Consider the following 142,945-nt stretch of genomic DNA (forward strand, 5'->3'; position numbering starts at 1 on the left):
AATACAATTTGTTTAATTGCAGATTGTGCAATTTAAATTTTAACAATGGCTGTGCTAGACAGCTGCTTGCAAAACGTCTGGCAATTTAACAGTTGGTTTGGAGCCATCTCCATGTCAGGCTGAAGACAGTCACCGTCAGTGACTTCCCTCTGTCTTCTTCATCAGTCTGACAGCTAACGTGCTGGTTTTCCTCTCTAGAGTGTCTGGAGTCAGTCCTTCCCTGCTTCTCTCTAGAATTAAAACTTGAATTTGTGAGGAGTGACTGAGGTGGCCCCAGACCTTACTTTTACTACGTGTTCAGCGCCTGAGGCTCTGAAGTATCCAGAACTGTCTGGGAGAAATACCTGCGGGCATGACTGTGAGGGGATTTCTATACTGGACTCCTTGAGTTGGGAGGGTCCAGCACAAGCGTGAGAGATACCGTCCCACAGGCTGCGGTCCAGGGACCGAACGGAAAGGACAAAGCAAGCTGAGCACCATCCATTTCTCTCTGCTTCCTGCCCAGGGGCACGACGTAACTAACCAGCAGCCTCACGCTCCTGTTGTTGTGACTAACCCACCACGACGGACTATAGCCTAAAACTGTGAGCAAAATAAACCCCATGCCTCCTTACGTTCACCTTTATCAGGTGTGTTTTTCTTTTCTTTTTTTTGTCACACAAAAGAGAGAAACAGCTAAGGCAAATATTCCGTTTCTATGCAATGAGCCAGCAAATTCAGGAGCGGGTGTTTGTCTGTAGCAGGGGTAAAGTCAGGTCCGTCAGCGCAGGGCTCAACTGGCCACGAGCCAGGCCTGGGGTAGAAGAAAATGGAGGTTGGGCCCAGTGGTTGGGGCACTGTGGGACTGACCCAATGTTGGGCGTGGCAGTGAAATGACGGAGAACCCTGGGGCCTGGGGCTTCTGTGGAGGAGACCCTGTCTGGGGACTGACAGCTGGGCCCACCCCAACCACTGCACGGCTCAGTTCTTGACTGAAGGACAAGAAGGAAACCCGTGCTCTACCAAAGCATCAGCCCGGACAAAAGCTTGTATTTGGCTTGTCTTAAAGGCATGACTCGTGTGCCCAGGACATAGAGCATGGCCACGGGGCAACATCCACATCTCCCTATGTTGGGTAGTTACCGGCTCAGGAAGACGAGTCCGTAGAGGAAGGAGGGAGGCATTCTAAGAAGGGACCGTTGTGAACTCGGGAGGGAGGGCCGCAGAAGAAAGATGGCTGCTTATGTCTGAGCACAGGTGGGCATGGTATCATCTTTCGAGAGAAGAAGGGCAGAACGTTAGGATTTAAAACTGGGGCCAGGTTATCCCGAAGTGACTGAAGCACAAAAACCTTAAGATCAAAAGGATTAAAAGTACTAACACTTAAGGGAAGGCCCTGACACCTCCAGAATAGATAGATGACCCTCCAGTGGTTTCACGGTGTGTGTGTGTGGGGGGGTGGGTGGGTAGGCGAGTGGAGAGAGTAATTTGGCAGAAAGGGGAAAAGTTAACTTGAAAGAGGAAATTTGAGGTTAGAAAAACATGAAGGCGAATCACTCGTGAGAGTGCAGAGAAAAAGAGTGAGATTCAATAAGGAACCAGAGAGACAGAGACCAGGGCCAGAGGGTGACCAGGGAGGTCACAGGAGCCATGGTTCCACACCTTCTGCATGTCCATCCCCCCCCCCCCAGCATAGTCCATGCAGCAAGCGAGTCTGGACTTGCTGGTGGTGGCATCTGGGAGGGAGAGTCTGAGGTTTGGCCCCAGGCTCTCTGAGATAGAGCGTCTACGCTAATTCTTTCAGCTGAGGGCATTAAAGAGGGGGCGATGGTGCTGGCTAGATGTTTTTCCCCGTCGTGGTGGGCATCACCCCCTGGTCAGGGGTTCCAGAACTGCCTAGAACAGGAGAAAGCTACAGGAAGCCACGAGCCGCCAGGCAGCGTGGGTGCCTTTCTCTGCCCTTGACTGGATGTGGTGTGACTAGCTGCTTGAGTTCCTGCCTCGACTTCCCTGGATGATGGGCTGTAGTCTGGACATGGAAGCCAAGTAAACCCTGTACCCAGTTGCTCTTTTGGTCAGGGTATTTTATAGCAGCAACAGAAATGAAGCTAGGGAAACGAAGAAGGCAGAGAAGGGACAGACAGGACAAGGAACGTGGTATACAGAGAGCGGAGCGCGTGTAACTGGTGACTTAGTGGGGAATAAAGAGGAGGCTGCTTCAAAAGAAGGGGGGCAATGGGTGTGTGTTCGTCGCCGCGCAGGACTCAGATGCAGGCCTCCCCTCTAGTCACAGGAAACCCGGAGGGAGGCGTAGATGCTAGCTCCGTATGAGGAACTGTGAGTTCAGAGAAGTCACCGTTAACCACACAGCTGGTAAATACCCGAGCCGGGATTAGAACCGACGCCTGCAGCCTTAGAAAGCCCACATCATTTCCATTCGCAGAACAGCTGCCGTGGGGAGGGGAAGCGCTCAGCCTGGGTGTGAGGGAATATAAATGGCATCTCCCTCGAATGGTGGGGCAGGCATGCAAATGAGCCATGACTAGAAAGATGAAAAAAGAGAAACGAGAAAGCGAGGAGGGTCCTTGGGTCACACCACCTGTTTTTCCTCGGGACCAAGAGCTGGCTCTCGAGAGAGTCTGAGAGGGGGAAAGCACGTGGGTGGCTCAGCCAGGCTCACGGGGACTCTCTTCCGTGAGTACCGGGAACACGCGGTGCACAAGGCTGGCTGGAGAGCCCCTGGCCTGTCACAAGAGGGTCCAGGTAGTTGATGGCCGTTGGCTGGCTGCAGCGGACACAGCAGACACATGGGAAGCTGTGCAGGGAGCTAAGGGTGTGTTCTGCAGAGACGCACGCCTGGCAGGAAGTATGGTGGCTGTGCAGGGAGCCCAGAGACGTGGAGGGTACGGAAAACAACCATGCACAGCTGGGAGGGAGAACTTGTTATCTCTAGTTTGCATAGGAGGGAACTGTGGCTCGCAGACTTGAAGGACTCACCTGTGGTCGGCCCAGGCAGCCAGGTTTCAGAACCGCAGCGTACCGTTCTGTTTTTCATCTTACCGCTTTCCCCACTCCTCTGCCCTCTCCTCCTCCCCTCCCCTCTCCCTCCTCCCCTCCCCTCTCCCTCCTCCCCTCCCCTCTCCCTCCTCCCCTCCCCTCCCCTCTCCCTCCTCCCCTCTCCCTCCTCCCGTCTCCCTCTTCCCCTCTCCTCCTTCCTTTCCTTCTCCCTACCACCTCTGTCGCCCTTCCTTTCCTGAATTTCCCTCTCTTTTCTAGCCCACTCTCCCTTTCCTCCTTCGCCCTCCTTTCTCTTTCTCTGGCTAAACTGGAGCTCAGTATATAGCACAGGCTAGCCTCCTCATTGAGTCAATCCTTCTGCCTCGGACACTTGAGTGTATACCTCCACATCCTGCTTTATTTTTTATTTTAAACAAAATGCACATCTGGTGGTAAACCTTGGTATCAGAAAATGGGAAATATTTTTTGAGTGAGGCGTTTTCATCCTATCTGAGTGGGGGTATTTTTGTTTGCTTGTTTGTTTGTTTGCTTTTGCATTTTGTTTGCTGACTTGTTTCTAATGGAAGCAGCTGTGCTTTGCAGGCGACAATGGCGTTCGGCTCCAGTTTGTGTCTTGGGTCGTGGCATTGTGTTCAGGCACAGGCTCACATAGACCCTCAGCTGTCGTGGGTCAGCCGACTCTGGCGCTGCTCCTCTGTTTGTCCCTCCCCCTTTTCCTTCCTAGCATGAATCTTTTGATTGGCAGCTTTCCAGGGTGCAACAGTTAGTGGGAAACGCTAAGGTCTGGCTGTGAAGCTTCCCTGAGGTTTGTATGTCGGACGGACGGACAGAACATCAAGTCTTCTCCAGCCAGTGGTGCTGTTTGGGGGAGGTGGCGGGACCTTCAGGAAGTGGGTCACTGGGGGGAAACCCTTGAAGTCTACAGCCCATTCTACTTCCTGCCCGTCCTGGCTTCCTGACCCACCTGGATGTGAGCTGGATCTGACCACCACGCTGTCCTCACCGTGATACGCTGTATCCCTGTAACCACAGCCCGCCTCTCCTTCCTGAAGTCGGTAGCCAGGCCTTTTTTACCAAAGAGAAAAGAGCTGACACAGACGGCAACTCTTCAATGACTGACTTAGTTTCATTCATAAAGTCGACGGGCTGCTGGGGAGTGTCTCCCTGCTGACTCCGGAGTCTGGGTCCCCTGCTGCAGCACTTGTGGGTAACGGAGTGGAGTGGATTAAGTTTGGACCACCCAGCATCATCTCTGAGCCCACAAAAATTCACACGGGATATGCTTACTGCTACCAGCGCCATGGTGATACCCCCCAAGCTGCTCAGATTACTAATTTAGATTCTTTGAACGCTGTCTGGGAGAATGCCCACACATCCAGATTTCTGTTTTAGAATGACTGCCAGATACTAGAAATCACAGTCAAGATGACTTGACACCCATACTGAATGTCTCTACACAGTCTGTGGCTGTGTTTTATACCTCTGCTTCGTTCCATAGGGCTAAAGCAAGTATTTCTCAGTCATTGGTAAGGTTTCAGTTGCTCGGAGACTGGACAATGACCCAGTCAACACAGTGCTTGCTGTGTGTGTGTGTGTGTGTGTGTGTGTGTGTGTGTGTGACTGAGTTCAGCTCTCCAGCACTTGCATAAAAGCCCAGATGCAGCAATGGTGGGCGCCTGGGCATGTGGAGGCAGGGGGATCCCTGGGGCTTGATGGCTGGCCTGGACAGTGTGCATGCTGGACGCTCAGTGAGAAAACCTGTTTTTAAAAGTGAGGTGGGGAGTGCTAGCGGCAGACATTCAGCATTGACCTCTGGCCTCTAATTGGGAATGCCTCCCAGGCACATATACTGGGGTGCTCTATGGACACCACACACACACACACACACACACACACACACACACACACACACACACACACACACACACACATGCACGCACGCCGCACGGGCACACACACAGCAGGAGGTGTATTAAACGATTAAGTCACTCAGTTACAATATGGCCACGTGAATACACAGAACAAAAATTAATGCCTGGGGTCCCTGGTGGTACAAATTTGCAGTTCCTGCTATGTGGGATGCTAAGGCAGGAAAATCAAATGTTCAAGCCCTGTCAGAGCTACAGAAGGAATTCAAGACCAGCATTAACACCTTAATGAGACCCTAGCTCAAGAAAATATTCAGATTTCTTCCTTAGCGTACTAGAAGTGCTAAGTCCAATTGTGTGTGTGTGTGTGTGTGTGTGTGTGTGTGTTCAGTGTCTTAACCACTGCCCAGGCTCTTCCTGAAGTCATTGTCTGTCTCCCAAGCTGATGGGCAATGTGTTCATTTCTCTTTGGACATAGTCTATCAGGATTTAAATGAAGCTTTCCATGTGGAAGGAAACCCTGCTATGCTCGTTATCCACTCCATGAATTGTGGTGAAGACCTCCTAAAACAGCACCCACACTCTGGGTGCGATCACTGACACCACCAGGAACTTTTCTTAATGAATAAGCTTAACAGAGGAGGTATAGACAAAAACTTACACTTCAAGACTGGAGTCTGAATCAGAAGACATTGTTCAGAACCCTGAAGACGAGCAAATGGACAATTAAAAACATGAGAGAGGAAACAGAAAGCAGGAAGAGGGTCTTAGAGGACGCGTTGGCCAAGTCTCATATGAAGGGTCAGAGTCAATGTTTTTTGACCACTAAGCCCATACTGTCTCTATTGTAACAACTCAAGTCTTCTGCGGTCACGAAAGAAAGAAAGAAAGAAAGAAAGAAAGAAAGAAAGAAAGAAAGAAAGAAAGAAAGAAGGAAAGAAGGAAAGAAGGAAAGAAAGAAAGACAGCAAAGGGAGAGACCTTGTCTTTCTTTTCCTGCTTACCATCTCAAATCCAAATCAATGAACCGACAAATAGCAAATCTCAGCTCCAAGGCAGCAAGTGAAGGTGGATAGAGTCTGGGTTAGGCAGAGCACGTGTCCACCCTAACACAGCGACAGGAAACGCATGCAGAGTGTGGACCGGCAGAGACTGGAGCCCTGGCTCCTCCAACCCTGGCCATGCTTGGTGAGGAGGGAGGGAGACGTGCTGGGTAGAGAGCAGAGCCAGGCCACGGCGGTGGCAGACACCCCTTGGTGGTGGGCTGAGCCCTGGGTTTGGGGGGAGAGCAGAAGGGCTTTTGACAGTAGCAAGGGCTCCCCAAGCCCGGCTCTGCCTCATGCACTCCGTCACTCAGGCAGGAGGCTTCCTAGACCTAGACACAATGGCTGTAAAATTGGCAAACTGGACTAAATAGGGCAGAGTCACCCAGCAACCAGGCGGGAAGCAGGGCCAGGGAGGGCGCTTTGGTGTTCTGGGCTCTGGAGAGAGGGGTGTGAAGTCCCCGTCAGCATCCCTTTGAGCCGGTATTGCAGAGCAGGGGTAGTGCTAGCCAGGTTTCCCACGGTTCTGTCCTCCTGGACTGTTCTAGAAGTGGTTCATAGATGGCTTGTTTCAAGATGAAGGTCTCTTTCTGAGCCCACTCAGAAGGCAAAGGGTGACATTGAATATAGAGGTAGACATTGCCCATGAGGATTTCTTCTTAGGGGACACAGCCCCCCAAATGGAGCCAGAATGTCAGAGGCAGCCACTGGCTGAACGTAAAACAAATACACGACCAGACGCAATGGTGCACTCCCATCATCCTAGCCAGGAGTACTATTATTATGCGTCTGAGGTCAGGTTATGGTGATGTCAAGGCCGGACAGGGCTACATAGTGAGAGACCCCCAGAAAGGAAAGGAAAAGAGAGAGAAAGCCACCGCTGCCTCTGAAAGGGTCTGGGAGATGACAGTCAGACTGGGTAAGCGAGTGGTGACATCTGTCCCTAAGCACAGGAGTAGTTCTCTCCTGGAGTCCCCAGAGGACACAGCAACTGGAAGCCAAAGCCAGGAGGGCATGGGCATTGCAGGGAGTGACCCAGGATGCAGAGGATGGAGAGGGGAACAGTTCTTTTGAAAGAAAAAAAGTCCCACCCTGGACAGTCCGTGATATTCAATAGTAGATCAAACAAACGAACAAAAACAGTAAGAGGCTGAAGAGATTGTCTCGGTGAGGTTGAGAGCCCTGGATGCTTTTGCAGAGGACAGGGGTTCGGATCTCAGCACCCATGGAGCAACACACAACCCCAGGTGGCTCCAGATCCAGGGAATTTGATGCCCTCTTTTGGCCTCCTCAGGCACCTACATACATGTCTGTTTGTCGGTCTGTCCATCCGTCCGTCCGTCCCCCCCTCTCTCTCTCTCACACACACACACACACACACACACACACACACACACACACGTGAAATATAAAGCCAATCTTTTTTTTTCAAGACAGGGTTTCCCTGTGTGGCTTTGGAGGCTGTCCTGGAACTCACTCTGTAGACCAGGCTGGCCTCGAACTCACAGAGATCCATCTGCCTCTGCCTCCTGAGTGCTGGGATTAAAGGCGTGCACCACCACTGCCCGGCCCAGATATTTTTTTTTTTGAAAAAGAGAAAAGCTGGAAAAATGGCATCTTTTGGTTTTTTTAACATAAAGGTGAGCCCTTACTTTATATTCCTCATTTGCCCTTGTCCCCACCCACGATGGCCTTCAACCTTCAAATAAGCTTCCGTTTGTAAAGCCAACCTCCATCTCTCCACCTCTCACAGGCTGAGGGGTAACTACAGTAAACACACAGGTAACACCCTCGGTTTAGGTTGCAGAAGAGACTCCACTGTCGTCCTAGAGGAACTGTCAGAGCAAACCCGCCCCTCACTCACGCTGTCATTCGTTCTGAAAAATCGTGCAAGCAGCAGCATTCCACGTCTGCAACGCACGCGCATTGGCGCTTGGTTCCCTTTATCAGGAGAGCTTGTCTGGTCGCTATGGAATCACTTTTGTCCACCTCCACTGTCCCCACCTGTGGGGAGTCACGTCCACCTAGCAGCAGCGCTGTGACAGGAACCTCACAGAGATCCTTGCTGTCCTCAGCAGCTTGGGTGGGAAGTTTGAACTCAAGTTAGATTCTATCTCCGTCTTGTTCAACAGCCCCTGATGATTAACAGGAAAAACTCAGTGTGGGAGAGATCTGCACGGGCCTTCTGGGACTTTCTACCACGGTGACCTCCTGCCTCATCTGCTTCCCCTCGCCGCTGCCTCCCAGACACATGAGTCACCCCCTGCTATTCCTGAGTGTGTCTGTGCATCTGTCCCGCATCTGTCCCATCCCTGCTGGCCTTAGCTCCTCTACCTGGAAGCTGTCCCCGGAGGTAACGGCCTCTGGGTGCACTTCATAGCGTCTTGGAATCTATGCCCGAGTCTTTGCCCTCTGAGTGGCCTGCCCTGGCCATTCTGAGCCCCTTGCTTGCCCATTATCTGCTTCGTGTCTTCCTTCCTTTCTCGATTCTTATCCTCCCTCGACATAATTCATAATTAGCTTATTATATTTACTACTTACTGTTAAGCCTAAACCCTCTAACCCTAAACCCCCAAGGGCAATGGTTTGATTCAAGTTCTTAGACCAGTGTCTATGCAACGTGTCTCGGGCCTCTGGTCCATACTCTGTGATGAATGGGGGAACATGTAAACGTTTTCAGTGTCCATTCCCTCATCGAGACGTTTACTGTGGATCTGAGCATCGCATAGGCAGCTGGTCCTCTTGGTCACCCCTTCAGTTGTCCTTCTGGACCCTGCGACCATCTCATACGGTCATGTTGTTTGCAAATAATATCAGTCATTACCATGTTAGCCCATGGAACCACACTGTGATTTTTTACAGTCCACTCTTCTCTGTGTGGCCTTGTGAAAAACTTCCCAGACAAGTGTTGCTTCCTGTAGTGGCACCTTGCCTTGCCAGTGCAATTTGTAGTAGTGACCACACCCTTTGGGCGTGGCTTCAGGTGTGGACATGACCCCTTTAAAAGAGAGGAGCTGCGGCCTGTGCTCTCTTGGGTCGTGGAGAGCATCGGAAGGGCAGAGGTCTTCTGGAGCAGAAAGACCGCGGTGGTTATTTACTCTTGTCTGTGTGAGTCCTCCCCTATTTATCATTTATCTTGGGTCTGGTGAACTTATTTAAACCCCACCTTCAGCCTCCATGTCAGCCAAGTCCCAAACTCTTGAGTGACTGCTCATTTACCTTCAGTGGACTCCAATTTCAGGTTTGTCTTCTGTTAAACCCAGTACCTTTATAATAATGTAGGCACAGAGCACCTCATTTGTTTTCTCTGGATGCACAGCCGTGTCTCTCTCCTCTCAAAGCTCTTCACACGGTGGAAGGTTATGACGACAGCCTGTACAGTCTAGTCTGCGCACACAACACTTCAGTGTTAGGAGCTTTTCCCCCATCTGAAGTCCTCTTCTGGAATTCCAGGGACCTGCATTCATATGCATATGCCTACACACACACACACACACACACACACACACACACACACACACACACACACAAAGCTATCTGGATGTGGTGGTGTGCACCTTTAATCCCAGCATCTGAGAATGCATCTTTTCAAGTTCGAGGCCAGCCTGGTCTACATGCTGAGTTTCAGGATAGCCAGGGCTACAGAGAGAGACCAAGAAAAGCTATTTTTAAAGTTTACTTGTTTCCTTTGTGGTAGCATCCCCATTTGACAAAAGTCAGCCACACGTTACTAAGCCCAAACAGCAGAGGCTGACAAGCATCCATTTGTGTGACCATGACAGCCCAGAGGCAGGACACCTGGAACTCGGAGGCAGTATTCCTGCCCTGAGCCACCCTCCAATCAGAAGAAAGGTGTTCCCCCCACCCCATGCAGTTTCACAATCCACAAAAGGAAATTGCTCTGCCTTACTACCAACCTGGGTTGTAGACTTCATAATTTGCCTTTGTGTTTCAAGGTGGCAGCCAGCCAGGTGTCGTTGGGCACAATGAAGAGGACGATGAAACGTGTTTGCCAGAGGAATATTCAGGATCTGTGGAGACATCCTGGAGAGCTCCTATGGATGCTGGTCCAACTTCAGGTAAACAGACGACCTCTCCTCCAGGGTTTTAAGAATATCGTACAGAGCTGGGAAGATAGCATGATGATGATAAAGTTCTTGTCCAGCAGGCAGAGGGTTCTGAGTTGGATTCCCAGAACCCGTATTTAAAAGGTGGATGTGGCAATGAGTATCTGTCTCCTCTGTGACGATGAGAGGGGAAGCTGGGACAGGAGGCTCCTGGCCAATGAGAGACACATCTCATGGGAAAGGTGAAGAAATCTCAGGAGCACACCTGAGGTTGTCCTCAATTTCCGCATGTGCACGCACAGGCATAGGCACATGCATGTAGCGAGCACATGTGCACAGGCACACACACACAGACACAGAGACACACACACAGACACACACACACACTCACAGGCACATATAGGCACACACAGGCACACACAGGCACATACACAGGCACACACATGTACACACAGGCACACACACAGGCACACACACAGGCACACAAGGCACACACACAGGCACACATAGGCACACACAGGCACACACACAGGCACACACAGGCACACACAGGCACACAAGGCACACACACAGGCACACATAGGCACACACAGGCACACACACAGGCACACACAGGCACACACACAGCACACACACACAGGCACACACACATACAGGCACACACACACACAGACTGGTTATTGGCCAACTATGATGATAATCAAGGGTGATTCCTTTGCATATAGTCCCTTAAAAATCAAGAGGTTTCGTTATCAAAGCTGTCTACCTGCTCCCCACAAGTGTCCAAACCCAGAAAAGAAGCGACGAGGAAGCCTGGCTGGATGTGATCATCGGTACCACCAGCAAAAGGACTGACTGTGACATACCAAGACCCTCAGCCTCTGATTCTAGTACCCGGTACTCCGGAGCAGGGGCCTGCAAGCTTCCAGCCCTGGGACTGCTGCCTACTTTGGAAAGTCTTGTGTGTGAGCTAAGAGAGATTCTTACAGTTTTAGGAGCTAACATTTCATGCCGCACCAGAAAAGAAATTCAAATTTCATTACGTGTGAAGTTTCATTTTTAACGTCCAATGCCATTTGCTGACAAACTGCTAAGAGCGCCTCTGTGTGGAGACCATGGAGCCAGAGCCAGCCATGTGTCCTGCCTGGCCTTCTCCTGGGAGCTTTGCAGCTGATTATCTGTCTAAAAACACCAGCCCTGGAGGGAACTTATAACACGGGGTCATCTGGAACTCAACCAGTGCATCAGAGGGACCGCTCCCCAGGCATCCAGGAAAACCTGGCAGGTCAAGGCCTTGGCTATCTACCAGTGTTGAGAAGTAAGATGGTTATTGTAAACTATCGCAGCTCTGAGCGGGAAAGGGATCCCGGGAACCGGAAGCCAAGGAATGCCACGAAGTCACACCACACAGCACACCTCGCCTGAGGGGCTTACTGGGAGAGACACAGGAAGGTGGCTGCCTCTGCTCAGGGGAGAAGCTCGAGGGAACTGAGTGGGAGGCAGGGGAGGCGGGCTTTATATAGGGCTTCTTGGTGGTGGTGGTGGTGGTGGTGGTGGGGTTTTCCAGGGTGGGGATTGGTGGAATCTCTGTGCTTGAGGCAAGCCCAGGGATAGGTGGGATTTTGAGCTCGGGGAACTGGTGGGTTTTCGAAACCTGGAAGAGAGTTTAGACTTTGTAGCCCTGGAGTGGTTATGTTTGCTAAAAGGGAAGAAAGCGAAACAAGCCTGTGTAGGTTTGTGACTGTAGCTCTATTAGTCTGTCCATTGAGGTACCCAGCAAACACACATCAGGGGCTAGAGAATGATTGAGGCACGGACTGAGTACAGGACAAGGCACAGCTCAGCTCAGGGTTTGCTGCGATCGGGGCAAAGGCGGCAGTGCTGCTGGCGTTTTCCCACTCGTCTTTGGTTTCATCCCTTTTCCCGCTTGCTTGTGGGACTCACAGGTTCAAAGCCGGGCTCTGAAAAGCTGAGTGATCATCAGGTGTCTAGAAAAAAAAAAAAAAAAAGGAAGCCAAGAGTCCCTGATGAAGGCCGTCCTTATCCTGCCCTCTACCACATGTGTCTGAAAGGAGGGAAAGAGCAGACGTCTCACAGCTTTCCCCTCTAACCCAGGGGACCCACGGGCATGGAGGATATGAAAGATCACCTCTTCATTCAGCAAATACAAACAATCTCACCTACCAGGACTTACACATCCAAGCAATAACAGAGCATGTGCTCTCTCTGTCTCTGTCTCTGTCTCTGTCTCTGTCTCTGTCTCTGTCTCTGTCTCTGTCTCTGTCTCTCTCTCCCTCCGTTCCTCCCTCCCCACCATCCTCCCCCCCATCTCTCCATTCTCTCCTTTTCCCTTCTAGCTCTGCGTTATCCGCCCTTTGTGGTGTTGAGCAAGGCTGAGGTGGCCTCTTTTCTGAAGCAGAATTGGTCTCAGAACTTAGCTGTAGCCCTGCCCCCTTGCCCCTCCCCATCCCATCCCCAGAGCCAGGAAAATGCTACTGTGTCAGCTGGAATCCTTAAAAAGTACCCCCACTTATTACCACTGCTGTTTGGATGTTTTAAGATATGTAAGGCTAGCTGGCACCTGAGCCTTGGGGAGACCGAACCATGGGGATGACCATGATTTTGAGGATGGTTTGAGCTACATAGTGAGTACCAGGTCTGCCAGAGCTAAGTGGCACCGTGTCTCAAAACCAAAAAGCCAAGAGAGACAAGTAAGGATGGAGTTAATCAAAGGCGATGTGTGAACAAGTGTCTGCTCACTGCAGATGCAGCACCCGTGACAGACCAAGGAACTGAATCCACCCCAGTCGAGCCTGGTGAACCAGTGAGTTTACTGGGCTTACTTTCAGGAATGTGGTTGAGAGGCTACTTATCAGGGTCACAAGGGATTCCAGGACCCAGCTCTAACACAAAGGCCACCCTAGCATGGGTGAAGATGTGTGGGAGGTGAGGATGTGTGGGAATCCCTGATGCTTCCTACACAGCCCTCAGGAGCTCCCCCTTGGCTCCCACACAGCCCCCAGGAGCTCCCTTTGGCTCCCACACAGCCCCCAGGAGCCCCCCCTTGGCTCCCACACAGCCTGCAGGAGCTCCCTCTTGCCTCCCATTTCCAGCCTTGGGGAGGCACCTTGTAACTTTTGTAAAGGAGCCCTGTAAGTTTCAGGGACTTCCTGAGGCCTTGTAAGGTTCCCTTAGTCTTAGGAGCTGCCCTCCAGCAGGGGGTAGAAGGAAGGAGCAGCAAAACAAGGCTATTATGTTTGCAAGGTAAACAGTGGGTTGGCACAGAAAGTGAATCGGACGACAGTAACAAGTTATTATGAGACACCCATGGAGATGGGAGGAGAGGACTTCAGCAATTTCAGAATGGAGCAGTGGATGCCCCCCCCTCAGTGTTCTCAGCCTGTCTGCTGATGGCCCAGCGGGACTTACACACTCGGCTCCCCACATGAAGGAAATAGCATTGCGGTGCAGAGGGCCCTCCAGCTTTCCTCCTGGATGTTGTGCTCAGGCAGGTTCGTGGCCCCTGAGAGGGCGCTGGAGAACTTAACTAAATCCAATTTGTATTTATTGAGCGCCAACAATATCAGGAGCAAGGCATGACTAAGTTCTGGGTTGCAGAAGAGGGAACACAGAGGGTATGGGGGTCCCACTGCACTGACTGTGATTCAGAGAGAAGAGCAAGAGGAAGCGTGTGTTTCACAGAGACTCCCATGACTCATTAAATTAAGGACATTGTGTAAAACTCTCTCTGGGAAGAGCGTGAACCCTAAACATGGGATGATGGCTAACACAGGGCCTATCGTGTGTGTGTGTGTGTGTGTGTGTGTCAAATATGGTTTTGAATAAGATTGATAGTTGTCAACTGTAGAGAAATACAGTATCACTAAAAAGATTAAAAGGCAAGGAGATTGTGTGTGTGTATCTATATGATGTATATATGTGCATGTGTGTAAATGTATATATGTACATGATGCATATGTGTATTTATGTGTATGATGTGTGTGTGCGAGCACATGTGTGTATGCATGCATGACATATGTGTGTATGTATATGTACGTATACAATGCTTATGTATATGGGCCTGTATGATGTATGTGTGTATATATGATATATATGTGTACATATGTGTGTATGTATATGATACATATGTATGCATGTGTGTATGATGTGTATGTATACATGGTGACATATTGTTTATGATTAATTAAAGCCACTGGAGATCAAAATAGCAAAGAAGCCATGCTCGTTAGCTATAGAAGTCAGGCGGTGGTGGCGCACACCTTCAATCCCACCACTTGGGATGTAGAGGCAGATGGATCTCTGTGAGTTCAAGGCCACACTGAACTACACAAAATCTATGCAGTCCTAAAGAGAAGCAGCTCACACAAAGATGATCTCAGCACTCGGGATCACACACCTTTAGCCTCAGCAGTAGGGAGGTATAAAAAGCAAAGGGTCTCGTGTGGAGATGAGTTTCCAGCCACACTGAGGAGAGGCAGCAGGCAGAGGCTTGGTGGGAGCTCGTGGAGACAGGATCACCCCTTTCAGCCTGAGGCAGAGTAGTGGCCGGCTGCTCTGCTTCTCTGATCTTCAGCTTGAAGCTTGAGTCCCAGTACTAGTTTCTGGGTCTTTTAAGTTTCGTATATAGGTGTATATGTGCATATAAATAAATGATATATGTGTCTATAGATGTCTATGTGTATGTGTATATATATACATATATATATTCCGTTTACTAATCACTATACAAAAAATCTTGTCATTCATTTGAAGAGAAAATTTACTTTGATAACAGGGCTTTTGAAAAATGGGGAAAAAAAGGAAAACCTTTCAGAAGAAAATTATGGTTTATTGGCGTCCTGGATCCCAAACATGTTTTTAGAAAAATGTAACACATCTAAATACCAGTGTGCACAGGGGACAGTCACCTCACGGGGAAGTGACCCCTTTATGAAGAGGCATGCTTACAAACATTTAAATCTGTGTATAGTCAGGCTCCTGCAGGGAGTCATCACTCTTGACCCTTGGGTTACTCCGAGAGGGAAGGAACTGGTGGCCTGGTGGGTTTGAGCAGGCTGGGAGCTGTCAATCACTCCTGTGGGTATTCATCCCTTCACGAGAGAGCAGAGCCTCTGTGTTTCCTGCAGGTGGGCGCTGTGAGCGCTCACACTTGGAACACAAGTTCACTCTTTGCATTTGATCGACAAGAAAGACACTGCACAACAATGGGTTAGGCTACAAGACCCACTGGCCTTCCATCGCCTAGGAACTAACTTCTTAAGCGGCCTTGGGTGGTCTCAGCGGATCTGTGTCCTGGGTTTGCTCTTTGAACCAAGGTTTTCCTGTGTACTGCATGCTAGCCTTGAACATCCTATAGTAGTTTTATTGTTTGATGTTTAAAGAAAGAAGTTTTTTTAAAAAAGAAATACCCATGGTATTGAGGCACTGTCAAAATAGCTCAGTCATGGACTCAGCTTAGGTGTTTGTAAGCAGATGAATTGGGAGAAAGAAAATAATGCTAGATATACACAGTGACATATTATTTAGATATGGAGAGGAATGAAAATATGCATTTGGGGAAAATTGTTGGGATTGGAGTCTACCATTCTAAGTAAATCAAGTCAGACTCAGAAACATAAATATCACACTTTTTTATCATGTGTCAGTTCTAGACTTTCTCCCTGTGTGTGTACGTGTGTGTGTGTGTGTGTGTGTGTGTGTGTGTGTGTGTGTGTGTGACAAGAAAGGAGAAATGAGATTTTTCTGGGAAAGGGACTGGAGGAGGGACATGGTGAGGCAGGGGAGGACGAGGACAGGGAATGTGGTCCAAGGACCCCGTGTAATCATGTGAAAGCATCTTTGCTGAGCTCATCACCAAGGACAGCGAGTGTAAGCTGATAAAAAGATTGTGGGCTTTTTACAGATATTTAGGGTAAAGCTGGTCATCCAGGAGCAAATATCTACCAAGCATCCCTCTGGAATCCAGAGGAAGTGTCTGAGATGCCTGAAAAGCATTCCAGTATGCAGCAGGCATTCCTCCAGCTTTGCGGCTCTCAAAGGATCAATTCTTTCTAGTAAGTTTTCACCTCTGTCTTTTATCTAACCAACTTCCACAGACAGAAGTCTCTCAGGTGATACGTGAATTCTTGTTGGCCGTTGAAATCGCCTGAATTTTAGACTAATGGCAGCCAGCCATCATGGGGAGTTTGACACAAATACTTAACATTTTCCTGACTTTACCGTTTTGCCTGAGGAGGATTGTGGAATGTTGCAGAAGGAATGCAGAGGGCTAAGAAATCTTAGTGCTTAGCCTCTAAGTTCAATATGGGGTTTCTGAAGACCTTAAACACATGACTCAATTTTGCCCAGTAGGAAAGAATTTCCTAAATATTTTCACCATGAACCTGTCAAGGACTAAGTTGGAGAATTCATAGAGTTCTTATTTATTTTCCTTCATTCACAGTAAAGAGAGGGCAAGCCATCATCCTTAAGGGCAGCTGAGCTGTGAGGGTGACTCCTGAGAGGGAAGGCTGAAGACTTGTACGTGAGGTGCGGGCGCTCAGTAAGGAAGGTTTGAGATGGTGCTGTACGTCCTTGCTGCTGCAGTCTGCTGAGGCTGGCCCTGGACTGTCTGCACTAGCGAAAGCTCCATGCATATCCAAGATGGCGGGGTAGGGTGGCGTGGTGCATGGCCGCCAGCTGAGAAGAGAGAGGACATTTGTTTGTGTGTTAATCTCACCAGTTAAGGATAATCTCACCCACGACCACAATTTAAAGCCAAATTTGAAGCAAGCTCTAATTAAACAGTGGCCAGGTGGTTGGGCTCTGGCCCGGTCCATTTCTGGGTCTCCAGAAAATGGCGCTGAATCAAGTTTTGCAGTGGCTTAGGTATTTCTCATCAGGTCCAATCAGGGGCGAGCATGCATCCTACCTCCAGCCTACATCCAATCAGAGGCGAACACACATCCTGATTTATTTCCTGCCTGTGAACGTCCCGCCCACATGTGATCAAGCACATCCAGTGCAGACTGGTCAAACAAACTTGTTTAGGGTAGAGGAAACACGTGGCTTGCCACCTCTATGAACAATGGCCTCCAGCATTCCAGTAGCTATTTTTCCTTGACCAAGGGGCTTGTAGGTCAGAGGCATTTTTGTCTCATGGATTCCTTAGGCATAGTAATTAAAACTTAAAATGTAGCTTTGGCTCTCACACACTGGACTAGAAGTCCTCAGATACCCTTTGGAGGGGCTCCAGGGATAAAGGGATGGGGGTCTATGTAGAGAAACAACTTTTGAATGCCTCAGCATTTGGGCAAAAGCTGAGACCTCTAAGAAGAAATGGGAATGAGGGGCAAGATGAACTTCTGTAGATGCAATAGGACCTACAGTGCTTGCCCCAGTGTGTGTGTGTGTGTGTGTGTGTGTGTGTGTGTGTGTTGGGTATGAGCACGTGTGAACATGTGTGGAGGTCAGAGGTCAATGTTCAACGTTGGGGTCCTCCTCTATCGTTCTCCACTTTATGTTTTGAAACAGGAGAGGATGAACTAGGGTAGGCTATTCTCACTTTCTCAGTGCCAGTCTAGTATAAAGCTGATCTAAGAAACGCATCTTCAAATGCATGCATTAATTCCAATTGCCCTAATTAGGAACTGTCCTGAGCCATTAATGAGCCTGCTTCCTTCCCTGACTTCAAAGCAGGAACTTTGGAACATGGTGCTATTCCGAGTCTCCTTGTATTTACTGAGATGGAAACAAGTGGGTTGATTAGCAGATTGAATTGCTTTCAGAGCAGCGAGGCACCATGAAACATCTACAGAGGCATCTCAGGCACCGGCTTTACCTCTCGTTCCTTAATTAGACCCCATCATTACTCTAATTTTCCCCTGTGGCTTATGATTTGCTGACTCCAAATAATCTGGAGGAAATCTGCTTCGATGCAGGACCCAATCGGTTCACTGAATACGCACTTATTGAGAAAATTCCTCTTTCCACGTGGGAGTCCTTGTTCCAGCCGTAATCTTAACTGCAAGCCAAACAGGGAGAGTCGGGGAGCAACGTCTCTGCCCTTTCAGTAACAGAAGCAATAAGGAGAGGAGGTGTGAGTCATCTGTTAAACATGGTGTACAGCCCAGCTGGTAACGCCAAGCATGGAGTGTCACCAAACATGGGAACCCCACGGGCAGGAGTTGTCAATCCCTACTTTACAGATGCAGACACTAAGATGTGGGGTAAGTTACTTGGGCAGAAGCCACGTTAAGCGATGGAGAAACGGTGGGTTAGCTCTCTAGGCCCTCTCAACGGCAGTGCAGTTAAAAACAGCCAACCCTTCTGCGTTTCGTTCTGTTTTCTGAGACAGGATTCTCTGTGTACCCTTGGCTGTTCTGGGACTCTCTCTGTAGATCAGACTGGCCTGGAATGCGCAGAGATCTGCCTTGTTGTGGAGTGTTATTTTAACTGGGCAAAGATGTGCTACGTTTGTTTGTGCTGCAGAATACTATATAAAGATGTGTTACATTTGTTTATGCTGTATTTGTTGATGTAAGGACGAGGAGTGTTTAATTGTGTAACAATGTGTTGCATTTGTTTCATCATGCCTGCCTAAAGCACCTGATGGGTCTAATAAAGAGTTGAACGGTCAATAGCTGGGCAGAGAAAGGGTAGCCAGGGCTGGTAGACAGAGAGAATAAACAGGGGGAGAAATTTAGGCTCGGGAGAGGAAAGAGAGAAGAGGGAGGAGAGGGACACACTTGGGGCCAGAAGGCAGGCAGCCAGACAGCCAGACACTAGAAGCAGTCAAAGTGAGACAAACGTAAGGAAAGAAAAGCCCCGGGGCAAAAGGTAGATGAAGAGAGCAGGTTAGTTTAAGTTAAAGAGCTAGAAATGAGCCTAAGTGAGGTCTAGCATTCATAATAAGAGGTCTCCGTGTCACGATTTGGGAGCTGGCTGGTGGCCCAAAAGAAAGCCTGCTACTCTGCCTGACTTTGCCTCCCAAGTGCTGGGAGGTGTGCACCATCACCACCACCGCCTCCCCTCCCCCACTGCCTGCCTCAGTTGGCCCTCCTCTATCCAATGAACCACGCTGATGTCGTCCCTGTCGCCTCTCTCTGGGTACCATTCGTGTTCCGGTTCTACGCGAGTTTTAGCTGGCTCCCTTTGGCAGCCGCTGTTGTGACCCCTGGGGTTTGTGCCATGGGATATGCGATATCTAGGCGCTTGCTCACACTTTGGGAGAGCAAGAAGGTGGGTGAGCAACGAGGTGGGGTGACCTCCAGCTTCCCGGGGGGAAGCTTCACCTTGGGACATGAAGTGTCAGCTTCTTTATTTTTGATGGTTTTTAGAGTTAGAAGCAGAACATCAGGTTCCATTATGACAATGTTCACGCTGCAACTCACGGCGTTTTTCACGATATGAACCCGGACGCCCTGCTTGCTCTTCAAGTACTTGCAAAGTTTTTAATCACCTTAAGAGTAAAGTTCAAGTTTCTTGCTGTGAACTTTCATGGTCCTTGTTGGACTCTACCCTAAGGTAATACCAGTATAGGAAGAGAGGGGCAGGGACCGGGGTTTGCAGAAAAAAATATGTACATATGTATATATATATGTGTGTGTATGTTTGTAGTGTATGTGTGCATACACACACACACACATCTTTGTGGTTTGTTCTTATTCATCCCCCTGTGGTGATATTTTGTTTATGATCTAACAAATACAGCTCGCCTGAAGATCAGGGTAGAGCTAGCCACATTAGTTAGCCACAGAGTGTCACGTCTGCTGCGAGGCCTGTGTCCGAGAGTGTGTGGAGGGGATTGACAACACAGAGACTCGTTCAACGATATAAAGAAAACTTTAAACAGGCTCCAAAAAGGTTCAAGAAAACCTCCTAAGAAAAGCTCCTACCAGAGAAGCTTCTGCTCTCTCCTCTCCCCTGGCTGGTTCTGCTCTGACACCAGAGGTGGATGTGTGTGGGTTTTGAAGGTGTGGTTAGTCTTTGGACAAGGTCGAGGTCAGGGCGGTTTCCGTGGGAAGGCCTTTTCCAGGAACTTATTGTATCGTTTTTAGTAAACATGTTTTTACTAAACATTGTCTTACAGCTGCCTACTCCCAGGCAGAAGGGGAAGTGGGTCTCTGCTCAAGGTCTGGTATTCCCACAATTCACCCCTTTTTATTTTCAAATGAGGCACTCCTGGCTTAGGTCAAGTAGGGTCACCCTCCCTTTCCCGTCTTTGGGGGACCTTGAACCCCTGTCTTAGGTGGGAGGGGTCTTCCCCACAGGTTGCCCATTGTCGGAGACACCCCAACCTTAAATCATCTGTAACCAATCTTCATGGCTATCGGGATTGCCATGGGCTAAGCTAAACAATACTTGGTTACGGATCTCTTGCCTCTGGAACAAGGCACGTTTGAGCTCGGCATAAAGCCAGAATGCCTACTGCCACTGCCACCATTTCCAGGACCCCCATTGACATAGCGCCTCTCCATCACCGTACCCATCACCAGATCTGGGCCATAACATTCTACCAGCCTTCGTCTGTTACAAGGGTAACCCGCATGTGATTTACATTTACAACTTGATAAAGTTTACAATCGTTCCAAGATCTGCTCAGGAAAGCATTTAGAAAGTGCACTTGCACAGATACATTAGGTACAATCATTGATGTTACACATGTAGCATTACGAAAAATATAAACAATAGTTGTCGCATTAGGACAAGTTGCATTTCTCCAGAAAAATACACTGGCCTAGGTGCGATTCCAGAAACAGGAACCGCCAAGTCTGATATTTCAAGTGACCATGTCCTGTTCAAATACTGAAAAGAGGCTTTTGCCACTCAATCACAGTCATACCAATGTCCAAATGCTTTAAATGGGTCCTTTTTTCTCTGTTGGCTTTATGATGAAAACTCATGGGTCCGGAAGGTTGATGCAGCAGGTCTGTTGAGAAACTGGAAATCTCGAACCGACTGTTTTCTTTCTTTCTTGGGCTCTAGATTCGATGACATCAAGGGTCAAGAACACTGATTTAGGAGATCTCACTCAAACTGGCTTAGGTAGGCTTCCATGGTCTCAGGTCCAGTTTTTCTCTGCTCCATGCATCTCACTAAATGGTCTGACAGTTGCCGAAGCTTTATTCTTTTCCTGCAAGAAAACACAAACATGCCCTCGACCCCAAATTAGGGTCTTCTCCACTGTCTAGTGCATGGATGTCTCCATTTGACCTGAGCAATGGTTGCTCAAGTTCCATCATGCCAGAATCTGTCTGAAGCTCACTGGCATTCACATTATAAAATTTTTAAATGAGGAGTGTATTATTTGATGAGTCATGTAGGGACTGGGGGCATTATTTCCCCTTTTTTATTTTCTAAAAAAATTTTTTTGAACTGTTGAAGCTGGACCATAACAGTAGAAGGATTTGTCTACCCTCCTTGGTTAACTATCTAGGTAAATTGGGATTATTACTTAGATTATTTGTAGATGCCCATTAAAAAGGACATATCCATTAAATATTTCCCAAAAACTTCTGAAAATCACTCAAAGATTGTAAACTATACTGTGTCCAAATAACTTTTGAAAATTATTTGAAATCTGTGAGCAGTCTTTCCCAATCTAACCTGTAGAGCTCTCACTAGCATCTTAAATTTTTCTGTTAAAACATTAACAGACTGGCTGGATGTTCCTTTTGGCTATATATAAAGCAATCTAGGTAGCTTCTTAACTATTTTTGAAGGGATTTAAGTATCCTTTTAATCATATAAGCAGTTCACACTCACGCATTCACAATCACATTTCATACATACCGGTGTGGCCACACCATACATTCAGAACATACATGCATCTTTTAGTCATCCTTTTTCCCTAGGTCATGATTAGTCTGTTGCAATGAAGCTCCCTTAATTGAAATCTATGTAAAAGAACAACTCCAGCCAATCCTTGAACTAAAAGGGTTAAAAGTCCTGTATGTTCTTTATCATTCCTCCATTTGAGCTATAGTCATGGGGTACAGCCGTACCTACTCCTTGTAACTCTGTAGATGCAAGGTGGGGAGGCCAGGCTTTTGGCAAAAGTTTTTAGAGATGACTCACAAAATAAAACTTAAATGTAAACAAAAATTTCCATTCCATATACCTTTGTCTTTTTCTTTTTCTTTTACTTAATACTAGTACCTCCTTTATTAACCGTTACCAATTTTCAATTCACCCACTTTTAATCCATCCTCCAACTGAGGGTGATCTCTCAGGTTCCCCTTTCTTTCCTGACCTTGGTGTCAGGCGAAGGCCTGGAGATTTAATCCAATCCACCCCCTCAACTGAGGGCGATCTCTCAGGGTCCCCTTACTTTCCTGACCTTTGTCAGGCAAAGGCCTGGAGATTTAATCCGGAATCCGGTACCCCTAGCTTGGTACCCCTTTTTAACACATCCGCATAGCCTTACTGGCCAGCCTTTTAGATCTCTCAGTTCCCCTTTACTTTCCTGACCTCAGTGGATCAGGCGAAAGACTGGAGATTTTTTAATTTTATTTCTTATTTTACCCTTTTTTTTCATTTCTTTTTTTTTCTTTTTCTTTTTTTGTTTTTCTTTTCTTTTTTTTTTTTGAGACTGGGTTTCTCTCTATCCTTTTAGAGGCTGTCCTGGAACTTGCTCTATAGACCAGGATGGCCTCATTCCTTCCTATCTCTGCCTCCCGAGTGTTGGGATTAAAGGCGTATGCCACCAACACCCGGCTCTCTGAATATCATAGCAAACATCCTCCCAATCTGGGACATTTAAGCCTTCCCCAGTAATGAACCATGGGCTCCCTCGTTCAATCCATTTTAAAAAGCCTGCCATGGTTGTAGTCCCCTGTTCTTCAAGCAACTTTTTTACGTGATACTGTAATTTAAACTTCCAGGGACTATTTCCCATTGTTTCTTTTCCTATTTTCCTCCATCTGTCCCTGGCTGGCAAAAGGGGTGACCCCGCCCACTTACCTCGCTTTCACGATCTCGGTAGGACCTCCAATTGTCACGTCTGCTGCGCGGCCTGTGTCCGAGAGTGTGCGGAGGGTGTCGGGGATTGACAACACAGAGACTCGTTCAACGATATAAAGAAAACTTTAAACAGGCTCCAAAAAGGTTCAAGAAAACCTCCTAAGAAAAGCTCCCACCAGAGAAGCTTCTGCTCTCTCCTCTCCCCTGGCTGGTTCTGCTCTGACACCAGAGGTGGATGTGTGTGGGTTTTGAAGGTTAGTCTTTGGACAAGGTTGAGGTCAGGGCGGTATCCGTGGGAAGGCCTTTTCCAGGAACTTATTGTATCGTGTTTAGTAAACATGTTTTTACTAAACATTGTCTTACAGCTGCCTACTCCCAGGCAGAAGGGGAAGTGGGTCTCTGCTCAAGGTCTGGTGTTCCCACAACAGAGGCTAGGCAGTGGTGGCCAATACCTTTAATTCCAGCACTTGGGAGACAGGAGGCAGATGGATCTCTGTTAGTTCAAGGCTACCCTGGGCTACACAAAATTGATCCAGTCTAAGAGAGAAACAGAGTCAGACAGTTGATGGCTCACACCTTTAATCCCAGCACTTGGGATCACAGGCCTTTAGTTCCAGCTCTAAGGGGGTGGAGACAGGAAGGCATAGGGCTCATGGAGAGAGGAATGTAAGGCAGGCAGTCAGTCTGAGCATACAGTCTGAGGACAGGATTGTCCCTTTGGTCTGAGCATTGGTAGAGGTAAGAACTCTCTCTAGTGGCTGGCGGCTCTGCTTCTCTGATCCTTCAGTTTTCACCCCGATAGCTCCAAGTTTTTATTATTAATACCAAAGAGAATTTGTGTTATCCCCCCATTCTCCCACTCTTTAACGATGCCACAGTTTGCAGAATCATTTCCGAACTTTCCTCTCAAAACTGCAGATGCAAGAGCCAGGTGTCTCCCTAGTCCTCCCCTTAGAGTCCTGGCTCTGACCTCAGCGGCAGCCCTTCTCTTTGGGGCTCTCCAGAGCTCCCTTCCCTGCCAGGATGCTCTTGTCCTGATAGTCCCCATAGTACACTAGTGCCTTATTATTTCCCCTAAGTTTGTGCCAAGTTTTTCTCTCTTTAAGGCCATTTCTATAGGGCCTCGGGAGGTGTACACAAACATATACTTGCTGTACTGGAAGCCCGTGTCCTCCTCTTGGGAAGTTACTTCCAACATCGATGGATAAGGTACTCTGTCTTAGAATCCTATATTCCAGTGACTTTGGAAATGAAATCCCAGGGCTTTTATTTCTTCTGTTACAATGCTGACTGTGGCTCCTGTCTGCGGACGATTAGTCTAAATGATGTCCTCCAGGATGGATGAAAAAAATGATGACTTGTATAAATAATCCCATAGAGCAGGTAGACACGGGACATCTCAGACACAGAAGCGACATTAGCTGAGCTCTTGGCGTTTGTGGGTTAAGCTTACAGGTTTCTATTGGAGCATCCTGTCCTGAAGAGACGGGGAGCCTGTGGCTGAAAGTGTTGTGGGGGGAAATGGTCCCCACGAAAATAAATATGTCTTGGTTATAACCTAGCAAACACGAAATAAAAATAGACCAGCAAGACTCGTTGTGGTAGCTGTGGAAAATGCCAGGCATTGGCTGAGGCTGAATGCGGCACCATTGCTACCTTATTGCACACACAGTGATCGCTAAATGCCAGCTTCGTTACATATGGATTGTTTTTCCAGCTCTACCTAAGCTGCAAATACTGATCACATTTTCCTGTGATTTTTTTTTCATGGATGGCTTTATTTATTTATTTACAGTAAATGACATATATAGAAAGGGTGCCATTTGACCAGAGGTGTGTGTGTATGTGTGTGTGTGTACACGCCTGCATATGCGTACTTGAGTGTAGGACCAAAGGCCAACCTTAGATGTCTGTCCTTAGGTTCCTTGGATGGATGGCCTCAGGGATCCCGTCTCTGCCACCCAAATGCTGAATTGCAAGCTCCCACCGCCATGCCTGGCTTTTCGCATGGGTCTTTGTCCCTGCAGTTTGTTAAGTTTTGATATGTACACCCTTCAGGCTAGTAACGCCTCCTTCCCTTCCCATCCTGTCCTTGCAACTCCCTCTCTGCCCCTCTGTACTTCGAAGTTTCTAGAATCCCGTTCTGCGTCCTCTCTCAGCGGCCTGACTGACAGTTCTTTTACGGCTTAAGGCTGCGCATGCTCCCACCGTGGCTCCGGCGTGGCCTGGCGCCCCTGTGGATGCTCAGTGTCCATCTCTCTCCATGCTGCGCCAGCTTCCGCTACTCCCGAATGGCTTCCTATGGCGAGGGTGCGTTCATTTTTTTTAGAAACCGCCACTCCTTTCCCAAGTGGTTTTTATCATCTTCCGTGTAGTGCCCAACAGTCTACGTCTCCTTTTTTTCTCTATTTTTTTTTCTGGGGGTGGGGTGGGGCTGGGCAGTGGTGGCACACACCTTTAATCCCAGCACTCAGAAGGCAGAGGCGGGCAGATCTCTGACTTTGAGGCCAGCCTGATCTATAGTAGGAGTTCCAGGACAGAGAAACCCTGTCTCGAAAAACCAACAAACCAACCAACAAACAAGTAATCTGTGTGTGTGTGTGTGTGTGTGTGTGTGTGTGTGTACCATGTGTGTGCATGTGCTTGTTTATCGAGTGTGCGTGTCTGAGTGTGTATGTTCGAGTGTGCATGTTCTGTCACTGTCCCCTGTACTGCCTTTCGGCAGGTCATCTCCCTTGAGTTTGTAGGTGCAGTTAGTCACTCCCGGTCTTTTATGTGGGTGCTGGGGATTTGAACTCAGGCCTCCATGCTTGTGCAGCAGTTTGCTCTGACCACTAAGCCTTCTCTCCCTCCAGTCCCCGCCCTGCCTCTGTGGAGTTAGCTGCTCTGACGCACAGAGCGGCTTCCCACTGTGGTTTCAATTGACGCTTCTGTACAACGGGACAGGAAGCATTCTCCAGCTCTCGGACGGCCATCTGTTTTCTTTCACAAAGGTTCTGTCCAAACCATTTGCTTATTTTCATTGGATCATTTTTTTCCTAAATTGCTGAATTTGAGAATTCTTTGTATATTTTTGGTCTAGGTCCTTTATCATTTTAGGATTTTTTTTTACAAGTTCCCCCCAGTCTGTGAGAGCTCATTTCATTCTCGCTATCCAGTTGGTCCTTACACATTTATGTGCATGGTTCATGGAAATTTTCATTTTATTTTTTCATTTGCTTAAAAAGTTCTTTATGTTTTGAAAAGATTTTTTTTTAAATTTGGGGAGCTGGAGTGCACCATGTGACCCTGGATGGCCTGGAACTCACTCTGTAAACCAGACTGGCTTCAAATTCACAGAGATCTGCCCACCTCTGCCTCCTGAGCTCTGGGAGGAAAGGCCTGTGCTGCAACACCACCATTGCCACATTTACAAATAGTATATCTACACTCTCAGAGATAGAAAAGCTGAGCTGGTGCCAAAATAATAGCTCAATAAGTACATTTTAAAGAGGCAGTTTGCTCGAATTGCTAGTCCATAATGGGAATTTGGGGGTATGCATAATGCACAGGGATTATTTTTGAAATTAAAGATTGCAAAATAAAACTAATAATTTTAGTAAGTGCATGATGTTGTAATTGTAAAGCTTATTTTTTTTAATTTCTCGGATGAAACCAGTTCAGATCTGGAAGTCCTTTGAGCATTCTCTCTCTCTCTCTCTGTCTCTCTCTGTCTCTCTCTGTCTCTCTCTGTCTCTCTCTCTCTCTCTCTCTCTCTGTCTCTCTCCCTCTCTGTCTCTCTCCCTCTCTCTCTCTCTCTCTCTGTCTCTCTCTGTCTCTCTCTCTCTGTCTCTCTCTCTCTCTCTCCTTCCCTCCCTCCCTCCCCTCTCTTCACTTAAAAAAAATCCTTTTTGTTTTGTGGCCTCTCACTCTAGCTGAGAGCCTCCACACATACAGCTCCACTTAGCCGTCTCAATGTGAATTGTTGTTATGTAAGTCTGTGGTTTTGTCATAGGATAGATGAGCCACAGTCACTAGGGGTTTCCTGGGACATCTGATTTTTGCAACTCAAAAATGCATGGGGAGGAGATGAACGTGACAGTCTTAAACTTTTTATAAGATGGCTTCTTAGAGTGACACCACAGTCAGAGAATCAAGACAAACGAAGTAAGACCAGCCGGCTGCCCGTGTCTGAGCTGGAGCTGAGACCTGTTTGTCTGCTTGTGGCTCCTTCTGAGCTCCTGATGCCATGTGGTCAGCACGAAGTCTATGTTCCCAGGGTTGGGGAGCCAGCTCAGTGAGTACAGTGCCTGAAAGCATGAAGGATCCGAGTTGGGATCCCAGCACCCACACGTGTGAAGGGTGACTATGGCTGACGGAACTCTGGCAACACATGGCATTCCACCTGTAAGCCCAGCTCAGGGGGGCACCCAGAGCACTCGACTGTCTGGACTAGCAGAATTGGAGAGCTGTGCTTCGAGCGAGAGACTGCCTCAGCACGGAAAGTGACAGAGGAAGGCACGTGACACAGCCTCTGCCCCCACACATCATGAGTGAACGCACACGCACACGCACGCACGCTCGCATGCACACACGCATGCATGCACGCTCGCACTCCCATGCATGTGCATAAAGCAGCGCACATGAGCATGCATATACACAAGCATGCACACCACGTATGCATACAAAACAGGCAATAACAAAACTCTTCAGCTTCTGCTGCTGGCATCCTAATTGCTTGTCCAGATTAACTGCAGCCATTCTTCCATAAACAGTTGGGTTTCGTGGTTTAGATTTTTCCAAAGTCACTACTTAAGGACCTTGTCCTGTGTAGTGGAGACAGCACCTGGGAATTGTTAAGTACTCAAGAGTGGCTTTCCCTTCTCTTGTTCCCGGTTCTCCTGCCCTGTTCACCCCTCCACTTCACTGCTGGGTCATCATGGTGGCCTCCTAGTGGGCGTGGCTGCCTCCCCTACCCCCAGGACCACTGTTGGTGCTGCAACTCTGGGCGTTTTCACGATATGAACCCAGACACCCCGTTTGCTTTTCAAGTACTTGCATAGTTTTTAATCACCTTAAGAGTGAAGTCCAGGTTTCTCACTGTGAACTTTCAAGGCCCTCGTTGGACTCTATCCTAAGGTAATAGGAAGAGAGGCTGGTAGAGAAGTTCTAATTGAGGAAGGAGGAGCAGGGAAGGGGCATTTGCAGAAAGTACATTATATATTTGTATGCGATTTGCTTTATGAAATGCAGTGCCATGTATGGCAAATATGAAGTAATTTTTTTTTGGTTTTTACGAGACAGGGTTTCTCTGTATAGTTTTGGAGGCTGTCGGTCCAGCCCAGCCTCGAACTCACAGAGATCCACCTGCCTCTGCCTCCCGAGTGCTGGGATTAAAGGTGTGTGCCACCACCGCCCGGCGAGAGATACTCTCTTAGCCTAGACACACTGGGGAGGGCCTAGACCCTGCTCCAAATGGTGTGACAGACTTTGAAGATCCCCCATGGAAGGCCTCACCCTCCCTTGGGAGCAGAAAGGGGGATGGAATAGGGGGTTGGTGGGGGGCAGGGGAGGAGGGGAGGGAGAGGGAACTGGGATTGGCATATAAAAAAAGCTTGTTTCTAATTTAAGTAAAAAAAGGGGAGCAGAAAGTGAATCAGAAAAGTGTCACATTGCTTTAATGAAACATCTTACTGTTGGTGTTCACTTTAGCCTTTAATGAACCCCCTGGAATTACTAGATGTCAGAAATTCCATTTTTAGTGGCTTGTTACTCATCAAGCCCTGATGTCTGATTGGTTGTTGTGTGGTTCCAAACACTCAGAATCTTGCTGGGCCACTGGGGATTAATTTTGTCTTCATCTACAACCACCAAAGAGGCTCAGCTTTGAATAGTCATGATACCCCATGACCACAGTCAAGGTCACCCTGGGAGAGGGACTGGAAAGCTGAGAGAAGCCCCCAGATACCCCATCTGGTTTATACTCACTAAGAGTCCAAGAAATCCCTGAAAGTGCAGGTCAGAGAACCTAGACCCTGGAGCTAGGTCCCCAGATTGTAAGGACTGTAAGTACCTTGGACTCTTCATGTATCAGCTAGAAGTCAGAGAGTAGAGAATGGGGGTTCTGGAAGCCTGTAGCTACGTCACCCACGTCCAGCGGTGTCCTCCCTGTTCACTTAATCTTCTCTGAAACGTCCTCATGGACACACCCAGAGGTGTGTCTCCTGGGTAGATTCCCAAATACGGTCAAGTTGACAGTGTCGTTGAACCATCGGGGCTTTCTCTATCTATATATTATGTATATGAGATGTATGCCCTCACTAAGAGTGAGAGAAGGCACTTGTATGCTAGCAAAGAGTAAGAGCCCTAGCTACAGAGTGAGGCGAGTTAAGGACTGTGGATCATTGGTTACATCGTAATCATGAGGATATAGGGTGACATTCAGCTTGAGTGGGGGAGGCGTGAGGATGGAGGGGAAATCAGAGAAAAAGAAACATTGAGAACAGATTCCGAACTCCTTGGTTAAAATTTGGGGGATGTCCTTCAGTGGTTAAAACCACTATTAAGTAGTCTGTGTTCCATTAAGCAACCTCCCACCCATGTTGAAGCAAGCAACCCTAATTAAACTTGGGGTTAATGAAAGCAACAACACAAACAAAAGTGCCAGACAGAGGAGGAGGAATGGGGGGGGGAGGGTCCAATGGGAGTTCGATGAGAGAGAGAGTCACAGGGAATGAAAATGAGCAGACCGCTGAAACACACCCGGCATTGTCAATAATACAAGGATAGGGTCAGCAATGCAGGGCGGGTCAGGTACAGGGGACGGCAAAATGGAAGTGAGTCGATCTCTGGTGCAGCTGGACCCAGGAGATACCCCCCACCTTACCCCCGGGGTGGCTGGCGCGTGGCACTCAGGTCTCTAGTGAGCCTGGCCCCTGCTGTGTCCTCCGTGAGTGTGGTGTGGGATGAAAACCTGAATGTCTTCTGAGGAGCTTGAAGACACGAAGGAACTGTAAAATTCTGAGAGTGGCTGGGGCGCCCACACCACAAGCATGTCCAAGGTGTCAGGAAAAGAAAGACAAGACCAGACGTCCAGCTGTTTGTACTAAGAGAATGCATGTGCTGCCTTTATTGCCAGGAATGTGTGTGTGTGTGTGTGTGTGTGTTTATTGCAAGTGCGGCTAAGAGGTCACCCTCTTGTAGGGAGGGAGCAGCCTTATATACAGGTTTACAGCACAGTGGAAAAACCCAGGTGGAAGAGAGTGTGTTTTCCTCCTGCTAGATGTTGATATCAGAGGGTCAAGGCCAGGGCAGTAAGCTAGGACTAGAAAACAGGAAGCACTTGGACTGGAAAACAGGTTGCACTTGTAGGCTGACCAGCAACTCACAGAGACCCCGGGGGGCTGGAGCCCAACATCTCCCCCCTTCTTTATATATAAATTAGCACCTATCTCAGGTGACTAGGACATTAATGCCAACCTTACCCGTCAATGGAGAAGTCACCCAGACTGCATGACCCTCCTGTCTTAGGTTGGCCGGCAGCCCCTTAGTCTCGCCTGTCACTGGCTGCCTAATATTTCTGTAGGCTCAACCGTAGTCGAGTGAGGGATTCTCTGTGGTCCTCGAGTGAGAACTTGAGCCTGGGCTGGTCTAGCGCCAAGGCATCTTAACCAAATGAAACATATGATAATAAGTCCTATGGCTGCGAGGCCCAGAGATGGGGACCTGGCCCAAATGGCCTGCCATCTGGGATTCCCTAAGGACGATCTCTCCAGAGGATGGAGGAGCCAGGGTCTCATTCATCCTAATAATTTGATTGGCCAATTGATGAGTATAAACTTTGGTAGTGGTAACACAAATGTGCGCCAGGGTAGGCAAACAGGTTTAAGGATGTAAAATTCCTACCTGGACTAAGTTATTTAAGGAGCCCTGAGTGCTGAGAGCCTCTGTTACTTCCCCTGTAAGTCCACCCACTGTGCTGGCTGAAGTTACAGCCTGTGAAATGGCAGTCCCAGATACAATGGCTGCTGTAGCAGCAACAGCAATAGCTACGATCACCCCAGCAGTGATGCCAAAGTCTCCTTTTTGCTGCATTAGGGCAAGTTGCATCTCTCTAGAAAAATACACTGGCACAGGCGTGATTCCAGGAACAGGAACCATCAAGGCTGATATTTCAAGTGGCCATGTCCTGTTCAAATACTGAAAAGGGGCTTTTGCCACTCATCACAGTCCATGCCAGTGTTCAGTTGTTTTAAATGGGTCCTTTTTCCCCCAAAGGGAAAAACTGGCAAAATGAATTCTGTGTTTCAAAGTGTATCAAGGGCAAACTGCTAATCTTCCAGTTCTTTGTTGGCTCCGGGATGAAAACTCACAGGTTCAGGAGGTTGATTCAGCAGGCCTGTTGAGAAACTGAAAATCTCGAACCGACTGTTTCCTTTCTTTCTTGGGCTGTAGATTCGATGACATCAAGGGTAAGGAACATTGCTCAGGGGATCTCACTCGAACTGGCTTGGGCAGGCTCCCACAGTCTCAGGTCCGGTTTTTCTCTGTTCCATGCATCTCACCAAATGTTCTGGAAGCTACTGAGCTTTATTCTTTTCCTATAAGAAAACACAAAGACACCCTCGACCCCAAATTAGGGAAGAATCGGGTCTTCTCCACTGTCTAGTGCATGGATGTCTCCATTTGAATGGAGCAAAAGTCGCTCAAGTTCCATCATGCCAGAATCTGTCTGCAGGAGATTGCTCACTGGCATCCACATTTTAAAAATTTTAAAATGAGGAGTGCATGATTTAATGAATAATGTGGGGACTAGGGACATTACTCCTCATTTTTTTATTTTTTGAAATTTTGTTTGAACTGTTTGCTAACATCTGTTGATGCTGGACTATACTCTAACAGTAGAAGGATTTGTCTACCCTCCTTAGTTAACTATCTAGGTGAACTGGGATCACTATCTAAATTACTAGTATATGCCCTTTATTTTTATTTATTTTTATTTTTTATTTTTTGGTTTTTCGAGACAGGGTTTCTCTGTGGCTTTGGAGGCTGTCCTGGAACTCACTTTGTAGACCAGGCTGGCCTCGAACTCACAGAGATCCGCCTGCCTCTGCCTCCCGAGTGCTGGGATTAAAGGCGTGCGCCACCAACGCCTGGCTAGTATATGCCCTTTAAAAGGGACATAACCACTGAATATTTCCCAACAACTTCTGAAAATCACTCAAAGATTGTAAACTCTACTATGTCCCAAATAACTTTTGAAAATTATTTGAAGTTTGTGAGTACTGTTTCTAATCCAATCTGTAATCTATTTTGTAAAGCTCTCACTAGCTGACATGGCCTAATTTGTATCTACACTGACTCCTTTGTAGGTGGGGTCTAACAGGGCAGCAGTTTTTCCTCAGGCTTCTTCTCAAAAAACTTTTCTTTCTCTTTATTTCTTTTTCCAACCATAAAAATTTAGGAGACTTTCTTTCTGTATCCTCTCCTCTGCTAAACTCTAGAGTCTTCCATACAGATTTCTTTGGCTCTCAGGCCATGTTGTAGGCTTAGGTTATTTTTCCACTGACTGGCTCTGAGGACTCAAATCGTCACCCTTTCCTGTTAAGACACTGACTGGCTGGATGTTCCTTTTGGCTATATCCAAAGAAATTTAGGTAGTTTTTTTAACTATCTCTAAAGCAACTTTAGTATCCTTTTAATCATATCCTGGGCAATTCAAGTAGTCCACATTCATGCATTCCCAATCACATTTCATACATATTGGTGTGGCCACACCGTACACACAGAACATGCATACATCTTTTAGTCACCCTTTCTCCCTAGGTCATGATTAGTTTGCTGAAATGAAATTTTCTTACTTGAAATCTCTTGTGACAGAACAGCTCCAGCCAATCTTTGAATTAAAACAAAAGGTTGAAAAAGGCCCTCATGCCCTTCACCATTTTTCCATTTCCAATTGCCAATATTCTGTTGTAGCTAGGCAATTTGAGAGAAGTTGCAAGGTAACAGTAATATCAGGTCCTTTGCTAAAGATTTGCAAACTCACCTTATATGCCCCAATAGTAAGCTCTAAGATGCAATCTATCTAAGGCTTGCTGTATCATGTTTTCAAGGCGATTTCTGCCTTCTTTAATAAGGGTGCAGGAAAAGGCAGGATCAGGAACCCCTTGCAGGATATCCGTTCAAGGATTTTAATTTGTCTAGCCTTAAAGTAATTTTTGAGGCCTTAAAACTAATGGAGGGCACACTAGAGGCAAGTCGTACAATCATTAGGTTATAAACCAAGAACCAATAAAAACCAGTCTTTCAGAATCCCTACCAGAGTGAGCAAACCCGGATGTGTGGCACCTATGATGACCACAGTTTTACTGACCTCTCTCTGATCCTGAAACTGGTGCCATTTTCCTAAATTTTTCTAGCCGCATCTCTGTCCACTCCTGTGTGGTGATCTGTAGGGCCTGTAAGTCTTCTCTTTATCCACTTGGACATAATCTACCTTCTCATCCAGTGTGGCAGATGATGAGGATGGCTTGCGGTGAGGGCTCGGGGAGCCCAGCTGGGGGTCTAGGGCTAAGTAATCCACATTGCCATTACTCTTCTTTGGAGCTGGGGCGTTGGTGCCCCTGGGGACAGGGGATGCAGACACTGGGTTTTGCATAGGGACATAGTTCTCCTCGCTGTCTCCTGAGTCTGTGCTGGTGATGTTTTGTGTGGAGATGGGACGGCAGTACTGGGAGGGCCTGGAGTTAAAGGCGTGGTTGACCTTGGACCACCATGGTGACAGGTAACTTGAAAGGGAGCTCGTCGATGACAGCGTTGTTTCTCAGGTCAAAGGGTGTGGGCTCTGATTTCCGGTCAGGCTTGAGGTTGCGATTGACTGGGGGTGGCTGGATCTCACTTCCTGGGTTGGGGCCTCCATGAGTAAGAAGGGCTCTGGATGGGTAACCTAGTGGGTCAAAGTGATGGGGCCCTGGGCTAATGGGCACATAGTTGTCACCAGAGCTGGCACTGTCTGATCGGCCTCTGATAGCTTTTTCTGGAGATTCAGCAGACCAGCTGTCACTCTTTCTGCCTCGTGTTGGGTACTTGTAAGTCTCACAGGAAGAGGCTCGGTGGAGTCGCATGCTGTCCATTGCAGGGAGGGTTTTGTGCCTGGGGATAGAAGCAGCTACAGATCTGTTATTTTCGCTGACTGGGGGTCTTTTCTGGGGGTTGCTCCACCGAGGTGTTTTTGTCTGACTTGCCGGACTTGGCTTGGGGTTTCGGGGTTGGGGAGCTATGTCTGAGTCTCCAGGAGTGGCCATTGTGTCCAGTGTGAATGTTCTAGGGAACTGGTAGGCTGAGAGCAGGGTGGTTGGAACCTCCATATTGTCCACTAGGAGATTTCCAAACTCCTGACACAGGGTGTTGCTGGGTGTCTTGAAGGTGTACCCATCCTCATTGTCTGTCTCAGACCCTGTGAGGCTGCCCTTGGTGTGGCTATGTGAAGCCAGGCTACGGGGGAGGTCATAAGTACTGTCCTTGAATTTTGTATTGTGTTGGCTTGGCTTGGGAAGGCTATAGAAGCCATAGACTTGTCTGCTGATTCCGTTGATACAGTGTCCACTGCCCTGGGCAGGTTTTTGAATGGCCATATTACTCTTTTGTTGAGTGCCCTGAGAGAAGCTGACAGTCCTTGTGTTTTTTTGTCTTTTGGCTTGTGCACTGGTGTAAGTAGAGATACTCCTGAGGTGCGCTGGTGGACAAGGCAGGCTGGATGTGGCTTGACACAGGGGGCTCAAAAGTGGGCTGGCCAGGATGTGAAGGGGCTGAGGACTTCCTTTTGAAGACGCAGGTCTGACAGATGCTCTGGGACCCACTTATTCATGACAGCCTCTGTCTCAGCCACCAGGTAAAAGGTGCGCTCACTGGTCTTCATCAAAACTATCTTGAAGCTCTTTCTCATTGAAGGTCAGGCCTGTATCCACCTGCTCACAGAGGTTCAGGTTGATGATCCCCAGGGGTTTCTTGTCCTGTTTATTCTTGTAGTATTCTAGAACAGCTGGGTCGCCATCCATCTGGCCCCTCCACAGGATAAACCAGCGTTTCTTCCAGGAATAGCACCTCAGCTTCTTCTCGGGAGGCGATTTCTTCAGCCAGCAGCAGTACACCACGTCGCTGCTCATTTCGCCGGCTGACTGGAGCCCACCGTGGGCTGCCAGTGTGCAGCTCGAGGGAGAGGGGTCGGTAGACAGGGGGTCATCATCCGATGGCCAGCAGAGGCGAGGGAACGATAAAGCTGTTTTTTGCTCAATGCTGGTACCTTGTCTCTTTAACAATTCTGTTAACTGTTCCTTAACAATACAGCCTTAGAAACTGCATTTTTACACCTTCACAAATCTTACTTGCTGGTCAGCCTTCGAGGGTGATGTCTCAGTTCCCCTTTCTTTCCCGACCTCAGTGGATTGGGCAAAAGGCTGGAGATTTAACCTGGTACCCCTAACTTGGTACCCCTCTCCAATACACCCTCATAGCCTTACTTGCTGGTCAGCCTTTGAGGGCGATCTCTCAGTTCCCCTTTACTTTCCTGACCTCAGTGGATCAGGAGAAAGGCTGGAGATTAATTCAATACACCTCCTTAGAAGGTGATCGCTCAAGCAAAAGTCTGGAGATTTGACCATTCGATTTTACTGTTAGAAGTTGAGGTACCTGTTTTCAAATCTTTTCTTTCTCGAGTCTCTCCTCTCCCGAGTCTTCTTTCTGACCGATCTTTCCCAGTCTTTCCAAGACTCTCTGGATCTTGGTGGGACCTCCAGTTGTGACACCCGTGCCACAAGCAAGTCCAAGGTATCAGGAAAAGAAAAACAAGGCGTCCAGCTGTTTGTGCTAAGAGAATGCATGTGCTGCCTTTATTGCCAGAGAGAGAGAGAGAGAGAGAGAGAGAGAGAGAGAGAGAGAGAGAGAGAGAGAGAGAGAGAGAGTCTTTATTGCAAGTGCTAAGAGGTCTCCATCTTGTAGGAGGGAGCAGTCTTATATACAGGCTTACAGCACAGTGGAAAAACCCCAGGTTGAAGAGAGGTGTTTTCCTCCTGCTAGATGTTGATGTCAGAGGGTTAAGGCCCGGGCAGTAAGCCAGGACTAGAAAACAGGATACACTTGGACTGGAAAACAGGTTGCACTTGTAGGGGGCCCAACAAGTGGCGTAGCTTTCTGGGCCAGTTTAATTCATCTGCCATCAGAGAAGCTCTTCTGGGTGAGAGGTACAGCAGTAAATTTGTCAGTCACAAGAGCTCAGGGAGAGAGCCAGATCATAGGTGCCACCAATGTCCAGACAGTGGAGATGGGGTGAAAGGGATTTGGTTTCTCCCTATGGATGGATCTCCTTCACAGTGATCAGTTGGCTCTTTCTGAATATGGAGTAGGGACCCACAGCACGTGGTGCGACGGCCGTCTGGAGGAGGAGGATTCCAGAGCAGGTGGGTCGTTTCCCCAAAGGCCTGCCGTTTTCCACATGTGCTTAGGGGACCTTATTCCCTAACACATCGGTCAACAAAAGTCCTGCCAGTATCTATACAGTGGGTTTCCGGTAGCTATACAGATCCAGGGCCAGAAACTTTGATGTCATTGTGCAGCCTAGAGTGTGTTAGTGCCATGGTCAGCGGTCATTAAAGGCAGTTGTAAAGAGTCATGCTTGGTGAAGGAGGCGTCTGAGCCAGTTCAGGCGTCCAGCTGTGCCCTACCGCGCTCACACAGACACGTGCAATGTTGTGTGTTTCCCTGATAATGCTCACCGCTTAGGCACTGGAACCCCTGAATACCAGGTTGTGTTAGCAGGCATGTGTGCATGTGCAACTTTAGTAACATACCCACGTCTGCTGCTGTCTTTTAGAGAGAAGGCTTCTGTGGGTCCCACCTAGAGGCTGTGTGCTCTGTAGTTCTCTGGTGTCCCCCAAGACCACCTGACTCCCCTACAGCCTGGTTCGGAACGAGAGAACGGGGAGATTAAACGGTGGAGCTGGGGGAAGTTGATGAACCTGTGTTTCTTTTCTTTCTGCAGTTTCTTCCTCGGAGCTGTGAACAAATCATGAAACCTTTGCTAAAGAGCAAGGCGGGCGTGAAGGAGGTATGGCCACACACCGAACAGGTCCTGGGAGACTCAGAATCTAGACCATCCGCCGTGAATCGGAGCAGGAGGTGCTGAACATTCTTTCACACAGTCGGGCGCATTACAGCGTGATTCCTATTCTTGAAACCATGAGCGGAGTGTCCCGACACCTCTAGACATTAGGGTGCTCACAGAGCCTCGTCAGGAGAGACAACTAGGAATGGGACTTTCATGTCACATCCTACGCTACTCCCAGAAGTTCCGTCCTACAAAGTGACACACAGAGCTCGTGCTCCAAGGTGTGAACTCAAGAAGGTAAGTAGGAGGCGCATCTCCTCTCCTCTCTGTGTGAAAGTAGATGCAACTGACAATTTATACTTAAATGGTTACACTCGGATACAATTCCTGGGATACTGGCAGTGTTGATGAAAGTATATGCAACTGACAATTTAAACTCAAGTAGTTACATCCATATACAATTCCTGGGATACTGGCAATGTTATTTTAGGATGTGCAGAAACTTGAAAGGTTTGTGAGGCCTTTTGGGAAGAAAGAGGGGGAAACTAGACATTTACACTTTAGCTGACTCCCCCAGAATCTCCCACATGGGTAGGGACTCAACAGTCACTGAAGAACCCAAGCACCGCTTTATGTGCAAGCTTCCAGTAGGTGTTTGCATGGACACATCAGCCGAAGACAAATGAAAACCAAAAAACCAGCGAGCTGCTTAAGTGTGTGCTACTCAGGAAAAGAAAATAGTAACATTCCCAAGAGAGCCCACTGACTCATGCCTGTGTGAAATCTCCCACTTTAGAGGTTGAACCAGGAAGGTTTCTGCCAGTTCCAGCTCAGCCTATGCTACATAAGTGAGTTCTAAGCTAGCCTGGGCTATAGGGTGAGAACCTGCCTCAGGTGGAAAAAAAATCTGGTAAGTGAACTGGTATAGTGACAGACACCTGTAACCCAGCATCTCAGAGGTGAAGGCAGGGTGATCATGAGTGGAGGCCGGTTTGGTCTACATAGTGAGCTCCTGTCTCAAAAAAACAAAGCAAAACAAGCTCATCTGCTGCCTGCCAGTTTCCACAGCACGATGCTCTCAACTGGACCCTCCCTCCGGAACAGTCCACAGCCAGTGTTGGGGGGGTTAAATGAGTCAGACACAGCGCAGAATCTTTGGTAGGGTTCACACTTGAGCTGAGTATGGTGAAGAAACCGTGGTCTGGAGGGTTAGCTCCCTTTAATGTCTGCTTGCCTTTGATTTTCCTTGTCTAAGAAGCTGCTCTGAGTGGCATCTCTCCCACCACGGAGGGAGCCTTGTCTGATTCATCCTTTGTCTGTCAGAACTCTGTGTTGTCGTCTACTGAGAAGTGATAATAGCAATCACCTGTGGAAGATCATTACTGAGGGCCAGGGTTGAGGACTTTCTCACTGCTGGGGGTGGGGGCGGGGCTGGCTGACAACTGTGGTCCTTTCGCTCAGTCTTGTTTTGGAGACCAAGTAATACTATAGTTGTGTATTCTCGATGATGGTTGAAAATAGGGAGTGCCGTGAGAAGACGCTGGAAAAACGCAGTTTCTTTCTTTTAGAAATGCAAGCCAGTTTACACACGGCACTGAGATGGATGGTGTTATCTCAAAGCCTTTGGCTGTGAGGGTGACGGTCCCCACTAAAGAGCACGGTGGAGTTGCTTCTGTACTTTGCCGGGCACTTGAGCCCAACTTGTCCAGTGGGGGCAATCGCCTTTGCCCAGACAATTGATCACCTGACTAACTCCAGAGCGCCAGTGTCTGCCATTGGGACGGTTAGGAGAAGGTCACGCAGGGTGGATTTTGTGGAAACGGACTCAGAGGCTGACCCCCTGGGATGCAGAATGTAGTTGTACCAGGCTGCTGTCCCTTCAAGGCAGCTGCTTGGAGAGACATGTCCCCGCACAGGGTGGCTGTTGCTCAGGAATTTTTTAAATTATGTTTTAAGAATTGTGTTTAAATGCTAATGGTCCCGCCATTCATTTTTTCTTTCTCTATTCTTAAAATAGATTTGTACTAATTTTTAAAACTTTAATGTAGATGAGTGTTTGTCTGCATGTCTGTCTGTGTACCGTGCACATGCCTGGGTGCCTGTAGAGGCCTGAAGACTGTGTAAGATCCCCTGGACAGTTGTGAACTACCATCTGATTGCTAGAAACCAAACTCTGGTTTTCTGCAAGAGCAGCAAGTGCTCTTATAAGCACCGAGCTATCTCTCCAGCCCCCGTTATATTCCTAATATTTTCAAAGGACAGATTTAACAGGAGAGACGACTGACAGCTGCCTAGCAGTAAGCAGGAGAGGCCTTGAGTACCGGGTATAGACTGAGTTGATTTTCCGTCAGCACTGACATTTGCCAGTAGTGTGATCATGGGAAACTGGTGACCTGAAGCACTGGGTCATTCATTTGTTCATTCATTCATTCATTCATTCATTCATTCATTCCAACAGCCAGTCATTGATCAGTCACAGTAGAAAGGTCAAAGCTTTTAGGCATGGGGGATGAAGTCAGGGTCCCCACTTTAAGTCTCTGCTCTAGGTTAATGATCACCATAAAAAAAAGTCACATTGGTAATTATCAACGTTCCTCAAGAGAAATTCTGAAGGTTTTTGAATATCTGTAATCTTAGCAAGTGAATATTTGACTTAAACATGGGCAGAGACTAAAAGTCATCCATTTTAGAGGCCCTGTTTGGTACATGGCTTGGCTAACTCCCTTCCTTTCCTTCCCTCCCTCCCTCCCTCCCTCCCTCCCTCCCTCCCTCCCTCCCTCCCTCCCTTCCTCCTTTCCTCCTTCCCTCCCTCCCTCCCTTCCTTCTTCTTTCCTCTCCTGTGACTGAGGGTGATCTGCAGGACTAACCACGTATCAGGGTCATCAGGGAGTTCTTTGGGAAGTACAGACTTTCCAGTTCCCTTCCTGAATCAGGATCACCAGGGAAGGAGCCCAACCCAGACACAGGCACTAAAGAGCCTGGTGCCCTGAAGCGGAAGAAGCAGAAGTCAGAGTCTGAGCTCATTGCCCTCGCCCTCTCTGTACCTGCAGAGAAGTCTCCCTCTTCTCATGATGCTTCCTCATGAAAAGGACAGCTTAGCAGCTAGCTCTGTGTGTCTTCCTCGTGCCCTCGCCCTGCTACAGTCGAAAGGGAACCTTAAGGGTGTGAGGACTTCAGGGAAAGAGGCCGGCAAGCTAGCTGACAGAGAAGGACCAGTGAACAGGAAGCAGGGCTTAGAAAGGGGCGTGGCCCCTTGCTTTTGTGGAGTCCAGACTGGACTGTGCTTAGTAGGCCTTGGTCACCAAGCTATGTCCCCAGCACAGCTAAGTGAGATCCGGCCATACTGCTATGGTGCTCCCAGACTAGATTCAGAATGACCTAGGAGACCACCGAGGTACATCCGTAGGCTTGCCTGTGGGGCTTTCCCAGAGATGATTAACTGACCAAGAGAGACCTGTTCTGAACACGGTTTGACATGAACCCATGACTCGGGGGTCCTGGAAACCGGGAAAGGAGAGAGGGGCTGGAGATGGCGTTCCTGGGGACCGCCTCCACCACACTCCCACCGCCAGTCTGCGCTCCTTCACGCGTGACTTCTCGCCCTCGAGGAGAGAACCCGCTAAGGCCATGAGCCAAAATGAGCCTTTCGTTCCTTGCGTTGTTTCTGTATTTGATTTTTTGTTTGCTAGGTTTTTTTTTTGGTTTGTTTTGCTTTGTCTTGCTTTGTTCTTGTAACTGCTGTTTGAGAGACACATAAGTGAGTGCGTCCACACAACACTCCTCTGATTTGGGGAGACGTTCCAGTGTAGCAAGCCAGCCAAGGCTGCTTTGTAGACACAAATACACCCCAGACATCAGTGTGGCGATTGTGAAATAGGACCTGAAATCCCAAATTGCAAACGCTGTGTGGGGAGGGCACCGTACAAGAGGGTCTCCCAAGGGGTGCTGCAGAGCGCGCTGGCTCCAGGGTTAGTTTTTGATGCTTAAATACCGTCACCAGCCTCCTCCCACAACATCTCCCCCTCCGTTAGCCTGTCTCTTATTTCCCGTGGACCTTGCTCTCACCTGCCACGTCGACGGGCGTTAAGTTGTAGGAGAGAACGCTGGTCATGGGCGGCTGGCTTCCAAGAGGAGAGGACGCCCCTCATTGTAGCATCCATTCCCATCTAAAGAGGGCGTTCTTATACCGCCTGCGCCAGCATGGTCCTTCATACACCCGCCCCTTGACCCCGGGGTAGTGGGCAGGGTACCCTGATTTTGTGGTTTGTCAAGCCGAGGCCCCGGTTCTTAGGCCACAAGATGATGCCAAAATGGGGTGGATTGTTTTCTTGACGTAGACAGAGAGCTAGGCAAGATCTTGGATCACGAAACCGTGACGTCTCTAACACACCGTGGACCATGCTCTAGGGGGGTGAAACATTTGAGAAGTTAAGAATCCCCCCCCCCGTCGAATCGGGCAGTGTCTGACTAACGTCCCCATGTTAGTTCCTCTCCAATGTTGTGACACGGTACCTGACAAAAGCAGCGTCAGGGAAAGAGAGTTCCGTTTGCCTTGTTTGGGGGTGTAGCCCGTCATGGTGGGAGGCAGGAGTGTGGGGCAGCTGGTCACACAGTGCTCAGCGCCCCCCATTTCTTCTTTCTATTCCATCTGAAGCCCCAGTCCACGGAATCCAGGAATCCACGTCCAGAGTGGAGTCTTCCTGCTCAGTTAAAGCCCTCACAACCGTACCTGGAGCTATGTGAACCGGGGGATTCTAAATGTAGTCAGGTCGACAATGAAGACTAACTGTCGAAGTCAGGTTATCAAAGCATCTCTTTTGTTATTTGTTTGCTTCTGACGTGGGGTTTCATATAGCCCAGACTGGCCAGGAACTTGCTGTGTAGCTGGGGCTGGCCTTGAACTCCTTATTCTCCTGCCTCCATCTTTCAGGTTCTAGAGTTATAGGAAAATGCCACTGTGACAAAACAAACAAAAAATGTTTTTGAAGTGCTAGAAATCAATAACTTCCACAGAATAACTTGAAATAAACTATGCAAATCGTAATATGGGGAACGCCTTCTGTTTTGATGTACACTTCACAAAGCACACTGGAGAACATTATAAATAAAAAAGCAGAGGGTTGGGGGAGACAGCATCGAGATGGCAGTTAGTAATTACCGATCACTTACAGTTGATCAGTTATCGATGCCGGGATGTGTCAGCATTTACACCTCGAGCCAAGCTCCTGAGGCAGGTGTCGTCACGCCACACGTCTCTCGGCGAGGGAAGCAAACTGAGGTTCAGGGAGATGCTCCACTCACAGGCATGGATGGTGGGGCCCGCAGTGGAGGTTGGCCGGTCACGGAACTGGGGGAGAGGAAGAGCCAGCCCTACCACGGTTAGTTGCAGATCCAAAGTTAGAATTAAGTGCAGGGCCTTGGGTCGATGGAACCTGTTAAGGATGACCGCAGATGCCAGTCTGGCTTAAAGGCAGACAGTGACCTGACTGTTCAGCTGGGGAGGAGGATTAGTTGTCAGAATGAGAGTCTGATAGTTTGCATACAGCACGCAGAATGTTCTGCAGTGATTCTTAAGGCCTTCTTATGTTACTGCTTGGAAAACCTGATTATCATTCGTCCAAAATGTGTTGGTCGAATGGTTCCTAAAGACAACAACAGACAAGTAAGACAGGCAGCTCAAAGATTTCCAAGAAATGTTTATATTAGAAGTACTAGAATCCAGATTGCTACTTAGGATTTATGAATGTATTTTGAGAGGCTGGGGAGACGGCTCAGTTGGTAAAGCGCTTGCCACGCAAGCGTGGGGACCTGAGTTCAGTCCCAAGCATCTACATTTAAACACGGGAAACAACTTGGTGTGCCTGTAATCCTAACCCTAGGGAGGCAGAGACAAGAGGATCTATCAGCCAGCCTGGCTGAGCCTGGGAGCTCCAGGGTCAGTGAGAGACCCTGTCTTGAAAAACAAAGATAGTGACTGAGGTGGATACCCAGTGTTGAAGTCTGGCCTCCACACGCATGTGCATCTACTAATGTAATTGCACTTGCCCGTGTACCTGTACACACATGAACACGTACACATGCAAAAAATGTAAAAAGGATGTACAGTTTCTCTCACACTGGGGTGGGTGATAAGGAACCAAGTATCACTAAGCATGGGGCTCATGGCTGACCCCCTGCATCACAGCTCATCTCCCCGTTCTGATACAATGGGGAAGTCTACACACAGAGAAACAGCCCCTTAGCACGGACAATTGCCCTGGCACATATAAATACAGTCTGTGCAGCCAAAGTCCCTAAGTCTTTCAGCTTGAATGTAAGTGGGAATAAAGAGAAATTTAGATTTAAAGTTGCAGGTTTTAGGCTAGGTTAAAAAGAAAAAAAAAAAGGATTAGAGCAAAACACTTACCCCATCTTGGGAAATTCCTACCTAAATAGATACTATGTAAGTAAGATGGTTTCTAGTTTCAGCTAGCATATGTACCACCCAGGTGTTATTGCTGCTGTGAATACTAGTAGAGTTTTTTGTTTGTTTGTGTTTTTGAAACAGGGTTACTCTGTGTTGCCCTGGCTGTCCTGGAACTAGCTCTTGTAGATCAGGCTGGCTTCAAACTCAGAGATCCACCTGTCTCTGCCTCCTAAGTGCTGGGATTAAAGGTGTGTGCCACCACTGCCTAGTTATTAGTGGAGTTTTATTCCAGAGAAATTTTTGATAAAATGATGTATTATAATACGTTAGAACTTACATGGTTACAAGATAGATGATAAAATGTATTGTAGGCTGGAACATGGAGGTGTAGTCACTCTGTATCTAAAGTCTGTATCATTTAAAGGGAGATACTGATGCTGCGTCCATTGTGTACATATTCTAGAAGAGCCCCAAAGACAAGAGCTTTCTCACCAAGCCCTCTGGCAACCCCTCCAGGCTTAGCTGCCCTCTGCCCTAGGGGCTTCCTCCTGCCTCAGTCAGACCTTTGCCCTGTAGAGATTCCCCTACTTCAGACAACTTGCCTGATAATTAACCACCCACTGTGCTCGCACCAGGTGACATCTTTATCAGCTTCCTCCTCATATAAGTGACTTCTCCCTAATAAGATATCATATGGCATCCCTATCCTGTCTAGGTTAATCGTCCTCAATAGGGGTGGGAGGAAAGAGAACCAACTTAAAAACAGTGTAGGCAGGCGTAGTTTTGCTCATGGTGACAGAGGTGTGGGTCTTTGTGTCAGGTCCCTCGACCCTGTTGCTTTGGGTCTGTGTCTCTGTGGTGATGCTGTCTATTATCCTAAGAACTTGTGGCGTGGCGGCGGGAACAGTTTCCCTCAAGACAGGAAGAGCGGGAGGGTCAGGGTCCCAGTATCTACTCCAAGGGCATGCCCTGGGGACACGCCTCCCTCCCACTATGCCCCACTCCCAAAAGTCTTCACCATCCCCCCCCCCCGAAAGTGGCCGAGGTAAGTGACAGCGTCGTTGACACATAGACTTTTGAGGGATGTGTAGATTCAAGCCATGACAGGAGAGGAGTTTTACTGCAGCTTTATAGTATAGAACTATTGCTTATTTTCTTTTCTGCCCCTGTCTTTTCCAAGAGAGGTGGCTCCACAAACTTATTTACTTTCACGAGCATGAGTGTTTTGCCTGCATGTATGAATGGGTACCGTGTGTGTGGTGCCCACGGATGCCAGAAAAGGGCACCCAGTTAACCTGGAGTTAAAAATGGGTGTGAGATGCCCAATACGGGCGCTGGGATTGAACCCAGGTTCTCTGCAAGACCAGCCAGTGCTTTTAACTTCCCAGCCATTTCTTTAGCCCTAGGGATACGTTGTTTAATTTTTTTGTCAAGTTGACACAAGCTAGGGTCATCTGCAAAGAGAACCTCAATTGAGAAATTGCCTCTGTAGATTAGCCTGTGGGGACATTTCTTGATTAATGATTGATGTTGGTGGGGTAGCTCGTGGGGGGTGGTCTCTTCTCTGGGCAGGTGGTCCTGAGTTGTCAAAAAAAAAATCAAGCCTAGCAAGCCAAGAGGAGAACCAGACGTCCTTTCATGGCCTCTGCTACAAAGCCTGCCCTGATTGCCCTAGTGAGAGACCGTGACCTGAAATCTGTAAGATGAAATAAACTCTTTCCTCCTCAAATTGCGTTTGGCCATGGTGTCTTGTCACAGCAATAGAAACGCTAACCAAGACTGTTATAACCACAGTGCCAGTGACAAACGTGCTAGATTTTTCTCTGTAGAGTTCTCCTTAAATCCCAGCCTTGAACTTACCACCTGCCTGCTCCTGTCCTTGCAGACTCCAGGAATACCGGTCTGTGCCACCAGACCCAGCAAGGAGCTACGCTACACAGATGAATAACTAGTTACAGATAGTATGCTGCCTCGCTGTGATTTTTTATTAGATTAATACAGAAAAACCAAGTGTTTTTTTTTTGTTCCCTTGCTGGGCTGTCCTTGTCAGTGGGAGAATCATATTCTATTTTAGTACCAGCTTTTGTCTGTTCCTTCTGGAAACCTCATGGTTCTGTGACTGCCCCAACCGTGATGGTCCCCTTCCTGTGCTGCTCTGTGTCCCTGGTGAGTGTGGCAGTGGTCGGGCCATCCTGAGTGGGAACTTAACGAGTGTGCTGAGTCCCATTGGCTGAGTACCTCTGCACGTTCTCCACAGACCGTAGTTAGTCTGGAAATCTGAGGGGGTAGCAGGAAGTTTAGACTTGGCAGTGTCAATCAACCTAGGAATAGGCATCATTTATTCTTTAACATCTTGGAGACATAATCTCCTTTTGAATAAAGCTTCGGGATGTTAAAGTGACCACTCGAAAGGGAGCCTAAACTCCCACTCCCATAATGGGACTGTTTCTTAGTGGCTTCACACTAGTTTGTCCCAAATGCCGCCGCCTCATGACGGTATGGAAGAAAACGGGAATATCCGGGATTACCCATCTATCGGTTCTGTGCCTTCTGGTGGGAACCAGATCTGTAGCTACCTGTCCTAGCACATTGCAGGTGCTAAAAGTAGCTCTTAAGTGTTGCCTGGGTGCAACTGTGCATCTCTGCCAAGAGTCATCGGCACCTTCAGACACTGAGCCACAAGGTGAGGACCTCCTGGGGACCTCATAGACACTGTTATAGTAGCTTTTAAATTCAGGGACTGGGTGTGGTGACGCGCACCTGTGATCCCAGCACTTGGGAAGCAGAGGGAGGAGGATTAAGAATTCAAGGTCATCTGTGAATAAACTGCGAGTTTGACCCAGCCTGGGCTGCAAGAGGCTGTCTGAAGATACAAATGAGGACAAAGAGCTTTTAAAAAACTAGCACGTGTGAGAGGTGTCACCATTAGCCCAGCCTCTCTGCCAACAGTTATTCCACTGTTAATTATTATTTATTATTATTATTATTATTATTATTATTATTGTGTGTGTGCATGTGTATGACGTGTGAGTCTCGTGTGTACAAGACCAGGGATTCAATATCTCAGAGTCAGTTTTCTCTTTCTACCGTGAACTCGGATCACCTCACCCACCAGGAACAAAAGGTGCCTCAGTGAGAAAAAAAAAGTTTTATTATTTTTCTTTCCTGTTTTCTTCTCTTCTTTTTTTCTTTATTTTTTCCCTCTGATCCTTCCTTCCTGCCTTCCTCCTTCCCTCCCTCCTTTGTTAGTTGGATCACATATTTAGAAAAAAGGATAACTTTTGGCAATGACTTCACAGCTTTAGTGCAGCCGAGCCCGTTTCCCTGTTCAACGATCTATTAATTAATTAAAACGCAAGCGGTTCCAGCATTCAACACGGCATCTTGCACGTCCTGGGAACCAAAATGCACAGCAGGCAGGCATTCCCATCACACAGGCCCTGGGCACCAGGTCCCCACGCGTTGGCAGTTGGCGACCCCCCTCGGGTCCCCCTAGGCCGCGCCTGGCCCGCCTGGCCCGAGAGTGCTTTCCATGTTTGCTCACCCAGGCTGCAGACCAAGCAGGCCCAGCCTCGGCCCAGGCTCAGCCACCACCATCGGGAACATGGGGCGCAAACCGGGCCCTGGGGCGCAGGAGCGCCTGGACGAGGAGGCTCGGACCTGCTGTGGCTGCCGCTTCCCGCTGCTGCTGGCACTGCTGCAGCTGGCGCTGGGCATCGCCGTGACCGTGCTGGGCTTCCTCATGGCGAGCATCAGCCCCTCCCTGCTAGTCAGAGACACTCCGTTCTGGGCTGGCATCATTGTAAGCATCCAGTCTGTTCCGCCTGAGCGCCCGGCGGGAGGGCATGCCAAGCCGCATGGTGGAGTGGAGACTAACCCAGCTGCATGCGCCCCCCCAACCCCACCCCAGCTGCACCCCTAACTGCTTGGAGATTGACTGTGGGCACACTTGGGCTCCCCCTTACCCCAGCGAGGCTGGGTGTAGGATTCTACCTTTCTCCTGCCTGAGGCTTTTCCCTCCTCCCAGGGCCCTCGCTCGCAGTCTGGTGGAGCTGGAGAGGCCCTGTGGTCACCCTGCACAGCCCCAAAGACAGCTACAGACCCACCTGCTGCTCGGGTCCGGTCCTCGTCCGTTCCCCAGGCCTGTCTAAGTAGCACAAAGGGAAGCTCATCATGGAAAAGGCAGGGCTGGAAAACCTGAGCTTGGAGTAGAGACACTCTGGTTTTGTTAAACTACAGTGCCTCGGAGGCCTCCAGAAACGGGCGGGCGCTCTCAGACAGGGCCAGAGAATACAAGCACAGCCTCAGTCCGCACGGTGTAGGGCGGTTGAAGCTTATTTCTGGCTGTCACAGTGTGTTTGGGGCTGTGCTTTATGTTCAGGCCTTTGAGCTGGTGTGTGAATTCTTTAAGGTAAACTAGATGCATCTTGCTGAATCACCTACTGTGTGCCTGCCCTGCCGGGGATCTTCAGCCTTCAAGTTAGAGAAGCCAGGCTGGACCCACCCAAGGTCATGAGCTCAGACAGCATTCAGACAGCCAGGCCAGGCCGGCATCCCTGTAGTTAGATTCAGGCTTGCTATTTTAATACCATGCTATCTAAAGCCAGTGCTAAACTCTCAGAAAGGCTTTTCAGTTGATCCATGAAAGAGTGAGGATCCTTACCCCTCTTTGGACACGAGGATGCCCACCAAGATAAGGTAAATGACACCCTCAAGCCCAGAAGGTAAAAATGGCCCAATCAGGGAGATGGTGTCACTACTATTGCTGACCACACAAGGAAACCTCCAACATAATTTTGTATGGTACAGAACTTAAAGACACCTGATGCATATGCATGGGTGCAGATATTTTTAATTCAAGATCATTCGAACTCACAAGTCTTTAAAGAGTAATTTAAAAACATTTAATTTGTGTCCCAAGAATTCCCTTGAAATTATCATGATTGGAGTTTTCTCAGCCAAATGATTTTAAAAATAACTTCTCACTTAGACATACTGGATATTTTAGTCACCTCGATGGCTGTCAACATACTCTGGGGGGGGAAATATCTGTCCTTGAAGGTTAGGCAAAAGGAAGAGTAAGGGATGAAACTGGTTTTGAGAACTAGCTTTTGTATCAACTTCAAGAAGACCCGTTCCAAATTAATGAGTTAGATGGGGGGGAGGGCAAAACCATGTTTTAATGTTGAAGGCATGACGCAGAAAATCCTGACACTTAGAGAACCAAAAGCTGCGGGGAGGTTTGCTGTTCCTAACTGCTTCCTAGGGCTGGCGTGGCGAGTCTTACACACAGCAAGGGACTCCCTTTTTCTCTTGTTTCTTCTCTACAACCGGGATGCATTTGACACTCACCCATAGCACGAGGCCCTGCTTGAGTTTCTCTCTGAACAGAGAATCTGGGTAGAGTAGAGCAACCAGCACAGATGATCCCAGCCTACTGAGGGAGCCTCTAGGATGCCCGTGGGGGAGGGGAGCATGTGTCATCTCAGCAGGATGAGGGCTGTGGGTAGTGGGTCACTGTCTCTCAGACACAGGGGCCCTGTGCTTGCCTGACCACACTGTCTGGCTGGTCTGAGGGCTTTCTTCCAGGCTGTCGGGAAGGGAGGCAGGAGGCAGACGGTGAAGGGCAGGTGTGTAAACACCTGGTGTTGAGTCCCGGCTCGAAACTCGTTATTTGCTGAATAACTGTGGGCAGGTTAGTAAATGTCTCTAGGTTTCATATTTGGGGTTTTGGGATGGCACGCACGCGTGCGCGCGTGTGCGTGTGTGTGTGTGTGTGTGTGTGTGTGTGTGTGTGTGTTCCTATGTGCATACGTGTGTGTCAGGGAGGGCACGCGCATATACCCGTGGAGGTCAGAGGGCAACACTGTGGTACCTTCCTCAGTCACTCACCAACCGTTTTTGAGACAGTGTCTCGCGCTGACCCCTCAAAATCACCAACTGGGCTAGACCAAGGAGCCCCCGGGTTCTCCCCATCTCTGCTCCTGCTGTGCTGAGGTCACAGACACTGGTAGCCACACCGGTCTTTTTGCCTGGGCTCTGAACTCAGGTCCACATTTGAGCATCCGGCACTTTACCCTGAGCCCGCTCCTAGCCCTGGATCCCATTTCTTTATTGACACTATACTCAGTCCACCCCTTAGGGCCACCTTGAGGAACCAACACGTCGTCAATACCCGTGAAGTCCTGGCACAGTGCCGGCCCATAGCTGACAGTCACTGATGGTGGCCCTCTTCAAGGTTTGTCTCCAGGGTGGCAGAAAAGTCCTGACTCACTGTGTTTCACAGATGAGTTTGCGCCCCGAAGGAAGTATCAGCTTGGCCTTCTCACCTTTCCCGGCCAAGTCACCATTTAGCGATCTCAGCAGTCGATATGACGTTAGCCCTGGACGGTCTGAAAAATCTCTGCAGATTGATAAAAGTGAACGTGGAAGGGGCATCTCCCAGGGGTCACTTTCCGTCGAGCATGCGGAGTGACTCTAGTCTGGTGTATTCCAGGGGATCCTGAGACATTGCCCTGTGCAGAAGGTTCAGTGCCAAACCCAAGGCTGAGCAGCGCCACACCCACTTCCGGAATGCAGGCTGAGGAGCGGCTGTGCATGCTTCTTTCTCTCATTTACTCAGGCTGCCTCTTGGCGTAAGGACCAGCTTCGGTCATCAGACCCTGCTGTCCTGTTAACTTGAGGTTTAGGTGTCAGCATTTCTTCAGTACAGCTCGGATGTCTGGGTGAGCCCACACAGGTGGCTTCTCCTTGACCAGAGCCTTGAGTGACTTGCTCGGTGACCTTGCATGTAGAGACCAAAGAGACCCTGGGTGATTTATGCACAGAGATTTCAACCCAGTGGGATGGCGGGGGACCAATGAGGTGATTGTCTCTTTCTCTCCTTCCACTGTGGCTGGCCATATCTGTGACTCCACGGTGCACTTCAGTTACCTACGACTTCTGTGTAGGGAAGGGAGACGGTGAATGGAGCTGCAGGGGAGTCGTGACTCTGGCTCAGCGTCCTTTGGAGATGGCAGAGGTTGTAAAATCACCAATGGTGACAAGAGAGGCAATGTCTCTGAGGACAAACAGGGCAGCCAGCAGAGCACTGTGGAGAGAGGCGTTCGTCCTCAGCACCCTCTTTTCCTGTTTGTTTTGAACTAGATTGCCAGTCTAGATTTTAATTTCATGTTCGGTTTTCAAGACAGGGTCTAATGTAGGAACTTGACGTAGAACTCTACGTAGCTGGCCTTGAACTCCCCCATCTTCCTGCCTTCACGCCTCACGTGCTCAAGTCATTCCATTTCTTCTTAGACCCGTGAAGAAGCCGGGACTTCGGGAATTCAGTGAGTGCTGTTCTAATTGAGACGTCTCGTATGTTATTTTTCTCTGTTTGGTAACATCGGTTAGGGGTGTCTGCATGAGTCTAAAATGGCGTTCCCGCAGCTGAGGGACATCTCCGACGGCTGATGGACTGGCCCCTAGCACACCTGAGAGTAATGAATAGCGCCCATTAGAAAAGTAATGACAGCCGTGTTTCCGAAGCCCATTTGCCTCTCAGAGTCTCCAGCCGTGATTCATTTCCTTTGGCATCCCTACACTGACGTCGATTTCAGCGCCCGCTCTTGATTCTCACCTCCCCTGAGGACGTCGTGATGGTCTTGTATCTCAGACCCAGCTGGCCTGTATTCGCCAAGCAGGCCAGGCTGATGAGCACTTACTCCCATCTCCCTGCTCTGCCTCCCGAGTGCTGGGATCGCAGGTGGCTGCAGCCCCGCCCCGCCTCCTGCAGCATCCTTTAGCTTCTCTGCTTATCTCTCCCTCCATCGTCCCCACTCTGAGATTTGTGTCATACTAACCCTGTCAGAGTTTAAGGCAAGGGCTTAAGAGAAAGGGAACTGTGTTTCCTAATTCAGCATCAGTCATGAGACCCGTCGTATGAAGGTGTAATGATTAAAAGTCCTGTCAGGTGTTAACAATGCCGGCACGGCAGTAACAATAACTGCATGGCAGTAATCCCAACACTGACTGAGTCAGGAGGATTGCAAGCTCCAGGCCAATCTAGATAACACTCTGACACCCTGCCTCAACACACACACACACACACACACACACACACACACACACACACACACACACGAAGAATTTCAGTATTTCTTACTGATTTTCGCTATCTCAATTTCAAATTTCCCTGAGGGATTAGAAATGCAGATGCTTTTGGATGTTCCAGATCTGGTTAAGACTTGACATAACGGAAGGGAAAGATGCCTGGATGACTGGTTGTTTAAAGAGAGAACTCACTGTGAAATTTGCAGGTAGATCTGGAATGCGCAGCAAGTCAGGCTGAGGTGTAGTTATCACTAAGATTCACAGCTACATGAAGCTGGATGCGTGATGTAGCTAAGGAACTCCGCCATCGTCGTGAAGGCTGGAAGGGCACAAGGTTTAGCACTGGTTTTCATAACCCTTCCTTCAAGTCGGGAAGCTAAGGGTACTGCCAGTTTCCGCATAGGAATTTTGAAATTTGAAAAATCTGGAAGAACGTTTTTAGAAACACACCGTGTAATAATTTATTATTTTTCACATTGGGGCTTTAATGTGTGTTTCCAAACCCAGTACGGCACCTCAGGTACCACTGGGTGATAGTTTTTATTATGTGACTTGTCACAGGGTTGTTAGAACGAAGGAATAATAAGTACCGGGCTGATTCCAACCCTGTGGAGCATATACAGCAGATACGTTGTAAGAAAATAACTTGATAGCTGTGTGAAATTCTCACACCGAACATAAAAAATTTTAATGAGTATATGAAAATCACGTGGAATACTTGAGAATTTCATGAGACAAGAGGAAGGTTGGGATGGAACAAAAATCATAGGATGCCCAGAATGGTGTGGGGAAAGTTGTCCCTCTGCATCTGTCTTCACGCTAGCCCAGAGTTCGGGGCTAAGCCATTTCTGTTAAGACTGCTGCCTAATTGGCCCTGCTCATTGGTGCTATGCCCCGAGATAGCACATCAGCAGTAAAGGGAGCCATGCAGGCCATGCCAAAGATGCCAGCCTGCAGACCTGGATGCAGTGTGAGGACAAGAATGGGAATTAGCCACTACGCTTGAACTAGGGACCATTTCATTGAAAAAAAATGCAGTTCTTTCTGGGAGCCTAGAACGCGTCAGTCTGAAATGCTAATAGTAGAAACAGTAGGAATGTGAAGCCCAATAGCGAGCATCTCCGGATGTCATGGGGCTTTTTATTTTGCTGTATTGCCCTAGTTTTCATGGTGTGTGTGTGTGTGTATGTGTGTGTGAGAGAGGGGGGGCGAGGAGGGGGAGAGGGAGAGGGAGGGAGAGGGAGAGGGAGAGGCAGGGAGAGAGAGAGGGAGAGGGAGGTCATGCCGTGCATGGGCCTGGAGGTCAGAGGACATCTTGTTGGGAGAGTTGGTTCTTTCCTCCCACCACGGGGATCCCAGGAATCAAACTCAGGGTTGGCTGTAGCAAGTGCATTTTACCTTTTGAACCTTCTTGCTGGCCACGCTTTTTTGTTTGTGAGACAAGGTTTCATACGTCCCAGGTTGGTCTTGAACTTCTGATCTTCCTCCTTCCTGCTTCTACCTTCCCAATTCCAGAATTACGAGCCTGTGCCACTAGACCCTGTGAGAGTGAGAGTGACACTGTTGTTCAGTGACTCATAAGCACGTTTCTTGTCTAATTGCAGAAGGCCTCAGAGTTTCCTAGGACAGCCAGTAAAAATTCTTAGTGGGTGAAAGCAAGTACACTGTGTGTGTGTGTGTGTGTGTGTGTGTGTGTGTGTGTGTGTGTGTGTGTGTGAGATACACACTCATGTCTTAGGGAACCATTTGGAAGAAGTTGCTTTTTTTAAAATCTGATTACATCATTTACCTTAATACCTTTCCTTCTTCTAATTCCTTCCATGACCTCCCTCAAATTCTTGGCCTCTTTTCCTTTAATTCTCTCTCCTCTCTCTCTCTCTCTCTCTCTCTCTCTCTCTCTCTCTCTCTCTCTCTCTCTCTCTCTCTCTCTCACACACACACACACACGTATGTATTACATATATGTGCATTTTAGTTTGGTTTTTATTGCTGTGAGGAGACACCATGACCACACCAACTCTTATAGAGGAAACATTTAATTGGGGTGGCTCACTTACAATTTCAGAGGTTCAGTCCATTACCGTCATGACAGCAATGCAGGCAGACACAGGCTGGAGCGTCACTCTGTAGACCAGGCTGGCCTCACATTCAGAGATCCGCCATCCTCTGCTTTCTCAGTGTTGGGATTAAAGTCGTGCACCACCATGCATGTCTCTAAGCTTTTCTTAAGTTCCTTTTCATTATAAATCTTCACTAGAGTCACCACCCAAACAAACCACCACATGTTTTGAGATCTCTTCTGCCATTGGAATTAATCCCCATATTCTTCACTTTAGTCTCAGGCAGACTCTTCAGACAAGGCCAAAAGGTAGCTACTTTCTTCACCAAAATACCTCAAGAATGATCTCTAGGTAGTTCTTCTTCTCTGAAACTTCTCGAGGTAGTCCTCCCCCGCCCACCCCACACAGTTCATCAAATCACACTCAGCACCACTGTCTTCCATGCTCGTACCAGGATGGCCCGTTAAGCAGCACTTAATGCTTTCAAATGCTTCTCCAATACACCATCCCTATGTCCATAATACTCCAAACGGAAGCCTGGTCTGGCCTGTGTCAGCAATACCGCAATCCCTGGTACCAGCTTCTTGTTTAGTCTGGGTTTTTGTTGTTGCGAAGAGACACCATGACCACGGAAACTCTTATAAATCAGAGCATCTAACTGAAGGGGCTGGCTTACAGTTTCAGAGGTTCAGTCCATTATCGTCATGGCGGGGAGCATGGCAGCAATGCAGGCAGACACCGTGCTGGAGCTCAGAGTTCTGTGTCTTCAGGTAACAGGAAGTCGACTGACTGTCACACTGAGAGAAGCTTGAGAAAAGAGGCTTGAAAGTCCGCCCCCACTGTGACACACTTCCTCCAACAAGGCCACACCTCCTAATGCTGCCATTGCCTTTGGGGAGCATTTTCTTTGAAACCACCACAGTGTGCATAAATACGTAAATTCAGTGTGTCTATCGGTGTTGTCCTTGTTCAAGTCTTGTTTAGGAAGCGGTGTTGTCGGAGTGTCATGGGAGATGATTCCTTGCCACTTCTAGGAGATGCTAAACATCTCAGCAGATTTCCTGGTCCTCTGCCTCTTAGAGTTCTTCCACAATGTCCCCTGGGCCTTGGGTGCAGGGGTTGTGTTGTAGATGTACCCGGTGGGTCTGAGCACCCCAGGATCAGTTGTTCCCTGCATTGTGATGAGTTGTGACTGTCTGCAGTGGTCTGTGTATGTTGCGCAGGGGAGCTTTGGTAGGAGATAGTATATGCACTCAGAATGACTAAGTTTGCGTTTATGCTGGTCTAGGTTTTGGGGTGGGTTGCTTTCACTGTGGTTGCTGATTGCTTCTTTTGCCAAGTTCCTATTAAATTAAAAGTCAAGCATATCCAGTTAGTGAAAGTGTTTGTAAGAGTAATGAGGAATTCCACCGGCTGCGTTGGCTCTTACGAGCACATGGGAGGGGTTGGGGGGGGCCCTTCGGTCAATTCCTGCCTCCCTTCGCCCGCTCAAGGGAGTACCTTGAAGTTCAAATGTCACTAGCTGACATCTTGGCTTCCGAGGCCAGCACGCTCGGGAAGGTGCTCACAGTGTGAGGAAATCCCGCGAGGGAGGTTGGTTCATGTGTGTTGTAGTGGATGGTGTTAACTGTCACCTTGACGGGGATCTGGGGTCACCCGGGAGATGGGCCTCTATGTGTGCCCGAGTGGGGGGATTGTCTTGCTTGCCTTGATTGAGTGAAAGAGTGGCCCACTGTGGTAGACTCCATTCCCCAGGCAGGGATCCCGAGCTGTGTGACGTGGAAAAAGCTACCTGAGCCCATACTGGTGTTCGTCTCTCTCTCTCTCTCTCTCTCTGCTTCTTGGCCACAGATGCCATTTGCCAGCCCCCTCAAGCTCCTGTCGCTGTGACCTCTCAACTGTAGACCACAATAAACCCTCTCTCTTAGGTTCCTGTGTTTGGGGTTTTATCACAGCAAAGGAAAATAAACTAAGATCCTTGGTGTTCTAGAACTCAAGAGAAGCCAGCCCTCAGTCTAGTCTCTATCCTTTGCAGCCACTGTTTGTAGTTGTGGGTGCTAGTAGTTCAAGCTCCACTACTGTTTTGGTCTATGGAATTTAATCACAAAAGCTCCAAGTGTGTCTCCATCCTGGATCTCCTCATATCACAGCCTCTCCATCCAGCTGTACCTCCTGGGTAGTGGCCCACTTAGACATGGGTTCAAGGACGCCTTGCAGGGTTCCGTTTGTCAGTCATGAGTATCTCTACCAGGCTTTGCTTTTCCTTTGCCAAGGCCTGCACACATCTGAGCCATCCCAAGAGAAAGCCGGGGAGGCAGCTTGCGGATGCCAAACACAAAGCCACCCAGGGCAGTCAGCCTTAGCTTTGTTCCAAAACCAGTTGCCGACAGGAGCACAAACCACCGTTGAAGTTTAAGAGACTTCCTATGCCTCCCCTGAGATGTGAGTGTGTGTGTGTGTGTGTGTGTGTGTGTGTGTGTGTGTACACTTGTGTACTGCCAGAGGTTGACAGAGTATCTTATGCAATCCTTCTCCTTATTTTGGGAGACAGGGTCTCTCACTGAATCTGGAGCTCACCAAACAGGCTAGACTGGCTGGCCAGAGAGCTTCAGGGACCAGTCTTTCCCAGCTTCCCGGGTCTGGGATGAAGGGCACTGGTCTTGCTGGGCTTTGTTGTGAACGGGGAATGGCTGATGTGCTCCGTGTCGCCCTGATAGCTGCGGAGAACGTCGCCCTGGCTTTTCTACAGCGTCAGAAGGGGGGCCCTGATCGACGACCCTAGGCCCAGACTGTGCCTTATCTGCGTCTTAGCTGTGTAGTGACAGCTGAGGCTGGGACCACAGCAGAATCTGGAGAGAGAGAGGCAAAGGTGGGGCCTCCCTACTCTTGGGGGAAGAAAGAGAATGACGGTGTCTGGTGAAGGGCGCCCAGGGCCATGAGAACGGCAAGCAGAGGTGTCACGACAAACGGAAAGACAACTGTACTCTGCACGGAAGGCTGAGCTGCTGCGACTTATCCTGGGGATCCCCCTTCTCGGGAGAACCGCGTCTGTTCTCCTCCAGCCTGACTCTGAAAGAGAGGGTCCAAACACTCCTGAAAAGGCCGTTTTATCCGGTGTTTATTGAAGGCTTTTGATGTCTGTTCAGGGTTCTGAGACCAACTACGGTTTTGAAAACGAACATGGGGTGACCAAAGCGATTGTGTCCTGGAACCCTCAATAAATAGTTCTCCCTCAGCCACCAAATCCAGTGCGTCAAGGATTTTTCCATGTGGAGACCTCCCTGGAGCCGCACTCCCCTTCTCCCTCACAAAAAGCCCTGTGTCTGGCTAGCCAGGTTGTGGAGAGGCACACAGGACAGGCTGCGGTCTGCTCGGGGACACTGACCTCCTCATGGTGAGAGGGACAGAAAGATTCTCAAACATAAGGTTATACCAGCATTAATTGCTTAATGTTCCCTACGGTCAGCTTATATTTTTCAAAGACGTATTTGGTTCGAGTAGGCACTTTGTAATGTTTTTAAGGATCAATCGAGATGGTTCATAGTGCTTTGCTCTGCTTGTCGTATGCTGTATGGCTGAGTAATTTTCTGTCAAACGTGCCATTCTCATGTGTGAGCCTAGGGATGTCAGACCTTGTCTGTAGTCATTTCATTCTTTCATTCTTTCCCCCTCCTTTTATCCTTCCCCATCCCCCTCTCTCCTCCTTCTCCTTCCCCTCTTCCCCTCCTCCCCTTCCCTCCCTCCCTCCCTCCCTCCTTCTCTCCCTCCCTCCTTCCTTCCATCCTTCCTTCCTATTCCTCCTCCTCCTCCTCCTCTTCCATAGACTCTCATTGGCCTGGTGCTCACCAAATTCTAGGTTGACCTACCAACCAGCCCCAGGGACCCACCCATCTCTACACCCACTTGCTGAGATCGCAAGCGCGTGCCATCACATCTGACTCTTTTTTTGTGGGTCTGGGGGGACTTGAACTCAGGACCTCATGCGTACAGGTTAGACATTTTCCTGACTGTCCAGCCTTATTGTTGGGAGTTGTTACGGCTTTGGCTTTCATGTTTAGAGTGTGCACACGTGTACATGAGCACAGGTACTGGCCTTTGTTGATAAACGAGTTCTTTATGTATTCTGGTTTGCCTTTCAGAAAGCGTTGCATAATAAACTCAGAGTGGCCTATTTGAGTGCATCTTCCAGGTTGGTTTTACCCAGCATGCCAATGGTCTCATAAGCTTATATAACCATTTCTCTTAGCTCACTTGATATGAAGATTCAGGCAGACTCAGAACAGATAAAACTTCATAATGAGCTTCTGTGTTCCCATCACCCACCTTTGGGAATTGTCAACTTACAGTTTCTCTCGTTTGTTGCGTATAGTCTCACAATTCACTATATACCCACTTACAGTTATTTTTAAGTAAACCCCAGCCTCGATGTCATTTTATCCACAAATATTTTGCAATTTAAGCCAAATGGTAAAATACATAACATGATCAAACTCCATTATCACACATATATTCATTTCTTACTAGGAAAAAAATCAGTGTGCGAACATCCATAATTAATTTGTGAATATTTCTTCAGTTTGTTAAAAATCAAGATCTAGTCATGATTAGCTAATATGATTTTCCCCCTTACTAAAAGATTTGCCATTTATTTCCCATGCCCCCATTATTTATTGAAATAACCAAGTGTTAACCAAGGTCATTTTCATGTCCATCTCAACAGGTTCCAGAATCATCCAGGTAGTTTAAAAGACCCATGCCATGCTGGCCAAGACAGTTCTGGAAACATCCAGGCCTGGTGGTTGACAATTTTCCAGACTTCTCAGGGTGTAGCCGTGCTAATGGCGCAGACTTGGTTCCATCTTGATGCCTACGGAGACGTTCAGACCTGTCACAGGCCTATGTAACTATTAAAACCAGTTTCTTCTCACTCGGAAACGGTCATGTCCCCCTGCATCCTGCACGGCCTCTCTTAAGGACCTTTGTCCTTGTCAACTCCTTTTCTTTTCTTGCTACTTAATACAAAGAATATTTGCTACCTTTAACCCAGTCTTTGAAAGTGTTTCACGAGGAGTTTTCATGTCACTTAGTCCCTTGTATGAAATAAAACTTCTTGATGCTTTTAAAATATTTTTTGTTTTGGATCAACTCACAATTTTCTTAACTTCCCAGATCAACTCACAATTTTCTTAACTTCCCAGAGTCACAATTTTCTATAAAGGAGTATAATACTTTTTCTTTTTGCTTACTACATTTATGTAAGTAAATGAGCTAATACATACAATGTCAGTTGGCCTTTTTTTTTCTTTTTTGAGAAGGGGGACGTACTTGGGCATAGCTTAAAGAACAAATGAGTATGGCTGAGTTTTAGACAGAGGAGTGGTGTTGGGTACCCCAGGCAGATCAGGAACAAAAAGGACGTTTTCAGCCCGAGGTCCGGTTTCCATCCTGTTGGTATTTATCCCAGTGTTCATCCCTCACTGACTTAGCTGCTTCGAGATTCCGTTGCCTGTGTTGGTTCAGGCTTTTGAGGATGTGATCGTGAAATTTCTCAGCAGCTCCTATAAAGTATGAGCCTTCATCCAGATGCACAGATCTGTGTCATGGTGTGGAAAGACAGCATAAGGAATACCCTGGGGGAGATGTGGGTCCCCTAGAGTTGCAGCAATGCCCAGTCCGTAACCCATAAGTGGTTTTCAAATCAGCTTTTGAGCGTCCACATTGGGGCTCCCGAGTGCCGACATGCTGCCCCTGCATCATCCTGGCTTTGCAGCAGAGATCTTGCTTTGGGAGAAGAATCAAGGAAAATGCGCAGTAGCCATAGGGTTTTAGGGAACTCATGCTCTCCCGACCCAGCCACTGTTGGCTCATTCATTCCGTCCTTGTCAGTCCTGTGGGAATCCCTGTCAGGGTCCTCACGGTGCTGTGTTCTGGGAAGCAGGGCAGTGACCTGGGGAGTTCCATCTTCCTTCCCACCGTGTGCTTGTGTAACAGATCCAGCTAAACACAGCAGTGCACATTCCAAAGCCTCGTTGGTGGGAAATACTAAAGAAAAGACGGTTGTGCTATTGGAAGTGGCAAATCGTGATGGAGCCCAGACAGAAGGTGTTGAACAGGGACATCGCTGGTTTGGAAAGTTCTCCTGAGGCCCTGAACTCATCCCTCCAGTCAGAGCTTTGCTTACAGCCGAGCAAGCGGCTCTCCTTTTGTCCATCAGGGCCATGAGCAATGATTGCCTTTAGAATCACTGGGGTAATAAAAAAAATCTCAGAAGTTTTGTTTTCACAATTTATCTTGTAGGAAGATGTATATAACACATCTACGGGCCAGACTAGGTTGGCTTCTCTATTTTAAGGTAATTGCCTTATTATTAATGTTGGTTTGATTTCCGTGTCTTTACACACTTACGTATGAAAAGCGAACACAGCTATTGTAATTCGGAAAGGTGTTTGCCACAGACAAACTTTCCGGACAAAAGGACAAGGACTAAGAAGAAAATGGGAGTCAAAGGGTTGGATGGGTGACACCCACCATAGGCGAGCCTTTTCTCTCTAAACCCCAAGAGGGCTCGCTTTATGCAACAGAGTTACTTACCGTTTACACTTCTTTCTGACAGAGAAAGTTTGTGCTATATCTCTAATATTTACTTCTTCTAAAAGTAAGACAGTACCTGGGTGTGGTGGCACCTACCTGCAATCCCTGCACTTGGGAGGCAGAGGCAGGAGGGTCAGGAGTTCGAGGCCAGCCTGTGTTTCATGAAACCTTGTCGTCTTTACAAACTAAATATTAAAGATTTCCCCCCACCCCCAACATCCCTGGAAGATGTAGAAATGCAAAACCTTGGCTACAGGCCAAAACTCAGACCGTGTCTTCATGGGTAGCAAAGAGATTCCTCTGCTAGACCTTTCTGTTGGCAGTTTCTGCTCCAGTGAAAAAATTAAAATCTGAGGAGTGGAGTGGGTGACAAGGCACTGACCACCCTCCTGTCACGTCACAGGTACCTGAGATGCCCCTTGGCAGCAGTTCCTGGGTGTATGATTCATTGACTGCGTAGCTTCGTGTAGAAAAGAAGCCAGTATTCTAGTCTGATTTATGAAACAGGTTTTCTGTTTGTTTGTTTTGTTTTTAAGATTATAATTAAAGCCCCAAATTTGATGCCTACCCCTGGTGCTCCCCGTCTCTTCCTGTTTGGTTCAACTCCGACTCCTCAGCCTGGTTTTCAGTCTCTGTCCCCTGTCACTTCTGGCTTCTGCTAATGTCTTGTGTACTAAGTTAGGCTGGAACTATTGTGTTTTGTTTTGTTTAAATAATACTGATTTTGGATCTGTCATGGCCAGAAACTATTCTTTCATTCAACATTTTTTTTCATCATTTATAAATGCTCGCCTCTGTAAAATTATCCTAGGGTAGGGTGGTCACAGAGAGGGGCATCTCCTAGGCGTTTGGTAATAAACTGGCCTACAGCAGAAATGGAACGAAGCATAAAAAGAAGTTTTCTGTCACCCAGGTATTTGCTCACTGTTCATGCCAGCATTACCAGAGTGCGGCCTGCCAAGTGGCCCTTGCCGGAGTAGGCCAGGCCACCACATGAATGGATTCATTTTCCACTCGATGGTGTTTATCAGCTGCCTTGCGTGCGCTGGGTGTTACACTAAGCCGTCTCTATATGCCTTCCCGTTAACTCCTTCGGCAGTGTGGGAAGAAGACAACTCTTAGGTCCTAGACAATGCTGCAACTACCAGATCCAGGCTAAGTTTCCATCTTAAGCCTCGCGGCCCATCTTAGTATGACACCCACCGTGAACCGTTGCATTTCCTTTTCAGTTCCTCGGTCCATGCCTGTCACATATGCAGCTGTGAGGTCTTGGGCAGTGTGCAGCGGGTCTGTGTTGATGAAGAAAGGGAACCAGCAAGACTCACATAAGAAGCAACTGCTAAATCACTGGTGTGTGCGTGTGCACACGTGTGTATGCACACATGCTCTCCAGTGTGCGTGTGCAAACTTTCACGTTGGAATTGTTGAGAATTTCCAATTCTTGTTTCTCAGGCAAAACTATTACTAAAGAATGTAGTACCGTTTTTGTGACACTTTGTCCTGCTAGGGAAGAACGCTGAGGTGCTGACTGTAGCTCCCAGCCACCACTGCGTTACAGCCCCTTATTTGTGTTGAAGGACACCTGTCTACCCATGGCCACCTAGGCAGGGACTTGGGTCTTAACTCCTCACTGCGGGGGTCTGCAAAGCCTCCATGAGTCTGTGGTTCATGGTAGGAGCAGAATGAACATTTGCTAAGAGAACAGATGAGATTACCTCTAAGATATGACAGGGCTTCATTTACATATATTATTCATTTTCAGCTCTGATTTCAGAGTAAGTTACTGGCAAAGATTGCGCTCATGTGACATGGAAAATAAAATGATACCTGCTGCTGTTCCAGGCATATTACTTAGAAGTCTTTGAAACGATTTATGAATTAGTCAGTATTACTCTCTCCACTGGGTACTAGATAAGCGAGCCTCCCCGGCTGAGTCGAACCCTCCAGCACTTCACCCATGGCTCAGCCAATCGGGAGGAGCAGGACCTGGCAGGCTCCTCCGATCTCTGCCACTTGCTGCCAGGATTGCTCCAGGGAGACACTGTGCCCTAAAGTGTCGAGGAGACAGGCAATGTGCTCTGACAAGTACGCTGTTAACTCTGTGACGTTGGTCATCAAGCCTTTCTCAATGAGCTTTCCATTCCTTGTCTATAAAAACAGGGACTTCCTGGGACACTTGTGAACGTGAAATAGAAGCCAGGTGTGGTACACATTTGTGCAGCCACCACCCAGGAAGTAGAGTCAGGAGGGCCAGGAGTTCAAGCTGCAGAGTGTGTACAGCACACGTAACCAACAGTCTCAGTTGTGAGGTTGGCTAAGCCGATGGAACACTTAACAGACTTCAGACTTGATCTCTGGCAGCCACAGTAACTATGGCATTAGTAATCACGAGCTCATGATATATCAGCAAGCAATGGTGTCCTCTGGCTGTGTGGGTGGATTCTCCCGTCTGATTTCTTTACATTTCTCTTAGTCATCAGACTAACTATTACAGCAAAGCACTATGGCTGCTTTGTGCAGATGGCAGAACAGAGAATCCGTTAAAGCCAGGCATGGTGGTGCATGCCTGCAACCCCAGTACTCAGGAGGTAGAGTTCAGGGCTAGCCCCAGCTACAGTGACTTCCAAGTAGAGTTCAAGGCTAGCCCCAGCATCAGTGACCTCCAAGCCAGCCTGGATTTCATGAGATTCTGTCTCAGGTGGGGGTCAGAGAGAGAAAGACTTAGGTCTAAGATACTTGACAAGGAAAGAAATGGAATTAAAATTCAAGCTCTAAAACCCACATTTCCTCACCATGCAGCTCTAATAACATGTGAAGTTTCATACTTGATTTTCAACTGAACCAAGCAATTAGTTTTCAGTTGTTTAAGGAACAGTGACTTAGTGTTTTGTGTTTTTGACTGCTTTTTTGTGTGTGTGTGTGTGTGTGTGTGTGTGTGTGTGTGTGTGTGTGTAATCCGATTGGGAAGGACACATTTCCATGTCTTATTATTTTGCTTTTTGCCTAAATCTGTAATGAAAAGTGGTAACATGATAAAACATGGAGGGTGTTTTTCACAATTCCATTGTTCTTAAATTCTATTTGATTAGCCCCAAAAGTTTTGTCTTCAGCAAATAGTGCATAGCAAATGGAGAGAGATAGCTCTTTCAACAGCCGTGAACTTATGCAGTAGATAAAGACGCTGGTCATAGTTGGAAGGGAGCATGGTGTTGGCTGCTTACATCACAAGGAAACGTGAGTCATCCCTCTGTTCCGTGTTTCCTTGTTGTATGCACTGCCTACCTGTTTCTTGCCCATTTGGCAGATATGCAGGCTAGCAAATCAACTGTGTATAGAGCTCACATTCAAGTAATTCTATTTTATTTTCTAATGGTGTTGGCACACTAGAGTATTGATGCTGAGAACATTATTGTGGTACATCATTTTAGTGTTGTAATATGTGGTTAATCTGATGCCGTGCTTCGATATGTATATCATGATATATTCTCCATAGACAGACAGGTAGACAGACAGACAGACAGACAGATAGAACCTGCTGTCTCAAGCGTCTGATGGGTCCTTAGAATATGTCTCTCATAGGTAAAGGTGGACTAGAGTGTGTACTGGGGTTTCTCCTCGTCTCTCTCTCCTGTGTCCCCTCTGAACTGAGTCTCTGTGCATGTTTCAGGGACTCTAAGCAGTTAGTAAAGCTTAAGTTTCCAAACTTAGGATAAACCAGCCTTGCCGGGTGAGCAGGGCTGAAGATGCGGTGGGCGTGCGGGAGGGGAGGCCGGGTGAGCAGGGGTGAAGATGTGGTGGGCGTGTGGGAGGGAAGTCTGGCCATCTTGCTCAGCATCCTCACTTCGGCACTTTGAAGTCTGTGGTGGCCGAATTTCCTCCATGGGAATGACTGAATGTGGCGGACAACTCCGAGACATTGCCGAATGTTTACTGTCACACCCCTGAAGAGGTGGTCCAGTTTCGGGAAAGGTCATTTTGCTTCGGTTTGCTGTGGGTAACACCCACCCAGTGTTTAAGGAGCAATGAAGACGGAGGGGTCTTGTCCCCAATTTTAAGAATTCTTACCTCATGAAACACTAGCTTGTCCCATGGCACCAACACTTTTATTGCGTATACATTATGAATATTAAAAATCCATCTTGCGATGTTCGTACACCTAACCTTTTACATTTTGAAGTCTCAGAGGAGTAGGGGAAGAAATACATGTAGAGGGGTCTGCTGTGGTGGAATATCACTTTATGTAAAGACGCGTTACATTTGTTTAACGTTGCGTTTGTTTAATGATGTAAAAGATGTGTGGCTTTGCCTGCCTAAAATACTCGATTGGTCGGCTAAGAAGCTAAATGGCCAATCGCTTGGCAGAGGAGGGATAGGCAGGGCTGGCAGGCAGAGAGAATAAGTAGGAGGAGAAACCTAGGCGGCAGGGGTGGGGGGAAGGGACAAAGGAGAAAAAGAGGGAGATGCCAGGGGCCAGAGGGACAGACAGACAGACAGACAGGCACAGAAAAGGACACACAGAATGAAAGAAAGGTAAAATGTCCCGAGGCAAAATGTAGATGAAGAGAAACAGGTTAGTTTAAGGTATAAGAGTTATCAGGGCAAGCATAAGATGAGGCCGAGCACTCGTAACTACTAAGTCTCCGTGTCATAATTTGGGGGCTGGTGGCCCAAGAAAGGCTGCTACCTTCTACACAGGCGGAACATGGTGTATGGTGCCATTGGTAATACACACTGTTTTCACTGCTCATAAGAAGTCTACGTAGAGCCCTGCCATCCACACAGGTGTTCAGGGGAATGTGTTCACACCTAGACCTGCGTTTCCCGGGGTGTGGCCCCAGGACCTCCAGCAGCCGTATTGGAATTTGTTAGGGATGCAGATCCCGGGCCTCAACCCTAGACCTGTCCTGTCGAATTCGAATTTGTGAGGATGGGGTGGACGGGGCTCTTCGGGTGATTCTGAGCCAGGCTTCTTGGCCTTGTCCAATGAGGAAGAAGCAATGAGAACAGAATTTTTAAAAAAGTCCCTCAGTCACGCTTACATATATCCCCTGCGGTCCTGAAATCTTGATCCAATAAGCAACCTCTAATAGCTCTTTTGTTGTTTCTTACTGTTTATTTTCCTGGCACGTTATGTGTTAAGAACTCTCTTGAGTAAGACAACACCACACCAAGACTACAGTACATTTGCCGTTTGTTGAAAATGACTCCAAAGAGTGTACCTTAACTTACACAATGTAGGTGCTGTCTATAGAGACTCCCTTCAGAAAAAATCCAGTGAGGTGCAGTTACTCTGCTTCCGTGAGTGGTCCGTAGACTCAGAGCCCGTGGGAAGAGTCTGGGTTAGCATTGTTGCAATATTTATCGAATGAAAGCACTTTGCATCCAATGCTTACAGAAACAGAGTCACGTTCATGTTTACACGTGATCAGCGGGGCAGGGAAGGGAAGAGAAATCATGAAAGTGACTTGGCAGGAGAAGTTTGTATCCCCCAGGAGCCCTGTCTAGCAACTCTGTCAGCAATGCTGAAGGAGGAGAACAAATAGATTGAAGGTGGTGAGGGTATCATGAAGCCGGAGTACAAATGCCCACGGGGGAGGTAAATGGCGGTAACCCTCGTTTTTGCAGCATGTTCTGTGTGGTACCTTCTTGCCGGGGCAAAGTGAAAAAACAGCGTATACATGCATCATCTTCCTGCCTCGTCTCTGCTTCCCACCCCTCGTTACTTAATGGATGCCTCCGCCGTCCATTAGGCCAAATAAGCGAAGCCACTGTGTGGCAAGACCTGGGACCCCTCTGCCTGGAAACAGACTCGACATTCAGAGAACATTCCAGCCCTGCTCAGCTCTCCAGCTCACAAGAGGCGGACTTTCCCCTGTGCAGACAAAACTCTCTTTCTGCAGATTGTAGGAGTTAGAAGCAAAGAGCTTGCAGAAACTTACGTCTAAAAATAGGTTAAAGTAGTTTTTGTCCTTTGTGCCTTTCCATTCAAAAGAATACTTTAAGCTTTTCTTATCAATACAGTTATCCACCTGGGGTGGACTGGCCTCCCCGAGCCTTCAGCGCCCCTGGGCCTGTTGCTTCAGAGTCCAGTGAGGAACTTCTTAAAAGCCCCACACAAATGTCCACTTCACGTTCGTGGGCCTCTCCTCGCCGTATGAAACGAGAACCCTGGCCCAGATCCCAGGGGACCCTGCATTAGTATGCCCTCGCCTTCCCTGACTGGAAACCAGAACACCCTGTCTTCTGGGCATGTCCACATCCTGCTGTCTCAGGAAGTAGGCCCTTCAGTCTGGCATGAGAACTCTAGCTTCATCCCTATGGGCACAAAGCCCTCAGCTTGACGTACTCAATAAATATGTTTTTCTCTGGGACATCCTTACACCCACTACCAATAAAAAGAAAGCAAGCCATTGCTGGTCCGTGGGAAGCTGTGGGTGAGAAGACTCCACCTTCAGCTTACGCAGGCTAACTTGCTGACATAGGCTGAGCTAGCTCAAACCCCATAACAGCATGGCCCAGCGTACCAAGGCGGAGGTGCTTCCTGTCCAAAGTGGGTAACTTGGGCATTTTTTCCATTTTTCACAAGACTCTCTGGGTGGGCCAGTATTTCCTGTCGTTTTAACTGCTTCACGTAGGCACACGACAAACACACGCGCTCATCCGTCTCCCTCCCTCTCGGGAGCTTGCCAAGCCCCCACCATGTCCCTTACACCTCCTGTGCATGCCTGTAGCTTACACGCTGTTCACGCCTCCATCGTATCGCAGCTTCCTGGGCTGGTCTCCGAGGTGGACTGCGGGTTTTTGTCCTCTCTCAGTTCTCAGAGTCAGGACAGGGCAGACCGTGTGAGCCTCGAAGGCTGGTATAGATGGACAAGGAGTGCGCTGGTGAAAGTGGCTGGGCATTTGCTGCGCAGTGTCTCGCTGGAGGCCAGGCCTCGTGAAGGTGACGCAAGAAACTTATGCTGGCTGCTAACCAAAGGGGGCTTTTTGTTGTGGAGAGACTGTGGTTGTCTTTAAGATGCTGGCCAGTCAGTCGGTCTTGGTCACTAGAAGGTTTGTGCCTTATAACAAGGAGGAGGGAGGGCCTGGCAATTGCGGTGTCAGCTCAGCGGCCTCTAGGGACCTGAAACAAAATTATGTGGGAGAAATCTTGACCCTGCTGTCAGGAAGAGAAAACCAGGGGCGTGTTTTGGGATGTGACAGGGGGCGAGTGTAGAGCACCCCGTCTGGTTTGCTGCTGATGAAAACCAAACCAAAACCAAGGTCTCTGGCCCTTTTCTCTGGCCCTGCAGATCCTGTGTGAGGATGGGTAGTGAACCCCCACAGCCGCGGCAAACTTGTGCCCCACCGGGACGTTTGAATGCACTTCAGAGACATAAAAATAGACGCGGGGATTGTTGGAAGGGGAAAGGGAACCCTTGGAATGGAAGGGGGCAGCGAGGGTGGTGGATGGATGCGATTAAGACATACTATGCGTATGTCATGATGATGTCTGTTGCTCGCTATTAACACACGCCGATGAAACGGTTTTTAAAAGTGCTTTCAGGAAGGGCCTGCTCGGTGACTTAGATGCCTGAGCTGCACAGCCTTTGTCTCCCCGCCCGCCCCGCTCCGCCCAGCACCTGCCCGTCCTGTGCTGCAGAACCGCCCATGAGGCTTGCTTTGTTTTCCATCCCCATCTCTCCAGACCAGTGTGCCCACGATTCCAGTGACATGCCTCTTAGAAACGTCACCTGGATCTTAACAGTGGTCCTCCTGCTCCAGCCTCCAGGGCGCTGGGGTGACAGGCATGGAGCCACCACACACAGCTCCCTAATGACTGATCTGGTTCAGATTGGTGCAATAGCATCTCAGGATCCTTACCATGTCACCAAACATCTCTTCCTACTTTCCTGAAGTGCCTCTGAAGCCGTGTCACTCGCCTGCTGGAGAGCCAAGCCCCCCTCCTCCTCATCACCCCCATTCTGTGTGGCCACCCTGCCTTTTCCAAACTTCAGTTCTGCCCTGGGTTTTGCCTGCTCTGCCTTGGCCCCCTTGCTGGGCCCCTGAGTCTGCTTTCAGCCAGGCTGCCTGCTGGGTGCCCCAGGCCTGCAGGGTGGTCCCCTGGCTTCCCCTGGCTTCCCCTCCGGCTCCCCAGCACCCACTTTGTAGGGTTCTGTGATGATCACAAGAAGAAAGACAGAAAGCCCTCAGATGAGCTCCAGAGTGCTGCTAGTGACTGTCAGTATTATAAGGCCTTTCAAGCCCACATTTTTAAGCAAAACCTTCTCTATTTCCGTTTTAGATTTAGTTTCCTTAACCTTTTATAATTATCTGAATGGCATGTAGCAGAAAATATCCTGCCTTAGCGTAGTATTTGAGTTTATTTTGGACTCTACTGGACATCACTAATCAAACACATTAAATTTCATTTGTCACTGTATATGCTCTGAACTATTTTCTATAGTGCCTGGAGCACAGGGGGAACTTAGTAAGTACCAGCTAAATTGAGATAATGCCTTCGCTATCTTCAAACCATGTCCCACTGGGCCGGATGGATAGCTCCATGGTTGGAAGCGCAGGATGATTACGTAGAGGACCTACCAGTTCGTGGCACCCAGGTCGGATGGCCAGCTCCAAGGGATCTGACGCCCTCTTCTGGCCCCTGAGGACACTGCATTCTAGTGCATATACCCACACATGGGCACACAGACATGCTCACTGACAAATAGTAAAAGCACATCTCTAAAATTGTGTTTCCTGAGCAGAGGAAAACCTGTAACACATAAATAGGATGCACTGAAGAGCTTGGCCATACGGGTGATTCCGGGGAAGGGCAGGGGGTGGGGGTGGCTCACTGTTGCCGGGGTCCTGACGTGCATGCTGCAGTAATGCTCTTCCCGCTGTGTTTCCTGCGGCAGGTCTGCGTGGTGGCCTACCTTGGACTGTTCATGCTCTGCGTCTCCTACCAGGTTGACGAGAGGACGTGTGTCCAGTTTTCTATGAAGGTAAGCTGTTTGTCTGTTTTCAGGATCATTACATAGGAACAAATGTGAGCACAAGGAAAAATGCCTTCCAAGGGCTACACGTCTGAGGGTCTAGAAACTTCCCTTTCAGGTAGTCCAAAGTGTTTTAGGAGGATATCGGTCCAGACACAGCGGTAATGCTAGTGCTTTTAATTAATTTCCACAGGTTAGGTTGTTCCCAGAGCACAAGAAGCTAGACTTTTAATGTCCCCCAAAGGAGTATTGAACGGCCACCAGTTGGAGGAAAACACTTGGCCAAGGAAAGGTGTCTCTCTGAGTGCCCACTTCCCTGTCTTGTGATCACTTGGCGTATTTCAACAATAAAGCAGTCTGGGTGTATTTCCCCTTGTAGGCGGGAGCACCGAGACAGAAAGGGAACATTGGTGAATCCAGTGGGCCCTGCCAGCAGTCCCCGGGAAATGGCTAGGCTGTGCATGGCTCGGCAGTTGAATGTCTCTCTTTACCGCGAACTTCTGTCTGTTGTGGACGGTGCGTTTGGCGGCAGCCCGTTTAAGTGCACAGTGCCTCCCTGCACAAATATAGTCTCCAGATTAGACTTGACACTTAAAGAGATGTAAAGACTTCCCTCAGAGGCGAGGAGCATAAAGCAAAGTGAGCAGTCTGGCTGGTGGCTTTCCCTCAGTGCCACAGCCAATGATGGAGAATATTCCCTGTGTTTCTCTCGTCCATCTGGTAGTCGACCTTTCTTCCAGGCATGTTCTTTGCTACAATCAGGAAATATGAAGCCCGAGAGTAAGTCAACAACATCGTTTAAAAACCACAATGATAAAAAAAATCATAGGATGTGTTTATAATGCGGAGCGGTAGCTCGGTGGGTGCAGTGCTTGCCTAGTGTGGACCAAGCTGTAGATTTGACAACCAGTCCCAAGTAAGCGGAGCACAATGTCACCTGACTCCCCTCTCATCAAGTAGAAACAGGGATCAGAAGTTCAAAAGTTCAAGGCCAGCCTCTGCCTTATACTGAGTTGGAGACCAGCTAAGCTACTTAGAATCCTGTCTCAAGAATGGGGAAGAGGAGGAGGAGGAGGAGGAGGAGGAGGAGGGAGGGGGAGGGGGAAATGCCATGCTGAAAATGGCAGTAATAAAACAATGTGCATACAATTTGAAGGACAGTTGGGAGCCACCCTGTGGGTGCTGGGAACCAAACCTGGGTCCTCGATAAGAATATCAAGTGTTCTTCGCCACCTCTCCAGTCCTGAAATTGACTTGTTTTGATACGATGGGTTTTTTGGGGGGGTTGATTGTTTTTTAGAAGAAGGCTAGAGACAGGAGACACAGTTCAGGCTCTTTTTTGGTTGTTGTTGTTGTTTTCTTCAGTTGAGGTTGACCAAATAACAAGGCATGGTGATGAGAAGAGGGAAGGAAAAAGAAACCCAAAAACCTAGGAAGAAATAGCCTGCTCAGTCTCAGGAGATTCATCCAGCAGGCAGAAGCATTCTGACGTGGATTTTATCCAGTCGAGGAAGCACCGACTTCCTCTCTCCCTTCTGGATCCCCCCCCACACACACCAGGCATCTGTACCTCAAGAGAAGGGAGGGGTGGGGGAAGAGAAGAAAGAATAACAGTGGCTGCCAGCATCAGGTAGACTGCAGACCCCCACTGGGAAGACCTCATTAGCTCTGTCCTTCCCTCAGCATGACAGACACAAGGACAGGAGGTCCTTCCTCCTCCCCTGAAGCGACCTTCAGCCAGGCTGCTGCCAGCAGCCTGATGTAGATGGAGGCGTCCTGCCTGGTCCCACAGCCGTTTTGCTCCAAAAACCATACAAAGACTTATATTAATTTATATACTGTTTGGCCAATGGCTTAGGCTTCTTACTGACTACTTCTCTCTTAATTATTGACCCATAGCTATTAATCTATGTATTTGCACGTGGTCTTGGCTTACTGGAGATTGCCTGGACCTGTCACTCCTTTGGCGGCTACATGGCATGTCTCTTTGCGGCCTCTCTGCCTCTCTCCCCAGAATTCTCCTCGTCTCCTAGCCCCGCCTACCTTCCTTTCTCTACTGGCCAATCAGTGTTTTATTCATCAACCAATAAGAGAAACATATTTACAGAAGGATGTCCCCCATCAGTCTAAGATGCTCTCTGTGTCATCTTCAGTCCCAAACAGCCCCATCCAGGCCCAACAGGGCACAGCTGGCGTCCCCGTGCTTCCCAAGGCCTCTTGGGGACATGAACTGCACCTTCAGGAGGGATTTCTCACTGCACCTTAGCCCTCAAGCCCTGGACAGAGCTTTTTGGTTTATTTTCTCTCATTGGGCACCTAGAAAGACAGGCCAGGCCAGGCCACCATGCTGTGGCAATGGAGTCTTCTTGTACAAACACACACTCACCCATATACACATCCACGCACACACACAAACTCACACACACAAACGTACACATTCATACACATCTGTACACACAAACATATACTCTTACACACTCATACACACAAATACACACACTCACACTAACACACAAGCACACCACACCCACACAAAACACACTCCAACACACACACACTCTCTCCTCCCTCCCTCTCTCTCCTTCCCTCCCTCTCTCCCTCCCTCCCCCTCCCTCCCTCCCTCTCTCTCCTTCCCTCTCTCTCCTTCTCTTCCCCTCCTCCCCTCCCTTTATCTCTTAGACCTGGAGGCCACCACACTTCCCTGCTTTTCCCCGGGACCCCTCTCTCTGGGTCTGGCAGGTCAACTGAGTGTGGACCCTGCATCCCTTCCTCTGGGCGCCCCCTTTTCTCAGTGCTCCCCTGCATTTGCTGAGCTCCTGAGGGTCCTGCGCCTACAGACAGCTGACTGGCGGTTCCTTGGGCTGCTGGGTGGCAGACACTGCCCCAGCAGTGGAGAAGCCTTCCCGTTCTGGCCAGGGGGAGATCATTAAATCTAAACAGACCCCTAGTCCTCCCAGAGCCTCCAACTGGGAAAGCCTGGGCAGGCTCCAATTACAGCAGGGCAGGAGCAAGCCTGGGATTACATAAGCACAGAGCTGGCCTCCAGGGATGTGCTGCAGGGACACCCACACAGGCGGCTGTCACATCCCAAGGTCACTCCACACACACAGACACACACACACACACACACACACACACACACACACACACACACCTGCCTCCATTGATCGTTTCTTCCAGCCAAGTGGACAAAACGAGGTGCCTGACTTTAAACTGTGGTTTTCAACGCAGGAGCCTGTAGAAAGGAAGTGCACTGCAGATGTCACCAGCAGGCATGAGTGTCTGTGACCTAAGAGACAAGAATCTTTCCTGACTCTGATGTGTGCCCAATGTCACTTTGCTAAGGGACGTGGCTTCTCGTCCCCTGTCCTTGAGCTGCTGGATCCTGTATATTTAAGAAGTTAGATTACAATTAAGCAACCTGTGTGTTTGTGTCTGTGTTTACACCCTTCTACCAGCCAAGTCTGTGTTGTTCCTCCCACGCGACAGAAAACAGATAATAGAGCTGGTCCTGGGAGAGTCCTGGAAATGACAGCGTCCTTCTCTGCTGCTTTAACTCCAGGGCCCTGCCGTGATGTTGGCTCTTGATCCTTGTAGTGATGATATGAACTGCGGTTAGACATATCATTCCAAATGTGCAGGTGAAGTGATACCAGTCAACAGGTCCAACAGATGAGCCCCCAGGTAGCATTCGGGAGTGAAGCATTAATTAGGTGGCCTGGCCTGCTGGCTCATGTCCTTTGCTGTTGCGTCCATGTTAAACTGTCTTTGGCAAATAAATATTTGTGCTAAAATGTAACCTTTAAAGTTTTTTTAAAAAATATATTTTATTTATTTCTTTTTCTCTCTGTGTGTGCTATGATGTGTGGGGATTTGTGCTATGGTGTGTGTGTATGGTGTGTGTGTGGGGTGGGTGTGTGCTATGGTGTATGTGCTGTGTGTGTGGTGTGTGTGTGTTCTGTGTTTGTGTGTGTGTATGGTGTGTGTGTTGTGTGTGTGTGGCGTGTGGTGTGTGTTGTGTGTGTGTTGTGTGGCATGTGTGTGTTGTGTGTGTGTTGTGTATGTGTGTGTGTGTTGTGTGTGTGTGTGTGTGTGTGTGTTGTGTTGTGTGGTATGTGTGTGTTGTGTGTGTTGTGTGTTGTGTGTGTGTTGTGTGTGTTGTGTGTGTGTGTGTGTGTGTGTGTGTGTGTGTGTGTGTGTTGTGTGTTGTGTGTGTGGTGTGTGTGTTGTGTGTGGTGTGTGTGTTGTGTGTGTTGTGTGTGTGTGGTGTGTGTGTTGTGTGTTGTGTGTTGTGTGTGTTGTGTGTATAGTGTGTGGTGTGTGTTGTGTGTGTTGTGTGTATAGTGTGTGTTGTGTGGTGTGTGTTGTGTGTGTGGTGTGTGTGGTGTGTATGTAGTGTGTGTGTGTGTGTTGTGTGTGTGTTGTGTGTGTGTTGTGTGTGTGTGTGTGTGTGTGTGTGTGTGTGTGTGTGTGTGTGTGTGTGTGTGTGTGTGTGTGTGTGTTGTGTGGTGTGTGTGGTGTGTGTATAGTGTGTGTTGTGTGTTGTGTGTGTGTGGTGTGTATGTAGTGTGTGTGTGTGTGTTGTGTGTGTGTGTGTGTGTGTGTGTGTGTGTGTGTGTGTGTGGTGTAGGGCAGGGCGCATCTTGCAGGACGTTGGCTCTCTCCTCCCACCATGTGGGTTCAGGGATTGAACTCAGGTCGTCAGACTTGCTGGCAAGGGCTTTGACCCACTAAGCCATCTCTCTAGTCCTGTTTTCTTTCCTTCTTTTTTTAATAGACAAACTTCTTATTGTCAACAAACGGGCTTTCCCATAGTGTCGCAAATAGCTAACGTTTAAGGACACATGTGTGCATCTGGGAGCCGTTGTGAATGTGTGCGCCCAGCGGGGTGTGTGGTATAAATTCAATCTGGGGATGTTCTACTAAGCGGATGGCCACCCAGAGGGAAGTGACCACTTTAACTCGGGTCCCTCCTGCTAGGTGTCACACGTGGCCAACATAAAACCGGTTCTCACGCCAGGAATTTAGATTCAATCACCAAGTCCAAAGATTTCAGAATAATCCACAATATTTTCAATATTCTATGCCATTAGCCACACACAATAAATCCATATTTTAAAGCCTAAGCACTCCAAGTCTGCATAAGATATTGCCACGGAATGTTCTGGGGACGGGACCAAAGCACTTCTTTTAATGTCACAGATTAAACAAATCCTTTCTAAATTTTATAATGATGCCACTTTGCATTTACCTGATTCTTTCCCTCCAAGGAACAGTAAACATGCCAAATACAAATTATTTCTGTTATGCTTCTAAGACACAAGATGCTTCAGCCAGGCACGGTGGTACCTGCCTCAGATCCCAGCACTTGAGGGAAGGAGGCAGGAGCATCAGGAGTTCAAGGCTGGCCTTGGTCACACACCAGAACTGCTCCCAGTAAGGGGTGGCTTTTGTCTGTGTGGCAGCATAAATCCCGCCCTACAAACTGTAGACGCCAGTCCCAAAGTCTGGTCTTTATCTGGGTCCCACACAGGTGGACCACTAAGAGAGTTGGGTCTGGTGTGTGAAACCAGTCCCAAGAGCGTCCTTTGTGCTGTGCAGTGATTTTTACTGCGGCCGTGGCAGTGAGAACCCATGATCTTTTCTTTTTGGATACAGTGTTCCAGATGTAAGGAAGCTAAACCAGAGACCCTTTGGAGAGTCCGAGATTGCTTCCCAGCAGAGTCAGAACTTAACCAGCGCTCCCAATCCCAGAACTAACAACGTAGGCCGCCGAGTCACCTGCCTTCCGTAGCCACCATGCCCTTTTCCACCCAGAGGCCTCCCTCTTGCGTAGGGGTCTTGACCATCATGGCCGTAGCGCCATATAGCTGCTGCATCAAATTCGTTCTGTTTTCCAGTAACTTTTACCGATAGTTAATCAATTTGTAACAGTTTTGACCAACGCGGTGTTCGTGTTTATAGAAACCTGTCCTTTCCTTTTCAAATCTCATTTCTATCCGCGGACCGGCATTTCTCCGTTTAAACAGCAGATGCCAAAGTACGTCATCTGGGAGAGAGGGCTTGTTTGGGATTCGTTCACATCACCTGCTAAATCTAGACATAAACACTCCAGTCAGGTTAACGGGTCATCGCAGGCCATTGCCCGGAAAGGCCAGCGGCTGCGCAGCAAATGGCGTAAGGGTGGTTTCCCAGTAACTGACTCCAACGCTGGCATGGCGGCACTTGAGGCAGGAGGATTGGGAAAGCAAGGCCATCTTCGGCGGCTGTTGGGCGTGCTCGGGGTCAGCCTGGAGGACGTGAGACCCTGTTGCAAAAATCAAAGTCGGTCATCTAACTAATAAGGATGCAGTATGTACCATGCCTTGGCATTATGTTTTGTGAGAAGAGAGTGGCCCTTGCCTCAGGGAACCCAGTAAAGCAGTGTTGGCGAGTCTGCGTTGCCGTTCTCTGTGACAGGAAGCTTGTCTTCTCTCTTCCAGGTACTCTACTTCCTCCTGAGCGCCCTGGGCCTGGCGGTCTGCATGCTGGCCGTGGCGTTTGCCGCCCACCACTACGCCCTGCTCACACGGTTTACCTGTGAGGCCTCCCTGGATGCCTGCCTGTGCAAACTGCCCTCCTCAGAGCCCCTCAGCAGGACCTTTGTCTACAGGGATGTGGCCGACTGTGCCAGCGTCACCGGCACTTTCAAGTTGTTCCTCATCATCCAGATGGCTCTGAACCCCGTCTGTGGCCTTGTGTGCTTGCTGGCTTGCTTTGTGATGTGGAAGCACAGGTACCAGGTCTTTTATGTGGGTGTTGGGCTGCGTTCCCTGATGGCTTCCGATGCCCAACAACAAAAGGCCTAACAGCTTGGCTCGGGGGTAGAGAGAGAGGCAGAAGCAGAACCCCAAGGAGCCAAGGTGGAAACCACAGGCTTTTTTTAAAGGCAAGCTTTTGACAACAAATGCTTATTCATTCTCTAAGCGAATATTTTTAGATTTTTTTCAGAAAACAAAAGAACTTTTTTTTTTTGGATCTCTATTGTACATTAAAAAAAGGATTCTTGTGGGGACGGGGGTTGAGGGACGGCACACAAGCCCTCTTGCAGAGGACCCGAGTTCAAGGTATTTCAGAACCCAAGTTGGGTGGACCACAGCTACCTGTATTTCCAGTCCCAGGGGGCATTGGGTGCCCCACACATACACGCAATGTACATAATTTTTTAAAAGAGCTTTTTAAAATGAGAAACAGGATTCACATTGATTTGACGAACACTGAGAGGAAAAGAATGATGAACAAGGAACGGAAGGCTTCAATCTGCTGCCCCAAGCTGTTGCTTCCTACCAACACTCTTTTGCCCATGACTCACACAACCTCCTTTCCTGCCGGCCCAGTGTGATGGCGTGAACTGGCTCCTAAGGCTGCTTCCTAAGCTCTAGACCCTTCTAGCTCCTTCTGCCACCTCTCCTTACCAAAGAAGGGTAGAGGTCTGGGGGAGAGATGAATCTCTGTACTGAATGCTTTTATTTTTCACAGTCGAGATGTCTCTAAGGAACGGGATAGCTTTTTTTTTAAAGCCTGGTAGAACAGGAAGGCTTAGTAATTATGAACACCCGGGCTGGGGCGCAGCCTCCTGGCTCCCTTAACCCCGCTCCATGAGTGGGCTGCAGCCTGCCTCCGTGATTGTCCACTTACATAATTGTAAGGTGGCGCCGTTGCATTCTTAGTGATGTAGAAAGTTTAAAAACAATTACCTTATGCCTCTAGTCTACCATCTAAAACAAATCATTAAGACTAATTTCCAGCTAATTGTTCATTATAAGTACGCTCAGAAGTCTGTTTAATGAGCTCTGGCTGTACTTAGGCATCGCTGTTGGTGTTAAGAAAAATTATAGCCATGAGGGAAGACGTCTGAAGATCCCCTTTCCCGGAAACCAGCCACTGCAGAAAAGAACTTGTAGAACACCAACCAATACTCAGGTTTAAAACTCTCCTGGAGAAGAAAACCAAGAGCATTTGTCATAAGAAACACTTGAACTATTAGCACAGTAGTGTGACATGTTCAAAATTGTCTTCCTTGACAACCAAGAACCTTTGATGGTGATTGGGTACCACTGGTGAGTCCTGTCACGAACTTGGACTTTCTATAAATCCTGTTAATGATGACTTTTACAGTTGACCTAGAGACAAATGTCCCAATGCCATTATTTGGGCCACATGTCTACCGTTAGAGGGCTGATTTAGTTTCATTACCAGTTTAGACTTAAGACAGGTACTTTGTTAGGATGGCCTCTGCTGTGTTACTGTTTTATTACCGAACTCAGAAGAGCATCTGGGCATCGAGGAAGGCGCTCACCTGGGAAATCCACACCGTGTAAACACCACCACGAATGTCTCTCTTAATCTGTGTTTTTAAAAGCAGAAGTTCCAGGTTACGGTTCAGCTAAGTTTGCTCTCCACCTCGCCTGTCCAGATACTTTCCTGGTCACAACATTTGCCTTAAGGGGACACGTAATCTCTTTTGCCTTTGAGAGTAGGTGGAGAATTCCATGACGGTGACAATGGAGTCAGTTCTGTGTGACACACACATCCCAATGGCAGGAATGTGTTAGGCTTAGCTACCTGGGAGACTGCCCCTGTAGTTTCCTCCAGGTAAAACTCCTTATGTTCTGACTTTAAGTCTGCCTTTCTTGCCTGCTAGCTCAGGTCAGCAAGGCTCCTTGGAGAGAATAGTGGGTAAAATTCCACCACAGGTCTAATCCTTAACTTTGCGTGAGCACAACACTAGGCTGCCGGATACTGGCCTGAAAAACCTTCCGTACTTGTTAACAATAACCAACTCTAGGCTGGCAACATAGCTCAGTTAGCCAAGTTAGTCCCAGTAAGAACTTAATTCTTAGACACCAGAAAAAAAAAAGACATAACCCTGGCACCGAGGAGGCAGAAGCAGGCAGGTCCCTGGGACTCCTGGACCAGACAGCTTTAATTTAATGATCAAATTATGTGTCCCCGGTAGGAGAGTTTGTCTCAGGAAACAGAAACAGAAAGTAAACCACAGTGGGCAGCTGACCTCTGACCTCCACACACACAATTGCACCTGCACACATGTGAAGAATAAGCAGATTCGCGTGGACTTGTGATGGCTTTCTGTAGAAGTAGTAAAATGATTGGGAATCCGGGCTGTCACGGGATGTCATGGGATGTCCTTTCAAAGCGAGGTTGTTTTCATGTCAGCTGCTGTGCATCGGGTACCCTCAGACAGAGGCACACAGAACACCTTCACAACCTTGACCAGCAAAGTCAACAGGTTTTTTTAATCCCTCCCTTTTTAATGAGAAAATTAACGTCCCTACACAATTAGGTTGCTCTATGCTTTACAAAAGACTCATGGAGCATTTTAAAGGGTAGGATAATTTTAGCCTGCGGGTTTCTTGTTTTCTAACACAATCAAGAGTGGGCACGGTTTAAGCTTATAAAAATTTGCCTGCATAGAATGGGGATTTTTATATGATCAGATTCTTCTTAACTCCTCCAAAGAGGTGGGTGAGGGGAAGGTTGTAAGTGCATAGAAGGAGCAAAACCAAATGTAAGGATCCCTTTGCTAAAGCTCTCTGTATAGTGGGGTGTGTGTGTGTAAGAATGGTGCTGCATGAATAACGAACGGCTTTGGGTTGGATCTGAAGTATTTTGACATTGTGTTTTGCAAATATTGAAGCTGCAGAAAGGCAACAGAGGCTTCTCACTTAGCAAAAACGTCACACTTCAGATCTGTCGAGGAGCCAGGATGGTGACTGTGCCTTCCAAACCCTAAAACAGCAAGGTTCGCACAGCTCCCCTCCCCAAAGCCTGCTTCAGGAGAATTAAACGAATCGAGATTTTGCAAAGACCGAGACACGGCCAGGACTTGGCAGTAGTTGGAATAGGAATACGACGTCCCGAACGTACAGACTGTAACCGAGCCCACTCAACGGGTCTGCGCCTTCATGTGACCATCATCTGTGGTTCCCAAAGCGCCATCCAAATTGGTGTAGGCAGCACCTTGGAGCCGTGCCTAAACCATAGCTACTCCCAAGCCCTGGAAACTGTAGTCAAGCAGCAGGCCTCATGTGTCTCCTTCCTTGGATTGAGGGCTTAGATGTTCCCTTCTGAGTGCCTTCCAGCGTGTTCCCACAGTGAAATTCCATTCTGTGTATGTTTTCTCTCCATGTCCGACATGATCTCCCGATTCTCTATGTGCGGTATGTGATACATTTATGAGATTGTAGAAGAGACTGGATAAGAGCTGTCTGGGGGAGATCAGTGGAGCAGTCACTGAGCGAGCATCAGAAATGAGCGTGAAAGCTGCCTGTCCTTTACAAACATGAACTGTGTCCTGGTCCCCGGCGACTGCCTCTGAAATCGCGATGTGTGGTGGGTCACATTTGTATAAATATACCACTGGATTTTTACTCCAGTTTAAAAACCCACAGTGTGCTTTAGCAGTGCAGCGTAAGTTCTAGCTGTCTGATGGCCAAATCCTTAGTGGTGAAGCCACTGAAATGAGCTCGCACATTTTAATTCCTCATCTGAAGCGGGCACTGTCCCTTTCAGAGCTGTGGGTCTGTGTCTTGGTGCTGCCGTTTCCTTTCCTGGCCTCGAACCAAAAGATGAAGTGTTTCTGTACATTTGAGGTGGTTGTTTTTAAGGGGGGGGGGGTTCGTGTGTTTCCTTTATTAATAAACTTTGCATAATCTTCAAAGGCATGGTGTTGAGTTATGTTTTCAAGTGACTATATGGTACGTGAGAACTGGGACATGTGAAATTGCTGGGGTTCGTGTTTGCTACGTGTGAACTGGGACACGTGAAATTGCTGGGGTTCGTGTTTGCTACGGAAACCTGGTTAGAGATTGCAGAGCATTGTGTTAAGTGAAGTGAGCCAGGCTCAGAAAGACTGCCTGTTTGTTCATGTGTGTGGAGACTGGAGCGTGTGTGTGTGTGTGTGTGTGTGTGTGTGTGTGTGTATGTGTGTGTGTGAGAGAGCGCCCCCCTGTCTCATTAAACTTCAAAGGGGACCATAATGGAGGAAGAAGAGGTCCTAATGATGTGGGGGGGGAGGGAGGGTAATGGAATGCAGTGACTTGAAAGGGAAGAGAGGATCTGGGGGAAGGAAAGAGGACCAGGGCAAGGAGGGCGGGGGACAAGGGAGTGACAGTGGTGGCATTGGTATGAATAAGAACAAAATGTGTATTTTTTTAAAGGTTGTAATGAAACATTACTTTCTTGCTAACTTTAAAAAACATAATTTAGAAAATAATTAAAAGAATAATAAGAAAACAACCCTGTGTTGAGAATGGACAAGAACCAGCTTGACAGTGATGCCGGTTTAGTCCTAGGCAATCTGCAGCTTACACTTTGCATTAGGGTAAAGGTCAAGGTTGTAATTGGTCCCCATGTAGAGTACAGGCTGGAGGGACTCTTTCCAGAGGTGCCCGGGATGCATTCCTAATGTCTGTCAATCAATGTCAAATGAAGCTGACTGGGCCTAAAAGCAGGGAACTCACTCCTCACGCTCCACAGTTATAAATATGTACCCATATGGTGGCCTTCTCCACTCAGATCTGCATCGAGGACCTCCTCTTACCGACTCTGAGGCAGACATCGTACTGTGGCCACCATACTGTGAGCGTGGTCTCTTTCTGTTTACTTTAGGGAGCTTCTGCCATGCAAAGAGCAAGAGGTCAGTACCTAGGCATCCCCTGAGCTGCACTTCCCTCCTCAGCGTCAAGTTCCCAGGGTCAGAAGTCTGACCGCCGCTTACTGCTGCGACATTGGACAAGCTGTTTGGTTTTAGGTTCTGCATAGTAAATTACAGAAAAATGAGCCGCCTCACAGCCTCATGGGGGAAGTGAAATAAAACAGCGCTTGCCCAAGAAACTTCAGAACATGCTTTCTCCCCTCGAGGCCGGTTGGCATAGTCTATGACACTTTTCGTGGGCACAGGCCTGTTCCCACCTCTACCTATAGGAGTAAATTGGATGTAAGCTAGTCATTGTGAAATATAGGACATGTATTACCGTGCATTTTTAAAAATTCAAAGTGTAAGCGAAATCCGAACTGTTCTGAGACAGCAGTACACTCATTCCGTCTTTGCAGCAAATATTTATACACGTGTAGTGGTCCCAAGAAGCCCAGGAACTTAAAGGCAGTTGTTTCTGTTGGGGCGGGGCATTAGAAGAATTCTTAGCCCAAGGGACTGTGACACACAATCACATTACGGTTGGGGAAAGCAGAGGTTTCCATGGGCACTCCAAATGCAAAGACTATGGGGACCCCAAGTTTTGGTGGGACCACGCTCTGTGACTGCGGCCCGAGAGCAGGCCTGGTGCCTCATCTGTGCCATGCCGGCTGGTCCTGAGTACCCATGCAGGAGACTGAAGAGTTAAGTGGTGAGAGACCCTGTGTAGTCCTGGACCTGGGAACACGGAACTGCTGCTCTCCAGGTGAGACGTTTCATTTAATCTGTTGAACTTCCTGCCAGGCCTTTGTGTCGTCTCTGCCGGATCATGTGTGATCATGTGTGGTCATGTGTGATCATGTGTGGTTACGTGTGATCATGTGTGGTTCCAGACGAGGGCTGACTCAAGGACTGAGCACTGTGACCAGAGATGACTGTGATCTTGTGAGATCCAGCAAGGTGTTCCCTCCATCTTCCTATACTTGTGGCCCAGGCTGGCCCTGAAATTAGTGAGGCGGGTGGGGTGAACGGCCAAACTGATTGGAAAGTGTGTGACCGAGTTATTTTAGGTTCTTCCATTTAGGGCAGAGTCACCAAAGGGGCCACGTCTCCTCAGGCAGCTTCCCCTCAGGTAGCTTTCATCTTTCAGTAACGTTTGGTTTCGACTGTAGCAAAATGACATAAAGATGTTAAGTGTTTCTCTAAGTGGAGGGGGCTTCCTTCGTTTTAACACAGGGACACTTAGGGTTTCAGACACCAAGTTTGGCCAGAGAGGGTAGAGAGGGACACTGAGCATATTTGGATGAGGAAACCACAGAGAAACCTGGGCTCTGTCTGGCCTGGCTTGGTCTAGAGCAGGAGCAATGGCCCGGAACAAACCTCCCACCTACAGTGCAGTCTCAGAGTTGGTCCGGACAACTCTGGGGAACGTGGCCAAGGTGGTTATCTACGCTCGTGCACTTTCTCTGTGGACTTTTGTCTTCTGAGGATCCCACGAACAGTACACAGGCGTGCACACACACACACACACACACACACACACACACACACACACACACTTCCCACAGCAAACCTGCCTCTCCCTCCTCTGAGGCCCCGTGTTAAGGTAGCTAGTGGCTGACACAGAGGTCCCCATAAGTGTAAGTCACACAGTAGTAGGTTCTTTCTACAGGCCGGCTGGGGAGATGAAGTGTGATGCCAAGCATGGAGACCTGGCCAACCGCTTCAAACCCTGTGGGTAGCCACCTACTCTGTCTGACCAAGATTGTGACAGGGCTCCAGAGCTGGAGGGACACTGAGACCCTGAGTCCCATTAGCCTGTGCTGTGCTGCCAGCCTGCAGCTGAAGTGGCTGCCGGTTACAACGGTTATAACCGAGTGGCACTTTGCTCAAACCTATTGAAAGGGGATTCCAGAAAGCGAAAGGGAAGGAGCTTTTCCTCACATGGGCCCAGAGGGCTTTTACTGTGAAAGGAGGATGAATAATAGCAGAGGAGAATTCACGAGGGAGCTCTTGGCCTCTGGTCTGGCTCCCTGGGCACTGCAAGACAGCACACCAAGGTTGACTGACTTTCCTCAGACCCCGAGGCTTCTCGTCATCTTCCACAGAACACCCTCAGACGCTGGCCTGGAACCACACCAGCCCAGAGGAAGGATGCCATCCAAAAAGCAGGAAAAAACTCCCAAATTGTAACTTAACAGTGATCTTTTTTCCCCCCTTTAATTCCCAAAATGTGTTTTCCCAAGTCCCAGCTCACAGACCTGTGGTTTTTTTGTCTCCCTGGCTTTACAGCCTCTGCCTGGAGCCAAGAGACTTGGCTAAGCTTCCTCCTGAGTCAGAGTCTCGGCTGGTAGCTGAACCCAGAAAGCCCTGGCCCCCCACCCCTCCCTGGAACCACAAGCCCACAGCGCTGCCTCCTGTGTTCGGCCCTTTGGCTGGGTGTCCTGCCCGGTCTCTGTTTGGAAAGCACCATCTTACGTAACTCCAGAACCTCCTAAATGCCCCATTGTCTTCTACTTGGGGGCGCTCAGAACAGCCTATTACTGACTTATGACTTATCACCAAGATAGAATCTCTCGCCAGCGAGCGTCTCCTCAGTCCTTTGGAACTGGCCTCACCTGCCTTACGGCAATCAGCAGCCAGGCCTAACCCTTGTGGTCTTTGGGGAATTACAGGTTCAGTACAAGGTGCAGGGAATACAAAGGCAGGTTCATCTGCAGGTCAGGGTGGTTCGTTCAGTTCAGGCCGCACAGGAAAGCCATTTGTAACTGAGGACTGAGGTAGGCGTAAACAATTCTGATCTGATTATTCCTTTACTAATCTGATTTTGATAAGCAGCTGATGAAAACGGGAGGCGTCTTGGCCCACGGAGGAGAGATACCCAGGCAGTATATTATCAGTTTCTCTTATCTCACCAGGCCGGGATTGATTTCAAGACTCCTATTAATAGCTCAGGATGGCAAGAACTGTGACCTCTGCCCTGGATCCTCAGAGCCTTGAGAGCAAAGTGACACCGGGCTATTGGGTAAGGTCCCTCCACCCATCTTTATTTTCTATGAATCTCTGATTAGCCCTGTTGGGAATTCTAGTAATTGCTGTAAGCTGGCACCTCCAGAAAAGAAAAAAAAGACCTCTTAGGATTCAATTAAAAATTAAAGGGACCTTTGAGTGTGGTTGCCAAGGAGCTTTCCCAGAACAGGTGGGGTGTGGACCTGTACAAGCCAAACACTGCTCATAGGTGACGTCTCCGTGTGGTGACATCTCCGCAGCAGGGGGAAGGGGGACGGGCTGTTGCTCTCTCTTCGTCACCTGTGATCTTCCAAGCGTCCCTCTGGCCTCCATCCACCCCCTTCTGGTCCGGGACCAGCTAGCTGTGGGACCAGGTTTAGGCAGAAGTGGGCTTTATTCCAGGGTTAGTGACATAGTGAGCCCTCAGCAAAGCGTCCAGGAAGGGTGGAGTGGGCTGAGTTTGGGGGACGCACGTACCTTGGCTTGCTGTATCTCTTCACTGGGCTTCGAAACAGGACCTGGAGGGGGGGGGGCTAGAGAGATGCTGAGCACTTGGCTGCTTTCCCGGAGGTCCCTAGAAGGGTCTGCAGCCCTCATGTCAGGTAGCCCCTGGGGCTCTGGCGCCCTCTTCTGGCCTCCAGTGGCATCAAGACACATGTGGTGTATACTCAGAGGGACACAACCCTAAATAAATTAATAAGCAAATAAATAAGTAAATAACTTCCCATTTGGATGATAAAACAGTGATTCTCTCAAGGATTGTTGAAGACATGTTCAGTCTTTGGGCCAAAGCTACCCATAATCTTACAGGGCCGGACTCTAGCACATCCGTTTTGAAACACCCTCCCCCCCCCACACACACTTTATAAAATACTGGGGAAATCTGCTGCTTTCCGGTTGTTCTTTCCCAGTGACAAAGCTGAAGTTCTCTTAACGGGAGGTGGTTGAGTTGCTTGACTTTATCTGAGTACAGCGTGCATTCCCAAATGGGCAAGTCAGAGCTCTCCACACGGCTGTGGAAGTGCCCTTGGAGATCTCTTCCTCAGTCACCGCTGTCTGGCCACGGGAGGGCGTCGGCAGACACTGGTGGGAAGTCCCTGGCTGAAGGGGGTTAATGGAGACTTCAGATGACCCCACCATCCTTCCTTTGTACATCTACTTTCACTGTGCTCGTGAGTGTCTTACCTGTGTGTATGCCTGTGGATCGTGTAACTGCAGTGCCCCAGGAGTCCAGGAGAGGGCATCAGATCCCCTGGAACTAGAGTTACAGACAGTTGTGAGTGCTGGGAGTGGAACCCAGGCTCTCTGGAATTGTAGCTAGTGCTCTTAACCGCTGAGTCCTCTTTCCAGGCCCTGTCCCTTCTTTCTTGTCCTCTTCTTATTGCAAAAGCACTCTGACTTAGGGAATATTGAAGGTAGGGTCAAAAACTGTAAATTTAAGGGACTGTAGAAAGACTGTAATTGTAATGCCAACCACTACTTCAATGAAACAATATAAATTTAAAGCAATAAGTTCCTCAATAATAGTACAGGTGCGCACACGTGCACACACACACACACACACACACACACACATTTCGACAGGGTTTCCATCTGAAGCCCTGGCTGTCCTAGAACTCGCTTTGCAGATCAGGCTGGCCTCAAACTCAAGAGATCCACCTGCCTCTGCCTCCCGAGTTCTGGGATTAAAGACGGGAGCCACCTTGGCCCATATGGTCTGCATAATTTAGCATGTGAAAATAATATACAAAAGTATGTTTTTCTTTAGCTAGTCTTGGGAAAGCCCCATGATATTGGAGGATCCCATCTGTGTATGTGACCCTGAGAGGCCATCCTCATAGTGTTCTGTGATAATTCTGGATCAAGCTGTCCATCTGCGTCCGTGTTCCAGGGTGAGCTTGGGCAGACCAACCAATTTCTTTGTACCTCCCCTTTGGGCCTCATCCAAAGGGTGATAAATGACGACTTAGAACAGTACCCAGTCAAGGGTGTTGACAGTATGGGGAAGCTGGTGATGGTGCTGCCGGTGGTGACGGTGGCGACCGGTCAACATGACCACGTCTAGGATCAACGAAAGCACAAGTCACAGGGCACTCCCGTGAGGGGTTTTCTGGATCAGATTATTTGAGGTAGCAATACCTTCCCTAAGTCCAGCCTGGGACATCCGAGGTGTCCAGCCTCACGGACTGAGCAATTGTAGGGTCCTTAGCCTCTCTAGTGTGAGTGAGACAGCCATGGCTGTACTACCTGGGTCATATGGTGTAAGCCACTCTAACAAATCGATGTTGCGGGTGACCCTGCTCGGACATGGCTTGGGGGAGGGGATGAGAAGACACAGCACCCACAGAGCACCAATGACTCAGGCACCGGGAGTCAGTGAGTGGCAGAGCAGGCTGCAGACTCGTTTATTCAGGAAGTCAGGCCTGCATTTATACCCCTTCCCAGGGTCCCATTGGCTCAGGCGCTGACTCTGCTGTGTGGCCTTTCCTCATTGGTGTCTCAGGTCAGGTGTCTTTCGGTCAGCAGTCTCCGGGCAGAGAGGCAGGCTTGGCTCAGGAAGGAAGTGCTTGCCTTATATGCTCATGCGGGCTGGCCTGGGCACCTGGTCAGGGTGACTGTGGCTTGGGTAGGCTGGCCGGAAGTTTCTTGTACATATCTCCTGTGTGTGTGTGTGTGTGTGTGTGTGTGTGTGTGTGTGTGTGTGTGTGTGTGTGTGTCCTATTCAGTCTGTTCCCTTCAAGTCCCTTAACTAACAAAGTGATGATGGCGGTGGTGATGAGGATGGTGACTATCCACATGTTGGAATCACAGATAGGAAACCAGAGAAGTCCTCTTTGGTCCTGAAGCTCCTCTAGCTCATCAGAGGCACCGTTAGTGGTTTCTGTCCTCTGAAACTGATAATCCAGAGGCAGCCCCTCTCTCTCTCCCTGCAAACACAGCACTGAACGCTGACGTTTTCCCATGTTCTTCCTCAGACGTGGTGGTTTCTGATCAGTGGGGGAGTGAACCAAAGCTTCCAAGTCCTGGCATCTGGAAGCCCTGAGGCTTGGTGCCCTTGGAGAATGAATGCCATGCTGGATGAGCATAGGCTGTTAGGTAAACGCCCCAGGTCTTTCAGGGAGTGAAGCCGTAACTGCCTGGAAGGATGGCGTCCCTTTGCTCTGGAGTCCTGGCGGGTCTAGGAAGTATTTGCATGGATACATATAGGCTTTTTTTTTTCAGCCGAGTGCCATGGTTTGAATGTGGAATTTCCCCCCATAGGCTCGGGTTTTTAACTCGTGGTCCCCAGCTGATGGTGCTGTTCGGGGGATTGTGGAACCGTAGGAGACAGAGCCTCCCTGAAGGAAGTATGTCACTGGGGAAAGGCCTCAAGGATTCACAGCCCTGCCCACATCCTGTCCAGCCTCAGCCTGGACTCCCGAGTTAGTATGACCAGCTGCCTTGCCTTCCCTACCGCGATGATGTTATCTCTGCCTAAACCAGGAGTCAGAGCAAACCTTACTCAGTGACAGGAGAGCAACTGAAAAACACAGTCACCTTCTTCTCACCATTATCTCTGTCCTGGAGCCTTGCACAGCAGTTGTGACTCAGATCCCATAGTGAGGCAGCACTTGGTGAAAAGCCCTACTAAGGACCTTTCTGGGCAAACCGGCATCCTCGGGCTTTGCGGTTTCCCATCTAGACCCTTTTTTCAAGGTATTGCCCATCAGGCCACACTCCCTGCCCAAGGTCCTGAGGGTTGGAGCTGAAGTGAGCAAAATATGCCAGCCCTGTCTGTCCAAACATAAACATACCCTGTAGATCCCGAGGACCTAAGACAGATCAGCTGTAGATCTGCAGTGTGCTTATAAATTAGACACTAATCCAGGCACGAGACGGCTTTTCTATAGAGCCATGGAGGAAAGGAGCCATTGCCGTCAGGAGTGTCATGGGATCTGACTGGACCATGAGTGGACAGAGGGCAGGCCCATGCCATCACTAGCCCCAGCCCCTGGCCCCTCCCACCCCAAGTGAGCCTGCTTCCTTGCTTTGCTTTCAAATGAAGCAAAGAGAACCAGGAAGGGGGATAGCCCATGGAGACTGCAGCGTGGGAGCCCCGGGAGACCTGCGCCTGGAGTTTTATGCTTGTTTCTCCCGGAGCACAGCAGCAGCTCCTGACTGAGAAAGAAGGGAAAGGTGTGTCAGGCTTTTTCTGTTTTTCCTTTTCTCTTTTCTGCGACAGCCGCACCTCTCCTCAACAGCTTCAAAGACAGAAAGATCTGCTTTATTCTCTGACTTCAGACAGCCATGGCCAGCTCGGTCGGATATGGACCTGGGGCAAGGCAGAACACCACGGTGGCACATTACCCAGTGCAGACTTGTGCTAAGAACCAGCATGGTTTTCCTCTCCTTTTGTGGTTAAGAGTTTGCCATGAGTTTCTGAAGAGACTTTGGATTTTTAAACAGGGTTAAGACTGTTAAAGACTATAGGGATTTTTGAGGTTGAACTAAATGCATTTTGCTGTATGATATGGCTACAAGTCTGTGGGGGCCCAGGAGTGGAATGTGGTGGTTTTAAAGAAAATAGGCCCTCATAGACTCACAGGGAGTGGCATTATTGCCGGTGTAGCCTTGTTGGAGTGGGTGTGGCCTTTTTGGAGGAAGTGTGTCGCAAGGGGGAGGGCTTTGAGGTTTCAGTAGCTCAAGCCAAGCCCAGTGGCTCTCTCTCTCTTCCTGCTGCCTGCCAATTCAGATGTAGAACTCTCAGCTACTTCTCCAGCACCATATCTGCCTGCACGCCATCATGCTTCCTGCCATGACAATAATGGATTAAATATCTGGAACCTGTAAGTCAGTCCCAACTAAATGTTTTGCTTTATAGGAGTTGCCATGGTCATGGCATCTATTCACAGTAATAAAACCTAACAAACTAAGACACTTCATTTTTCTTCTACCTTTGGAGTTGAAAGTGTCTTCTTGTTTGTCTAAGTCCTTCAACTGTGCAATGTCTAACCCCAGGAAGCTCAAAATCTCTAATTGTGTTCTCTGGGACATGGGATCAGCCACCCACTTTCCAAGGACTCAGCCCATGGTTCTTCTACATCCCGATCATTTAGTTATTTATCCATGGGCATTTCTCCTGATAGGTTTTGTCTTTTTGAAATGTAAGAAAGTTAAATAGAAGTTACCTGTCTTGTCCCATTCTCAGTGATTTAGAGTGGAAGTCAGGGAGGAAGACAAGGGGCCACAGCACCATCGGGAGAGGCTAAGCATGACTGGAGATTTCTGGGAGGCAGCCAGGCAGCGTCTTCTTCAGCAATTTGTTCTCAGTGTTGGTGACTCCCCATAGCAAGCTTCTTGTCACTGTGGTTCCGTGGCTGAAAACGCCGACTCTCCATCAGCCCATTTGCCCAGGTCCTCATCAAGGCTTCGCTGCCATTTGTTAGCTATTTGCCCTCAAAGTCCTCAACTACCCTTACCTAAGAAGTCCCCTCACTCATCTGAGGAGGGGCTTTGCAACAGGACCATAAGAGCTTTATAGATGCCTTGTGAGTCTTACATGGGCTACTGCCTGTCACCCGCAGGGCAGAGTACCTGGAACATTCTAAGAGCATAACCCAGGTTTGTTATCATGACCCCTTTGCCAATCTTGTGTCCCTGCATTATAAGCATGAAGACTTGAGCTTCATACACTGGAATCCGTGGCTTAAACAAGCCAACCAGGCGTGGGTGTGTGTGTTCAAAATCCCACTGCTGGGAAGAGACTGAGGCAGGCCAACTCCTGGGTTCACTCACAGCCTGGTCTAGTCAACAAGCCTCAGACTAGGGAGAGACCCTGTCTTAAAAGACAAGGTAGGCAGTGACCCCTGATGTTGTCCTCTGTCCTCTTCATGTTCCATGTATGCCTGCACAGAATCATGCACATATCCGCTCCCTAAATACCACAGAGAGCAATTCCTAGAGTGCTCTAGCTTGGGTCCATATCTGGATGGCGCAGTCCTTGGTAAGTCTACTCTCCTGGCTATCGTCGTGAAACTGTCTGAAGCTAGTGTGTACTGCCTTTCTCACTGTGGTACAGAACTGTGACCAGGGCTGACAAATCCTCCCACCGGTCTTCAGACATAGGCCCAGCTCTTAGCTTCTGCTCATGTCGCCAGTAGACATTGGCTCCTCCTGCACAGGTCCCCTCCCTCACCGTGTCTCCCCCCCCACCCCTAGGTCTTATCAAAGATAAACTCCGCCAGAGGGCAATGCACACAGACTTCCAAAGAGCTCGGGTTGTCCCAAGCCAGGCTCTCTGAGCAGCCTGAAGAGGTTTGGTTAGAAAACAGGACACAACATCTCTCCTGTGGCCATCTCTCTGCCTTCATGGAGTTGTGTTGCTCACCCAGAAGCTACCACTTGGAGTCCAAGACGATGGAAAAGTAGAAGGGGGACCTAGACAATATTTTCAGTGACAGTCTGATGTTATAGCTAGTCCTCTTGAGACTTTACTATTGCCTGGCTAGCTCAGTCCGTAGAGCACGAGACTCTTAATCTCAGGGTCCTGGGCTCGTGCCCCACGTTGGGCGCCAACTCAAGTCGAAGGCTGCAAGGGTTTCACTAGATCCAAGATAAATGATAAATGGGTGTTTATTGGAGAACACTTGCACAGATAATAATAAAGAATTGTGGAGCGCTTCTCTGCCCTTCCAATGGGATCCTCTGACCCAAGAAGAAGACCCTGCAAGAGAGAGACCACACCTTATGCTTTACTCTTTCCAGTTCTGTCCGCCTGAAGCCATGCCCAAAAGGGTGTGGCCACGTTACAGATTCGTGGGCAAGATGCCGCCACAGTCTGATGTGGATGCGTCTGGAAGGCCATTTAATGCCAGCCAGGAAGAGGAACTGGTGTCGAGGCCCCACAGTTTACACTGCAGAGTGCCGTCCTCTGCGTCCGATTTTATTGTGTGTCTGCTTTATAACCACAAATGCAGCACACTTCACACACACACACACACACACACACACACACACACACAGACCTGAGAGTTAAGGGCTATCTATGTTCATGGCACAAATAAATCAGATCCCCTCCCCACTATTTCCAGAGAGGCGCCAAACAAGTGATTTAAAGCTAAAACACCAGGCCTTGGAGCCAGAAGGCAGAAGAGAGACAAATGCCATCTGTGGCCATCAGTGCCTATGCCTCCAGAACAGCTAGAAGCATTCTCCACCTGCTCAACTTAAAAATAAATTAATTTTTTAAAAATGGACTTGGCTCCAGCTTATCTTAGCAAGTGACTCATGTGGGCTCAGCTGGGCGCTGGCTGTGGCCTGAGAGTGTCTCCTCCGCTCCACACTGGGCCCTTGGCAACAGGGACAGGAGGCCACAGGAGCTGGGTGAGGCTGGGCCCAGGGAAGGGGAAAGAATGGTATGAAACCCAACGCAGCTGTTGAGATTTCCTTTCATTAACTTAAATTATATCAATTTCTAGACTCCAGGAATCTATTGAAAGGCGAGTGAGGGAAGGACTGAAGGAGACAATCTGACTGCTTTTACCCTAACTCGAACTGAGAAATAATGGAAGTAATTCAGTCTGGGGCTGAGATGTGTGTTGTCCCCCCGCCACGCCCCCGTTCCCGCAGTTCCCTGCCTCCCTTCCTGCTTAGCTAGAGGTTTCCATTTCAGCCCTCTGCCTCTGAGGCAGGAAAACCAGAGCTAGGGAGCTGTCCCCACGAGGACTGTGTCTCTGGCCTTGTCTCACCCCCCACCCAGAGTGACTGGCTGACGTCGTCCCTAGCAGAGGACCTCCGTAGGAGTGAGTGCCATATCGCTATAATGGCTTGCTTAGTCACACTGCCCCAAAACTTTTATTACACAGCAGTGGTGCCTGGACCGTTCAATTATTCATGTGTTTCCCGTTCCAAGTGTATGTTTGGAGAGGAGCCGATGAAAAAGATGTACCCTGGCTGTGCCAGGCCCGTGGAGACTGAGGTGGAAGGGAGGCCAGGGCACGCAGGAGCTGCCAGCTCTCCTTCCCACATTCTCAGCTCCGCCTCTGCTCACGGAGGTCCCTGCACTCTGAGCTCTTTCTAGGGGGCGAGGGGAGGGCGGTCTGCCATGAGCCTCTTCTACTATAACCAGATGATGCACTGACCTTTGAGTGTTTGCAGCTTCTCTGGGATGCCCCCATCTCTTGGCTACCAGATGTTTAAAAAACAAAAGGCAGGCGGGAGAGAAAGAGAACGTGAAGGATTCTACCTCACTAGAATTTACCACATAACCTGGGTCACGCTATTCGCCCTTCTAGGAGCAGAAGTCGCCAATGTCTGCACAAGAGATAGGCCTGCACTGACACGGGCAAGACGCCAGGGAAGAGTAAGGCGATGAGCGGGTCTTTTCTTATGGGGGACAAGGGCCCTTGCAGAACAGTGTCTCATGGGAGAGGTGAGCGGCGGGTGACAAGGGAGACCCCTTTACAGGAATGCGACTGCATCAGGACCCTGAATGGCAAGCAGGAGCCGGGCAATGAGTCGCGGTGGTCATGCCCCGGGGCAGGAGGAAGAGCAAACACCCTAGGAAGTGATAAAGGCGGAAAAACAATGAGCCACCTGAAGTAAGAGTGTTGTGTGGGAGGGGCAGGTGCTGCCAGATGGCAGAATGCGGAAGTCTGTGCCGACGGGCCCCTGGAGGGACTGGTAGGCTGCGGTGGGTAGTTTGGGCACCAGCGTCCGTGCGTCTGTAAGCTGTGGGGCGGCACAGGGTTCATCTCCGCCGTATAGCTCTCACACGTGCAATGCGCACAGGCATACTTACACATAACCGCAAGGGAGATGGACTCGGTTTGGGTTAATCGGGTGGGCTGGGTCTTAGAATCACCCAGGAGACGCAGCCCTGGGTGTGTCTGTGAAGCTGTGTGGGCACCGGTTTAGCTGAGCAGGGGAGACACAGCCCAAGAAGGGAGCACTGCAGGCCACTCAAGTGGGGAGGAGGGCAGGAATGTGCGGGGAGCACCAGAGCCTGTCTTTCTTTTCTTTGATTTAGCACCTCCTGCTCTTACAACTGCCCCATCCTACCCTCAAGTCATGACCCAAAATTAACCCCTCTTTCCTTAGGTCCATTTTGTTGAGTGTTTTTGTCACATGCAACCGGAAAAACAGCCAGTGCGGGTTGGGGAAATGCGTTTTCTACAATAGATGGTTTTCACATTGTGTCACTGCGTGTCAGAAACAACGTGATGGAGAAAAGCTTTGTTCTGGTTCACGGTTTCAGAGGTCTCTGCCTATGGCCAGAGATCTCAGTTTCTTTCTTTCTTTTTTATTTTGAATTGTTATCATTTTATGTAAGCGGGTGTTTTGCCCGCACGTGTGTGTGTCCGTGCGCCCCCTGCTCGCATTGGTGCGTGGAGGCCGTAAGAGTGCCCTGCGGCCTCTGCCACGGAAGTCACAGGTGGCTGTGAGCCACCATGTGGGCAAGGGGACTCTAACGTGGCCTCCCTGGGAGGGCAGCCTGTGCCCTTCACCACCGAGTGGCCTCTCTAGCCCCCTCATTGGCTGCAGTTAGACTGTGGCGAGGGAAAGCATCTTAGGAAGGGATATACAGTAAGGGGGGGCGGGGCTGCCCCCTCACGGTTGCTGAGAAGTGGCAAGGGGGAGGGGCACAAGACACACCTTAGGCACGCCCCGGTGCCATACTCCCTTCAATGAGGCCCCACCTCATAGCTTTTAGGCCCGCCTGTAGCTTCTACCATTTCCCACCAAGGTGTGAAATCCACAACGGCCTATTTCTCTGTCTTGTCAGAGCCCCCACGATCCAATCACTTCCCCGAAACCTACCGCCGAGCATTTCACTGGGGGCCAGGCCTTCAAGCCTCCCCCGCCTCAGAGTCTTCTGGGGGACATTTTCTATCCAAGCCAGAAAGAACACTAACCGTTGCTTCAAAACTGACATTTAGAGGGATGGACGATTTCTCAGAAGTACCAAGGAAAGGCCTGGGATGGAAAACAACGGACACTTCTTTGAATTCCTTTAATAAGATTAATGCTTGAAATGGAACAGTGCTGTGCACATCATGCTTGACACTGACCTTCCAAAGCCAACCTTTAAGACACAGTGTCATGGTTAGAAGAGGTCCACAACAGGAAAGAAAAATCTGGAATGTTTCCCACTGGATGCACCACACAGACACACATACACACACTCACTCACACACATACACACTCTCACACACACACACATTTCTCTCTCACACACACACATACACACTCTCACACACACTCTCACACACACACACTCACACCTGGCAAGAGAAGGCACGGCTTGGCTTGAGGAAGCAGTATCTGGGAACTCACTCCTGGCATACCTACCCACATCTGCAAAGGGCATGGGCCTCCCTCAGAGGGCTACACAAGAGCATGGTTCTATTGGGTTATTTAACCTCCAGTGGTCTCTCTCTGCCCTGACACTCTACAAGGCCCATTCCACGAAAGGACTCAGAGCAAGGGACTGCTGTGGGGTGTTCATGTTAAATGCTCAGCACACCCTTTTCTTATGCGATACTCTGCCTTCCCTTCGAGAGAAAATCCCGAGACAAAGCAAAGCGTCATTTTCGTCATGAAATCTTGGATATGTCTAATACGGCCAAAAAGCGTGTTCTTGTGTAAGGACGGGGTTTCGAACATCTACTGACTAGCAGCGTGCTTTGACTCTATCTTATCCACAGCAGGTCTTGTTCAAAACTAATGTGTATGAAGGAAAATAAATCCCTTTCAAAAAAACAAAAAGCAAAAACAGGCAATGGTAATGGCTGAGTAAATCCGTGGTAGACTTAGTCCTGTTCAAATACAAAAATGCACAAAACATGAATTGCCTGCAAATAGATTTTTTAAAAATTCAGTCATGGTATGCATCCTCATCTCATTTAAAGAAATAATAAACATCAAAATAAGAGAAAAATAACACCTATTAAAATCGTGGGGTGGAGCTATATCACATAGAAGCAGCTACTATATAACCAAGAAAGAGATTGAGTCTGGAGTCATGGCTGCATCCCATTCTTATATATATTTACATTCAAAGTCACCAGGGCTTTAAATAAGTTAACTGTTAAAATGTCATCTCACCTCAGAGATGGTTCCTTGCAGTGGCTGAGGAACGACAGGCTGCTTTTGTTGCTCCTCAAGGCACCTATGTTCTATTTCCTGGATCCTGCAAGTGCTACTTCACATAACAAAAATGGGCTTTGCATGACTGGAGTCTGGCATCTTGCGATGGCTGGGTGAACTGGGTTCCCTGGGTGGGTACAGATGTTCTCAAGAGAGAGGTGAAGGGAGGAGCTGACAGGGAAAGGAGAGACAAGGTAGCCACAGATTGGGCTGCATCCATAAACCTGTGACTATTTGGGCAACACCTGAACAAAAAAATTAATCAAAGACAATTGTATGAGGTTCATCTCCCAGGAAAATCCAATTATATTCTAATCATGGACAGTCTCCTGGGTATGAGGACCAGCTTTGAAGCAGAAACACCCCTGAATGCTAAGCCCAACTTCTCCAGACTTGCTCTGTGTGAGCTAAGATGGATGACCAAATGATTAAGATTTGAATGATTAACTCTCCCCAGGCCGCTGTCCTCATCTTCAGATCTGGTAACAGCTCACGGCTGATGACCCTGTAGGAGACACTGTGAGTGAGTGGGCCATGGCTCTTCCTGTGGAGTGAAGTCTCACTGAGGACTATGCAGCAGGGGTGAGGGGAGGGAGCAGTTCAGCTGTGAGCCCAAACTTAGCATGTGAGAGAGCTTGGGCTCAATTTCTAACACTCACAAAAATAGTAGTAATTACTGTCGCTGGTCACTCTTCCAGGGTTCATATTTTATTTATTGTTATTTTATGAGTGTTTTGCCTGCATGTATGTATGTATGTATGTATGTATGTATGTATGTATGTATGTGTGATGCATGTGCCTGGTGCACATGGAGGCCGAGAGAGGCTGTTAAAACCCCCAGAACTAGGGTCACAGGTGGTTGTGATCCACCATGTAGATGCTGGGAATCGAACCTGGGTCCTATACAAGAGCAGTCAGTTCTCTTAACTGCTGAGCCATCTCTCTAGCCCCCCCCCCGTTTCAGTATTGAATTGACTGTTATTTCCCAGAGTATAAGACTCACAGGAAAAAGCATGATACGAATGCCAAGCTGATAAAAGAATGCATAGATTGAAAACCCAGATTTGAAATCAGGTTGCTAACATCCAGAAGCCCTTGCTGCCCCACCATAACAATGCTTTTTTCCCCTCCATTAAAAATATTTCTTTGCATATGAAGGGTAATTGCTGTTTAATTTTTAATTCTCCCAACTTGCACAGCAGATATTTCCTTGCTTGGATTCTAAGTCTTTCAACAGAGGAAAATGGTTCCGTTCAGACTCAGGAGCTTGTATCCACCAAGGGTGAGGGGTTGAGTTCTTATTTGTCCAGAAAGGCAGTGTGCAGGGTCTAGTGCAGAGGCAGCTGCTTACAGTGATGGAGAACCGAGGCTCTCACTCCTGCCTTCCTGCCTGCCTCGGGTGCCCCTTTATGGCACTTTCCTGTGGAGAATAATGACATGTCCAAAAACAAAAGTAACACAAGAAATTGCTTTCAAGCTGGGTGGTGGTGGCACATGTCTTTAATCCAAGCACTCAGGAGGCAGAGACAGGCGGATCTCTGTGAGTTCGAGACCCGGTCTATAAGAGCTAGTTCCAGGACAGCCTCCAAAGCCACAGAAAAAAACCCTGTCTCAAAAAAAGAAAGAAAAAGAAAGGAATTGCTTTCAAAGCCAAATGTGTGCTCTTCCAGAGACCAGAAGTGACAGGGAGAAGGGAGTGCCCACACTTGCCTTATAGTGCTTGGCACCATACAGAGCCTTTCCCATTTTAATTATTAATTGTTACAACTAGCTATCAGTTTCCTCCTACTCCGAATAATTCTTAACTGTGTCTCTCCATAACACAGATCGATAAGAAGAGAAAAAGAAACTGATATCAGAGTGCATCATGTCTGCTTGGAAGAGACCCAGAGAACAAACAAACAAACAAACAAACAAACCTGAAGGAGACCCCAAAGAAAAGCTTAAAGTTCTTAAATACCCCTTAAGAAGGGAGAGAGAGGAAAAGGGGAGGGGGGTTCTACAAAGTGTATTTGCAGGTTGTGTATTCAGGTCTTCTATGCTCGTATTTTGGCATAATGTTGTCTTGAGCCTCACGGAATCATTAGCTTTATTTGACTCATGAGGAAATCTAGGAAATGGCCAGGGAGGGGACAAAAGGTGACCTTAAACACAGGGAAATGATGATCCTTCCCTGTCATGGTACCAGGAAGAGACAATCATTATAAGAAAACCTAACAATAGGAGCCCAAGAAGTTTGTGAAACAAATAGACCAGAACTGGAAAGGGGTTTTGCAACTGAAGAATCACAGTCAAGAGACTTCAGTACCATCCTAAACAATGAACAGAAACTGTCCCAAACGTGTCAAGAATACGGAGGACTTGACAGCGTGGTGCAGCTACCTCACTGTACTTGGTGTAAAGGAGGTTCTGCAGCTGACACAAAACGCGTATTCTATTCAGGCACACATGGACAGACCATGGTAGGTGGGACCCTTGATAAGTCTCAGTAGGTTTAAAAGACTAAGATCAGGATTAAGGCTAAAAACACCCTCTAATCAAGTTAGGTAAGAATCAGAAATCAGGGAAATTCCCAAATATTGAGAAATTAAATGTACTCTCAACAGATCACAAGGAAAACCAGATGATGTTACTAAAAAAAAGGAAGCCAGAGTATAACGCAACAATCTGTAATGGCCAAGGCGAAGCCATTCTTACAGCGAAACTCATATATTCTGTTACTATTGTTACAGGAGTGGTTACAGGTCCAGTCCTGGGGAGCAAATGCAGGCTTTGACACTTTCGCTAGAACTCTGCACATGAGCTGTACCCTAGTCTGGAAAATTCATGATTTTGAGTGCCTATGCTAAAAATTAAAAAGAAAGCTTCAAATTAATGATGTTGGTTTTAATCTAAAGAAGTCATAAAGAGCAACTTTTAATGACCAAGAAAATTAGTAAACTTGTAGCCATATTGACTGTCCTGGTTAGCTTTCTGTGACTGTGATAAACACTAGGATTAAAAGCAACTGGGGAGGGGAGGGATTATGTCATCTTACAGTTTAGAATCCATCCTGAATGGACATCAGGACAGGAACTCAAGGCAGGCACCTAGAACAAAGAAGGCGTTAAGTTCACAAAATCCTGTGTGAAACAGGGGCATCACCCCGCCCCTACAGCAGCGGGAGGAGTCAACAGAAAGGTTGTGAGCAGTTTCATCCGGACAACTTAGAACATCAGTAACTCATTTAGGAAGGAACAGACTTCCCGAATTACACAAATAAGTAAATTAGAATTTTTATGTTAATTTTTTTCTCTTTGACAGAAGCCCAGAGAGAGACACCAAATTCTTTCTATATTTAAAGAAGCAGGCACTAGACCCTCATTTTTCTCTTTTTCAGAAAGCATAGAAATGAATGCTTCACTGTCCGAAGTCAGTCTTATCCTGACACTAAAGCTGAATGAGAGCATCACAAGATAGGAAAGTTCTAGATCAATAATCTTCACGAACACAGGCCCGATAGTCACTGCTTCGATACTGACAAGTTAAATTTAGGAACATGCAAGATGAACTGTGCTCTGAGACAAGTCGTGATGCAGCCCAGAACATAAAGGTGATCAGAGACAGGAAACCACACACACACAAGAAAAATACGAGGGCAAATAACAAGGTCATCTCAATAGACAAAGGAAAAGCACTGGACCAAAATCTAAGATCCACTCATGATTTTAAACTCGGCACAAGAGCTGGTCCTGGTGAGACTTTTGTGTAGCAGGTTCTGTAGGACCACCAACCCCCAAATCATGACGTAGAGACTTATTATTATTTATGAATGCTTGGCCTTAGGTTTAGGCTTGTTTCTAGTTAGATTTTTTTAACTTATTAACCCATTTCTCATTTACCTCACCTACCTGCTGTCCACCCTGCCCTCCTGCTTCCTCTGTGTCTGTCTGTCAAGCTCTGGCTGACTGGCTGGTTCCCCTTTTCTCTCTGCCCACCAGAGCTGCCTATCCCTCTTAAGCCTAGCTATTGGCCATTCAGCTTTTTATTAGACCAATCACGTGCTTTAGGCAGGCAAGGTGAAACAGCAGCGTATCTTTATGTAGTTAAATAAACGCAGCATAAACAACAGCAACAGACCTTTATATAGTTAAACAGTTATTCTGTTCCACCACACTTTTGTCTCAAAAACAAGGGGCTTAGAGTTGGCGGTGCATGTCTTGAGTCCCAGGACTGGAGAGGCAGAGGCAGATGGATCTCCATGACTTTGAAGCTAGCCTGGTCTACATAATGAGTTCCAAGCCATCCAGGGCTGCATAGTGAAACTGTGTGTGTGTGTGTGTGTGTGTGTGTGTGTGTGTGTGTGTGTTTAAATAAAGCAAGAAAACAAACCAAACACAAGGATTAGGGTTATAGTTAAAGTATTGAAGGCAGTACCTGGGGCCTCTGGGTGAGGCAGTCATGTGCATACTCACCTGTAACCACATATACACAGACACAGACACACAGGCACACACAAAAACATACATATGTTCTCCAGGTGAATAGAAAAGAACTTTCTGTCAATTTGTGCCGATCACATAACTCTCCAAATGTACTGCAATGATTTGGTTTAATGCTATGGATTTTACAGGCGTAAGGCTCACCTCAGTGTGGCTCCTATAAGAATGGAGAGAGGCTGAGACGCTGAGGTCTTACCAGGGGAGTGCTGAAGATGACAGCGGTACGTCATGTTCTTTGGGTTGTTGCTCATTAGGGTTGCTCAATCTGCTTTTTAATGAATTACTCCGTTGATTTGAAAACAAAGAGGAATGACTTCTCTAACCAGACACCAGAGTGTGTCCGAAGGAAATGAGAGCCAAGAAAAAGCAACCCATGTGGAGAGAACAGGAAACACAGAGACTAGAGGCAGAGGGGCATGCTCGGTACTAAAGCAAGACCAAGGGAGGCAGAGCACGGCTGTGGCAGAGGGCGTAAGACGTACGTCCATGCCGGAGATGCCCCTCCAGCGGGTGGGGACAGGGAAGAAGGACAGCCTTACGCTAAGCGTCAAATGAGGGCTGTTGCAGTGTTCTGAGCAAGAGGTGGCCCGATATGACTTCTATTTAGAAGGGACTACTCCAAGGGCCGGGTTGGTATTGACGGTAGTGTGGCAGAGGCCGAGGAAGGGAGGGCCAGTGAAGACACTGTGCTGCCATCCAGGCAAGAGGTGACAGTGATGGTGACTTGACTGAAGAAGGCGTTACCAACGCGGAGGAGAAGCAGCCGCGCTCTGGATGTGTTTCTAAGGGAGTGCCAAAAGGATTAACCGATGATTAGTTACAGGGGATGGAGAGGCAGGGAAAGAGCCAAGGATGTTACTTTAATCATTTAGCAAGAGTTAATGTAGTAATTCCATGCTGGGCATTATCCCAGGTTCATGGCAAGCTCTGATCATCTCACCCCGGGGAACAGCCCTGTGAGATAGTGCACTGTTTCCAACCTCATCATCCTCTGCCTGCAAGTCGAGAAGGGTGGAGTAGCTGATGTTCACCTAGTGAGGGAAGATGCTGGAGGAGGAGGAGGAGGAGGAGGAGGTTCGGGGTGGCACATGCAGGTTGCTGTTTTGGTCGGGGTGATTGGCACAGCTTCCTAGAGGTGTTGGAGCAGGCATCTGGTGAAAGAAGTCTGGAGTTAAGGAGCATGGTCTATGCTGCAGATGTGTCCTCCGGTGTTTTGCAATTGGGGGGGGCGGGATCAAAAGCCACGAAGTGGATAAGAGCTTTAAGGAAATATAGATACAAAAGGGAAATCAATCCAAACTAGCCTTGCAATAGCTTAAGACAAAGAAACAAGGACAAACGCTCACTGAGGGGAAAGGAATGTCGCAAGGGCTCAGCATCTTGGAAGCTGAGCTGGGAGCAGTTTGGAGGAGGTGAGCGCTGGCATGAGATGCTGCAGGTGGGTGGAGTCAGAGTGACCAGAGGGCTCCCTGGCTGCCCCGGAAAGACCTGCTTCATTAAAACAGCCAAGTTCAAGTTTGAGTATAATGGGGGCCCAGAGAAAGAGTCGGGAAACAATGAAAGAAGGAAACAAATAAAATTCTCTTGAGGGTTTCCTCCCCTTCCTCCTCCTCCTCCCTTTCTTCCTCCCCTTCTTCCCATCTCCTGCCCCTTCCTCCTCCCCTCCTCCGCCACTCCTCTTTTTGTTGTTAGACACTGTCTCATTCTGCAACTTAGACCTCACTATACAGCCAAAGCCGGCCTTGAACTCTTGGCATCCTGCCTCAGCCTTTTAAAATCTAGGCATATAGATAGGAGCCATGATGCCTGTCTCAAGGCATTTCCCATCTTAAGGAATGTGATAGAATCCAGAAGCAAATGCAGGGTTGAGAAAGCGTGTTTTGTAGGTAAGTGAAACGAAAGCACATTCCTACACAGGCACGACGGTCAAGAGGAAAAGACAAGAGCATGCATCGAAATGGGAGTGTGGTAAATGGGAGTGTGGTCAATGGGAGTGTGGTCAATGGGAGTGTGGTAAATGAGGAGTCACGAGGCACTAAAGCAGAGGCCTGGCTTTCCACGGGAGCAGGGGACATCCGCCCGTCAGGGAAAGGAGGCGGGCTGTCTGTGGGCAAGTCCGGCACGTGGGAGATGGAGTCGTTTGTGGAAGGTCTCTTCTTAGTGCTTCTACTGAAATAATGGCAACGGTCATAAGTTAAAGAAAGGCGTATTGGAGTTTTGAGGAGAGAAAGGTTATGAAATGAGCCCATCTGGAACTTCATCCAAATCATAGGCAACCCACCACTCCAGTCTCTTTCGTGGGCCCAGAAAAGCCTTCTTTTTTTGTTTTCCAGGAGGCAATGTAAACACTCGAGGTGTCCGCGTGCTTCCTAACTGTTTTGTATGACCCACCTGGGCCAGATTAAGCAGGAGGTGAGCCAGCTGACAGTAATTCTCTCGAGCCGAGCTGCTGTTTTTCTTGGGAAACGTAAATTTTACTCCCTTCTGTTTTTTTAAAAAGGAAAGTGCATTGTTAAATGAAGAGTTGAGCATAAAGAGTTTGGAATGCTTTGCCAAGGCTCTTTATGGTTAAATCCATGTATCAGAATAACTGTTCATCAAACCACTAGTCTCATTCTGTTCTCTTAGAAATAAGACATAAGGCAGGCCCTTCGTGGGAATCAAGGAGTTTGTGCAGTGAGAGACATACATTCTTAGGAAGGCAGTGATTGGCTTAGACTGGTAGTTGTAAACACATGTGTTTTTTTCTGTGCCTGTCAAGCATGGGCATATGTATCTTAATCAATAGCTTATCTGAAATGATTGTTGAGCAAGAACATAATTACTTGCCATTTCTTCTACCACTATGATAAAAAAAAAAACTCCATAGCTGATGGGAGATGTCATTTTGTAAATCTGTCTCTTATTGGTTGTTGAATAAAGCACTATTGGCTAATAGGGAAGCAAGATAGGTGGGACCAGCCGGGCGGTGGTGGCGCACGCCTTTAATCCCAGCACTCGGGAGGCAGAGGCAGGCGGATCTCTGCGAGTTCGAGGCCAGGCTGGACCGACAGCCTCCAAAACAATACAGAGAAACCTTGTCTCGAAAAACCAAAAAAAAAAAAAAAAAAAAAATAGGTGGGACTAGGAGTCAAGGAGGATTCTGGGAAAGAGAAGCAGAGATAGACACCATGTAGCCTGCCAGAGGAGTAAGAGGTCCGGACCCTTTTTTTCCGGTAAGAGAAATTCATAGATTAACAATTATGGAGTAACTACTTAAGTCAGAGCTAGCCAGTAAGAAACAAGCAAACGGCCAACAGCTTCATAATTAATGTAGCCTCCTGTGTGTTATTTGGGGATTGCAACTGTGGCAGGGGCCAGGCAGATGGCAGGGAAGGCTACACTCTACATATGGTATCATAAGTGGGATTATGAATTTCCACGTAGAATGACGAAAGCTTAAAAGGGATTTTAGAAACAAAAGAATAAAGAGAAGCAGGGCTCTGCCGGCACAGTCTTTTATAAGAACCTCCGTACACGCCTCTAGCCACGCCTAAAAGTGGGCCTGGCTAGCGGCGTAGTTCACCGCCCTATCATCACCACACCCGTATGCGCCTCTAGTGCACAGCATGGCTAACGGCACAGTCCTAAGTCTCCTCCTACACCTAGCCTTTCTTGTTCAACAATACAGGGATTTGATGGCCTTCAGCAGGGTGGTAGGGTAAGATTCTCAAGGTCGTGGTGCAGCCCCGAAGAGTGGGTTAGTGTTCCTATCCATGGTGTCTCTCACCACTCAAAGCCAACACTCTGAAGATAAGACTTGGTGGGACTGGACTTGTTCAAGGGCCTGCCATGACAAAACTAGGGGTACAGCACCTTCAGTTCTGTCCGGGAAGTATGTGAAAGGGCTCCGGCAGAGCTGGACATGAGACGCAGGGATCGTGGCGGGAAGGTTGCGTGGTTAGCGGGATCTGCATCGTCCACGGCCTTGTTCTTTCTCCTCTTGATCTTTCGGTGAGCAGATGAGAATTGACTCTGACCTCTCCGGGACCAGTTACCAGCAAGCGTGCTCGGTGAGCCAACCATGGCGGAAGTTTACCCGTTCCTTGTTGGGCAATGCAGGGCATTAAGGAAAAGGGTGGGGAAATCCCACACTGTGATGTCACTGGGGGGGCAGCGGATGCTCCCGGCCAGGTGACTCTCGGGATGATTGTCATTTAATGTCTTAGTTGTTTGGGTGCAGCTCTGGTCTAGAATCTAAACTCCAGGCACAGGGAGAGGAGCCCCTCTACCTCTCCATGGCTCAGCCATGTGGGGAAAGTGTCCTGTCCCCAGAGACGGTTCCCTGTTCTGCAGGTCTTGCGCTTCTCATGAAGGTTGTGAAATTAAATGAAGCAACATGTCACAGGAGATGCACAGGTCTGTGCCGGGCACATTGCAAAGGCTATCATTCTTAATCATTCTTAATTATGTGTTGTCACTTAGGCCTGGGGAAAGAGCAAGTGCTGCCCCGAGGACGTGTTTCTACTTGTTATCTGATGGGGAAAAACAAACTATTACCCACTGTGCTCTGATTAATCACTCCAGATGCTTCATTTCTGGCCATATAAAGGAGGGAGGGTGTGTGCGTGCGTGCATGTGTGTGTGTGTGCATGCATATACATGGATATATATTTGTGTATATGTGTATGTATGTGTATATTTATGCACGTGTGTATGTATGTGTATGCATGTATGTGTATTTGCATATATATATGTGTGTTTATGAGTATGCATGCATGTGTATTTGTGTATATGTGTGTGTGTTTGTGTATATGCATGTGAGTGCGTGTATGGGTGTGCATGCATGTGCATTTGTCTGTGTGTGTGTGTATGTGTGTGTGTTTCTACAGAAGTCCTCCAGTTCTCTGTCATCACTCGCCAGCCTGGTGTCCTATCACCAGTGCTCTGACACTAATCAGAATTGGTACATACCCTTCAGATTAAGCTGCCATCCCTAAAGGCCTCCTTCCTCCTCAGGTGTCACGCACAGGTCCAGGTCCCTAGGTCACTCCAGCTTCTGTTTTCCTTGGTGGCAGTCAGAGATCTTATCACCACCCCCGCCCACCCCCCCTTCTTGGGCTGAATCCTAGTGAGAGCAGGTCACAGAGCCAACGTTGACTTGCTAGATTACCAAATGACGACTGACTTTATTAAAGGACACAGCTGAAGAGCCAGACAATGAGGCGTGTAGGAAGAAGTGTCAGGGCCTGAACTCTCTGGGACCCCACCCCATCAATACCCCGACTGTGTGGACGGCAGAAGCCCTGCACCCCATTCTCTTTGGGTATTTGTGGAGGCCTCCTGATGTAGATGTGAGCCATTCAATCCTCGCCCGTTGGTGGTTAACTCAATCTCTTGCCCCTTCCCACTTCCTAGACATCCCAACTCCAACCACACACACACACACACACACACACACACACACACACACACACACACACACACACACGATTCCCAGGGCAACCATGCATCCACCTCTAGGAACTTCCCAAAAGTCTCCTCATTAACATAGATTCACAAAGGTGTTTATTATGAATAACCAAAGGCCTTCAAACTTTTATCATTTAGGAAGTGTTTCAGGAGCCCTGGCCAGAAACCCAGAGTGGAGACTTAAAATATATACTTCTTATTATATCATGGCATCCCAACACGCAGCCCAAAGAATCAAGCAGCATCCAAGGAGAGAGAAGACTGTTGTGTGTGGGGCACACAGCTGTGGTTTTGTCCCCTTGGCAACGTCCACAAGGCAAGAAGCTATACAGTTTGACGTATGTCTCGCTCTTCTCAAGTTTGCCTAAGACTTGGGAACCCTTAGTCAACTCATGAGGAAGATGTCTTCATTTTACCAAAATATGTTTCAAGTCCCAGAGGAGTGAGGACCACATGTGTAACTGAGAACACTGGTACCGCTTCAAAACTCATGAAATGAAGGGAAATAATTGAACCAAAATGTGCGCCTTTCCCCGGGTGATTGGGTTTCAGAAGCCTGCAGCCACAAGGTCTGCTCACACTGGTTTGGCCCTGGGAAGTGAGTGGGCGTGCTTGTGGCTGCATTTGAACCTGGATGCAATGATAGCCTTCGCCAGCTTCACCCTCTACGGATGCCACCTCCTGACTCTCCGCAGCTGTTGAACCTCTTGAATGAGTCTCCTCTGCTCCCATTTCAGACTAAGAGAGCGTGGAGACCCCTACGGGGCAGTGTGCGCTCTTGTCGGGACACGTAGCCAGAGAGCCGAGACCGCCTCACACGGGCCTGACCCTCGAGTGTCATCCGACCACATCCCAAGTGCTTTAACCTGTGGGCGAAGGCTCTCGACCTAGGTCAGGCTCAGGCCCCGCCCTCCGCTCACGGTTAACCAGTAACCTGACCGGGTAGTCGGGGGTCCTTTTGTGGCTGATTTACAGGGCGCCATCATGGAGCCGGATGTCCTTTATCACCACACCAAGGTGTGGGGCCAATGCCCATGCTTGTCACCCGGTGCTGTGGTCCCTGACTGGTGACTTCTTGTTGGGGCATGCCAGAGTCTACACTGGGGGGTTACCAGCGCAACTTGCAGGTTACGATGTACAAGGGTTGCCAGCTTCTTTATTTAGCTGTGAGCCAGCTCTTTCGACAAGATCAGACACTAACATTCAATAGATACTTAAAACAATAAAGTCTACAGTTACCTGGCAGAAGCAAATGATTGATTCTGAGGCTGGTCATCTTCCATCCCACCGAAACTAAACCTTCTCTAACATACATACACACATAAACACACTCACACACCATTACAACTTATACACACACATATATATACACTTATACATACACAGACTCATACATACACACAAACACATACACATATACTGTCTCTCTCAAACACACTAGTGAATCGCATACACTCTCACATACACACACCACTGAGGCACACACACACACACACTCCACTAACACACACACATACACACACACTCCACTACACACACACACACACACACACACACACACACACACCACTGAGGCACTTTGAAGAAGTCCCAGCACTCTAATCCAGGGCAGTTGGAAAGCTACTGACACTCCTCATCATTCACATTACAGACAAGGAAACTTTCCCAGATCTTTTGCTGTCTTCTTGTCACAGGAAGACACACATGGGTGACCCCCAAATATTTGAAACGGCTAGCCCGAGCAGGGGCTAGCCTGAACGGGGGGGGCATGCTGTAAGTTTGTAAGATTTTACAGAGGATTTTAAAGGTGAGTTACAAAAATAAACAAGAGTCTAAACTGCCATTGGTACGTTATTTGCCTGGAGACTTTCAGTTCTATACTTATTGATTACTCGAGCAGATGTGTGAGTGCACTGTGTCACGGCGTGTATCGTGTTGGTCAGAGGACAGGCGGTACGAGATGGTTTTCATCTTCCACTTTTTGTGTTCTAGGAATCAAACTCAGGTCATCACGCTTGACGGCAAACACCTTCACCCACCGGGCCATCTCATTGGCCCAGACTAGGTTCAATAAGGAATGCAGGGGCTGGAGAGACGGCCCAGGATTAAAGAGCACCGACTGCTCTTCTGGAGGACCTGGGTTTGATTCCCAGCACCCACACAGCAGCTCATCCAGCTGTAACTTTATTTCCGAGGGGACCCGATGCCCTCTTCTTGACATCTACGGGCACCAGGCACACACATAGTACATGGAATCACATGCAAGCTAAACCCTCGTAGAAATAAAATAAACATTATTAAAAAAAGAAACAAATGTACTTACAATGCATCTCTCTTGCTTTCTTAATAGGATCACCAGAAAAATTCAAAATTACCATAAGTGGTTCTCATTCCCATTGTCTTGACATTCTATGGGACATGCATGGTCTAGATAGTTCTAAATGCCTTCTACAAGGGTTCCTGGATTGGCGGCGGTGGGTCAGGATTCATGGCTCCGAGCTGCATTTTCACCCCTCCAGCATCTTACTACAGGAGTATGCGAACCATTGTTCACAGTAACATCCTTGGACAGCTCCCCTGAAGAGCATGGGATAGGTGGGTTAGGATTTCTAAACCCTTACTTGATTTTCCTCTGCCTCCCTGTGAAAGTTGGCAGCCTTAGTTAGATTCCGCTTAGCTTATGTGTGAGGGCAGACGCTTACAAGCACCCAAAGCTCTGGTCAGGTGCCTTTGCACTTTTCATAATGAAGTCACCCATGGTCTTCTCGGCTTGCAGCTACTGTTTGCTTGCGTTTTGAAACAGTGTTGCTATTTAGCTCAGGCTAGCTTTGACCTCAGCACTCCGCTGCCTCATCCCGGGAGTGGGCTTCCGGTGGCGTGAGCTGCACTATATAGTCGGTCCCCAATTCCTTGGACTGGGGTATTCTTGCATCTACTATGTGTCTTTTCCTCAAAGTCACCCCCTCCAAGTCAGCTTCAGTAAGCCAAGGTACGCCACCCTGGGAAGACAAGGAAGAATCGCTTTCCTTTCCCCTTGCATCCCTAAGGCCAAGAAAGAATACAGCTATGTGCTGGTCCAAAGGCGGGGAGGGGGAGGGTCGAACGGATGGCTAGAATGGGGAGGAATAAGGTAGCAGCTGTGGGAAGGGAATGAGACTCAGAAACTCCTAGAAATGAGTTCTCGAAGGGATGCTTGGTGTCCTAACTGTAAAGTCCTAGAAAGCAGGACCAGGCCTGTCCTGGAGAGATGGGAAAGGACTGTCACCAGCAGGACCCAAGCGCACTACCATGTGGCAGAGAAATGTGCCCCAGCCGCTCTGACAGCTTGTTTATGGCGGCCCCCGCTTTTTATTTCTGACGCGCTCTAAGCAAGCATGGAGATGGAGGTGGTGACGCGCATAGATACCCAGACTGAGAGAAGCAAACATTTACTAAACTTTCTACCCCCATCCCCCGCTCATAGGAAGCAGAAATACCCAGACATTGTTTCAAGTCGGCGAGTTACCAGCTTCACAACAGGTTCCCTGGCAGAATGCAAGACAAGCCATTGTTCTGTGTCAGGAAGTTCTGAGTTTCTGAGGCAGTCCCAGCTGGATTTAGCTGGTACCTTGGGGTTGAGAGTCTTTCTTTCTTTCTTTCTTTCTTTCTTTCTTTCTTTCTTTCTTTCTTTCTTTCTTTCTTTCTTTCTTTCTTTCTTTCTTTCTTTCTTTCTTTCTTTCTTTCTTTCCTTTCTTTCTTTCTTTCCTTTCTTTCTTTCTCTTCCTTCCTTCCTTCCTTTCTTTCTTTCTTTCTTTCTTTCTTTCTTTTCTTTCTTTCTTTCGTTTTTTTTGAGACAGGGTTTCTCTGTGTAACAAACTTAGTTGTCCTGGAACTCTCTCTGTAGACTAGGCTTGGCCTCTGAGCTCACACAGACACGCCTGCCGCTGCCTCCCTAGTGAGCGCCACCGCCGCCTGTAATTCTTTCTTTAATATTGGTGCACTACTAAATCCATGGTGGCGGTCTGTTTTCTTGATGTTTTTTTTTTTTTCTGTTTGATATTTTTGTCTCTGGTGCAAAGATGACACTAGAAGCTTCTCTTGGGCCACGTTTGACAGGGCTTAGGTCAGAATAATGTGAGGAGTGTTCTAAGAGGCTGGTCTGTGGCACCTCAGGGTATGCATTTGAAAGGCAGCTTGGACCGGAGTCTCTTCCATTGGAGGATGCCTGCAGCAGATGTTCTAGTGAAGGAAGGAACCAAGGAACAGAGAAGGCTCCTATGATGGTTTCCTCTGGGCAACTTCCGGAGACCCACACCTCCCCCTGTCTCTTTTCCCCACCTAGCTTCTTACTCTGGGACCTTAGGCAGGAGGAAGCCTCGGTCTGCAGACCCTGGTGTGTCTCCTGAGAACAACTGTGGGAGGCCTAGGCTTCATGCCTGGAAGAGCAGGCGTCGGTCACCAAGTATCACTGTCCTCTCTGGCGGCCCAAATGAAGCGCCATACTCCAGGGGCTCACACCAGAAGTTACACCTGCTTCCTCGGGGCTCTGCAGGTTGCAATTCTGAGAGCCAGAAGCCAGTGAGCCGGTTTCTTTGTCAGCTCCTAGTTTGCAGGTAGTAGCTGCCTATGTACCCCTGCGTGGTCTTCCCCTTTTTATGTCTTCTCTTGTAAGGACTCCAGTCATATTGCATGAGGGCCACCTTGTGACCTTATTTTAACGCCACCGTTTCTTTAATGAACCTGAACCTGTGGCACTGTGGGGTCAGATTTCAACAACATACCAATCAAGATGGGAACCCATGGAGCCCAGAGCACTGACTCTGGAGCTGGGATCTCACTGTATCTGAATAACCCAGGGGTGCCATGCCACTCCCCTTTCTTACAAAAATACCCATCTTGAGCTGGGCAAAAGAGAAGGGGAGAAGCAGAGGGGAGAGGAGGACATGGGAGAGCAGGAAGGTTGAGTCTGGGGGAAGAACAGAGGAGCGCAGGATGAGAGATACCATAAAAGAGGGAGTCATTGTAGGTTTGAGGAGAGATCTGGCACTAGTGTGATTTTCAGGGACCTATAAGGATGACACCAACTGGCAATCTAAGTAATAGTGGAGACGCTACCTTAAATGCCCCTCCCCAATAATGAGCTTGACTACTACCTTATATGCCATCCTAGAGCCTCCATCCAGTGACTGATGGAGGCAGAAGCAGGCACCCACAGCTAAACAGTGAACTGAACTCTGGTACCCAGTTGCAGAGAGGGAGGAGTGATGAGAAAAGGGGTCAAGACCAGGCTGGTGAAACCCACAGAGACAGCTGACCTGAACAAGGGGGAGATCATGGACCCCAGACTGATGGCTGGAAAGCCAGCATGGGACTCATCCAGATCCCATAAATTTAGGTGTCAGTGAGGAGGCCTTGGCAGTCTAGTACCTTGGGTACTAGATCAGTGTTTATCCCTGGCATACAAATGGACTTTAGGAGTCCATTCAACATGGAGGGATGCTATCTCATCCTGGACACATAGGGGAGGGCCTAGGTCCTGCCCCGGATGATATGACAGACTTTGGAGATCCCCCATGAAGGGTGTCATCTCTCTGGGGAGTGAAATGTGGATTGGGAGTGTTGGAGGGGGGCAGGGGAGAAGGGGAGGGAGAGGGAACTGGGATTGACATATGAAACTAGCTTGTTTCTAATTTAAATAAAAAATAAATAAAAATACCCATCTCCTAGCCTCTCTGAGAGTCATAGACTAGTCAGCCCCAGGACCTCAGTTCCTGGATGTTGGAACCTTTTCTGGAACCTTCTCCCTGGGGACTCCACCATTGACAAGCTGGTATCCAATGTGCTTCTTACCGAAACTCTCCTCCCCTGCTGGCTACCCAGTTCAGCTGAAGCAGACACAGGCCCAGAGAACCAGAAATGTCACCTGACCTAGTGACCTAACGTTTAGTCTGGGTATCCCAGGAGGCAGATGTCCCCTGTGGGCACATGCTCCCAAGGGTTCTGCAGCCAGCCGTCTCTGCATTAAATAGATACTGGAAATGGACGGATGTCAGAGTTTGCCTGGCTCCCCATAACTCCTTAAAAGCAATTCCCCGATGACGCCAGTGGAGAAGATAGGATGGTGGGGTCTAGACAGGATTGCCTAGGGTTATTCCCCCACCCCCCCCACCCCAAGCCATTTAGTCACGTCCCTCCTGAACCAGATCAGCATGATCTCCCTTGCCCCGGGCCTTGCAAAGTCAGCTCTGTTGTCCAGGATCCCTCTTCTGGGATCACCACAAAAGCACAGCTCTTGCAACTCTCTGCCCAGAGTCAGTGTTCCTGGGTGGTCCTCCTTGGGTGGGTCTCTGGGCATAGAAACCCCAAGCCACATATCCTCCTGGGCTCTGCAGAGCCCAGCAGGTCCTGCCTCGTGCGCAGCTCAGCTCCAGCTTGTTTGGGAGATTAAGATCAGAGACCCGTGGAAGGGCCCACATTTTTTAACAAGGCAGAAAGCACAAGCTACTCAGAAGTCAGGCCTACTGTGCGGAACACCCCCCTCAACACACACACACACATGCACACGCACGCACGCACACACACACGCACCACACCCTGACTCTGGGGACCTCTCCCATGAAGATGGTATCTCCGGGTGAAGAAAGAGTCACCCGGCTCCCAGCAGGCTTCTAAGCAGAAGAGCTTCACTTTCAATTACCGGCAGCAGCTGTGGAGGCCACTTATGTAACGGGCTCCGTGCCTCCTCCTTGGGAGGTGGGGAACCATTTGGTGTGTGCTAAATAATGAGTCATGGTCAGAGTGAGGGAGCAGAGAGAGCAGATTTCTCCCTTGTATTACTTCATCCGAACCTCTGTTTAAAAAAAATCGGTGAGTGAATCAGAGCTAGCAGGCTTGCCCGAGACTGGGAAGCACCATGGGGGGCGGGGCACTGAAACGGAGGTCCCCTCAGGGATCCCCAAGGGCTGCTGAAGGAGGCTTCGGGGTGGGAAGCCCAGCTGGCCACTTGTAGACTCACGTTTGTCTCGAACTGTGTCTGACCTGTCAAGGGCTCTGTGTCCTCAGAGCCTCGGGCCTTTGCCCGGCCCAGACCGGGTCCAAGAGAGATGGGGTGAAAAAGAAAACCTCAGAATGAACAAACTAACCCTAAAAGGGCGAAGTGTGTCTCAGGGTGGAGGGAGAGTCACACTAATGTTAACTAAGAAGTCAAAAGGTTTGGTTTATCGAGGGGTGGGGAGACTTCTGATGTCCTCCTATTGTAGGGTAAAATAAACAAAACAAAACAAGAAACAAAGTAGCGCAGTGACTTGTCTCCTTTCGTGTTTCTGAGAAATCCGGTCAAGATACACAGCGAGATGGAGGCAGGTGGAAACACTTGCCCACACGCCTGATGGCCTGTATTGAGTCCTAGTCTATCTCCCAGGTGATTCCACAGCCTGCCCAGTTGATGGCATTAATGGTCACGGCAGAAGGAAGGCGAGCTCTGCCCTCCAGGGGCACGCGGAGAGGCATGCACACCCTGCAGCACACAGGTAAACATATAACTTAGAATTATAAATTTGTGTCAGCCAATAATTTCTTGTGACTGCTGTCTTCCCACACTGCCATGCTTTTCAACATGGATGGCATCATGACGGCCAGTGCCCGTCCTGTCTCCACAGGAAGCCCCAGATGAGCCCCTGTGATGGGAGTTGCCATTCTGTCTCTTATTGGTTGTTGAATAAAGCACTGTTGGCCAATAGGGAAGCAAGATAGGTGGGACAAGGAGTCGAGGAGGACTCTGGGGAGGAGAAACACAGGGAGTCATCATGTAGCTGCTATAGGGGTAAGAAGTCCAGACCCTTTTCTCTGGTCAGAAAAATACTTAGATTAACAATTATGGGTTAAATACTTAAGTCAGAGCTAGCCAGTAAGACACAAGCAAAGGCCAACAGCTTCATAATTAATACAGCCTCCTGTGTGTTCATTTGGGACTGATGGGGCTCTGGGACCAGGCTGGCAGGAAGGCTTCTCTCTGCACCCCTGGGAATAAGGAGAACCACCACTGTCCGTGTTCAGGGCCTCTTACAAAGCTGGTCAGAACTGTTTTATGTTGTGGCAGACGCACAAATCTGTGTGTTCAGGGCCACTGGCCTGATGAGGCATGTGGTAGTTAGTAGTATCAGGGGGAACAAGCTCTGGAGCCACCTAGGAGACACAGCTCTGGGCATGTCTGTGAGGGAGTTTCCAGACCGTGCTAATTGAAGAGGAAAGACCCACCTTAAGTGCACAGCCCCATCCCACACTGAGTAACGAGGAGAAAGCAGGGACTGAACACCAGCAGCAACCTATGTCTCCCTGCTTCCTGACTGCAGATGGGATGGGACCAGCTGCCTTGCATTCCTGCGGCACCGGCTCCGTGCCCCGGCTGTGAGCCGCAATGAACCCTTCCTCCTTAAGTCACCTTTGTCAATGGCGTTGTCCCGGTAATGAGAGGTTACAAAGCGGTGGGAAAGGTTTTATTCAGTGTGCAAATCTCTGAGAGCCGAGCCCTCCCTCCCAGAAGCAGCATAGCCAGAGGTCAAAGGTCTAAGTACCTGGCTAGGATCCCTGCCCTGCTACTTACTCCAACTCTGCTTCTGGGATACAGTTACCTCCTCTGTAGTGTATATTAAATCTTTTTTTGTTTTGAGACAGGGTTTCTCTGTATTGTTTTGGAGGCTGTCCTGGAACTCGCTCTGTAGACCAGGCTGGTCTCAAACTCACAGAGATCCGCCTGCCTCTGCCTCCCGAGTGCTGGGATTAAAGGCGTGCACCACCAACGCCTGGCTTACAGTTACCTCCTCTGTGTGGGTCATGGGACACCAAGAGCCTCTCACTCATAGGGTAGTTCTGAAGACTGAGGTAAAACTTGTAAGGTATTTAGAGTTGGGGGGGTACCATCAAACCTTGTTATCATAGCCATTATTTATTTACTCTCCCTGCACCGTTCGTGTCTGTCTGCCGAGCTGCCGTGGAAGACCTTCTGGGTTAGTGCCCAAGTCGCAGGCAGTGAGCATTTATGAAAGAACGTGGTACTGACAGGATGGAAGGGAGCACTGACATCCAAGGGTGCTCGGTGTGCGGGTGCAAACTCGGCAGAAACCTTTTAGCTGGCCAAGGGAATGAATCCACCTTCAGGCTATTCTGAGGAGGCGGTGGGAAGGGCTACAGGGGCTTCCTGGTCCTTTGTGTGCTGGGATCCTACAGGAAGGACCCAGGGCTGTCATTTGAGACAGGCAAAGCCGATGTGGCTGTGACAAGTTTCTTTTCTTGAAACAACTCGAATTTGCCCAGCTTTGTGGCTTTTTTTTTTTTTTAATGTGGAACAGCATTAGGTCATCCAAGCTTGTGGTTTATTTAAAAACGAAATTCCGGTAAATCTTTCGCACCATCTGGCTGTGCGGTGATTGGCTTCGAGTTGGGAACAAACCACCGAGCACCACAAGAAAACAAAGCGACAGAACCCGCCAGGGACAGAGTGGTTCTTGTAACGTCTGTGCCCAGATCAACCCGCAGGGCTCTGAGGATGGGTCCGAACCCTTGAACAGAGCCGAAACCTGTCTCTCTTGGGGCGGGAATCCATTTCTCTCGGTACCCGGGGCCCCGGCAGAATGTCTCTGCTGGAGCTCCAGCCAGAGCCTTCCATTCTTTCTATAGAACTAGACTTCTGGGGGCTTTGAGGGCACACACAGGCTCTGGACACCAACACGGATGACCAGGAGAGAAGACACACAGCCAAACACCAGTACTTGACTCTTTGGAGTATGAAAACAAGACCCAGACCCCCGAGTCCCCCAGGGACACAGGAGATGCCACTCTTATTTACCTGTCTGACACACCCACCAGCCCTCATCTGGTGTCTGTAACATGCACAACAGATTTGCATCCCTGGGCCTGCTGTGTGGATGGCACTGTCCCCAGGCATAGGAGAGAGAAGCGTGGACCAGGTAGATGTGGCCGTCGTGTTTAGAGAGTTTTACATCCAGAATGGCAGACATTTTCCAAGCTGTATCATCCTAATTTTAGACGCAGGAGGCATCACGTAGGGGATGATACAGAGGGTGCAGAAGCCTCCGTTACCCTTGGGATGGGGAGGGGGCAGCCTGAGGAGCAGCCTGGGTGGTAGCCTGGGGGGGTGGTCAGGGGCCAGGCTTGTCGGGGGTGGAGGGGGACAGCCTGCTGAGGTAGTCCCAGAGCACTGTGCAGTGAGGTAGGAGAGGGAGGTGGGGGCCACACCCATGGGCTGGAGTGAAGCTGGTCCCCACTGTCATACAGGAAAGAGGTATGGGTCAACTGGCGGGTCAGTAGACTGTAGACAAGCCATGGGGGCAGCAGGGACAGTGGGGGCTTGAGAAGCAGCGTGGGAGGGAGTGAAAGCATCTCATGTAAAGTGTGGAAACACCCGCTGATGGCTGATGTGTTTGATGTGGCAGAAAAAGACAGTCGCGAAGCAAAGATCTCCCTCCCGGGTCCTCCGCTCCAGCCGCTGGATGGGTGGAGATCCCAGTGGTGGCTGGGAGTGGAGAGGCAGGAGAGGGACAGGGGACGTGGTGTTCGAGGCAAAGGTTTAAGAGCGGGTTTTCGTCGTGTGGAGCCTGAGATAATCTGATACCTCTAAGTGGGAACAGGAAGCATATTTTCTGGAGTTCAGCAGAAAAAAAAATGAACGAAAGAGTGAGCATCACGAAGCTGATCACTGGACCCGGGAGAAGCTGGGTTCTGACCGAGCAGAGGGAAGCAGTGAGTGCCCTAATTGCAGGGGCTTCCCACACCCTGGCCTGCATGCAGACTGGGGGGCCTAGTAGACACGCGGGGTCTAACCCACATGTGTGCGGTGACCCCAGATGCTTGTGCACGGCCTCCAGCCCCCATCATCCCCTCCACAAAGTGCACCCCTGACGGCCACTCACGAACACGTCCGGATGAAGTCTCAGGCCTTGGAAATCAGACCTGAGCTGTCTGGACAGGAATCCCAGAGCCACAGACATCTGGAACATAGTGTACAGGGGATCATTTACAGGTTGGTCAGGCGTGGACTCCTCATTTGCCTGGATGAGGGTTAGAGCAGGTGATGCCAGAGCCGGGACTTCTAAAGCTTGAACCATCAGACAAGGACCTTTGGTGCTAAGACATAAGGTAGCATTGTACATGTGACATGCATGGGGGTGACAGGGGCCGTGGCTCTGATATGAAGCTCATAGGAAAGGACCCCGAGTCACTATCTTGACACAATCTCGCTGTCCTGCGGCTTACTCTGCAGTGTCTACCTTGTGGTAAGCATCTGGCTTCCACACTGACCTTGTCACAATGGCAGTGAGCATGCTTGTTCAGTTTGCCTCAGCTCTTGTTACAGGAGGAGAAGAAAAGGGGGGGGGAATAAGACAAAACAAAACAAAGCAAAAAGAGATGCCAAAAGGCTGGAAACAACCATCTACGTTGAATGAGAATGAGTAAAGTGTTGGTAAGCTCAATTGAAGCACTACCAAGGAAAATGAGAGGACAATGATCCACGCGCTTTGTCTGTGTGACTAACACAGTGTAGAACAACAGCAAAAAAAGAAAGAAAGAAAGAAAGAAAGAAAATGCAGGGTGTATGAGAAAGGGAAAATCCACCAGGATGGACTCGTCCTCATCTCTCTGCCAACTTAGTCAGGCCAGAGGCATGGGAAACTCTGGGCTATTCATGGACACTCAGCCTCAGAGGGGTTGGCACAGGTGCTGGGACAAGCCATCCCTCACGCCGTGCTCACACAGGACATTCCACACAGTGGTGGAATACAGGGGCCTGAAGGACAGACAGCATGATTTCTGTCTGTCTGTCCAAGACTCAAGTCCATCCAGGTGCTGCCCGGCAGAGGACAAGGTCAGGGCACTTTGACCCCAAGGGCTAGGAATTAGAAAGAACTGGTCTGAGGCTTAGGGTTGCCTTCTGAGCTTGGTGAGTCAGGAGAGAGTGGGAGAGGAAACTTATCTCAGTTTTTGTGAGTGAGGTCACCATTGGAGAGGGCTGGGAACCTGAGGATGAGTTGTCCTGGAGTGTTCTTAGCAGCCTGTCCTTCCAGAACTGGGACTACTGACTATGAATCAAAGTTCTGTATGCACAGGGCTTGGACGTGGCTGGCTAGAGTCAAGGTCATTCTACAGGCAAAGCCTGCTGTGTCTTCTCAGAGCCACAGCCCTCCTACCCAAGTCCGGGACTGGTCCAAGCTGTGTGTGCTATCTGAAGAGTTAAACCTATAGCATCCATCTATGTAAAACACACACACACACACACACACACACACACACACACACACACACACACACACACGCATCGGATACAATGGGGCTCTAGCATCTGTGTGACATGGATGTCCACCTCTGCCTCCTCATCCTTTTCCTCCTCTTCCTCTTCCTCCTCCCCTTCCCTTCTTCTTCTCTCCCTCCCCTTCCTCCCTCCCCTCCACCCCTGCTCCTCCTCTCCTCTTCCTTCTTCTTGTTTTCTTCATAGCAACTGTTATAACCCTGTAGTTAAACCAAAAAAGAAAGAAGAGAAAGAAAGAAAGAAAACGGAAAGGAAAAAAGAAAGAAAGGAAGAAAGAAAGAAAGAGAAGAAAGAAAGAAAGAAAGAAAGAAAGAAAGAAAGAAAGAAAGAAAGAAAGGAAGAAAGAAGGCCCATTAGGGGAAGGTCTGTGAGCCAGGAATGAATCGATGTGTCATTCAAAACCCTACTGATGGCATATTTTGTGGCCTTGGGCAAGTCACCCAATCTGTCTGCAGCTTCCTTCCAAACTGAGAGGCACACTGAAAAGGGGCCGGGAGAAAAATCATCAGTTCTGCAGAAAGATATGAACAACTTGGTTCCATGTGCGCAATAATGAGCCCTTTCTACTTAGGAGGCTTTGGCCCCTCTCCTCGGTTCACTTTTGAGAGTGAACAGATTTGCAACTAAATGGGAGCCCTCAGCAGCTTCTGCCCGTGGTCCAGCCTCTTTCTGATGCCACTCAAAGAGGCTTTCAGTAGGGCCCAGGCCAAGACCGCTTTGCTGCAAGTGTTACGTGAGAAAGAAATTAAGCTATACTCCTCTACAAATTAAGGCAGCAGGAAATGTGTGTTTTTAAATTGTGGTCTTGAACTTCAGAAGTTCATTTGCTTCAAAAGACGGGCCTGCCTCTAGGGTTTTGCTCGGCGTGTCATGTATTTAAAATGTCTCACACGTGCTTATGGCCAGTTATATGAACACACAGATGCCTAACCTAGAGAGAAGAGGACGCTGTGCTAGAGTCTTGTTCTGTAATTGAATTTAGCCAGAATATTCAAGACTGCCGGTCAGAGACCCCCCAGGCATATTTGATGTTTCTGGCCATCCTCTTCTGCTTTGACTCAATTCAAGTTTTGCTTGGATTGAGATGAAACCCAAAATAGATACTCTGTGTGGCACACTGGGTGCCAGTCTCTGCAAGGCACCAGCCCTCCTGAGTTCACACGGGGGAATAAATGACACAGAACAATGAGCACTGTGGCATGAGCCAACCCGTCCCTAGACAGCAGGAGCACCACGCTCACGAGCGTCTGGAATGCTGAGGTTTTCTGCGTGGACACGGGGGCACATGCCATTCATCCACTAAGCCATTCACCCATTAATACTCTTTGTGATCAGTTTGCCAGATTAACCGCTAAGCCTCCAGCAGAGTCACTGGTGGATGCTCACCCCAGAGCAGCCACTTCAGAGACTGGAGATGCTCTAGATGACCCCAGGGTAACCCACAGACCTCACCTCTCCATTCCACCTGAGGCCTCCGAGCGCCCATGCTTTCTTCATAAACCCAGACACCATCTCTAAGAGAGGCGGGTACAGGGACAGGCCTCTGAACAGCTGTATCGGTGACTTTCCTTATCACCGTGACCAAGTAACTGACAGGAGGAGCTCAGAAAGGGGCAGTGATGTGGGGTGACACTGTCGTTCACTGTAAAGATTCGTCACTCTGTGTCGGTTTAACATAATGCTGATCGGCCAGTAGCCAGGCAGGAAGTATAGGCCAGGGTGGGGTGGGGTGGGGTGGGGTCGGGGGTGACCAGCCTAGGAGAATTCTGGGAAGAGGAAAGGCAGAGAGGCAGCTGCCAGTCAGACACAGAGGAAGCAAGATGAGAATGCCTCACTGAGAAAAAAGCACCAAGACACGTGGCCAAACCCAGAATATGGGCTAATTTAAGTTGTAAGAGCTCATTAGTAATAAGCCTGAGCAATAGGACAAACATTTCACAATTAATATAAGCCTCTGCGTGTTTATTTGGGGCTGAACTGCAGGACAGGGCAGGACAGAAACTTCCGTCTACAGAGGGGTTTACTTTGACTGACAGTTTCAGAAGATCTAGCTGATCCTGGGGGAGAAGGCGGGGCAGCTAAAGTTGGGCTGTCTGTGGTGGTGGCGGGAGCTTGCAGGAGGTTTCTCCTACGACACTGACCAGGTAACAGAAATGGATGGGAAATTGGGCCAAGCCATGGCCCTCACCCATAGTTCTGAAATTCCTAGTGCCAGCTAAGGTCCCACAATTTCCCGACATAGTGACAACGGCCAAAGGGCAGCTGAACAATACAGGAGCCATTATGGGCTATTGCAAGCCCCAGACCACTGACAACAACCAGATGTTTATGTCTGGGACAGAGCAACCTCCTTAAGAGATGGTTTAAATGGTGACTCTGGACCGAGCTTATTGTGTTGTCTAAAGGCTACACCAAATGCCTTTCAATTAGGACATAAAAAAAGACCCCTTTCTTCAGGCTAATTTGAATTATGTGACATAGTACTGTTAACTGCAATTAAGCATTGATAAAAATCTGTAGTTTTGCTACATCAGAAAGAAACAAAGCTATAAGCAGAGTCTCAGGACCCATGCCATGCCTAGCCAGCCAGTGAACTGTATTTTGCAGATTGATGGGGTGATTCCTGTGTACATGAAATGTGGGGTGTGCTGCTCTATGGTCCAGGATCATGGCTTGAGCCTTTCCCGTCATCCTGCACATCGTGCTATGTCCGGGGTAAGTCTGTGTCTTGACCTCATTTGAATAAAAATAAAGAGAAAATTGGAGAGAAGGGTGGGGAGCCTCCATCCCCATTCTGAGCCAAGGAGCCAGAAAACCTGAGCTGCTCCCGAGGTCCCTCACAGGCCACAGCCCTCCATTGACAGCTGTTCTGTTGAGGAGGCTCATGTCATGGGTCCATGGGGAAGGGGGCAGTTCAGCTATGTCTGCCAGGGGCAACAGATGAGAGAATGCCTCATTTGCCACTCCTGAGGCTATAGACGCCAAGGGAGACCAATTAGGAAAGAGTTCTGACTCTTCCTGAACAGGATTTGCAGCATGGAATATGACAATTGCTTTCTCACATCCAATCCATGATGGGACGGCTTCATAACCAGCCTCCTTCGCCCCAGGAGAAGGAAGGGGGCTCTGATTCTCTGGAAAGCCTTCTCACCCTGAGATCTTCCACCCGGCCAAGAAGGATCTTGCTAAGCCCAGCACCAGAACCACCAGTTGTCACACACGTGCCCTGTTATCATAAACCGAGGAAGCAGCTAATTCTGCAGAATCCAAGTCTCCCAGGAATTTGCTTGACAACATTTTTTTCCCTCCAAGTCAGGCACATCTTTTCTTTAAAGTGCATTGCTTTAAAAGAAGTTTCGGGAATACTCTTTTAGGATCGAATGTCTTACTCCGTTCCCCTTCCTCTCAGCAATGTGGTACCAGGGATTGACCAGAGGTTGGGAGGGCACATGCTCTCCCACAGGAGCCTCCTGGGTAGATACCTCAGGATAGTAGTAAACCTCTCTACACCTCAGCTCATTGGTGACTCAGTAATCAATACAGTTTCAAAGAAGCCACCCCCCGTGCTCTCCTCCCTAAGTTCTGTGAGTTTGAGCACATATTACCACTAATGGAAAAGTTTGCCTCATCTGTGAGATGTTTGGGGCGTCTGGCAGCTGCTGCTGTGGGAGGGTGACAAGGATCCCCTCTGTCCTGGATGATCGCATGGTACAGAGCACCCTGGAAGCATGAGAGCAGGCCAGAAGTCCCTGGTGTCTCCAAGGATACAAGGTCCATAAATAAATTGCGGTGTTGGGGAACCTAAATAGGAACAGAAACTCGGCATGGATTCAGCTCCCAGAACACCCCCAGCGGCAGAGATAAGCTAACAAGAAAACCCTTCTACTGACCATGCCTGGACCATCCCGGCCTGGTCACAACAGCACACAGGCTTCTTTCCCCACTCCTCTCCGTGCCGGTAGGGTCGGGGTGATGGCCCTGGAGCCCCTAAGTCACCTACTGCTGGAAGGGGACTCTGGCGTCACTCACAGGCTAGCATGTGGGCCAAGGGTGCCGTGGCAAGATCCGCGTGTGCAGCCCTAAACTCCCACACATGGCAGTATTTGGAGACCCTGAAAGAGGGCTCTAAGGTTAAATGAGACCAGAAAGGAGGCTTTGACGACGTTCATGGGTCTGGGCACACGGGCAGAGAGCATGGGGCTGACGCTAAGAGAAGGCCAATGTCTGCACACCAGGAGCAGAGTCCTCAGAAGGAAGCGAATTCCCTTCTCTTTGTCATCGGCTCCCAGAGCAGCGAGAAAACGCCTTTCTACTGTGGGAAGCACCGGTTTGAAGTGGTTTTTTCCCCCCAGCAGCGCTAGTCAGCTAACAGAGGACTGCTCTCCAGGCCACAGCTGTCACAGCCCCATGGGATGGCTAGTGACTAGAGCTGAGTCACTTCTGATAGGTGGGGTGGGAAAGGGAGAGAAAGTGAAGAGGTCCCTGGGCCGTCTCCAGCTGCCAGCTCGCTTTGAAGGCGGAGACCAGGGCTAGCAGATGGGAGTGAGCTGAGTCCCTTCTGCAGGTGAGTCACAGGGTATCCGGGCACACAGCCCGCTATCAGCCCACAGGCAGCTTCCAGCCTCTGAGGTCACATGAGAACCCCGTGAGCTTGGGGGTCAGCTAGGGGAAGGCATGCTAGACTCATGGAATCCCTGTTGTCTTTGCCCTCAGAGACCTTTGTTCCATCTCTCCCATGGCTGGCTTTTCAGAGTCATCCTCACCATCAGAAAGTGCTGGCCACAAGGCTTACCTCACTCCTGCTGGCCACCCATCTCTGCCTCTTTGGGGGCAATGGTGACCTCACAACTCTTCTGCAGATACTTCTGCAGACTCATTAAAAGGAGTCCCAACATTTGTAAAAACCCTTAGAACCCTCCCCTAGCATCAAGGCTTCTTGCTTGCATTCAAGCTGGGTGTGGCTTGAGACCCCTGCCTTGTAGCCCAAGGACTCTTAGTTCACACAGAAACACAGCCAGCCACTTGGATTGTCTGCAATGCTGCCGGGTGTGTTCTGAGCTGTCCTTTCTTCCCACTGCAGAGTGTCTTGGTCAGGATGCTTGCTTGCACTGGAAACCTATTATATACCAACTGTTCTGGGAACCTGATGCATGCTGGGAGGAAGACAGTGGCTGTAGCCTCCCATGGGATGCCTTGAGGCCACTGTGGTCCCCATCCCTTTCTAGTTTGTACTCCATTCTCCTTCCTCCCAGTGAAGGAAACAGGATTCTGTCTGCATCCTCTCTGTCTCTGTCTCTGTCTCTGTCTCTGTCTCTCTCTCTCTCTCTCTCCTCATTTTTCATGTGTTTTCTAGTTGTGGATAAAACCATGACGTCAACAATGCTTTACCAAAGATTATGTCTACACCTCCTGCTGTCCCTTCCCTCTCCGCTTGGCTGGGCACTGCAGCGGCAGGAGTCTGGAGCAGCTTCCCAGCTCCCAGCGTGGGACACACACATACTCCGAAGCATGAGGAGCAGTATTAACCTCTCAGATTTCCCCACAGCACATGAGACAGTCATGGCGTGTTATTTCTGTCGCTCCTCACCTTCATCTCTCACCATTTAGAACCAGCCGCTTGCAATGAGCAGCATGAAACAGAAATCCGGGATTCATCTATATTGCTTTCTGCTAGACTGTCGTGGCGGAAGCTCGTTTGCCGTCCTGAGGAACTGTGGGAATCGAGCATATGACAGTGAAGCTTTTGGAACCTTAGCTCCTGCATGGTCGCGGGGCTTGGCTCTTTACACCTTAGGTTTCAGGGAGAGGACCAACGTCTCCCACACAGACAGGCCACCACTCCCGTCTCCTGATCCAGCTTCTGGCCGCAGAGCAGTGCAGCTACAAGAAAAGGCTAGGAATGGATGCGTTCCAGCTCACTGGGGTTTGGACCAGGCAGCTCTCATCCCCAGAGAAGGGATTCTCTGTGGAGGCTGGGCTGGCAGCGCTCAAGCTGGCCTTGTGGTTGGCACGTAGGCCATCAGAAATCATGTGCACACCATCCTGCCAGGCTGGGGCCATCCTGAGGGGCAGGGGGTTAATTGCTCACGGGGGGGGGTGCGAAAGAAGCCATTCTCTCCACTTTGCAGGCTCCCTTTGTGTGCGGGGACAGCTATTGCCCCAACCGGTTCAATATCCATCGTACCGTGCCTGCATTCTTCCCCGGGAGTTCAGGCCTGTCTCTACCAGGAACAGGTGCCAAATTGGAGTACGGAATTTTCCCGGCAGGCCTCAGGGACTGCTGCTGCCAAGGCGACTGTGGTAGGGTTGGGGAATAACTATCGAACCACAGATCTGGAGAGGCAAGACCAGGCCACCCTTTAGTGTTGAATCAGCTCAGGTACAGGGTGTCCCCTGAGAAAAGGCTTCTCCAGTGCCAAACCCAGATGAGGACTATAAGCAAGGCTGGCTCTCACTGGACAACTTTCCAGAAGTGAACCAAACAGGCCCTGTAAGGACAAGGAGAGAGGCTTTTCTGGGAAGGCCACAGCAGGCTCTGCCACATAGGAGCAGCAAAAGCCACATGATTCCTAGGGAAGCCCCAGACACCTGGGCTAGAGGGCGTCCAAAGTGAGGTCCAGACCTTTGTGGGTGCCACGAGGAAGCAGAACCCTATTCTACACAGAAACCGTACTGGGATTCAGGACAGCAGGACGAAGTCGGCGATACCCTAGCGCCAAGGTCACAGGTCCATGCAGGGGAAGTGCACTTGCCCTGTACGCACGAGAGCCTGAGTCCAGTCCCCCAGAACCCACTCTGGAACAGCTGGGTGTGGTGGCACACACATGTAATCCCAGACACGGGGAGGCAGAAAGAGGTGTCTGCCTGGGACTCGCACTCCAGCCAGCCCGGACTAACTGGTGAGTTCCAGCCAACGAGAGACACGATCTCGAACAATAGTGACAGCAAACGAGAACCCTACGGTGGGCTGCGCCCGAGTCCTCCTGGCTCTGTATGCACGCGCGCCCACGTGCATGCTCACCCCACACAAAGCAGCCATCCTCCCCGTGACTCCCCCATCTCCGTTTCTCTCCAAGCCAAATGAGCAGACACGGAGGAGCAGGTGCTGTTTCCTCCTCTGTGGCGTGAGTATGGTTATGTGCCCTTGACTGTGTGGATTCACACGCCCTGTACACCCATGAGGCCCAGCCTGGAACAGGGCCGGCTTTGCTCTTAATCTTACCACCGTGAGACAGGGCCTCTCACTAAACCAGAAACTCATATTTTTTTGGCTATGCTGGCTGGCCAGTGGCCAGCCAGCTTCTCAGAAGTGACCGATCACCACCTGTCCAATGCCAGTGTGACAGACACATAGCAATCACGTCTAGGTTTTCCCAATGGCCACTGGGTGTCGGAACTCAGGTCATTATACTTGAAGAGCAAGTGCTGTTACCCGCAGAGCCACCCCCTCCACAGCCCAAAAGAAGCAAGTCCTTTGGAGCTGCCTGTCAGTAACACATCAACACCGCGTCACTAGCGACAGAGCATCCCGTGGAAGGAGCCCCACCCACAGCCAGCATGGCAGGCAGCACACCTGAACGGCTGGGAGATTTGTGACTACATGGCTTTCCTCTTTCTGGGCCCTGAAATCTTGACTACAATTCTAAGACCATTTCCAAGGTCACTGACGATGAGGCCACGGAGGGGACATCGGTTTCGGGGACAGAAAAGTACACGTAGCCCCTGCTGTGGCTTTGATTAGTAGTAAGGGCCTTGCTTTATCTGGGGTTTGCGCTGGCCTCATGGAGACACTCACGTACACTGCACACTGCTTCTCTTCTTTTTTGTGTGCATCTTTAAATGGGTTAAAAAGTGACTTAAAGCTTGAAATTTCTCCTAGAGTGAAAACCAGATTCTGTGGATCTACAGGCGTCACAGTGTCAAACACCCTTCTGAAGGCAGGCGAAGAGGCAGGGGCTGCTTCCTAGTCACCATGAAAAGGGAGCAGTCATGTTATAACCAGCCGGTGCTCTTCTTTTTATCCACTGCTGTTATTATTTCCCCGATGGCTGAAGATGTTTATCCTCTTCTCTGGAGACCTGTTGATTCACTTGTCTTTATTGGTGGGAATATTTGGAGGTTTGGGATGTGTAACATCTTGTGTTCCTTACATGCCTACAATTAACCTCCTGTCAGTTAGCGTAGAATTTTGCCTCATTCTTTATGCTGTCTTGTCACTCCTTTTCTTTGGGGAAGGTTTTGAATTTCACACAACCCCATTGTCGGTTCTGTGTGACTAGAGTCGCTTTCTGAAAGCTGGGGTGTCTCCCCGTGCCTTGGTCTGTGGTTTCAGAGTTTAGCATCTTACAGTACAGAATGAGAGATGGGGGGTCTAGTTTCCCAGTGTTGTCCTTTGAAGGCCCTGGGCTTTTTGTTTGCTTGTATGTTCTTGCGATCCGATGTATGCTTTTAACATTTTTGTTGTTTTGAGACAGGGTTTCAGTCAGTAGCTCAGGGCTCAGGGTGGCCTTGAACTTGTGACAGAACCCAGCCTTTTCTCAAGTGCTCCCCCGGGGCTGGGGTACAGGTGAGCATGACCACTCCCAACTATGATCCCCACCCCCACTGGAAGGTTTAGAGGGTCTGGGTGCCGGGTTCATTTCCCTCTGTCGTCTTCTCTTTGGTTCTCGTCACACATTCTCCGTCTTGTGTGGCTCCAGCTGGGAGGCTGGGGGTCCATCGTAAGAGACATCTCTATACATCTGATGGAGACATCTCTGCTGAATATGGGAGTGAAAACTGAGAAACTATTGGTCTATTGGGCTGCCTGCAAAGAGCCCCTTAAAGCTCCGGTGTGCCCGCGGGGAAACAGAAAGGACAGAATTCAGATCTAAAGACACGGACAGAGACCCTTATGGAGAAGCTATCTTTAGAGAGTATAACATTTCAAAATGTAAAAAAAAAGCCGAACCAAAGACATGGGTGAAATGGAATAGGATATAGGCCGCTGGCTTTTGTCACTTGATTCCTCCGAAACTCTGGATTTGAGATAAAAGAGGAAGGGCCTGGCAGACAGTGTTGACAAATGGGATTTGGATTTGGGGCACGTTGGCTTCAGTGCTGGAATATATTGGCTTCGTGGCCACACATGTTCCCCACTTTACAGGTGTAAGAAACATGTATTCAGCAGAGGCTATACTTTCAACTATAAACAATGGCGGGGGAAGGGGGTGGAATCTGTCTGGTAACTGAGTAAAAGGATACCAAAAGATGCAGCAGCTACAGACCCAGAAAGAAATCAGCAAGCCAGGAAAGCTGTTAGAATTTGCTGTCCTGGGCCTGCACATACGTTTGAAGCCTCAGCACTTAGCTGCTGCTTCCGGAAGATGTTAACCTTGGGGAGTTGACATCTCATGAGGTGTAGCCCAGCTCAGGCTTCCAGCCCCATTCCTTGCTTCCTGGTTCTTGAGCTAGGATCAGGTGGTTGCAAGCTCCCCTGGCCAGAGACACCAGAGAGTAATGATTGTGAGAGAATCTGGATCTGCGGGAAACCATGAGGGGCGTCTTAGGAGTCTATCACCCAAACACTACAACCAAGAGCGACCTGGGGGGGAAAGGGTTCGCTTCTGTTCACAGTTTTCGTGGAGGGGAACTCAGGACAGGACCCTGGGGGAGGCTGGAGCTGAAGCCGAGGCCGTGGAGGAGGGCGGTTTGCTGGCTTGCTCTGTGGCTTGTTCAGCCTGCCGCTGCATACCATCCGGAGCCACCTGCAAAGGCGCTGCCCACAGCGACCCGAGTCCCTGCACACCAGTGGATCACCCAGACAACACTCCACAGACTTACCTACAAGGCCAGTCTTAGGGAGGCGGTTCCCCCCCCTTAGTTAAGATCCCCTCTTCCCAAATATGTCCAGGTTTGTATCAAATTGACAAAAAACAAAGCAAAACGAAAAACGATAACAACAAAAAACAACAGAGAAACAAAAACAGCCCACACAGGAGGCTTTTCAACAGAGGAATGACTTGCATTTACGTTACCTCTGGAAAGGGCATTGAGCTGCGGTGATTGGGGCAGATTACGCAAGTGGGGCAATAAAGCAGGAACACGAGTGGGCAGTTTGCTGACTGTGGTCACAAGACTAGGATGGCAAGAAGTGTTCAGGAAGGGGAGGTGGAAAATTCCGGAACACACCTCCTCGTTTTGTTCACACGGCCCCCAACTGTCAACCTTCCCTAGGGCCTTATCAAAAGACCCCGGTGGCTGCTGTGTGGCCATTCCTATGCAAATGCAAACACAGTTTCTCCTTCCACCAACTGCTCTAATTCACATGAGGCAGGTGACTAAGTGCATTGGCTGTGTAGGTCTGCTGCTGACATGACAAGAGTGAGGGACAAGGAGAGCTCTGGATTTTCTGGGGAATGGCACCTTGGTTCACGTCATCGACGGCATGGTGTTGCTGGAATAGGCTGCAACAGTTCACCATCAGGGTCAGCTTGACTGGGTTTGGGTTCGCTTAGGAGACGCACCTCTGGGCATGCCTGCCTGTGAGGTCTTCAGGGGCCCTTACTTGAGGAGGACAGACCGCCCCTGAGTGTGCGGCAGCCAGCATTCCCCGGGAGAGGGGGCCCGAGGGGGAGGTTGTGGGGGGAGTTTGTCAGAGCATGCCAGGGTTCACAGGAAAAGTTACACCTGGCATTTTGAATCTCCCACCCAGGAGAGACACACATGCGCACGGCGGCCTGCCAGGCGGCCCAGCGGGAGGAGGTGCATGCTAGGCAAACCTGAAGACCTGAGCTCGATTCCCCAGCACCAAGGTAAAGAACACTGACTTCATAGAGTCGCCCTCTGAAATCCACATTGCTGCTACAGCATGTGTGTCTCGTGATACATGCCATGGGTGTACAGGCGTGAGTGCATGTATGTGTGTGTGTGTGCATGTGTGCATGCGCTCACGCACCAGCAATAATGAATGAAATGAAGATAAAAGGTGTGAAAGCAGTGCTAACAACTAGTTTCTCAGGAAGCACATTTCACTCACACTGGAAAATTCTGGCGTAGCCAATTTACCGGCCGTTACGGGTCTTTTAGCTCTAGGAAGGGCCAGAGCAAGGAAGGGTTACCGATGTACCAGGACACAGGCTTCCCTTCTGTTTGGACAGTTTGACCCAGAAGACTCTTTGACCTCATATGAGAGGCGGCTCTGATAAAAAGAGATGTCGCTGCATTTGAGACAAGAATAGCCAGATGGTCACAGAAGAACCCACCGGCTCTACAGCAAAGGCCATGCTACACGTAATGAGGTGTGCACACCGCTCAAAGCCAGCACTTTGAATTCCCACTTGACTGAGCAGGAGATGAAACGGGAGTGACCAGAGCTGTTTTTTTTTTAATTTTTATTGTTTTTTTAAGATCAGGGTCCTGGCAGAATGACTCAACAAAACACACAATCTGGTTGACCTGGTCACACACCACCATGAGATGGGAGGCCTAGAGGAAGGCTGGAGGGAAGAAAGTCACAGAGCCGGTGACTGGGGGGCTTACGTCATCGCTGCTGTGTCACCACTGCTGTCTGGCTATGCCCTGTCCTTCTCTCTGTGCCTCTGACTCCTTGAGAGTCCCTGAGGGCCCAGGGACGAGAGACCAAGAGTGGGGCTGAGTGTCATCAAGACGGGGCTGGCTCAGTAGATGGCTGCCACATAACTCTGAAGGCACCCTCCACTACCACTACCACCCCCACATCCCAAACCAAACAAACAGAATTCAGCCATGAGGCTGGGAGGTGGTTCGGTGTGCAAAGCGCTTACTGCGTTAAGTGGGGGGGGCCCAAGTTGGAAGAGTTTGAATCCCCCCCAGAGCCCATGCAAAGTCAGGCACAGGAGCTCGTGTCCATATCACAGGGCTCCTGGGGTGGGATGGGAGGTCGGAACAGCAGAACCTCCAGAAGCTGAGCCTGGGGTACAGAGCAGTTGATGAAGAGACCCTGCTCCAAACAAGGCGGAAGGAGAGGACAAACACCCAGGCTGGCCTCTCACCTCCACACACGTGTGGTGGCATGTGCACACACCTGCATTCACATCCATGCAGTAACCACCAACCCAGTATACGCTGAAACACTTTCAACAGGCAGAGTGTCGGGGTGGGTGGGGGCTGACCCCGATCAACCATTTCATGTGCAGAAGGAAGTGGTGTGTTGTAAGAATATGTGGGCTTTAGGGCAGTGACAAGAGGCGCGGCTCTTTGGTCATGGGCCTGGAAAGAGAAAGAGCAGACTTCTGGGAAAGAAACTTGGGACTTCATGGAACTGAACACAAGGTGTAAAAATGTCTATACTCATGTTCTTACCTGCCAGAGAGCATACACAAGGTAAGTACCCAGAATGCCTTAGCTGGTTGGCATTAGCACACTTCTCTTTGGTCAGACCAATGTTGGCATAATGAACGTTTATGTGTAAAACCTAACCATTTATGCAGTGTGACAGAGACTACTCATGACCTCACCAGCACAGGCCGCCACTCACCGAGTGTGATTTATATCTTCCGAAGGCTTAATGTCCAATCTACCATCCACAGACACCAGCGTCAAGATCCTAATACAACCCTGTCTCACAAGGTCAGCTGTGTGATAGGAAGCTACTAGCACTGGGTCCCTTCCCCTGAAAGGATGATACTGTGATGTTTGGCTGAAGGCATGTCTTTATTCCCTGCAGGGCCTTGACCTGCACCACTGTTCGAAGATTCATGGTAAATTTGACCCGTTCCAGGTGTTCTAGGATCTTGTAAAACAATGCACTGGGCCAGGAAACTCAAATGGCCTCGTTTGAGAACTTGAGAAGTGCAATTCTTAGGTTCTACTCCAGATACACTGAATGGAACTTTGAGGCAGACTAATCCTAGATGAAACTAGAGTCAGGGAACGGCTACTTAGTACTGAAGGAGATGCTGCATGTAGTGGACACATGACCAGGGTGTCACACTGTGTGCCAGCAGGAAGCACTGTCAGTGATGGAGTGGTGTTTTAAGGGAGAGACACTACCTGGCACAGACAGGAGACTGTCCCGTAGGATGCAGAACACAGCTGCTCTCAGTCAGGGGTCCAGGAGAGATGTAAGCCACACAGAGAGTGATTGGGGTGACTATGACCTCTGTCCTCCCAAGGATGACCCATAGCTGATACCATGCTCGACTCCAAGGAGGGATAGATACGAAGATTACTAATATAGTGGATGCCTTAGGGTGTTAGACTTCCATTTCCTTGGAGAGGCCTCCTTGGCAATGGCTGCCATTGGTCAATGAACACCGAGCTGAACTGTGCCCTGACTGCCAGAATAAATGGGTCTGGGCAGCGAGGGGTGGGAAAACCAGGGACCTTGATGACCATGGCTTCCCATGACTCACTCGGGAAAGTTGTGCTTCCACTCCTACAACTTTCGGCTCTGGGAGGCTGGGAGGCTGGGAGGCAGGGTTCCAGCAAAAGAGTAAAACCGGAGAGCAGCATTCTGTCCGGAGAGAAATGTAAGAAGGGGAGAGAAAGTCTAGAGATATGGCTACGTAGCCAACACCAGGTGCAACCTCAGGATGGGTGTTAGGACACAGGCATCCAAACCCAGTAGGACGGTCACTCTAGACGTGTGAAAAACTCACTTGAGGCAGTGAAAAGCCAACTCCTGGAGCGTTGAGCTGTTGGTGACGGGCAGTGCCGTGAGCACTTCTGAGGCCTGTGGTCCCCGTTTTAGGGAAAGTCTACTCATCATGCTCCTGCATTCTCCCCCAGCAGACTGTAAGCATGGGAGAGGGGAGAATCAGGACCCTCGAGGGCTGGAGAGGAAGATGAGGAAGAGAGAGAGGGCCGGAGGGTCTGAGATGTTTGGGAACCTGATCTGAGGATTGGAGGGGAACAATGAAGGAGGAGGCTGGGTAGCGCAGACTTTTTAAATACACACACACTAAGCATGGAGAAGAAGATTGTAGCGTGCTCAGAAGCTACACGTCTGTGCAGAAATACGAACAGCACGCACACGTAATTGAGAGGTTTTAAGAAGCACGTGAGAGGCCAAAAGGCAGAATGGATTCTTTGCTGACCTAAATCTCAAGCGAGCTAGACGCTCAGTCCAGCCAGGAGGCGTCCACAGGGAGTCCCATTTGGCTGGAAGTAGAGCAGCCGACAAATTCTTGTCTTACCCTAGCGACAGAATCATCAATCAGTTAGGACAGGGGAGATGGAGGGGCTTCTGCTTTCAGTGGGAAGAAAATCTTTGTGGAAGTGAAATTGGTGGGAATTGAGAGAGAAAATTGCCTGATTCCCTTAACTGCCCTAAACGAGTTGCATTTTCTGTGGTCCATGAGATCTGAACCCATTATTAGTGAATTTTGTGAAGTTTTGAAAAATAAAATGACATTGGCAGTAGACAAAAGGACTTCACAAAAGAAGGTAGGGTTTATGCTGGAATGAAAGCACTCCCAGAGGACAGGACTAGCAGATAAAAAGACAAGCGGTTAGTCCACCAGATACATTTCTGGAAGCAGAGGTGAGTATATTGTCGGTCTAATAGGAGCTCTCCCAACAGCAGCCTGGCCCCAAACCAACTTTTAATCTCTCTGCTTCACTCGCATGAGTATTCATATTCTATTTCTAGTTACTAGAGCTTTCACATTAACCTGATGGTTTTTATTAGTTACTTTCCTCATTGAGATCATGGACAAGAAGCAACCCTGGGTGTGTGTGCTTATTCAGGCTCATAATTTGAGGGGGACCATGGAAGAGTGGGTGTGACAATGTCAGGTGGCTAGTCACATTGCATCCATAGTAAGGGAGCAGAGAGATAGATTCTGAGGCTCCCCTGGCGTTCTCCTTTCTGACCTTTTCCCTGACTCTGGTGAAAAGTGTCTACACCCTGATAAGGCTCTCCGTCGATGCAACAATCCAAATCAGACAAACTCAAACTGAATTAGAAAAAGCCCACATTTAATGGATGCAGCGCTCTTGAATGTCCTTCCAGACCCCCAGAGAGGAGATGGGAAAGAGAGACTGGAAAAACCATGAGTCTGTTTTCTAGGGGGCAGTTTAAATACCCTTTGGAAGTGGCCTTGAGCGTCTCTGGGGGAGAGGTCTTTATTTGGTGGGCTTTCTAAGATGCAACAGGGTTTAGAGAGAGGTGGGGGAGGGGGGCTTGGGTGGAATTTCCATCATAACATGCGGTCCGTGGGATGCAAGTGTTCCCATCTCAGTTGGTCCTCTCTGAAAACACTCAGAGAACCGTTCAAATGGCTTGTAGGCATCATAGTCCAATCAAGGTGACAGTTGAAAGTTGCCACTATGCAGTTGAAGAAACAGGTTAAGCAATGTTCTTGGCTCTCGCAAAGCCACACAGAATTGAGTCAAAATCCCAACCCATTCAGTATGCCTCTCTGAAATGCATTTGGTAACATTACTGGCTTTTGAAAACCACTTCAACACAAGTGCACACATGTGTGTGTGTGCACACTTGTTCATGCGTTCATGTGTGTGCACCCCCATGCATGTGTGCACTTGTGTGTGTGCGTGCACGCAAGCATGAAGATCGACGTTACTGGCTGAGCTATCTCCCTAGACCCATATTTTTAATTTGAAGAAACAGTACCATTCTTTCCTTCACTAGATAAAGTCATTGTGTCTTCAAACCTCCGTCTGTATAAGAAGACCCTGGCTCCCACCAATAGTAGGCCCCTGACTTCTAGTTTCTGCTGAATTAGTTGATGTTTCCTTTGTTCTTTGGCCTGCGAGCCCATAATTTTGTGGAATTTGAGCCCAATGTCACGTTGCTTAGCTATTTACTTGTCTTTCTATCAGGCTGTTTGCAACTTTGATTCTGACAGGACTTCCTGACTTCACCCACAGCCCCCCGGGGCTGACTTGATTACTATGGTGTGCCCTGACATTGCTGTCTGGGTCTTTCTTTTCTTTCCTGAGTGTCTGAGAGAGGCAGCGAAGCACTTAAGAAGGTAGTGGGCTTCCCTTGCTGAGAATCGTGAACACAGAGCTCATGCAAGACAAGAGACGAGGGCCAGATCATGTGACAAACCACACGCCGGCGAATCTGTGGAAGAGAAGGGATGCAAGCCAAGACTGGAGTCCTGAACGTGAAACTCGAAAGGCGAGATGGAAACGCAGAGGTGAAGGGTCAGAGGCGAGAGCCAGAGCTGCTCATTTCAAATAGCCATTAATGTTCAAAACCTCTGCCCTGCCCTGCTGTGTATGTGTGTGTGTGTGTGTGTGCGCGCGCGCGCTATGTGCATGCGTGTGCGTGTGTGTGTGTGCATGCGTGAGTGCCTTTTGTGTCTATCTCTCTGTGTGTCTGTTTGCGTGTGTTTGCCTGTCTCTCTTTGTGTATGTCTATGTGTGTGTGTCTGTGTATACATCTCTGTGTGCCTGTATGTCTGTTTCTCTTTGTGTCTGGGTCTCTATTTGTGTGTATATGAGCGTGTGTGCATGTGCATGCGTGAGAAAGAGAGAGAGGGAGAGAGAGACAGACAGTCAGACAGACAGACAGATCAGGTTGTGAGAGGAGAGTATTATTTTTGCAGTGAGTGGATGTGTCTCTAATACTCAGATACTCAGACAAGGACGGATAAAACTCAGTTACTCAGAGAAGGACAGATACTTTTCTTGTTTAGAAGTCTTTACTGCACAGCCCCTGCAGTGTCTCTGCAGCTACACTAGCCACACAAGCCTGGCCACCTGACTTTCACACCTGGAACCCACACAGAGGCGGGAGATAGAACTCCACAGACTTGCCCTTTGACCTTCACGCGTGTGTCATGCCACACGCACCTACCCACGCATGTACTAGCAAATCAGTAACACTAACTAAACACAAAGTTAACCCTGAAAACAACAACAAAAATCCCCCTAATCTCCTGTGGGTATCTTACTGCCTAAGTGGTAGGAGCCACCCAGACGTTTCAGTGTGACTCCAGGTCCTCTGTCACACGCTCTGACCTCTGACCTTCCCTCCACAGCTTTGCATTCTCTGTGCTGCTACTGCTTTCCAAACTCCCTCCGTATCTGGCTTTCGCTTGGAATGCTTTCCTCCGTTCGCTGTGGCCATGCGGGTTCCCATCCTTGCGTCTCTAGGGCTGTCCTGACCACTCTTGCCTGATGTGAACCCTTCCCGTTTTGAACTCTCACAGTAATTATTATCTGCCCACGTATTTGGCAGATAGTCACTGTCTCCTTGAGAGTCTACTGGAAGCCAACCCTCCACCCAGCTGGCTTATGCAACGAGGAAATTTATTATCTCATGTAGCAGGAAGTCCTGAGTCAGGACAGGCTCCAGCAAAGATCTGGGGACTTAAAAAAAAAACTCCTTGGAAAGCTATGTTTGCCCAGATGCCATCCAGCGTCTGCTTTCTCTGGTCCTAAGTGGGAACTCGGCCCCAGGCAGTGAGCACCTTACCTTTCCCACCACTGGACCATGGCAGTGACAAAGGGGACCCACACGCTCCCGTGGAGAGGGCCATCCCTCTCCCTTTCACCCAAGAGGAGGGGATGCTTTAGTCACGTTGGAGTCCGGTAGGCATCAAGAGGGGGAGATGAGTGATACGGTCATATGTGTTGGCCCTGAAATAATTGTCTATCACCTAACCTTGCTGTTTGTCAACTCTTTGTCCTTCCCATTCTTTTCCTCTTGGATCAGCTACAAAGACCTTACGTGGTGCTTATATTTTGTAATTGGCTATGACTTTCTTATATCAGGAACTGATAACTGGATGGATTTGATGTTTCTAAGGTTCAGGGACATTCCTTGCGTGTGTGCATGTGTGCCTGTGTGTATGTGTGTGTATGTGTGTGTGTGTATGTGTGTGTGTGTGTATGTGTATGTGTAAGCATGTGCATGTGTATATATGTGCAGGTGCATATGTGTGAACATGCATGTGTGGATCAAAAGTCAATTTCAGGTATTGTCCCTGAGGCACCATTCACATAATTTTTTATTTAATTTTTTTTTTGCAACAGGGTCTCTCCTTGGCTTTGAACTCTGCAGGTGGGTGGGGCTGTCTGAGCAGTGAACCCCAGGGATTCTCCTGTGTCCACCTCTTCAGTGCTTGTGTTACAAACTGACACCGCCACGTCCATTTGTTGTTTTGCATGGGTCCTTGGGATTGAACTCAGGTCCTCACGCTTGCGTGGTAAGCACTCTTCCAACTGAGCCTTCTCCCCAGTCCTCCCTGACCAGGACTACAAAGTGCACTTGAGGCTTTTGCGGTTCAGGGATTAAGCATAAAAAGATAAAACCCCAGGAAGGCGAAGATCTTGGACGTAGGATCATGTGCTCCTTGATCCTGGCTTTCCTCAGCTCCGGGAACTACACAGGATTAGCATCACATGTCAGTCAGACGCCTAGGGTCAAGGAGACGGAGACTCCGTCCTATGACGTCTTCACCCTCGAGACTTGCATCTGAATATGTCTCCTTGCTCAGACCTGTAACCATTTTATTATATTCCTCCCAGGAAAGGTGATTATAGTACACAAAATTTGTGCCTAAGCTATTCATTTACTCCTGGAATTAAGAGCTCATTTCTGTAATAGTAACACTTGGAAGGCAGAGGCAGAAGGATTGGGAGAGTTCAAGGCCATCCTCAACTACATAGCTAGTTCAGAGGCAGCCTGGGCTATGTAAGATCCTGTTTCAAAACAAACAAAACCAAGCAAGACTTCATTCATTCATTCATTCATTATCAAACTTCTATTTTGAATGCCTATTTCCAAACTGTGCTAGGGAGTGGATACATAGTGAATAATATATGGTTCTTGCACTCAAATTGCCCACTGATGAGCATGCAGTAACTTCCTCGTGTTTAGTAGTAGCCTCTGTCTCTGTGAGGTTGTGGGGACAGACACCACACTGTCATCTGCCTTGAACTTGGGGCTTCTATGTAGACATCGTGCTGATCTGGGTGTTCAGAAGGGCCAGTCTGTGCCCACCATGTTCAGTGTTTGCCCCAAGGTGACACTGAGCCCAGCTGAAAACTCTCTAAGATGGGATGCGTACCAGCGGTACGTTGTGCACACTGTAAAAGCCATCACCTACGTGCAAGGCTCCTTCTCTGACAGCCGTGGCTGGGAAATATTACCCGCTAAAGTGTATTAAGATGGGCTGGGGTGGTGGTTTCAAGTTTCTGGATGAGTCAGGCCTTTGGTGCTAAATTTATTAATGAATCATGTTCCTCGCCCAGCAGACATTGTGGCGGAAAGTGAAAGAGGAAGAGGCCCTCCGGTGTCTGTTTTTAACCATGTGTCCTGACCCTCCATCTGCCAGGGCAAATCTCAACACGCTTTAGCAATTTAAAACAATGCCGGCCACTAAAACACAGACTAAAACACAGACCCGGCTCCCCTGCATTTGGAAGAGTAAGTGAGGCCTCCTCTCCATGAATAGAGTCTAAGTTTTCATCTTCCCCCAGAGGTCTCCCAGCCTAAATTCCTAGTGGCCAAGCTGTGGCCTCTGGTGCTGGCTCTTTGTAGAGCTTCAAGCCTGATCTCTGCAGGTGCCACCGGAAGCTTCTTGGACAACAGTCGTCTTCACTTGTTCTTGCCTTCATTGCTATTCCGGGCTAGCGTCCCATTCCGTAGCTATAGTCGGGGTCTCTTCATAGGCCATTTCGCAGGCAGGGTCTTAAATGGGCCCCTTCCCTACTCCTCCTGCTACTTCCTCTTCCGCCGCGGCTTCTACATGTGCTTAAGAATTGCAAGTCCTTTTGCGTTTATACTGTCTTAAACTGCACCATGCCTCCTCGTAGCTGCTCATAGGAACTGCGTGGGGTCCTTGGTCAGCCATGACGTCGCTGTCCCATCATCCTCGAGGTCTCTGCTCTCCTGTCAACCCCAAACCCTGCTCCTTTCCGGCCGTGTTCTCTAGACCTGCCCTTGATGGTAGGATAGAGACTCAAGGCTTGATGGCATTGGCTTTCTACAAATTTGTCCCTGATTTGCAATAGCGGGGTGACGTCGAGATTGTCACGTGCCTGCAAACATTTCTCCAGGAGGACATTCCTAAATACTCCATATCCCTTAAAACTCTATCCATACAATACATGGGTTTGGAAAATTCATTTTTCTTCTTGATTCATATAAAGTGTTAAGGCTAATCTATAATCTGCCTTCTTTCCCCTCTTTTTTCCTTTCTCTATACATGTGCTAGATATATATATATATATATACATATATATATATATATATATATATATATATATATACCCTGACCTTGACATATCTATATCTATCTATCTATCTATCTATCTATCTATCTATCTATCTACCTATCTATCATCTTCCTATTATCTATTATGCATCCGTCATACATCTCTTTATCACCCTACTATAAACCATGTATTTATCTACTATCTATCTACCATCCATCTACAATTTATCTGTCTGCCATTTAGTATATGTATATAGCTGTAATCTGTCTACCTATTACGTATATATCACGCATCTATCTTATCTACCCACACGTATCTATTATCTATATCTCTCTGTCATCTGTCCATCATCTACTCATCTATCATCATCCTACCATCTATTTATCATGTATCTCTCATGTGTCTATATGTCATTCATGTGGCTATCAATCATCTAACCAGCTATCTAGCTAGCTGTCATCTGTCCATCTACCATCTATCAGTTTACCAACCTATCTCTAATCTGTACTGAAGTGAAACGGAATGTTTGTTTAACTACGTAAAGATGTGTTGCTGTTTCGCCTTGCCTGCCTAGGGCGCATGATGGGTCTAATAAAAAGCTGAATGGCCAATAGCTAGGCAGCCCAGGGATAGGCAGGGCCTGGCGGGCAGAGAGAATAGACAGGAAGAAGAATCCAGGCTTGGGGGAGAAGAGAACAAGGGACAAAGAGAGAAGACACCCTGGGGACAGCCAGGCAGGCAGCTGCCAGACAGACAGACACAGGGGAAGCAGGAAAGCAGAACATTCAGAATGAAAGAGAGGTAAAAATCCCTGAGGCAAAATGTAGAAGAGAAATGGGTTAAATTGAGTAAAAAGAGCTAGCAAGAAACAAGCATAAGATAAGGCCAAGCGTTCATAATTAATAATAAATCTCCATGTCGTGATCTGGGGACTGGTGGTCCTCGAAAACCAGCCACACTGTGTATCTACCATCCACCAATCATCTATTTATAATCTATCATCTGTCTGTCATGCATCTATCATATCTCCAGCTACCTAGCGTGTACATATATCATGCATCTCTCTACAGTCCATTTGCTATCACGTATCTTTCATCTGTCTGTCTATCCACCATCTATCTATTCATACATCTGTCCATTCATCTTCCTATCATCTGTCACGAAGCATCTATCCAATTTCACTTGAAGGCATGATTGGATGCCCACTTGTGGACAGTGTGATCAGCCAACAGCCCCCAGATTTCATCTCCTTCGGTGTCTTCCTTCGATGTAGAGGGTCATGTTGCCTGCATCTTGCAAGAGTACCTATGTCCGTGACTGAGGGAAGAGCTTCGGGCAGCTGCAAGGTTACTGCCGACACCTTGACCTCCCGGCCCCGGCCAGCTTTCTTTGTCTAACCCAAGCCTTCGTCCTCCTTCAGGAGGGTCAACTTGATAATGAATAGACCGTATCACAAATCTGTCTTAGTTTCTCCTTCCAGAGACACCCACCTTGGAGTGCTCGCAGAAGATGGTAGCAGCCTATTTCACCGCCCGCTGGGAAGGGAGACGGCAGATAGATGGCCCCTAGCACAGGACGCTGGTTTTGTGGTTAAACATTCACCGGCGGGAACAGACAGCAAGGCGTACTGGTGGAAGGCGCCGAGCTGGAGGGCGTGCTGTGTCCAGCCGCTGAGGCACGTGGAGGGAATCATAGCTCTCCAGGCAACAGCGGTCTGACATTTAACCAGTCCTGCCTACGGTCATTCATGTGCTCTGGGGGAAGGCGACGGGAAGGCTGGGAGGAGAGTGGAAAGGTGAGTCTCACAGCCAGAGGGCTCCTTGCTCGTACACAGCCTCATCCGCAAGTAAGGAAAGGTTCACGGTCCAGGTCACCCCAGTGACGCCAAAGATGGCTAACTGTTCAGGCCACGCAGACCTCTTATGGTCCTGGCTGGGGACACCTGGGGCCTGAGCGATTGGGATGCAGACATTTTGATCTGGGCACTTGCAGCGTTATAACTTTCTTGTTGATTTACCCGTCTTGTTTTCTCACCGCATTACTAATGGTTGCCTCTTTCTCGTCTGTCCCTTCTCTCCCAGTCGACCTAGTTAGAGCTGCCCACAAGGAGAAAGCTGCCCTCACCGTGAGTTTAGGAGGGTCTTTCCACAGCTGTTGGGGATTATTGACTCCACACGGTCCGCACTTTCCCCTCTGCTGTGAGTTCCCAGGGAAGCGCATATTCCTGCTTCACAGCAGGTCTGCTCTGCTCCACCTCTTCTCTGCCTGCAGCTGCTGCTTCCCTCACCTGCTGCCTTCTGCCCTTCCGCGTGGCTTCCCTGTAAAGTGAGCCCATAGCTGCCTCCTGGGTCATTGCGTGGGTCTGAAACCGGCCTACAAGCTCACGCTTTAGGTGCTTGGTTCCCCGCTGTGAGACAGTTTGGGGATGTCCTGGCCACTTCAGCAGATGGGAAATAACCTGAAAGTCACAGGGGTATATTGTCTCTGCCCCCCCCCCAGTTCCCTATCGCCGCAGCTGAGTTTGGGTCCACAGGTCTTCCCTCCCAGGGTGGCCTAAGCCTTGTGATACCCAGGAACCCAAAGTAGTCTCTCCTTTTGTTAGTGTGTTCCTTGGTGCTGTGTGAAGGTGACTAATGCGTGACTATGCTTCTCCTCTGAAACCCTAAGGTTGGCACATCAAATGAAGCCCCTGTTCATCCCCACAACATCACCCCAATTTACCACTGTGTCTCTGCCCTCACCTGGTTCAGGTTCTCAAAGGGTGTGGGCGCTAAACTAACAAGGGGCAGCCTGCCCAGAGTACCGGCAACAAGGAAGTCTCCCGCAGATCGGGGTGGTCAGGCGGATGATGCCCACCCACGAGGAAGCTGGAAGGTTCATTATAAGAAAGGAGAGCGCACCAAGTAAGAGATTTCCCGTTGCTGTCTCCCCGTGTGCCTTACTGGCTCTCCCTTCCTTTTCATTTTCTGCTCCCCTCCCCCAAGAGCTCTTTGAAGTGTAATCACCTAAGGTACTGCACGTTCCCAATCCATTTGCCACGATCCCACTAAAAACCCCACGTTGGCCCAACAGATTGATCTGTAAAGAGCTGACAGCCTTGTTGCCTTTGCTACCTGACAGCATCCTGGGGAAGGGAGGTGGGGTAGTCCAGGCTGTGAGTCTGTGCTGCGTAGACTTTTGAATTTTGCAATGTGTTTGCCGACTGGTGGTCAAGTAACTGCGCATATCTCGTGGGGCAAAGATGGGCCTCTCGCCTGTAATGTAAGGCAGTCGTAGAAAGACAGGCTGGGATCCTCTGATAACAGGAGAGACGGGGTCACGTGACAAGCAACGCTCGGCTCAGCAAAGTCACTTATTGCTGAAATTATGTGATGTGTATCTATTCTTTCCCTCCTGCTTCCTCGACGCTGGATCTAGTTCCTTATGCCAAGGCTTCGGGGAAAGACTACATTAAAAATATTATAATGCTGGTTTTAGGTTTAAGAGCATTCAGGCTAGCTGGAGACGTCAGAGTCTGGGGTAGGGTTTGGTGTCACATTTACCATTTTCTGCCGGAAAAAAGGGACTCGTGAGTGCAACGAGTCCCTTTCATCTCCACAGCGACAGCCTTGGACAAGCGCTAATCTGAGACTTAGAGACCCCCAGATCTCGGGTTCTTTCTGTCCCTCAGGCTTCAGTATTTCCCCCTTGACACTGTCTAACTGCTGAGTGGTGAAGCCGGGAACTCTAACACCAGCTCCCCTGCTCTGTCCACGGATTTTATAAGCTGCCGTCCGTCTATCCGTCTGTCAGGGTCTCAAGTAGCCAGGCTGTCCGGAAACTCACCGAGCGGCTGAGGAGGACCTTGAACTTATGACCCTCCTGCTGCACCTTCCCTGTGCAGGGGTTACAGATATGAGGCACCACACCCAGCCAATTTAACATTTTTTTTGAGAGAGAGAGAGAGAGTCTCTGACCCAGGCTGCTCTGGAATGCACCCTGTAGACCCGCTTGACCTACAGCTCACAATGATCCTCTTACACCGCCCTCCCCAGGGCTGGGAAGGCAGGCTTGAACCACCATATTAGGCTGCCCATTCCCCCCACCCCCACCCCAGGGACTCCGGAAACACTCGGGGTCTGTGCCAATCACTTTGGCCCCCATAGTCCCTACCTCATACCTACGGGGCTCTCTCACTGCGGAGAGTGGGCACTGGTTTCAGAATTATCTACAGTGTTCAGCAGAATGCCAGGGCGCTGTTGTGACTTGAAAACTCTGTTGAAACAATAAATGATTTTAGGCACGGGCCAAAAGTGAGGAAGGCGTCTGCTCTGCGGCTGGCACCGAGCTTCCTGCTCATCAGTGTCTCTCGTGTTCACACCCTCCCTCAGGCCATGAGGCCCATGCAACCCACCCTTGCTCCCCAGTGTGAAGCCTATACAAGAGGTCAAGTCCCACTCAGAAGCTGCAGAACATTTTGGGGAATGCCGTCTGCCTTCCCTAGTTCCTTGTCTCTTTGGTGTGACCTTCCCATGCTAAAACAATGACCCCCTCTGTCATTGCCGTCCTTGCTAAATATTAAGAAAGATTAAAACTGACCATGAATTAGGCACCGGTGGATTGCGGTCCACTCAATGTAATACTCTGGTTTAAATAGCTGCCTTCTCAAAAAATACAATTAAAAAGTAGATCAGAGCCTTGACCATCCAACGCAGACTCTTTCTGGTTATTGTAATTACCAGATGAAACAACGCACATTGAAAACATTTAATGAAGGGCCCTGCATTATCTACCCAGGGTAAATAATCACCAAATTACAATAGCCAGAAAGATTAGCATCTAGGCTTGAAAAGGAAAGGCAAACAATGCCCCCCCAACCCATTCAAGCCTAGGCAGGCAGCACCAAGGGTGCTGTGACAGTGGATCTCTGATGTCCCTCCATTATCTATCTTCATCTGCCTGTACATTTGCAAGGCCATGCAACCACCATGCTTTTCATCCTTCCAACATAATGAATTCAAGGACCTATCTTTTGAAACTCAATTTTTGCTTCCAAGTAATAGCAACAAAATTATTTACTCTTTCAAAACCTTGTTGTCAACCTACAGCCTGGCTGTGTGTGGGAAGCACCCTGCAGCAAACCGGGGCCCAGTTTCACTCTGTCAAGGAGAAAGGTAAGAGAAAAATATTAGCAGGTAAGAGAAAAATATTAGCAGAGACTTCCAGAATATGCACGTATTCAAAATCCAGACTGTGTGTGCAGAACAAAATGCACTAGGTGTGTGGGCTGGATTCCACCATAATCTGCCCTGGGGTGTGGTTACTGAGTACTCCAACACTCCACTGAGCCCACGGCTCAGGAATAGCTATTTTAGCTGGGTATGGTAGCACACACTTGGGGGTCTGTGGCAAGAGGATTGCTGTGAGTTTAAAGCCATCCCAGAATCCAGAATCCAGGCAACTCCTTATAGAATCTTTGGCATATGGTGAGTTCTAGACCAGCCTGGCCTACATGTTACCTATCTTGAACAGACAAAACAAAACAAACCAATCAGCTGTTTTGCAGTTAGGACTTACATCTGTCTTTGTTCTTTGCTGT

General features: G+C 48.9%; 1 protein-coding gene, 3 long non-coding RNA genes and 1 pseudogene across 9 annotated transcripts in view; 3 read left to right on the plus strand and 2 right to left on the minus strand.

Moving 5' to 3' along the window:
- The first annotated feature begins 9,859 nt into the window (after nucleotides 1-9,859).
- Nucleotides 9,860-79,866, plus strand: Sspn (sarcospan). Of its 6 annotated transcripts, none has more exons than XM_040743605.1 (4): nucleotides 9,860-9,986; nucleotides 36,955-37,317; nucleotides 69,069-69,155; nucleotides 75,629-79,866. In XM_040743605.1, exons 2-4 carry the CDS (start codon nucleotides 37,234-37,236, stop codon nucleotides 75,992-75,994), a joined length of 537 nt encoding a protein of 178 aa, XP_040599539.1. In that variant the 5' UTR covers nucleotides 9,860-9,986; nucleotides 36,955-37,233; the 3' UTR covers nucleotides 75,995-79,866. The 6 variants fall into 6 exon arrangements, with proteins under 6 accessions (XP_040599539.1, XP_040599540.1, XP_040599538.1 ...); XM_040743606.1 differs by lacking the exon at nucleotides 9,860-9,986 and adding an exon at nucleotides 36,270-36,373; XM_040743608.1 differs by lacking the exons at nucleotides 9,860-9,986; nucleotides 36,955-37,317 and adding exons at nucleotides 49,771-50,290; nucleotides 50,617-50,754.
- LOC101835420 lies at nucleotides 32,518-35,345 on the minus strand (annotated as a pseudogene).
- Nucleotides 41,482-47,855, minus strand: LOC121139699. Its single transcript, XR_005876613.1, has 3 exons — nucleotides 47,533-47,855; nucleotides 42,190-42,367; nucleotides 41,482-41,975 (listed from the first exon to the last, which is right to left on the minus strand). It is a non-coding gene; the product is annotated as an uncharacterized LOC121139699 (long non-coding RNA).
- Nucleotides 79,867-111,617: 31,751 nt separating the features above from the next.
- LOC121139744 lies at nucleotides 111,618-119,925 on the plus strand. Its single transcript, XR_005876659.1, has 3 exons — nucleotides 111,618-111,755; nucleotides 112,309-112,417; nucleotides 119,818-119,925. It is a non-coding gene; the product is annotated as an uncharacterized LOC121139744 (long non-coding RNA).
- A 19,970-nt stretch (nucleotides 119,926-139,895) lies between these two features.
- LOC121139745 overlaps nucleotides 139,896-142,945 on the plus strand; it is a 5,072-nt gene continuing 2,022 nt past the window's right edge. Inside the window, exons 1-2 of the long non-coding RNA XR_005876660.1 lie at nucleotides 139,896-140,270; nucleotides 142,455-142,520. This is a non-coding gene — a long non-coding RNA (uncharacterized LOC121139745). The remainder of the gene's footprint in view (nucleotides 140,271-142,454; nucleotides 142,521-142,945) is intronic.

The sequence above is a fragment of the Mesocricetus auratus genome, unplaced genomic scaffold (genome assembly GCF_017639785.1).
Source record: "Mesocricetus auratus isolate SY011 unplaced genomic scaffold, BCM_Maur_2.0 Super-Scaffold_100001, whole genome shotgun sequence".
NCBI classification, from domain to species: Eukaryota; Metazoa; Chordata; class Mammalia; order Rodentia; family Cricetidae; genus Mesocricetus; species Mesocricetus auratus.

Excerpts from the sequence above, each read along its gene's own strand:
- Sspn (XM_040743604.1), top strand. The coding sequence starts at position 46,959 with ATGTTTGCTCACCCAGGCTGCAGACCAAGCAGGCCCAGCCTCGGCCCA. Across the intron at positions 47,229-69,068 it reads CGTTCTGGGCTGGCATCATT|GTCTGCGTGGTGGCCTACCT; the intron begins GTAAGCATCCAG and ends TTCCTGCGGCAG. Across the intron at positions 69,156-75,628 it reads GTGTCCAGTTTTCTATGAAG|GTACTCTACTTCCTCCTGAG; the intron begins GTAAGCTGTTTG and ends TCTCTCTTCCAG.